At 41.6% G+C, this 144,179-nt stretch overlaps 2 protein-coding genes and 2 long non-coding RNA genes across 5 annotated transcripts in view; 3 read left to right on the forward strand and 1 right to left on the reverse strand.

Annotated features, from left to right (window-relative positions):
• The window catches only part of LOC149470406 (uncharacterized), a 7,618-nt gene extending 3,607 nt beyond the window's left edge, over positions 1-4,011 (forward strand). Inside the window, exon 2 of the long non-coding RNA XR_016308849.1 lies at positions 168-4,011. This is a non-coding gene — a long non-coding RNA (uncharacterized LOC149470406). The remainder of the gene's footprint in view (positions 1-167) is intronic.
• Positions 4,012-37,542: 33,531 nt separating this feature from the next.
• Positions 37,543-50,673, forward strand: ABRA (actin binding Rho activating protein). Its single transcript, XM_089664459.1, has 2 exons — positions 37,543-38,315; positions 46,029-50,673. The coding sequence occupies exons 1-2, from the start codon at positions 37,627-37,629 to the stop codon at positions 46,507-46,509; spliced, it is 1,170 nt and encodes a 389-aa protein (XP_089520585.1). The 5' UTR covers positions 37,543-37,626; the 3' UTR covers positions 46,510-50,673.
• A 14,887-nt stretch (positions 50,674-65,560) lies between these two features.
• OXR1 (oxidation resistance 1) lies at positions 65,561-120,611 on the reverse strand. Of its 2 annotated transcripts, XM_089664460.1 has the most exons (7): positions 120,439-120,611; positions 94,501-94,581; positions 86,800-86,925; positions 83,983-84,135; positions 78,957-79,052; positions 76,259-76,332; positions 65,561-72,189 (listed from the first exon to the last, which is right to left on the reverse strand). In XM_089664460.1, exons 1-7 carry the CDS (start codon positions 120,502-120,504, stop codon positions 72,054-72,056), a joined length of 732 nt encoding a protein of 243 aa, XP_089520586.1. In that variant the 5' UTR covers positions 120,505-120,611; the 3' UTR covers positions 65,561-72,053. The 2 variants fall into 2 exon arrangements, with proteins under 2 accessions (XP_089520586.1, XP_089520587.1); XM_089664461.1 differs by lacking the exon at positions 94,501-94,581 and having other exon boundaries at positions 120,439-120,609.
• A 16,770-nt stretch (positions 120,612-137,381) lies between these two features.
• LOC149470409 (uncharacterized) lies at positions 137,382-138,503 on the forward strand. The gene is made up of 2 exons (XR_016308850.1): positions 137,382-137,662; positions 138,270-138,503. It is a non-coding gene; the product is annotated as an uncharacterized LOC149470409 (long non-coding RNA).
• The last annotated feature ends 5,676 nt before the right edge of the window (positions 138,504-144,179 follow it).

The following is a 144,179-nucleotide window of genomic DNA, read 5'->3' on the forward strand; positions in this document are numbered from 1 at the left end:
CAGATTACTAATAGAACAAAGTGAGGGACTGGTGCTCTACAACAACTACTGAATGAAAGGCCAAAGGCTGTGCTCCTTATACAGTATGTATTTCAAGGCTTAGTTTTCATTCTTGATTGGAGAGACTCCTTCATCCTGTTGTTTATTTTTTGATATTTATTTTTTAGGGCCCATGTATGCATTAGCCATTCTGAAGCCCCTGAAGAGAGACAAACGGGCGCTTCCATGCCTGAGCAGTTGTTCTAGTGGCCGACAAAAACAAATAGGAAGCCAACTTCCGCTGGTGAGCCAAGATACCTGGTATGGGACAATGAAGCAAACCGTACCAAGCATCCCGGCGTATAGGGAGATGAAACAAGGTGAAAAGGAGGCCAAACACACGAGACCAAAAACCAATCAGTCTCGGGCATGACCACCAGATATGCAATACATCACCACGATGGCCACAACCCCTGAAAGCATCGATCACTGCAGCGCCTCCAGCATGGTCATATTAAAAGAACATTTAGCTATAAACGACCAGGCCCTATTTCAGTCCTCCAGATCCATGACTGCCCTCAAGGTCGCACTCCCATTGAGCGACATATGAGAGAGAAATATGAGTTGAGCGTCTGTTCAAAGCTGCATAAAGAAGGGAAATAAGGCCCGGGGCACCCGGACGCTGTTGACAAAGCTGTACAAAAGCAGATTTCCAAAACAGGAAAGCAGAGGTGCCCCACAGTGAGGTCAGCCAATGCCGCAATTGAAGGTAATGAAAAAACTCCGCCAGAGGGACATCCCGTGACTCCCAAAGAGATTTCCAGGTGGGGAAGGGCCGAGAAGTCAAAAAATGGTGCACCTGTGAAAAACCATTGGCCACCCACCAAGAAAACACCCTTGCTTGATCTAAACCTGCTGGGAAAAGAGGGTTGTTAACAATTGGGAGCAAAGGTAGGAAAGGTGACATCAGGCCACTGGAGTAGCATACCAACTCCCACACTTGTAAGCCATGGAGCAAAATCGGACTCAGTGCCATAGGGCGTAGGGCAGGGGGAATCCATAGAAGCATCAATGTCTCAATAGGGGCACAATTAGGCAGTTCCAGCAGGACCCAGAGAGGAACATCAGAGGAAGCGTGCAACATAGACAGCGGGACAATCTGGCTTGCCTGATAATACTTAGTTATATTAGGCACCCCAAGACCACCTTGGAGTCTATGAACAAAAAGCGTATTTCTGGAGACTCTGGGATGCTTATCAGCCCAGATAAAACGCATAATATTTGCCTGGATCAATCGAAGGAAATGGGGAGGAACCTGCATTGGGAGTGTGCGAAAATAGAATAACAATTTCAGCAAGATGGTCATTTTCACTGAATTAACCCGTCCTATCCAAGACAGGTGCGGAAATTGCCAGGAGTGCATAAGAGAGGACACAGAGCGAAGCAATGGATAATAATTTGCAGCAAACAACGAGTCATAGGTGGGGGTCAAGCGAATGCCTAGGTATTCAAGAGAAGAGGAAGCCTATTTGTAAGGGAAGTGGGATTGTAGGCGTAAAACCAAATCTGAGGCCAAAGTAATATTGAAAACAACAGTCTTATCCAAATTAATACGGAGACCCGAAATCAAGGCGAACCGCACAAGAACCTGTTGCAAATTTGGAAGCGTCGTCAGGGGATTAGTGAGAGTCAAGAGGGCATCGTCCGCAAAAAAGTTCAACTTAAACTCCTGCCCCACGTATGGAACACCCGATACATTACAATCGTCCCGGAGCGCTAAAGCCAGCGGCTCAAGTGCCAGGACAAAGAGCGCCAGGGACAGGGGGCAGCCCTGTCTCGTCCCTCGCCAAATAAGAAAGGGATCTGAAAAATACCTAGTGTATTTAATGGAAGCCAAGGAGGAAGAATACAAGGCTTGAATCCAAGAAAGAATAGAATCCCCAAAACCCCAACGAGACAGCACAAACCGCAGATATTCCCAGGATAGAGAATCAAAGGCTTTATACAGTATATGTCTAAAGACAGTAAGAATCCCGGGATTTTCTGCTGTTGTAGAAAGTGTATAAGATGGACCACCTTACGAATGTTATCACCCGCCTGCCTCCCAGGGATGAACCCTACTTGGTCCCTGTGGACCAGACTACGCAAATATTTATTGATACAAAGACTAAGGATCTTGCCCAATATCTTCAGGTCTTCATTAAGAAGAGAAATGGGCCGAAAGGCTTGCAGTTCCTGCACACCATCGGTCGTCTTAGGATTCATGGAGATATGAGCTCTAAGCGTGTCCGGAGAGGGCAAAGAGCCCTGTCATAACTCGTTGAAATAATCAGCCAAGAAGGGCGCCAACAGGGTTGCAAATTTCTTATAATAAAGACCTGAAAAGCCATTGGGACCTGGGGCTGCGGTGGACCGTAGAGATTTGATAGCTTGAAGCACTTCCAATATGGTGACACTGGCGTTGAGGGCCATCTGCGCTGCCTCAGATAATATAGGAAGTCGGAGATCTTGGAAGAATGCTTCTGCCTGAGCCACAGGGAAGGGATCTGGTTTAGCATAAGGCGCGAAAGGAAGTCTGCAAAACGGGAAACAATCTGCTGGGGATTAGAAGTACAGCCACCAGAGGGAAGTCGCAATCGGATCGGTTTGTGTGGTTTCCCCACAGAATTGAGTTTCCTGGCCAGCATCGGGTTGGGTGTCTTTTTAACTACTTGTCCTCCAGAGGATTTACCCCCCTTCCTGACCAGGCCATTTTTTGTGTTACAGCACTGTGTTACTTTGACAATTGCGCAGTCATGCAACGTTGCACCCAAATGAAATTTGCATCCTTTTTTTCCCACTAATTGAGCTTTCTTTCAGTAGTGTTTGATTGCCTGTGCATTTTTTATTTTTTGCTCTATAAAAAGAAAAAACAATTTTGAGAAAAAAAAGCTATATTTTTTACTTTTTGCAATTAAACATGTCCAGTAAAAATTTTTTAAAATAAAATTTCGTTAGAAATTTAGGCCAAAATGTATTCTGCTATATGTCTTTGCTAAAAAGAATCCCAATTCGTGTAAATTAGTTGGTTTACGTGAAAGTTTACGTGATAGCGTTTACAAATGGCAGTATATATACTGGGATTTATTTTTTTTTTTTACTAGTAATCGCGGCGATCAGCGACTTATAGCAGGACTGCGGCGGGCATTCTGACACTAGGGGGGAACTGACTTGGTGTCACTGACATCCCCATTAACACCAATACAGTGATCAGTGCTAAAAAGAGAGCACTGACACTGTACTAATGGCATTGGGCAAGAAGGGGTTAACATCAGGGGCGATGAAAGTGTTAAGTATGTGCTGTGTGCTCTTTTACTATGTGCTGTGTCCGTGTGCTTCACTGTAAGCACAGTGCTTTGCATGGCTGTGCCGAGCACAGCCATCCAAAGCAGTGTGCACGAGCTAACAGGAAGGAGAACTGTTTTGTTTACAAACAGCTCTCCTCCCCATCGGAGATGCTCGGCAATCACCGGGCGTCGGCTAGTAATCACCAGCCGGGACACGAATAGCGGCACAGGTAAGGTGCGCGTCCCTACCCAGAAATGCAAAATCACGCATATATATGTGATTTTGTGCAGCTGTGCCACCCTGTAGCAGTATTTCTGCTATAGGGTGGTCAGGAAGTGGTTAAATATTGGGCAAGTGGTCAGAACACAATTTTCAGGTTTTTTTCCTGCAAATAAATTACATTGCACTGTTTATTTGTAGAATGTTATATAAATGAATACATAGCACAGTGGCTAAGTGGTTAGCACTTCCTCCTAGTAGCACTAGGGTTGTTGGTTCAAATCCCAGCTATGGCACTACCATCATGGAGTTTGCATTTTCTCCCTGTGCCTGTGTGTGTACTGAGCAAGCCAATATTTGGGGACTTTTTTGCACATGAATAACACTCAAATGCTGGCTTCTATATTTAAAATAAATGTTGGATGTCCTATTCTCACTGGGGCCTTGTAGAAACTATTAAACACTAGGCACATAGTTACAACATTATTTTGAGGGCTTTTTTTGCAAATAAATTACATTCTAATGTTGATTTCTCCAGTGTAAAATTGATGGTTGAGGATCCAGCTCAAAATAGGACCTACTACAAAAGAGTAAATACTGGTCATGTAGACACATTTTGTGGGGTTTTTTTGTGCTTTTTTTTTGGTGGGGTGGGGGAATTAAATAATACTTAAATATTGATTTCTGTATTTAAAATTACAATAGGTATATACAGTGTATGATTAAATAATGCACACATAGCCGTAACAATATTCTGGGGGATCGTCTCTGAATAAATGACACTCAAATGTTGATTTATAGATTGTAAAATGGATGTTTGGGGTTCTGTTCAAAATAGGGCCTACAAAATGATATAATAATGGTAAGGTAGGTAGAACAGTATTTTGGACACTTTTTTCTACAAATAAATGACACTCAGATGTTGATTTAAAGATTGTGAAGTAGGTGGTTGGGCTCCCGAAACAAATATTTGAATACTAAACATATAGGCACAATATTTAGGTTTCTATACTTACCTGTTCTGTAGCACTGTCTCCCACAGACTTACTAATCCAGCTATGGTGAGCCACTCTTTTTTCAGCTTCAATGACACCCAGCATGGTGAAGTGTCACTTTACATTGTTAGTCAGCTGAGAAGTGTCACCATACATTGGTGTTCAGTAGTAAAGTGCCCCCTTACATTGATTGTCAGTTGCATAGAGCCCCCTTGATTTTTTATGTAGGTGATGAAATGCCCCCTCACATTGGAGGTCAGTGGTGAAGTGTCCTCTTATATTAGTAGTCACTGGTGAACTGTCCCCTTCAATTTGTGGTGATGTGCCCCCTATATTGGTAGTCAGGGTGAAGTTCCCCCTTACATTGGTGATAGGTGGTGAAGTTCCCCCTTACATTGGTGATAAGTGGTGAAGTTCCCCCTTACATTGGTGATAGGTGGTGAAGTTCCCCCTTACATTGGTGATAGGTGGTGAAGTTCCCCCTTACATTGGTGATAGGTGGTGAAGTTCCCCCTTCCATTGGCAGTCAGTGGTGAAGTGCCCCTTCACATTGATGGTCAGTGGTGAATGCTACTTTACATCAGTAGTCAGTGGTGAAGCGCCCGTTTACATGAATAGCAGGTGGTGACGTACCCACTCACATTGGTGGTCAGTGGTGAAGTTCCTCCTTACACTGGTAGTCAATGGTGAAGTGCCCCTCACATTAGTCATAGGGGGTGAATGCCATTTTACATCGGTAGTCAGTGGTGAAGTGCCCCTTTACATTGATAGTAGGTGGTGAAGTACCCACTCACATTGGTGGTCAGTGGTGAAGTTCCTCCTTACACTGGTAATCAATGGTGTAGGGGGTGAATGCCACTTTACAAGAGTAGTCAGTGGTGAAGTGACCCCTTACATTGGTAATTAGTAGTGAAGCGCCCCCTTATGTTAGTGGCATGTGGTGAGATGCCCCCTTCCATTGGTTGTAGGTGGTATAGTTCCCTTTTACATTGGTGGTCAGTGGGAAGAATACATACAATTGCAATTATAATATTTGTCAGTAGTTGCTTAGTTCCAACATTGCTGATTCTGCTAAATTACATCAGTGCTAAAATTATGCAGATGATGACATTCATCCACGCAACAGTGCATGCATACAATCTCTTCTCTCACTTCATTGGCTACATGCTTGTTCTCTGGAAAAGAAACCGAAAATGTAATAATTTATGACCTGAAATATAAAAACAAAAAACTGTAAAAAAGAGGTACATCACCTACAATGAGCAGAAGGTCATCACAGCATTTTTAACATTAAACTGTGGATTATGAAGAGTTATGCAAAGTTAGTAACAAGGAAGAGATGGTTCATTTAATGAAAGATGTTTGTTCTCCAGGATTACTCCTGGAATGAGGACTTTCCTTCACACTTATAGCACATATCTAAGCTTGATTTATAAATGGAAAGTTTCCATTAGTAAATCTTCTAGTGACAGCTCTGGATAAATAAGAGAGTAGCTTAAATGTCAAATGCACAGCAGTGGAATGTGTCTTCGGCCAAAAGTCAGAAGGCGTTAGGACAGTCAGTGTTTCAATTAAGCTTCATGTTTCAGCATTTAAAAATAGTCTAAACTGCAACCCTTTATGTATAGAAAACGAACATGTTACAAATGAGTCGTTCTGCAACAAAAATGAAAACACAAAAAATATTAGCTGCAATTAATAGGAGATAAAATGTATGTAACCCTAGCAATGATATTTATTTATTTATTTTTTTATTTATTACAGGTACTTATATAGTGCTATCAATTTACGCAGCGCTTTACATATATATTGTACATTCACATCAGTCCCTGCCCTCAGGGAGCTTACAATCTAAGGTTCACAACTCACATTCATACATACGCATACTGTGGCCAATTTAGACAAGGGCCAATAAACCTAGCAGCATGTTTTTGGAATGTGGGAGGAAACTGGAGTACTCGGAGGAAACCCATGTAGGCAAAGGAAGAACATATAAACGTCAGGCAAATAGTGTCATAGTGTCAGAGCTGTTCTATGTCCTGTGCATATCTGTCTGTATTATCTGGATGAGAACACCCTAGTTCTGATCCTGGACTACAGAACAATTAGGTTTGATGTTGTGGAGCTGAGGAGACTGGGAACGATTCAGTAGTTTAGCAAAAGACAACTGGGCATGGCTGAAGGCTTTCAGTCCACAATAAAGCTTTGTGTTCTTGGCTCCAAATAGGAATTTAGAAGATGAGTGAAGTTCCAGCAGATCAACAGGTAGTAATAGTGATAGAAATTGACTTAATGTGACTGTATTGCAGTGAGGTACCACATACACTCTATTGCCAAAAGTATTGGGATGCCTGCCTTTACATGCACAACTTTAATGGCATCCCAGTCTTAGTCTGTAGGGTTCAACATTGAGTTGGCCCACCCTTTGCAGCTATAACAGCTTCCACTCTTCTGGGAAGGCTGTCCACAAGGTTTAGGAGTGTGTCTATGGGAATGTTTGACCATTCTTCCAGAAGTCATTTGTGAGGTCAGGCACTGATGTTGGAGGAGAAGGCCTGGTTCTAGGTATCCGCTCTAATTCATCCCAAAGGTGTTCTATCAGGTTGAGGTCAGAACTCTGTGCAGGCCAGTCAAGTTCCTCCACCTTAAACTCATTCATCCATATCTTTATGGACCTTGCTTTGTGCACTGGTGCGCAGTCATGTTGGAACAGGAAGGGGGCATCCCCAAACTGTTCCCAAAGAGTTGGGAGCATGAAATTATCCAATATGTCTTGGTATGCTGACACCTTAAGATTTCCCTTCACTGGAACTAAGGGACCAAGCCCAACCCCTGAAGAACAACCCCACACCATAATTCCCCCTCCACCAAACTTTACACTCGGCACAATGCAGTCAGGCAATTACCATTCTGGCAACCGCCAAACCAAGACACATCCATCAGATTGTCAGACAGAAGCATGATTCGTCACTCCAGAGAACACGTCTCCACTGCTCTAGAATCCAGTGGCAGTGTGGTTTACACCACTGCATCCAACGCTTGCATTGCACTTGATGATGTAAGGCTTGGATGCAGCTGCTCGCCCATGGAAACCCATTCTATGAAGTTCTCTACACACTATTGTGCTAATCTGAAGGCCACATGCAGTTTGGAGGTCTTTAGCTTTTAATTCTGCAGACACTTGGCGACTTCTGGCACTGTACGCTTCAGCATGCGCTGACCCCTTTCTCTGTCATTTTACGTGGCCTTCCATTTCATTGCTGTTGTTCCCAGTTGCTTCCACTTTGTTATAATTCCACTAACAGTTGACCGTGGAATATTTAGTAGCAAGGAAATTTCACGGATGGATTTATTGTACAGGCGGCAACCTATCACGGTAACAAACTTGAATTCACCAAGCTCCTGAGAGCAACCCATTCTTTCACAAATGTTTGTAGAAGCAGTCTGCATGCTTAGGTGTTTGATTTTTACACCTGTGGCCATGAAGGTGATTGGAACATCTGAACCCAATTATTTGGAGGAGTGTCCCAATATAGTGTATTTTTTTATTTATTTTGCCTTGCCATGAACTTTATAATGGCTTTAAGGCTTTAATACTCTGCCATAATTACACAAAGGTTTCATCTTTGTCCCCGTTGTAGTTAGAAGTTTTTGCTGATGTAGCCCCTAGGCTTAGTGCAGAAATGCAAGGCTTTTATTGACAATCAAAAACCGACCAAAACAAAAGGCGCTATTTTGACTGATCTTCAGCTGACAAATAGTTACATTGCAAATGTTGTAAGCTCAGTTAAATTGCAATAATATTCTAGGCACATTCATCTCAAGGTGGAAGAGAGATGGTCGCCAATCACTTTAAAGTTAGACTCCTATAGGGCTTTTTCATTAGTGCATAGAGAATAATAGGAAGGAGGGTGGAGGGAGTACAGGATACCTGCGGGTTTTCTACATAAAGCACAGTCTTTATTCTTTTGTACATCTTTCTAAATTTTCTTGCCCCTCTCTAACAGAATTATAGTGGCTGAACACATAAACATAGGACATGACTCATTAGCAATTGAGCTTCAAGTGGTATCTCAATCTTTATTTGCCAAGCAGGACACTATTAAAGGTGCCTGTTTCTACGTTCCATTCAACCATCCTCTCACCATCTCTTTTGTTGATACTGTAGGTCAGAACAGGACATAATTGCAAAAAACATCTTCAGGGTTTCCTCACAGGAGGGAAGATTCATGCAGTGCTCCAAACCCTAGGTCCTAAGGCCTGGGAGAGAGTTCTCCTGAATGCATCCTAACCAGGCAGGAGTTCAAGCAGGAAGATCACATGCCAGGAAGTACCTCAAACATTTATTATCTTCTCAAACAGTTCACTGTGTCCTTCTAAATCATTACTCCTCCAAAACCCAAATGCCATCATTGTGAACATAGTAGGGGTGCTACATGCTTGCTTCTCCCTTGCTATGGGGATACTAGCCCACATCAAAAAACAACAAACACAAATTCCTAGCTCACTTACCAGCCAGCCTGCAACAGATCAAAATACCCTGTCTAACAGTACATGTTAAAACAAAGGGTTTAGTTTGCACACATTTTCTAATACACTATTTGTGTAAGCCGCAGAGGCCACTGCATAGCACCCTAGTTTCTGCAGTCTTAAGTCTATAAATGCTGAGAGTCTCCAAAGTTGGACCACATATCTATGTTGCAACCTCCTAGCGGAGCTAGGGGCAGCTAGACCCTAATAGTTAGACAGGAGCTGCTAGCAGCTCAGGTGTAATAGCCAGAAGAGTCAAATTGTGGTCAGGGCTGAGAGACTCTGCAGACCAGCCCCTCTGGAATTTCCCCCTGCTCTGAGGTTTTTGAAGAAGGGCCTTGAAGGCAGTGGATGGATCTGAGGAGTGGCTGGCTGCACTCTTGAGGGACCTCAGCCAAGTAGCAGCAGCCATCCCGCAAGTGGTACAGGAGAGGATCTGAGCAGATAGGGGAAAGAGCACTCTGGTGGGAAACCAGATTATCCCCTTGCTAGTAACTGTGCACCTTATGCAAAGAAACAGGAACCGGATTCCCTGCTCAGGAAGAAAGTCACCAGATTTCTGGCTGAAGAGGAGTTCATCTAGGGTCTGTGGTGGTAAAACTAGGAGCTGCTGGCTAGCACTCCACTAGTGACTGTGTTGCTGAAGGAGAGAAGCTTGTGAATAGTTCAGGAAATTGTCCTCAAATATCAGTTCCCTTGGGCATCCTATACACCCTTACCCTATCCAAGGTCTAATCTCATCAATAAATACCAAAACCAAAGCTCAAGGGCTGGTTTCTGTCTCTGGATGAAAGTATGTTTAGAAAATGCTGAATGACTGTCTGTGCATTACTATAGGGGGACCCAAATTCATCAGCAATCCCTAAGGGGGTAGTGCTACATATAATAATGGATAGATACAGGGCAGGTATGCCTGGAGGAAGTCCACCCAACTTAAAGGTATAGGACACCCAGCAATAGCACAATGGCAGCGAAAGAATCCAGTGCACCCCTTCACAACAGTGCAAACAAAAGGCAACTACCCCAACCTATAAATGGCCTTTGCAGAAAGGAGCACATAGAAGGGCAACGCATGTCAAAAAACATTAAATACAATTTTCAGCTCACTTACCAGTCAGCCTGCAACAAACTGAATTACTCTGTCTAACAGTTTATGTTAAAACAAGGGTTTTGCCTGGTGTTAGGCTGTTTGGTTTTGGGAGGGGTAAATCCATTATTTTTAAAAAAACGTTTTTAATAAAAAAAAATGGCACATTTCTCTTAGTGTTAAAATTGTTTATAAACACATAAGAGGCATGGAGGAGCTCAGCTATGAGGAAAGATTAGGGGAACTGAATTTATTCTCTCTTGGGAAGAGGAGATTAAGGGGGGATATGGTCAACATGTATAAATACATCAGTGGTTCATATAGTGAACTCGGTGTAGAGTTATCCACCTTGAGGTCATCACAGAGGACAAGGGGGCACTCTTTACATCTGGAGGAAAAGAAATGTAGTCTCCAAACACGGAAAGGTTTCTTCACAGTAAGAGCTGTGAAAATGTGGCATAGACTCCCTCAAGAGTTGGTTCTGGCCAGCTCAGTGGATTTCTTTAAAAAAGGCCTGGATTCTTTCTTGGATACACAGAATATAACTGCTTACTATGTATAGGTAAAGTTGATCCAGGGAATGTCATATTGCCTCTCAGGGGATCAGGAAGGAATTTTTTCCCCTGCAGGAGCAAATTGGATCATGCTTTGCTGGGTTTTTTTTGCCTTCCTCTGGATCAACTGTGGGTATAGGATTATAGCTTTTTTTATGGTTGAACTGGATGGACTTTTGTCTTTTTTTCAGCTAGACTAACTATGTAACTATAAACACAGTTCCAGCACCCTGAAGAGCATGTTGGCAAATGAATGAAAGGTTATGCCTGTTATTTACCAAGATTCACCAAAACATTCCCTCCAAGATACAACCAGAAATAAGAAAATAACTTCTACTCTATTTTTAATATTCACATCACATTCCACTTGGTAACATTTGATTAGGCAAGATTCTCCCATCAGCTGCCTGCATAATAAATGGAGTGAATTTTGGCAGAAACTGATGTATCAATCATGTTAATTATCAAAACAAATATTTGGGTCAAATGTTCACTGGGCAAATCTTTGATAAATATACCCCTTAGGGCAGTGATGGTGAACCTTTTAGAGACTGAGTGTCCAAATTGCAACCCAAAACCCACTTATTTATCTCAAAGTGCCAACACTGCAATTAAACCTGGATACTGAGGTTTTAGTTTAGAAAAAACAACCCATACATTAAAATCTTTTGTCTTAAAAGAAAAACACAATAACAGAGCTTCCACTGACCAACAGCACAAGGGGGCAAAGTTCCACTGACCACCAGCACAAGGGAGCAAAGTTCCACTGACCACCAGCACAAGGGGGCAAAGTTCCACTGACCACCAGCAAAGGGGAAAAAGTTCCACTGACCACCAGCACAAGGGACCAAGGTTCCACTGACCACCAGCACAAGGGGGCAAAGTTCCATTGACCACCAGTACAAGGGGGCAAGGTTCTACTGACCACCAGCACAAGGGGGCAAAGTTCCACTGACCACCAGCACAAGGGGGAAAGGTTCTACTGACCACCAGCACAAGGGGGCAAAGTTCCACTGACCACCAGCACAAGAGAGCAAAGTTCCACTGACCACCAGCACAAGGGGGCAAAGTTCCACTGACCACCAGCAAAGGGGAAAAAGTTCCACTGACCACCAGCACAAGGGACCAAGGTTCCACTGACCACCAGCACAAGGGGGCAAAGTTCCACTGACCACCAGTACAAGGGGGCAAGGTTCCACTGACCACCAGCACAAGGGGGCAAAGTTCCACTGACCACCAGTACAAGGGGGCAAGGTTCTACTGACCACCAGCACAAGGGGGCAAAGTTCCACTGACCACCAGTACAAGGGGGCAACGTTCCACTGACCAGCAGCACAAGGATGCAAGGTTCCACTGACCACCAGCACAAGCTAAAATGTAGTGTTAATAAAAACTAATGTATTAAAACTCACAGCCAGTCCTTGGCAGTGTACTGACTGGCCATGCGAAAGCTTGGACGAGTCGCAGCTAATGAGTTGCGGCTCGTGAATTGCTGCTACTCCTTTCCGAGCATGTGCATGGCCCCTATGTGTGCTGGTATCTTATGCTTGGCTGCTGGGGCGTTGCTGGGGCAACTTGGCTCACTTGCCGACAGAGAGGGCTCTGTGTTTCCCCGCTGTGGCACTTGTGCCATAGGTTTGCCGCTACTGCCTTAGGGCTTTTAAAAGCATTGTACATCCACAAATGTATTTTCTTTTTTATGTTTTGTTTGATGCACACCCTACACTAGTTCATGAAGCTAACAAAATGTAGAAGATGTTCTATGACCATATAAAAGCAGAAGGCTGCAGGTCAAGTGTTTTATACAGAGATGTCTAATTTAACTTCATACCATGCATAGTGATAAATACACATGTATTCACCTCCTTAATAAAAAGGATGAGCTATTGTCATGTTGTCATTTATAATACCAGTAGTGGGTAAGAGTCACAGAGAGTTGTGGCTGACGACAGCACAAAGGATATTTTAAGCCGCCAGTGTCAGTTTAGTGGAGGGTTCTGCAAAGCTGACATGTTCCAGAATAGAGTCCTAAGACCTTCTAGACAATTATAGCAATTTCTATTTAACAAAAAAAGTATTATTTTAGGACCAGTATGTCTGAATTTTATTTACATAAAAGAACAAATATTAAAGTATAAATTTTAAAAAATAGTGTAGCGCTGCCATGATTAATAATAATATTTACACATTACCCATGTATACTAGAATCATTAAATTAAATATATATACACATGTGATTATAATTAAAATATATCCTTAAGTGTGTGATGTATCAAAATAAAGCTCAGATACTAATTAAAATATATTAAAAAAATCATCAAAAAGTGAAAAATTGAATCAATAGTGAAAAAATCAATCAATATAATGGGAAATTCATATAAAAACAATATAATAGGAAATTCACATAAAAAATGTGTCCATAAATATATATAAAGAGTCCTTTTGAATATTAGTTCAAAAAGACCTGCTTCAACAAATGGATCAGTAATACTCTTTATATGCGCTCACCTCCTTTTTAGCCTAATTGATATTTAGGATAAAATATCTTTTTGTTCTATATGGACAGATGAAATGCTCCTGCCCTAGAAATCCTTCTCAGATGATATAGCGTTGTAATATTCTTATATTTCCACCTGGTGTCTCTCCAATGCACTGATTCCTGTATTGGTTATGGATGGATGGATTCCTCCTTCTCACCTCCAGGGGTCTAATTCCTCCTTGTGTCCCCTCAACTACTCCACATAAGTGGTATCAGAAAGAAGAAAAAACATTGTGCCTTATCCTTTTAAGTATTTTATTTGTATAAGCTGTATAATACTGTCAGGGCAGGGCTGTGGAACGGACAGGTAGGCCTAGTGGCAGGGTAACACACTGGCTGACGACAACCACCACCAACAGACCAAAGTCCCTCAGGGCGCGGAGTCTAAGTCCCAGGCTGCCCTTCACCAGGGCCCCTGATGGTGGGGATGGACTTGACGCAGCCAGGAACCAGGTCGCGGCCCCCGAGACACCCCGGCTGCGGTAATGGCCGCCACCAATGGCGTGTAGCTGGTGAGAATGACAATAGCGTAGTCAGGCAGACCGGGTCGACAACAACGGGACAAAACGGTACAGAACAGTAGACAGAGAATCACAGGTCACGGGCCGGGTTCAGCAACGGAAGGTCAGATCGAAGGAAAACACAGAGAATGGTCTTAGTCACAAGCCGAGTCAGATACCAGAAGAGTCACGAGCGTATACACAGAGCTGTAGCAAGACAAAGACACAAGACACAAGTGCAAAGAGCATGTGCGGATCACAGGCTTATGTGTACTCAGCCACACCCCTCTGGGGGATGGACCTCAGAGACCTGAAGGCATAAAAGATTCCCACCATGCTCAGCAGAAATCCAAGATGGATGCCAGCACATGGAGTAACATAACCTCTGGGAAAAGGTAGGACCTTGACAAATACCACTCACATTATTAAAAAATAAATTGCGCCTTTTTGGTTAGGTACAAGCCTTTGTGTGTGCTCTGCACACTTTCTATACTCGCTGTGAATAGCCGACAAACGTGGTGATGTCAGAGCCCCTCCCCTACGCGTTACACCCCCGGATCACGTGGCTTCATCACGTTATCCGGTGGCGTAACGTGTGATCAGGTGGAAGTGGAATCTTTTTGCAGTGTGTGAGCCACCATTGATGAAAGAGTCTCTGGAGATCATATAGTGAGAAGATATTACCCGTGAAGGATCCAAGTGTGATCCGAAAGGCGCATTGGCCCATTGGGTCGTGTTAAGGAGGTGAGGGGGCATTTTAGCAATTGAAGGATATATATCGGCTTGTTTGCACATGCACTGTACCACCTGCATGTCCTGAAGTATTGAAGCACTTTTTTTGCAAATCTTTTGGACGTTTCTTTATTTTATATATTGGACGTTTCTTTATTTTATATAATTGATTTTTTTCACCATTTTGTATTTTTTATAGTTTTTCATCACATGTTTATTGCTGTGAATTGTACAGTTTTTCAATGTGCTTATTGGTTTTTGGGGTTCAAGCACTTGTCACTTTGTTATATGATTATCCCGCATTTGGGATTCATTGTGTATGACACTCGGTGTATGTTTACAATCACGTTTTCTGGGATTGGGGTGTTTTACTTTTTTATCCACCATACATTGAGTCCAATTTAGGACCAAATTGACGGATTCACAATATTTACTATTTATGTGGCACATAACTTTATGCTTCAGATCCCTGTAGGATCTTATCACAATTTTAATATATGAGTATATATATGTTTATATGTTTATGTTATTTATTTTAGCGCTGCACCAATTTATTTTAGTATTTTGTGTTTATGCACCTATAGGTATAGGATTGGGGTGTTAGCAGCTTCATATTATTTATAGGCCCATATAAAGCGCAGGGGGATTACCACTTTAATTTGGGATGAGGAGTTAGCATGAGCGAAGAATATAAAACATTCTGTGTACAATCATAAGCTCGGGTTTGGAATGGGGCAGTTGGCCTGCTAATTAGTCGCCACCACTGTGGTGCAGGATGCTTGTGAAAAGAGGCCTCTCAAAGTAAATGTTTTCTGGACAGCACTGAAGCTGTGTAGAAGGGAGTCCTAAGTTCAGTAACTTAGTTTCTGACCCCCCAAAACTGCTTGATAAGGAAGATAGACCTCCAACAGGAACTGGCTTAAAGGCTAAGTTCACCTTTAGAAACATGTTACACACTACTCGTGTATTTAAGATACCCTCCTGTGATAGCGTGTGGGGTTTCTTCTCCCCCACAGTCACTGTCACATTTAAAATCGGCACATCATTCATTCAGAGAGATCTATGAATGAATGAACTATACGTTCCATCTGCCACTGTAGTTCTCAATGGACTACAAATGTAGTCATCAGTGCACTCCAGTCCATTGACACTTCCTCTAGCTTCTTAATGGAAAGCCCATACAGATGTATAGGCAAAAACTGGAGGAAGAGTGTGCAGGAGTCTGACATAGCACCTGTGATCCACTGTTCCTGGATGCAATGTTTGGAGGGTCCCTTGGGAAGAAATAATGAAAGCACATTTTTCCTGCAAAAAATACAAATGTATGTATGTTGGTGTATTTGTGTCTTATCCACTGGGCTCATGCTACATGTTCATCTCAATGAACAACTAAACATTGTCTGTAGACTTTGCAGAGTCATTAAGGAACCCCAGTACTCTCCAACCAAAGTCTTTGGGAAAGTAATAAATACAGGTATTAGTCCTTTAGGGCAGTGGCGTCACTAGAGTTGGTGTCACCTGGTGCGGTAAAACATGGTGTCACCACCACCCACCCAATAAATGCATATAATGGCAATAATAGTGGCGTTAACAACTATCAATCAACTAGCAAATTTGAATAACAATATCATATGAAAATAATAGAACCCCCACAGTAATAATTCCCAGCATTGTTGTCAGTAGCAGTAACAATAACCCCCAGCATTAGTATCAGTAGCAGCAATATTAACCCCCCACATCAGTGCAGATTTCTAGAATAAAAACTCCCATCATCTCTAGCAGTTTATATAATAAGGACCCCCAGCACTGGTGTCAGTTTTAACAATAATAATTCCCAGCATTGGTGTCAGTAGCAGCAATCCTAACCCCCAGCATTGGTGCCAGTTTCTGCAATGATCCCCAGCATTGGTGCCAGTTTCTGCAATGATCCCCAGCATTGGTGCCAGTTTCTGCAATGATCCCCAGCACTGGGGCAGCAGCATAAGTGGTCTGTGGCGTTATGCTATTTTAAAACCCTGCAGCATGAAGGAGCTAATTAACACTGCCACTGGCCACTAATTCAGCACAAAGGGTTATGTAAGGGATCACTAGTGCAGTAGTGGCCAGTGGCAGTGTTAATGAACCCCTTTGTGGCAAATTAATGGGCAGCACAGTGGCTAAATGGTTAGCACTTCTGCCTGGCAGTACTAGGGTCGCTGGTTCGAATCCCAGCCACGGCACCACCTGCCTGGAATTTGCATGTTCTCCCTGTGCCTGCGTGGGTTCCCTCCTACACTCCAAAGACATGCTGGTAGGTTAATTGGATCCTGTCAAAATTGTCCCTAGTATGTGTATGAATGTGAGTTAGGGACCTTAGATTTAGGTCTCTTGAGGGTTAGGGACTGATGTGAATGTATAATATATATGTAAATTGACGGCACTATACAAGTACATGTAATAAATAAATAACAATAACCCCTTTGTATTGCAACAAGAATGGCTTAATTAACACTGACACTGAGCACTAATACAGCACAAAGGAATTAATTAACTGCCACTGGTCGCTAATGCATCAGTGACCAGCTTCAGTACATTAACCCTTTGAGCTGTACATTACTGGTTAACACAAGTGTCAGCTAATTAACCCCTTCACCCCCAATTACAAAACCCACCACACTCCCCAAGGAGTTAACCAGTCCATTGCATTGGAAAAGCCTCATGGCTGAGTCACTGCAACATTACACTGTTAAGCAATATTTATTATTATTATTATAATGCAGTATTTATATAGCGCCAATATTTCGCTCAGCGCTGTACAATACATATTCTCCTCTGTCTGCTTTGGTTAAGTTATTGCTTACTTACCTAATCCAAGCAACATGCACACTCCCCCGTGGTACCTGTCTCTCTTTCTTTCCAGACCTCAGAATGCCATCATGTCAGAGTTCACTCCGCCTGACAGAGAAGTGTAACGGATGCAGGGGCGGACTGACCATTTGGAAACTCGGGCACTGCCCGAGGGCCCGGGCTCAGTAGGGGGCCCCATGAGATGCCCTTGGTACCTTTTTCATAGGTTTTTTTGAGTTTGGGCAAGGACACAGGGGCCCTATGATCCCCTATTGCCCGGGGGCCCCATGAGTTGTCAGTCTGCCCCTGAACGGATGTTTACTTGTGCTGAGTGCAAGAGCACAGGGAGCGTTCCAGCACTTGGCACCCCTCTGCAGCTCTGCAAGGGCACTGTGCAGGGTCTGTCCTGGACTTGGGCGGTTATCTGTGCACCGCTGTGCATGTTCATCCACCATCAGGCAGACTTTAGCTGGCACTGCATGCACTGTATCATCAGTTCACGTCCCTCCCCTTCCTGGACCTGGTGTCACCCCTCTAGCAGGTGTCACCCGGGTGCGGGCCGCACCCCTAGAGTGACGCCATTGCTTTAGGGTTAGATGAGGAATATTTCTGCCTTTTTAAAAAATATAAAAACTGTCAACATTTTGTCACTACTAAAGCGCTGACTGACTTGGTTCTATTTAGTCATCTAGATTGTCATCTGCTCCTTATAATCCATGAGACAGTTTCTGGTTTCATTACAGACAGCACTGAACGTTCTCTTAAAGGAATTGCAGGACATGGTGAGCGATTTGCAGTATATGGAAACCATTCATATAACTGAGTACAGTCGCTTAATCTTAGGTCAATGATTCATTTTCCAAGCAGAAATTTGCACAAACCCTTATCAACTCCTTAGTTGTTCATGTTGCTTAAAGATTAGAACTGATTGGTCATTAGAAATAACTGTCTCTACATGGCCTAAATAATGCCCAATGCTAAGAGCATGCTTGTCCTAGGTCTATGACTCAAAATAGATGTACACTCAATCACTAGAATCCTGAGCATGCTAAAAGGGTGCTAAAAAGCAAAATCTGCCTATTGTATTTGGCCTCCCCCTTCCTATCTAAAATCGCTGCTTTAAAGTGCACTAAAGATCAATTATGAATTAAAGTTTCTGGAGATATATAGCTGCTGCGCCCTGCAATACGTTTTTGGTACCTTTAAAAACGTTTTAAAACTGTTGTGGTGAAATCTTTAAAGCAAAACTAAAGGTGAACCTTTTTTTTAATTCTATATAGAATAGATGTGAATAAGAACACCTGTCAGGTTTTCATAGTTGTCTATGGCCCATAGGAGACATTCATCCATGCTATTTGTCTTTTCTACTGTTATCACCCAGAGAAAATCACACTTTTGGGTCGCCTTCAGAACTAGAATAGAGGGGGAATCTTCCAATGAGGACACTAGTTCTGGTGCCCCCGTGACACCCACATGGAAGAAAAATATATTTGAAATATATTTTAAAAATATTCTTCCCAAATATATTACCATATATTTGAAATGCTACAATTTTGGCTATATTCAATATATTTCAAAATCTATTTCAATAAATATATATATATATATATATATATATATATATATACTGCATGTTGAAATGCGTTTTTATTACAAAATTTATGAAATATATTTTTAAAAATGCATTTCAAATATACTGTATGTCTTTAAAAATACAAATCTACATTTTTGGAATGCATTTACACAAATATGTAAAAACATATGTTAAAATGACTTTTTTATATATAAAAAAAAATCTGAAGAATATATTTAAAAAAATATTTTTAAAAATAGTATGTATATATTTATTGAACTATGTTTTGAAATATACTGAATATAGCCAAAATTGTAGCATTTCAAATATATGCCAATATATTTGGGAAGAATATTTTTAGATTATATTTCAAATATATTTTTCTTCCATATGGGCAGAGATTGCCTCACATTGCAGGGGTTTTCTGTCACTTACTGTTTGGTTATGCGATAGGAAGTGAAGGGAAATCTCCCAAATGGGACACAGATAGCAATAAAAAATTGAGGGGGGGTTATAACCCTCCTTTACCTTATACAAAATGAAAAAAAAAGTTTTGCCTTTTATTTTAAGGTGTGTGTTACCCTTACAAGTAACCATTTCATACATGTGGTTATATGGGGATATCTTTGCATTACAGTAGAAAAAAACAAGTATGTGGTCTGCTCAAACAGCCCTCATCCCCTCCCTTTGTACCAGTCACCTAGTGTTAGTAAGTGTATGTGACGGAGGTGTAGGTGGGACAGAACACACGCGGAGAGCAGTGGGCACACAAGGTTTTTATTGAGGGATTTGGGACACTTGATCGGGGCAACAAGGTTCCACCTCTGAGGAAGTGCGTGCGCACGAAACGCGTCAGCTGGGACCCTAGGACGCCGTTGACATTAAGCCGCCGGTGCCACGAGGAGGCCCGGCGGCCATTTTGACATCTAATAGGGTCAGTGTGTTTGCCCATACTTGGCTATTCTCCTGTATTCTGCACCTGTGCTGCTTTCAAATAAAGTTTTAAATTACTACACTATGAGTGCTCCCCTGTGTCTCCTGTGAGGAGCTTTTCCTTCCTTGTAGCCCTTGGGATTCCTGTGCCAGTTCCTGTGGAGGCTCATCTGGATCGTCATAGCTTTGACCTGCTGGATTATTTCCCACCACATGGGGGCGTAGGATCTCCATTCTTCCAAGCCATATACCTGACCAGCCTTAAGTGGAGAAAAGGATCTTCAGGATTTACACATATATGCGCATTACCCATGCGCGTTCTGGTTAGTGCAAAATTCTACCATTTACACTGGGAAACAAGGAGCACTGTTGTTTTACTGGACTGTGTCTACTATTTCCAATATTAATTTTAGAGCGCTGCATTTCTTCTGTATATGTATTTTGGGACTTTTTATGTGTTTTCCTATATGTTCAGCTGCTTGCACTATTTATGAGCGCTTACTATTTATTACTATCATTCCCACAGGAGCCATGCTGTCTGCGCTCCCTACTGAGATAACTCTCACCTCCCACCCCCTGCGGGGCACAGGACTTCAAATGATAACCAAAGCAGAGGAGCTGACTGTTGGCCACAAACAAAACAACACAAAAACAAAAGAATATTTCTGCTGTCCCTCACAGTGTAAAACATACTAGTAGAAAAATGTAAACTTACCCTCTTACCTTACCATACTTACCTTACCCCCTTCTTATGCATCTCTAGGCATGACACCATCGTCCTTTCAGGAATATTCCTGGGAAATGCAGAGCAGACAACATTTTGCACCCACATCCACTGCAAGAGCATCTTCTTGTGGATGTTGGCTGCCCTATAATCCTCAGGATCTAGTTGGAAGGAGTGTGACATCATTCTCACGTAGACGTAACAGATGGAGAATGGAGGTAAGGTAAGTATACCTTAAAATAAGTTTTTTTACAGCAATCCAAAAAAGCAAAATCCGAGCACAAAATGTCACTGTTCTTTATTTAATCATAAATTCCAAAGGCTAATGTAGTGCTTGCTGCCAGCATTCAGGGCCTCTTCCTATGCTGTGGAATGGTTTCCACAGGACTGCTGTCAGAAATTACAGGGCTCCATGCAGCCAACCCGACAGCCCCGCCCCCAAAAGTTAACTATGCTTTAGTTATGAATGAACACAGTGAGTGATCAGTACAGATCACTTGTTGTGTTCGTTCAAGAAAAGAAGGGACTGGTAAATGTGACTTATTTACCAGACCCGTTCCTCCACTTTCCATCCTGAAGATCTTATTGTGTGCTTGCAGCTGCCAATGGGAAGGAGAGGAGGGAGGCTGGCAGCACCGTGGGCCTGGGCAGAAGGGGGAAATGTATGGTACAGCTGGGGGGGGCAATTACTGTAACTGATCCGTTATATGGCTTTCTTCAGCAGTTGAAAGCCAGTGGAAAGGAAAGAAGCCATCTTTCAGCTGCTTCAGAGAAAGCCATATAGGGGATTGGTTACAGTAACGGCCTCCCCGCTGTAACAATAACCTCCCTGCCTACATCCGATTCACCCAGCTGCCTAGGCCCCCCTGCTGACCTGGGCCCCATACAGGAGGACTGGTGGTACCCTCCCTATCCACAGCTCTGGTGCAGTCTCCTTGTAAAATGCCGCTCTTCCTCTTCTCAGCCTGGGGAAATTACAACACAACCCCTCCTCCTCAGAGCTTCTGGGAGCTGAAGTTCCAAACAAAGCTGTAGTACAGGCAACAGGGGGATTATTTATGAAAACATGATGAAAAATGTGGTGCAGTTCTGCTTAAAAACTAATCAGCTTCCCGGTTTTCTTATCAAAGCTTACTTGGACAAGCTGAAGGTAGAAGCTGATTGGCTACCGTGCACAGCTGCACCATATTCCGAGTGCACCAGTTTTAGTAAATCTCCCCCTAAGTCTCTTTGGGAACTATATTTCCGACAGTCCTCCACATTTATTTTTGAGTTTCTACCAGTTTAAGTCCTCAGCTCACCCCCTAGTGGATGGAGGGCAGTTTACACTGGGTGATCTATATTCCGTGACAAAAGTCGATCCTGCAGTCATGCTCTTGTGATAGTCTCCAAGTCAGCACAAACACAAAGACCATTTCCTGCCAGAGATGCAGACTAGGCTACACTAAAAACAATTAAAATTCATCCAGCCAAGGAACGTTTCTTGTTCAATGTGCACGAGAATCCAATTGCTTTGAAAAAGCATGCGCTGTGAACGAGAAACATTCATTCTCTGGATTTGTTTTGATTGTTTTAGCCTTCTGGACCTATGATTAAAAAATAAGAGTGGCATGCTGTGAGCACCCTGAACTTTGTCTTGGGTTGCTGTATTAGACTCCTACTTGTTCATTAGGAGCACCGAGACCCGCTGCTGTGATTTTTACAGAGGTTTGAAGTGTGGCATCTCTAAAAGGCAATCCTCTCTTTGTGCGCTAGTCTGAGCTCCCTCCAGAGTTACTAATGGTGAGAGCCACACATCAATTTACTTGGATTGTTGGAACTTTCACTTTTTATTTTTAGGTACATTTTACACCTACTAAGACAGCATGATGACCATAGAATGATTTTCGAATTGGCATTCCAGGTGAGCCGGCTATTTTACTTTCTGGAGGATTATTGCATGGGCCAGATTTATAGATATATAGTCTTGCTTCTATTCACTTCCCAAGATTCAGCTGAAACCACTAGTGACACATATAAAGGCATCCTTGTAAATACCTACTATTGACTTCTTTTAAGTGAACCACACCCTACATTGAGTTATGCTTGGCTCTTAGCACCTCTATTTATACTGTAGAGGGGCGGACTGGCAACTCATGGGGCCCCCGAGCAAGAGGAGATCATGGGGCCCCTGTGTCCTTGCCCAAACTCAAAAAAAGCCTATGAAAAAGGTACCAGGGGCATCTCATGGGGCCCCCTACTGTCCCCGGGCCCTCGGGCAGTGCCCGAGTTTCCAAATGGTCAGTCCGCCCCTGATACTGTATACTGGGTATACCATCAATTTGTTATCCTTCATGTGTATACCATGCTATGCCTAGCTAGTGTTCCTGGCTGCCCTTTGTCCCATGTGGTGAGGTTCTTTGTGTCCTGAGAGCCCCTGTGTCCTGCTGATAATTGGGCTACTTGCTGTATGGCCATGTCTGCTGATGCCCTCTCAACCTTTCAGTCCTGAAGAAGCCATAAATTGGTGACACCTTTGGGAACTGGAAGAACACAATCGCTGTATTATATATACTGTATATACAGTACATTGTCCAATTAGATATACAATATCAGTGCTTATATTTCCAGTCCCATTGTGAGTAGGGGCTTTCCTTCCCCCTTATTGTCTTGGGGACCCTTTCTGATTCTTATATTTCACTGCATATTTGTTTTTATATGTTGTAATAACGTTTACAAGCTTTTATAGTATATGTGGTTTCTCTAATGGTGTGACAATAAAAAAATCCTAGCTAGATTAATATATGGCTTAGGTTTTTTTCTGTTTTTTTTTGGATTCGGGCAACTGCAGGTGATTTGTCAAGAGTGACAGGGGGGGCTGGACAGTGTACTTGGACCTTGCATGTCTGATAGGCCCAATTTAACTGCAGCTTCTGCAATGGAGAGAGTGAGATCAGAAATATTTCAGTGAAGTCCCGTATACACTGAGTATCCCAAATCTCACTGGGCAACATGTCAATGCATTGCAAGAGCATCTTCTCATGAGTGTTGGAATCCTCCTCCTTCTTAGCATTTCACTAGTGCTGCTGGTGAAAGCTGGAGGAAAGGTAAGTATATTTTCCAATTTTTTTCCACAGGTGCTTTTTTCATTTTAATCTTGTCTTTTGACATAAGTGAGGGCATCTAAGTGCAAGATACTTCATTGACCAACATTCTATTAAAATAATACCTGGCAATTGTGCTAGGATAGCCCATTTTAGGTATTTCTTGTAATGGTGGAGATCAGCAGCATCCAAAAAAATGCAAAAAAGATGTAAAAGATAAAAACAGGTATTTTCCAAGAGAATACTTTTGCAAATGTAAAGCAAAACAAGAGTCCCGCTTTGAAAATTTGCAAGGAACAAGATTTTTGGGGGCAATAGAACATGCACAGAAGTTATATTGTCAGTGGCCATCCAAGAACCCCTATGAAGCTAAAGGACAGGCGGCATTCTCAGAAGAAGCAACAATCAGAGCCCTGAACTGTCACTATTGAAGGGGAGCACACTGAGACAGCTGGGTCAAACTGCCACCAGCAAAAAAGCCAAAGTGCCACCCTCACATGGCTTGTGAACTTCAGGAGCATAGGTTGCAGGTCTTGAACATTTTACTCCCCCTTCTGCTGAAGTGCCCAAGGTGACCACCTGTTCTTCCTATCCCAGTCTGTCCCTTCAATGAGAGATTGATTTGCACGTACTCTGTGCATACTTTCCTATTATGGTGAAAGCTCACCCACTATGTGAATTTCATTCCGCTTTATCCTAGGATTTCAGTGCATTTTCCAGTTTGCAGAAACACACTACAGTTCATTTCACATGATTTCCTATGGATCTAGTTCACATCTGTGCATTTAGAGCCAGCGCAGATTTTTGAAAGGGGCAGGAACATTTTTCCTGCAGCAGATTGCATTTTGAGTGTAATAGACTTCAATGGAACTTCACCAAAAATGCAAGTGGGGAACCCCGCTGACAGCTGATGACTCATCAGTAGTTAAGGATGCGGTGTCTGCGCCGTTCCTTAACAACCATGTTGTTTGCTGGCTGTTAATGACACCGGTGGCCGTTTGCTGCTTAACAATCAGCTAAAGTCACACAAAGCACAGAATAACAAATACATAAAAATATGGGCAGCACAGTGGCTGAATGGTTAGCACTTCCACCTGGCAGTACTAGGGTCGTTGGTTCAAAGCCCAACCACAGCACAACCTGCCTGGAGTTTTCATGTTCTCCCTGTGCCTGCGTGGGTTTCCTCCGGGCCTCCGGTTTCCTCCCACACTCTAAAGACATGCTGGTAGGTTAATTGGATCCTGCCTAAATTGGCCCTAGTATGTGTATGTATGAATGTGAGCTAGGGACCTTAGATTGTACGCCCTTTGAGGGTTAGGGACTGATGTGAATGTACAATATATATGTAAAGCGCAGCGTAAATTGACGGCGCTATATAAATACCTGAAATAAATTTTAAAAAGGCATAAAAAACAAGTGTGGAAAAAAATGCAAAATGCACCCATAAAATGCATCAAACACAATCTGCAAAGATGTGAACCTAGCCTAATATCATCCAGTTAGAGCTTACAACTACTAAGTATTACAGCCAGGCAATTAGCATTTTCAGAAAGAGATTGGCATTGATTTTCCCCTATTTCTGCAAAAGAAGTTTCTTGTAAACAGGACCTATAGAGTGTTAGCTTACTGTCCAGGGCGATTTATTACCTATTATTCTACTGATTATTCATGGATTCATTAGTTGCTGTTATTGCAATAGTAAGAATTGGAGCATTCAGTCCCCATGGGCATTATCTAGTGTTTAATTATGCCAGTCTCTCCCCAGCATAAAGGCATATAAATCATTTTTATAATTACTATGGGTATTACTTCTGGAGTTTAATCCGGAGCAGAGAATATTCAAGATGAGATTTAGCAGAAGTTTTAAAGTTGGAAGTGGCAAATTATAAATGGTGAGTTTTTATGATACTGTGCCATAATAGGTTATGTAAACTTCTGAGATATCTGTGTAATGAGTATGTCCAGGAAGGTATACTGTTAATGCAGCTAACCTGGAGTCCATTAACCTCATACGAGGGTACAGCATGCAGCCATTCATCAATCTATAATGGCTTTAAAGTGCATTAATAACTGGCACTTAGCTGCACATCCAATGTTTAGACATTGTAAGACATTGCATAACTCCCAATCATCCCAGATTCTGTGGGGCTGTCCCTGGATTGCTACAAAATCCAGGCATCCTGGAGATCTAGACTGTGTCCCAGGGGCGGACTAACCATTTAGGCACTCGGGCACTGCCCGAGGGCCCAGGGTCAGTAGGGGGCCCCATGAGAGGCCCCTGGTACCTTTCATAGGCTTTTTTGGATGTGGTTTGAGTGTGGGCGAGGACACAGGGGCCCCATGATTTCCTATTGCCCAGGGGCCCCATGAGTTGTCAGTCCGCCTCTGCTGTGTCCTGAACTCCTCCTGAATTTCACTGTATGTCATGTAGGCAACCACTTCAGGTCCTATAGAGTGACTGTCAGCAGTGACCACTTTGCTGCTTTATGGAACTATCAGAAGGCATATACCTCTGTGACAGGCGCCTGTCTTGCGTAGCACAAGTACTCCTTGGAAGACACCAATCAGAATTTAGTGCCAGAGCTCCACAGTCAATCAATGGTTTTTGTAGAGCTTGGGCTACAGCGACTCCTAGATTGTGAACAGAAAATGAAAGACTTTGAGGTTCCTCAAAAATGCAGGGGGCTCCAGGGCACAACTGAGCGGAGGCAGCACTACACAACAAGTGAATGTGCCAGCCTGTGCCAATGTATCTTGCCAGGCTAAGATTAGTTAGTGAAATGTCCCAGCCACTAGATGCCTCAGACGGGGACATAGTGTGCATGTTGGGGGACAGTGTGTACAAAGAGGAGCAGTTAGTACAATGTTTGTAGGGAGGTGGACCATGTGTACAAGGGGGATGTGTCTGCAGTCAGTTCATTTAAGTTGGGTTAATTCCCAGGAGGTGATTGTGTGTAGTTTGTAATCACAATCAACGAGGCCGCACCAGTGTTCAGCTTAATTTAAAGGATAAGTTAACTTTTACAAAAAAGATAATTGCGCATTTTTTGCAGGTAAAAAAAATAAGCATTTATTTATTTATTTTTGTTAGGGACCTGTAAAGCATTGCACCCACTTTTAGCAGATCATGGGTGTAATGCCACAGTCCTGCAGACTCTGTGTATCTGTGTTCCCCTTTACCTCCGATACAGGCAGGCAGTTACACGCTGACAGGAAGCTTAACCCCTTCACGCCGGCCGCACGCAAATGTGCGGCCTCCCGGCATCTGTGCCTAGACGCCAAACGGCCGCATATTTGCGTTCATGTAGCAAAAAACATATGTGCTGAGAGCGCGCGCCCTGCGCACTCCCAGCACACATGTGAGGTACTCATGGAAAGGTCCCGGTCCGCTCTTTCGATCAGGACCTTTTCTGATCATGTGACTGGCCGTGAGGTGACGTCACGGCCGGCCACATGACACTAAGCCACGCCCCGCCCCGCCCACCTCCCGCTGTAGGAACTCCTCTTCACGCCGGGACGATCCGGCGTGAAGGGGTTAATGAACTAACTAGAGCGCTCAATGCCCTGGTAGTTTATCGAGAACTACAAGCTGACAGCCGCAAAGGATAAGAGAAAAGAGACGGTGCCATCTTAGTGCAGCAATTTTAAAAAATTTATTCGCATATAGTTTAACAACTCACAGGATGGAAGGGAAAAGGCCTATTGAGTACATCCACAATGGTCCGGAGTATGAATGGTGATTCTCTTGTTCGAGGCCGATGTCCTGGGTTGTGCTGGTGGCTCCCAGCTTTTCCTTTGGTCACAGGTACATCAGGAAGGAGAAGGCCGACATCACTCCCAGTAACTTCCAGTTGTGTGGATTGTGGGGATGGCACGCGTTCGGAGCATGCGTGCTTCCTCTTCAGGCCAGGATAGGGTCCAACAGGGTGTGGGTATATATCGGAAAGGAAATGGAAGACTTTTAGACATAGGTGTTTCATGGATTACGATGCTCTTATATTATATTAGAGATATTATGTGCTTCACAGTGTTTCATGCATCAGTATATTATATATGCATATGGTATGAGAATATCCTTGTCCCGATAATATGCCGTAGTGAGTCTCTCTTGGCGATTATTGTTTGGTTTCCATGGTAGCAGTGAAGACGAAATGATTCCTCTGTCTTCCAGTTCCTTTCCAATATATACCCACACCAAGATGGCCCCTATCCTGGCCTGAAGAGGGAGCAAGTGTATGCGTGACTGCAACAAATGCTGGGAGCCACCAGCGCAACCCAGATCATCAGCCCTCACACCAGAGAATCGCCATTCACACGCCGGACCATTGCAGTTGTTCTCAAGGCAAGTGCCTTTTTTCTTCCATCCTGTGAATTGTTAAACTGTATGCGAATAAATGTTTTACAATTGCTGCACTTAGATGGCGCCACCTCTGTTCTATCTTCTACAGAGTCTCTTCTAGCTCTGAGGAAGAGGCAAGTCCTCGAAACGCGTCAGCCTTTTGGATGTCTAAACTCCCTATTGCGGACTGTTACTCAGCGCGGTGTTGATCCAGCTGTTCTTTTATGACGTGCCTTGACTATATTGTCGTTTGTGAGTACAACACCTACTTTATTTTTATTAAACATTTTTTATGGTAATGCACTAGGCCTGTGCGCCCTCTTTTTGTTCTTTCCCCATTCAGTATATTTGGATTCCCCCGGTCCATTTGAGGGCAGCAAGGTGTGCATGTTCCAGGACATTCTTAATGTGGTTGTAGCATCGAGTCCATCCCCAAGCGCAGGAGCATTTGTGTTTGCTGGTTCTTTGTTCTATCCCAGCTGACAGCTTCTAAGTCAAGCTATCTTTTATATGGACTCATATATGGACCAATTTATTCACTTCTGCCCTTTCGATTTATAATCATATGCCCACCACAGTTTGTGGGTCCCCATTCTGGGTAATATATTATGACAAACATTGCAGAGGCCACACCATTTTCTTTTGAGTGTGCCAGAACATTTCATCCTCTGTCCAGCTGCAAAGGAACACTGTGAATGGATGATGCGGATGGGCAAGCGAAGATCTGCATGGCCAGGTTTTCTTTAGATTGTGACAACCAGTAGGAGGGAGAGCATCCCCCACAAGCTATCAGAACGTGGGATCGGGTGGTATATGGCCAGTGCATTTATAACATGTTGCACCTTGAATATGGGTGTAAAATGTAGCATGTTACAAAAGGTGAACTTATCCTTTAACCATACCCACCTTTTGCCACAGGGTGCTAAAAACACCCCCAGGTACCCATTCCCCAGAAACATCTCTTAAGATGGCCATAGATGAGCAGAATTTTGAATGTAAATTCTTAGGAAAAAAATGTTCTGAGAAAATTTGTTCATTTTTCTAATCATTATTTGGTCAAATCAACATTTATTGTTGACCACAGTGATGAGAAACTTTAAAGGAACAGTATGGAAAACGTTTCTCAAACAATCACGTTTCTAACATTGTATGTGGTGTTCATTTGGTAAAGTCCATTCATTCTAAAATCAAAAGTTAAAAGCAAATGAAATCTTTTGAATGACATTCAAATGTCCTTAGAATTTTTGTTCGAAATGCTTTCTGTCTATGGCCAGTTTTATTCTCATGTTCTAAAGTTTAGAAGTATGTTTAGGACCCTTTATGTTTAAACTGTGTTGAGTGTACAAAGTACATACAAGTATAATACAAATGCATACAAAAATCCGTGATCTGTAATTATTGGTACATTTATTAGATGGGATCTAGCATGTAAGAGCACACTGCATCTATTTGCTTCCATCAGTTCCCCCATTTTCTTCCCATGGAACAAAATCTTTCTTCAATGGTGGAAAATAAGAACAAGACCACCTTGCTATTTCATTTCATTGGATTGGATCAGAGCCATCAATGAGATATAAAAGACAGCTAAAATTGTAAACAATACAGTTTCTTTTCTCTTTATTACAGTAGACTAAACATAGAAGGTCAAAATATACCATTAACTGGTGCATTGATAGGTGTCACCAGAAATATACAGAAAAGTAAAGTGAAAAAAGTTTATCTTTATGTATGTTATACAGTAAATACTAACACGATACTAAACTGTATTTGAAGCCATTTGTTTCCATTTTGGTTACGGTTGAAAATTGCTAGAATCTCTGTCAGGTTTTTTTTGCTGCCTGTGTCCCTGCTAGGGTGATTCGCCTTCACTATTTTTCCTAGTGACCAGTGTCATTGGGTTTTTTTTAGAAAAAGTTGATGGAAAATTTAGAATTATGAGTTATCACTGGAATAGGAATAGGGTTGTAATGTTCCAGTTGGAGCACTTGTTGCGGTAACATAGACATTAAGTTTCGAGACAGGAAGTGAAAGAAAACCTTCCCTATGGAGAACAGATGACAGCAACAAAAAAAACCCAGATATGTTAACCCTTCCCTCTTCTATCAAAAACTATTTTCGATGTACATTAGCAAGTGTATAAAGGGATGTCATTTCTTTAAGGGTTTGTGTTGACTGGCTTTGGGCTTGTGATGATGACATCAGTTTCAAACACTATTGAGATCGTTCAAAAGTCATTCACAGGTGTATTTGACCTGCAGTTGAACCTCCATTTGGTCTTCTTCAAGCAGGCTTTTGCATTACTATTGTTTTGTAATGCAAAATCCATCTGAAGTGAACAGAAGCCCATCGGCACAGGTTCATCCAGGGAACCTGTCAAGTCTACTGAAGGCTAATATTACTGATAAAGTGTTTGAAAGTCCCTGCTCCTTGTTATTCAGCTGTCACTGTACCCTTCACTTAGGGTAGAATCTTAGTGCAGTAGACACTGCTGTGCTGTAGAAGAGTTCCCATTTACGCACATGCTCAGATGTAGGTGCAGACACCTTAACTCCTTTTCTCAAAACTTGGACTTGCCCAGGGAAAGAGAAGTTTCTCTGCTTCCCTATCCACTGGAGCTTAGAGATGCCACACCTAAGGAGTCAGAGATAACTGGGCAAGTGATCTGCAGCCAAGTGGCAGGCTCTCCTCTGTCAGAACCACCAGCTGGCAGCCAGACCAGAGCCGATTAGCACAAAGCTTCTCCATAAGACCCAGCTATTATAGCATCACTTATAGGGGGGGAGGCCTTTTTTCCTTGTGCTTGGGATCCTTCCAGCTGTTCTCTGGAGTTACCAGATCTCTCCAGGACTTAATTGTGAGGGAAGCTGTTTATAAGGCAAGTAGCTGTGTTGTGTGCTGTTTTACTGAATTAGTGATCCTTAGCTTGACCCTTCTTTGTTATAGAGTCTTATAGAGACTATGCTATGTAACCATGTTACCCTGAATGAGCCATAGAGACATTGCTGTGAGGAGTCCATGTTTGCACAACTTCCATAATCTCTTTGTCATTGTGACCCTGTTTTGCATAATTTGTTTTTAACTTTACACCTGTTTAGTAAACCACAAGTTACAGTTGATGACCCATCCAGTTACAGTTCAGTGGACACTCTGATGTTCACATTTGAAAGACAAGGCTTTTGGCATTGCACCACTAAAGTCTCCATGTACATTCAGGGAAACTGGCTGTGAAGCCACAAGGCACATGAGTGGCTTGTGCTGTGGTTTGTAAAGGGTCCCGCAGTCTTTAGAGACCTGTGACCAGAAGGTTTCGGGAAGGGAGGTGGGATGGGAAACTTCTGGTGGATCAGCCCGGGCGATCTGACTAGAAGTGGCAGTGGGTACCTGTCAAAACCAGTAATCACTCTCTGTTCACCCCAAAAGAAGTTTCCAAGAGTGGTAGAGGAGGAGGCAGAAAAGCGGAGCTTCCCTTTTGGGTGAAGTTCCACTTTAAGGATTAGGAATCAAACCGAGAGGTTCCCAGTCATGTGATCACTAAGTCAACTATGTTGTGGACCTTTTGAATTATGTCTCAAAAATATGACTTTATCAAGACATAATATTATATGACAAACAGCTCAGTATAGCCGGATGCTAAGAGTTAATTTTGTCTTGGTTGAACCATCAAGGATTCTAGTTAAAGAAATGGAGAGAATGGGGGAAGTAAGACTTTTCCAAGACAATAAGACTGTTTGGACTGTCAACAAGGACTATTTGTATATTGAGGTTGAGAAGAATGCATATACAGAAAGTCAAACAAATAGCCAGATAGGACTTCGACTTTCAAACATTTTAACAATAATGAGACGGGAACTCAACTGGTTGAAAGCTTAACCAAAACTTGCAGGGTGTGATAAACCAACAGACCTCTGAAACTATTACAATATACTATTGTTCACCAAGGGTGAAAGCATTAACAGTTGTTTACCATGAGTCCAATACAAGGGCCAGGCAAACAGAGAGTTTTTTTTCCTACACATAGAAAATGTTGATTCTAAAACAAAGAGGTGAAATTCAGGACATTTAAGTCTAAAAGTTGACTGTATATAATTACAAAAATATATTACAAAAACATATTATAAATGAGATGTTATGGATTTTACACACCACTAAATATTCAGAAATGGGAACTATATATCACTAACTTGAGTATTGAGATGATGGGAAGTAAGATGTATTATAAACTAGCATTAGTTACATGTCTTATCAGGAAACAAACAGGATGGTATTTCAAGAAGGAATAACTGAATATACACCTATATTCCATGGTCCCTATTTAGAATATTATAGGTATGATCACTTATATCTGGAAAAAGACGTATATTTGATTCCTGAAATTACCTTAAGATTCCACCCAAGGTATGAGTCATCTCAAATACTCAAATTGTTCTATGATACATGACCGCCACCTGGCGGGCAGGTGAGAAATAGCTTATGTACACACATTTCTCAACTAGCCAATCAAGAAGCCTGGTGGGAAGGTATCTTAGAACAATGGATTAGTGGATATAAAAGCCCTTGTACCTTTAACAGAAAAAAACCTCATCAAGAAAAAGCTCAAGAAGAGACCTCATCAAAAGAAGACCCTGACATCTGAAGAAGATCTCTGCTGAATAACTACTCTTTCATACTTTCAAACTTCCTAAAACTTTAACTAAATTTCTAAACCTCTAACCTTATCACTTCCTACATTCTCCCCTACTGAATATCTATGACTTGCCCTATAATATCAGTCTAAAGGCGTTCCACTGCCAGCTAAATCCACGGGAGAGTTGCCTAGTCTGAATTCCGGGTGTGGTGAGATGTTTATTTGATTTTATATTACCTATTTTCTCCGTTGTGTGGAATCATAGAATTACCTTAGTGTATCACAACAATATTGGGTAGTTAGATATATGTAGAGAGATCCTGTTTTACTTTTAAAAATTGTTTGTTGCCATATTATAATTTTTTTCATATTTCATAATTTATTGAATATTAATAACCAGAGTATCATATATCAAGGGCTTGCTTCTTGCAATCCTATGGCCACGGCTTGTGAGAATATAACCTTTGAGATATTCGAAATTATTAATTATTAATAAATTTAATAAATAATCATATCATTTAAAAATTGTGATATTGATGTAATTAGTTAGAAACCTTATTATTGTGTCTTACATTGGTAGGATATATTTTTGATTGTGTGTACCAATATTCATTTATCACCAGTCTTTTGCGTTTTGTGTTAATATATATATAATTTTTGTACATAAATAAATTTTTATATTTATCTATTACAAGGCAAATTTTGTGTGTATGGTACGAAATCATATTGGCTAAAAGAATTCAAGGTATAATAATAAGTGGTGATCAAATTATCAAGGTGTCCAAATTATTGGTTTACTAAATATTTGCCGTATTTTAACGGCTGGAGGCACTGTAATATTTCATCTAAGGGAAAGGGACACGCCCTTTATAAATAATATATATCCTTACATAAACCACCACAACTATGACATAGAGATCACATGCACACTAGAGGCTTTATTGTAAAAAAAAGCATTAGGCCTACAGATGTCACTAGAGATGCCATTACATCCTAAAGGTAGCAGTGCATCTGTTTAACCACTTCCTGTCCACCCATTGCCTATAAACAGTGGACAGGAAGCAGCACTGATGCAGGCTAATGTACCTATACGTCAGCCCGCATTGGAGGCTCCTGTGTTGGCTCACAGAGCACATACCTGGGAGACTGGCGATTTTTGTGTCACCTGGAAAAAGCAGATCACATTATCATTGTGTCTGGGTGATCACATTGTGTTTTACTATGTGATTGCTGTGTCCAATCACAGCAATCACACAGTAAACAATACAAAGTAAAAGTAAAGATCGATTCTCTCTGCTATCACTGTGAGGGCAGAGAGAACCGATGCTGCAGCCTGTGAGTGTTACACTCACAGACTGCAGTGCCAGCCACCCCAGTGTCCCTGATCACTTCCCCAGTGTAATGTAAAGAAAAAAAGCAGCCGGCCCCTGTCGCCTGTCCCAGTGCTCACAAAAACACTACCATACACCATACCAATATCCTGATCTCTGTCATGTCAGCATCCTGACACCACCATACCCCATACCAGCACCATGATCACCGACATATCCCATGCCAGCATCCTGATCACTGCCATACCCCATACCAGCATTCTGATCACCCCATATGCCATACCAGCATCCTGATCACATCATACCCCATACAGTGTCCTGATCATTGCCATACACCATACCCGTGCCTTGATCACCGCCATACACCATATCAGCACCCTGATCACTTTCATACCCCATACCAGCATCCTGATCACTGCAATACCCCAAACCAGTGTTCTGATCACTACATACGCAATACCAGCATCCTGATCAGTTCCATACCCCATACCAGCATTGTGATAACCCCATATGCCATACCAGCATCCTGATCACTTCCATACCCCATACCAGCATTGTGATAACCCCATATGCCATACCAGCATCCTTATCACCGCCATACCCCATACCAGTGTCCTGATCACCACCATACCCCATACCAGTGTCCTGATCACCACCATACCCCATACCAGTGTCCTGATCACCACCATACCCCATACCAGTGTCCTGATCACCACCATACCTCATACCAGCATCCTGATCATCACTATACCTCATAACAGTGTCCTGATCACTGTCATACATTATACGAGAGTCCAGCATTTTAGGGTCTCAACTGATTAATTTTCAGATATACAGTATATCCCATAGTGTATAGGCTCCAGAACTTTCACACATACAAAATAATATACACTGTTTTGGGGTATTTTTACCCAAAGAATGTAGCAGAATATATTTTAGGCCTAAATTTATGAAGAAATATTATTTAGTTGCAGAATTTTATAACAAAAACTAAGGAAAAATTATTTTTTGAAAAAGACTCGGGTACAGCATATCCCCTGATGTGTTGGCACGTGGACTAGAAAATGTACACACATTGGCATTTACAGGGACAAGGTCTTTATCAGATGATAAAATGGGTAAATAATTATAGATGATATTCCCAATCTGATTGAATTCAGGAGAGAAGAAAGTCACAAAGGTCACAGGATTGTTACCGACATTATTAGAAACAGCTTCCTTATCAAAAGATTTCTTCTTATTAAGAAGAGCCGTTCTCTCCATGTTAGAGGCTACATGGATGGCTCTATTAATGTGCCTTTCCCTATAACCTTGTTTTCTTAATCTGGAAGTAATGACACATTCCTGTAATAAAAACTATTTGTGTCGGAACAATAATGCATTCCCCCTCAGGAATGGACCGTATAGTGTGAGTGGGATAACAGCTTGTAGCCAGAAGGAGAGAGTTGCCAGCACACTCCTTACAATAAGTGCAAGAAGAAACCCTACCCATGATTTTATCCCCTTTAAAGGTGACATCGAGGTAGTCAATGCTGTAGGATCACTTAGACAGCTGAATTCCAAATTTAGATTATTACTATTGATATAGGAGATGAAAGAAGACAAATCCAACCCCATATTATCCCAGACCAATATGAGGTCATCAATATACCTGCCGTACCACCTGATGGCATCTGCATATGGGTTGGAATGGGAGAATAAAAAAAAATTGCCTCCCACCAACCCATATACAAGTTGACCAAGGATGGGGAGAACTTGGTTCCCATAGAGGTCCCTCTACACTGTAGATAATACACCTGGTCAAACACAAAATAACTGTGTTGTAATAACAAATTAACCGACAAAACTAGAAACTCTTTGAGCTCAACACTATATGTAATGATGAAGGTGGAATTTCAACACTCCCAGTGCCAGATCATGAGGGATGCATGAATAAAGGGACTTGCCGTCCATAGTGACCCATGAAAATGAGCTCTGCCAATGGATATCCTTGACACCTGTTGATATCAATGTAGTATCCTTGATATAAGCAGGTAACCTGGCAACAAGCAGCTGCAGGTAAATACTTTTTTCCTTTATATAGCAAAAAATAAAAAACCCAGTGGTAATAAAAAAAAACAACAAAAAAAAACAACAAAAGAAAGCTCTATTTGTGTGGAAAAAAAAAAAAAGATAAATCTCATATGGTTTTAGTGTTGCATGACTATGCAATTATCTTTCAAAATGTGACATCGCTGAAAGCTGAAAATTGTCCTGGACTGGAAGGGGGTGAAAGTGTCCAGACTTAAAGTGGTTAGTACTGTAATTGTCAGATAAAATGACGCTTAATAATTAGTACAAAAAAAAAAACTGAAAAAAATATAGTAAACATTTTTGCTCACTTGTCAGCATATGATTAAAAAACAGAACATGGTTTTTAGTATAAGATGTACAAAATAAAATCCTTAAAGTTCCTTAAAAAATGTTTCGGTATTCAAATTAGTAACAGTATTGTTGTCAAGTTACCTGTCGCATGCTGACCCTGCTAAATTTGGTCTGAGCATGGAGGTTTCATTGACTTCTGGTCACAAAAGGATTAAGCTGACTACACTTATATACCAAAAAGATCTTTTTTGTCCATAATACGTAATGTTTGGCCATAAGTCTGTAGATTCCCATTTTATGTAAAATGGGGCTATGCTGCAGAATGTCATTGTGTATCCATATATATTCTGAAAATTTTCAATGGTAGAAAAGGTAACGGAAATAGACTAAAACAATCCTCATAATTAACATACTTAGAGTATATCTACCCCCCCCCCCCCCCCCAGAAATGTATTGCAGATTTCTTTCCTTTTATTTTCACCTGATGATCCTGCCAGTAGGACACTTCCTGTCCTAGGGTGACAACAGTTACTCATTGTACTGTATCTATGGAAGAACAGTGTTCTCATGTTAGGCTGATATTGTGGCAGCAGTACCTTGCTTGTTCCACCAGTGAAGAATAAAATCCTGAACTTGTCCTCCTGAGTCACTCAACTTTCTTCTGTGGGCTACAGAACACCTCCTCTTTCCCTTATCTCTGTTACAGTATATAGGGATGACATGTTCTGCATCCCACAGAAGAAAGTTGATAACATTGTTTGAAATTTCAGTTCAGTCTGCAGAGTCAAGTGGACAATGGAATTCTGATAGGATCAACAAGTATTTTTCTGTACTTAGCTGGGAAAAAAAAACAAATGCACTCACCAAATTTAAGAACTTGTAAGCCGCAATGTATTACATATTTATTTTCGGTTTAGAAATACTTGACTTAATCTAAGAACATATTTGGTTGAGTACTACAAACATTATTTGTTTACACTATTTACTTTTGGAATCATATTTAAATATGAAAAAATTGAAAAAATGTAACTTATTTTCTGTGAAAGTCAATGACTCAACACTAAAGGACAATGCTATAGATTACTGAACAGCCCCTGAGAGCTGTGTATGCTAAGCTTGCTTTGTTTACCATCTGTAATTTCCATCTGCTCTTGTGATGAAACATAAGCCATCACTCTGTAAAAAGTAACAGTGTCACAGCGGACAGATCTTGGTCACAAATGCCTGGCATATTTTCCATGAATGTAAAGCAGCCAGCCTATTTAAAAACTCGGCACCCTTCATTCAGCTGTCAGAAGTGACTCAGGAGGACAAGTTCAGGATTTTATTCTTCACTGGTGGAACAAGTAAGGTACTGCTGCCACAATATGGCTCCAGACGAAGCAAAAACAATGAAACCTGCTCAACGGGCCATCAGGAAGATCAAGACTATAAGTTTAGTGTCCAGCTTAACCAAAGGTTGGCAACAATGGGCAGCTGAACATTCAACAAAACAAGGACAAGAACCCTCAGGTTGGGTGCCTAACACTGAAGATGAGGTTACGGAAAACCACAAGTCGACATTGAACGTAAAATTGAAATCTGCAGTTGTTGTTGTACCAAGTAAAGATATAGAAAGGCCTACAGAAGAAACAGAAGAAACACACATCAAAACAAAATCTGTGACAAAAAGTTTTGCAAGCAAAGCCCAGGAGAAAGGAATGGATATTGGTTCATTGACTGAAAGATATGAAAAAGATCCCAGTACCCAGAAATATGATGAATTTATGGTGGATAAACTACTTCAGGGCAATGTGTCTCCAACCCGGAGGAGGAAGTGCTCAAATCTGGTGTCCCAACTCACCAAAAGTTGGAAAAAGATGGGACAAGATGATGAAGGAACCGAGGCCTCTTCTAAAACGTTGCCAAAGCTTGCTGAGTGTCGAAGTGAAAGCCTAGAAACTGAAGATAGTGGCTATGGAGAGAATGAGGAGGTCAAACCAGAAAAAGAGAAGGTAGAAATCACAGAAGAGAAGACGGAAGACGCTGCAAGAATTAAGCGGTCATATCATTCAATGTAAGTTATTGCATAGTGTAACATGCAGTCTCTATGTTGAAGTGTAAAGTGTAACCCCAGTCAAAAAAATGTCTTGGTGTTTAGATAGAGTGGTGAAGGGTTATATCCACTGCCATGTTTTTATTGCTGCTTGTGTTTGGATAAGGAAGATTTCTGTGTGCTTCCTTTCTCATAGGGGTAAGAGGAAATTTCCCAAATATATGGGGTTCCACTGAAAAAAAGTGACTTTATTGAAATATATCCCCTCTACTACTGCTTCGTTAACAAACATGACATTTTAGATTCCCACTCATATCCACCCCACAGCAATAGTCCACAGGACAAATAATGACATTAGATCTCTCCATTGGGAACACAGACAGAAATAAAAACCTGACAAGTCTAACTCTTCCCCATTCCACCCAAAACTAGATATTAATGTGTTACAAAACCCAGGACCCTGCATTCCCTATATCCACTCTCCCACAGTACATATAACATGGAAGTGTAATTATTTTAGTAAATATAAACTGCTAAATACCTTTTCTCATCAGCAGTATATAACAGTCTTGTGACTTCTATCAGTGTTCAGCAGAGCACTGGTTAAAGCTTGTAGGAAGAGTTTTCTTTCTGCTCTAGGAGGATGTAGAACCCCTGACCTCTGTCTGGACAGTGCCGATTTGCTCTTTGCTGATCACATGCATTCTCTAGCAATACACACTAAACTGAGCATGTGCAGAAGGGTTACGGGTTCAGTCGGTCTTATCAGGAGATAAGATGTGGACATTTGAACAAGAGGAGGGGCAGAGAAGAAAGGAACAAATGGCCTTTTTACACAATGCAGAGGATTAACCCCTTAGGTTCTACAGTGAATATAACAAGAATGGTTTGCTATATATACAGACTGATTTTACTGTTGTGGGTTTAGTAACACCAAGTTTTGGTTGGATATACACGTTAATTTAAGTTCAGCAACATGACTTACTGAGGGAGATTTGCTAAAACTGGAGCACTCAGAATCTGGTGCAGCTCTGCATGGAGGCCAATCAGCTTTTAATGTCAGCTTGTTCAATTAAGCTTTACCAATAAAACCTGGAAACTGAATGGATTCTCTACAGAGCTGCTCCAGATTTTGCACACTCCAGTGTTAGCACTTCCCTCCCATTATATCTCATGGGTGTCAATGGTCATTCATCACCTTCTTAAAGCCGAGTTCCTTCCACCCAAAAGTGGAAGCTGCAATTATCTGCCTCCTCCTTCCCCCCCCCCACCGCTGCCACATTTGGCACCTTTTGGGGGGGGGAGTGGGTACCTGGTTTTGACAGGTACCCGCTCCCACTTCTGGCTCAGTTCACCACGGTGAACAGAGTCAGAAATTTGGGCCCCCTGTAGCCCTCTGGAACATTTCATGCACAGTAGTAAACCAGCTGTGAAGCCACAAGGCCTCACTGCCGGTTTCCCTTAGTCAAGATGGCGGTGTTAGCACCCAACAGCCGACTAAAGAATCGGCTTGGGGTGAGGACACTGGATGACAGGACAGGTACGTGCCCTAATATTAAAAGGCAGCAGCTACAATATTTTTAGCTGCTGACTTTAATTATTTTATTTTTTTGTGGCGGTAGGGCCGGAACTCCACTTTAACGCTTTCACAGACTCCAGTCTGCAATTGACTTTCCAGCTCCACCAACTCACTGCCATCATTTTATTGCTATTCATTCTTTAGGTTTTCCTATATTTCACATTACAGTACATGCAGCAAGAAGTTGAACATCCATGGCTGTAGGGGGGGTGGGGACAACAAGGATTTCAAATGAAGAAATTTTACCACTGGAGTCCATAAAACATTTTGGGCTAGAATAGTCAGGATAATGAAAGCGGAGTTCTGATTGGTTGATATGGTTTACAGCACATCATTGCTCTCAGCAAATTGAGTTTTGGGAAAGAAGCTATAGCGGTACACCAATCGCTTAGGTTGCATGTTGTAAAAAATAATTTTGAGAATTTTAAAAAGTGCTTTATTTTAAAGTATATTTTACATGTTTATTTGTATCCTAATTACAAAAATAATCTATAAAAATAAGGATTACCTGAGCATTCTTAGGAATATTATAACTGACGTGAAGAACTTTGGGCTGATGCTTTGGTCAGGTGCAGGGGCGGACTGACCACCTGGAAACTCGGGCACTGCCCGAGGGCCCGGGGTCAGTAGGGGGCCCCATGAGATGCCCCTGGTACCCTTTTCATAGGCTTTTTTGAGTTTGGGCAAGGGCACAGGGGCCCCATGATCCCCTATTGCCCGGGGGCCCCATGAATTGTCAGTCCGCCCCTGATCAGGTGTCATCACTTCTAAATCTCTGACCTAAACAGCAATCCTAACTTTTCTCTGGCTTTCATTTGCTTCAAGCTTACTCTGGAAAGTATTAAAGTGTATGTATAGACAGCACTTTATTATTAGTTATGGATAGAGTATAAAAAGGTTTTAAATCAAATTCAGTTTACATTTTCCTGCCAGTGTCATATTGAGGAGTTTTCCCTATCCCAAAGGACAAGAAATCTCTAAAAAGTCAGGATATTTGCTCTACAAAACAGCTGTCACCAGAATAGTTGTCCCCATTGGAATTCTATTACTTTCTGTCTCACTGGCAATGGTCACCAGACACAAACAGGAGCAAAACTTGACAGGAGTTTAAAATCAATACTACTTATATCCAAAAATCAATGTTTTGGTCATAGATACAGTACTAGAGATGTGCATGACGGAAATAAAGTTTAGTTTTTGGTTTCATTTATTGAGTAATTAATTTTGTTTCATCATATTTATTATCCTTTTTAGAACAATTAGTTATTTTGGGAGTTTTTCATTGTTCCGAATTGATTCATATTTTCAGAAATTCTGGTATTCTTTTGTTATTTCGGAAGACTGGCTATATTCATTATGTTATAAAGTTGAATTCATATTCCTATTCCCAACTGACTTTGTTGGGTCACACACATACAAATTAAATGAATAGTCTCACAAGTTCAACCCCAATACAAAGAGAATCTTATTAGAATAGTCACGCTATGCTCACTAAAATAAAAACAAATTGATCCGAATCAATATGTCATTACGTTATTTCGGATGCTTCAAACATTACAAAAGGCCCAAGTATTGCATCATGTCATCCTAATGAAATGAATTAATACAAATTAATTTGTTCATTATAATTTAGTTTGGATTGATTGAATTTGCTAATCGAATTCTTGAATAAAGCAAAATTCATCCGGCTTTCGATTCATAACAAAACAAACTGCACATGTCTAATAGATACACTATAAAGCCAGACAGAACCAGGATACCAGCATTTTCAGAAATAGGTGTTTAATGGCAGCCTACATATTGTCCTTATGATTGGTCTGTGTTAAGATATAAATAAATAAAGGCATTATCACTGAAAATTAAAGTAACAGAAAATCCCAAATTGTGGATTGACTGCCAGGAATTCACTGACTTTGGAGGGATTTCCTCTCATGTCCCATTTTGGCTATGGGGCAGGAAGTAAAGAGAAATTTCCTCATTGGGACACAAAAAAAAAAAAAAAAAACCTGGCAGGGGACATAATCCTCCTTTGCTCTATCCAAAATGGGAAAAAACTGTTTTCCTTTAGCCCCACTTTAAGTACAGAGTAATATACACTGCTCAAAAAAATTAAAGGAACACTTTGTGAACACATCAGATCTCAATGGGCGAAAATATCATGCTGGCTATCTATACTGATATGGATGGGGTAATGTGTTAGGAACGTAAGGATTCCCCATCGTTTGATGGAATTGAAAATGATCAACCTACAGAGGACTGAAATCAAAGACACCCCAAAAATCAAAGTGAAAAAGAATGATGCAGCAGGCTAGTCTATTTTGCTGAAATTTCATTGCAGCAACTCAAAATGGTCCTCAGTAGTTTTGTATGGCCCCCACATGCTTGTATGCATGCATGACAACATCAGGGCATGTTCTTAATGAGACGATGGATGGTGTCCTGGGGTATTTCCTCATAGATCTGGACCAAGGCATTACTGGGCTCCTGGACAGTCTGAGGTGCAACCTGGTGGCATCGGATGGACTGAAACATGATATTCCAGAGGTGTTCTATTGGATTTAGGTCAGGCGAGCGTGGGGGCCATTCAATGGCATAAATTCCTTCATCTTCCAGGAACTGCCTGCATACTCTTGCCACATGAGGCCAGGCATTGTCGTACACCAGGAGGAACCCAGGACCTACTGCACCAGCGTAGAGTCTGACAATGAGTCCAGGGATTTCATCCCGAGACCTAATGGCAGTCAGGGTGCCATTGTCTAGCCTGTAGAGGTCTGTGCATCCCTCCATGGATATGCCTCCCCAGACTATCACTGACCCACCACCAGAACGGTCATGCTGAACGATGTTACAGGCAGCATAACGTTCTCCAGACCCTTTCATGTCTGTCATATGTGGTCATGGTGAGTAGGGAAAAAAATGTCAATGCCCTACACCTGTAAAGCCATTCCTGTTTTTGGGGGTTGTCTCATTGTTGCCCATCTAGTGCACCTGTTGTTAATTTCATTAACACCAAAGCAGCTGAAGCTGATTAACAACCCCCTCTGCTACTTAACTGAACAGATCAATATCCTAGGAGTTTAATTCACTTGATGCTATACTCTCATTAAAAAGTGTTTCTTTAATTTTTTTTGAGCAGTGTTTTTCCTTTTATTTTTTGCCAAACTTTAATATATCTCCGTGTTCCAAAGAAATAATTCCTGAAAAGCACATTTATATTTATATTAAAATGCCTACATCACGAAGTTCTAATAGTCATTAAATGCAAAATCTCTAGTTTCTTTTAAAGCAGATAATGGATAAAATATTTAATAGTCCCAAAGTATTAAATAATCAATAATTCATGAAGCTGTAATATTCCACTGTGAGGCCTGTGATGCTTCTACACATAGTGGCATGGATCAGAGGAGGGTTGGGAGATATTGGTAGGCAGGGTACATCAACTCCATCATAAGCTCCGAAGCCAGGCTCATCCCTGGCATTATTCCAATGGGTGATCCATTCTGTCAATACCCAACAAGATTTATGAGAAGCTTAGTGAACATGCACTGCAATATCTGTAATAGAAAGAAGGGCAAAATGAGCTGCGGAAAGACTACAAACCAATATCTAAACTAGAGAATGTGATCTAAAGTAAACCTTTTGATCAATACAAAGTGAGCAAATGTGGGTAACTGAATTTACCTGCAATAACAACCCTCCATGCCCAAATGATCCAGAGACATAGGATGCTGTCATATGCATATCTTTACTTTTGTTGTAAAAGTTGATATTGGCCCAACCATTCCCACCGACCAAACTCCCCACTGATCAGTGAGGATGGCCATTAAGTTTTAATGACCAATAGGAAAGTACTTGTAACAGAAGGGGTGGAGTTTGAACTCTGCAAAAAGTTGACATTTAGATATAACTTCAGTTGCTGATTGTTTTATTATGTCATTTTCACGGACTACTGTATAGCCTTTGCCTAGTTTTCCCCTCACAATATGTAGTCTAAAAGTTCACTTTTTAAAAAAATAATAAATATACATTTTTTTGCAGGTAAAAAATGTGCATTTATTTAATTTTTCTAAAGAGCCTGCACAGCATGACACCCACAATCATCAGATTCTCAGTAAGCTGTCTGTCTGTACCTTTTACAGGCAGACAGTTACTGAATGGCAGAAAGATCAATGAACTACCAGTGCTCACCAGTGCCCTCATAGGTTACTGAGAACTACAATCTGTCAGCTGCAATGGCTGACGGTAGTTGTAGTCTATACATTCACAAGAAACTGTGAATGAAGCAACCGTGTGGTCAGAGCCCCATCTGGCCACTGGTTTCAAATGGTGGCAGCAGGTGCGGGGAGAGGATCATCCACCTGCTGTCATGGGGGGGGGGGTAATCAGGGGTGCAGGGTTCAGGGTACAGATGCTGAAACATGCAAAATGTTCCACCCTAAAAACAGGTGAAACATGTAACACGTTTCAAAGGTGAACTTATCCTTTAACCTCTTCTTCTCATCCCTTTCAGTGGGTCTTTACACCCAGGGGGTGAGAAGGACTGTCCAATCACATAACCACTGTCACATAATTAGGAGCCAGTCCCACCAGCTCCTGATCATTACCAGAGATGGGAAGCTGTCTATGATAGCTTGATCACTGTGCTGGGGGTGTGCAGTGCCTTTACACGCACGTGAACTTTAATGGCATTCCAGTCTTAGTCCGTAGGGTTCAATATTGAGTTGGCTCACCCTTTGCAGCTATAACAGTTTCAACTCTTCTAGGAATGCTGTCCACAATGTTTAGGTGTGTGTCTATGGGAATGTTTGACCATTCTTCCAGAAGTGCATTTGTGAGGTCAGGCACTGATGTCAGACGAGAAGGCCTGGCTAGCAGTCTTCGCTCTAATTCATTCCAAAGGTGTTCTATTGGGTTGAGGTCAGAACTCTGTGCAGGCCAGGCAAGTTCTTCCACTCCAAACTCACTCATCCATGTCTTTATGGACCTTGCTTTGTACACTGATGCGCAGTCAATTTGGAACAGGAAGGGGCCATTCCAAAACTGTTCCAAAAAGTTAGAAACATGAAATTGCCCAAAATGTCTTGGTATGCTGATGCCTTAAGAGTTCCCTTCACTGGAACTAAAGGGTCAAGCCCAACCCCTGAAAAACAACTCCACACCATGTTCCCCCCTCCACCAAACTTTACACTTGGATAAATGCAGTCAGGCAAGTACTGTTCTCCTGGCAACTGCAAAATCCAAACATGTCCATCAGATTTCCAGACAGAGAAGCATGATTTGTCACTCCAGAGAACATGTCTTCACTGCTCTAGAGTCCAGTGGTGGGGTGCTTTACACCACTGCATTGCACTTGGTGATGTAAGGCTTGGATGCAGCTGCTCAGCCATGGAAATCTATTCCATGAAGCTCTCTACGCACTGTTGTTGTGCCAATCTGAAGGCCACATGAAGTTTGGAGTTCTTTAGCTATTAACTCTGTGAAGACAGTTGGTGACTTCTGCGCACTGTGCACTTCACCATGTGCTGACCCCACTCTGTCATTTTACGTGGCCTACCACTTGGTGGCTGAGTTGCTGTTCCCAGTTGCTTCCACTTAGTTATAATACCACTATCAGTTGACCATGGAATATTTAGTAACAAGGAAATTTCACAGTTGAACTTATTGCACAGGCGGCAACCTATCACGGTACCATGCTGGAATTCACTGAGCTCCTGAGAGCGACCCATTCTTTCACAAATGTTTGTAGAAGCAGTCTGCATGCCTAGGTGCTTGATTTTATACACCTGTGGCCATGGAGGTGATTGGAACACCTGAATCCAATGATTTGGAGGGGTGTCCCAATACTTTTGGAAATTTGCAGAAATACGCGGAATGTGGCCATAAAAGCCCATCTTCTTTGCTGCCATGCATATGCATTACGCGGGCAGCAAGAGGTTAATTTGCTTATGTTTGCTACAGGTTTACTTAAAGTTTGGTCCCTTTATTGACTTATAGAGCAGTTAAGTAACTATATGCCAATATTCAGTCTGGAGCCCTGATTTTAATCTTTTTGAACTGTAGGCTATGTATTAAGTACTTTACTACTAAGAGATACAATATTAATGGCCAATGTTGCCCAGTTCATCACTTCTGACCCAATATGTCCTTATTTTCAGGAATAACAAGGCAGTATCAGAACTCAACAAGATTAACAAGGCCTACAAGCGGTATAGCCAAGTGAACAACATCAAGGGGAGGTGGGAGAAGTGGTCAGATGACCACACGGTGAACCAAAAGCTGAACCCTTTCAGTGATGAATTTGACCATGATTTCGCAATGTCCAAGAGGCTGCAGAAGGGTGAAGACGGCTATGGACGTCCAAAGGAAGGAACAAAGACGGCTGAAAGAGCTATGAGGGCAGAAGCACACATACATCGGGAAATGAGAGACCTCTGTTTCATTATCTCCACCATGGCCGAACCAGGGAAAGACGGTAAGGTGCAAGTCACATTTGGAGAACTTTTCGACAGATACGTGCGGATCTCTGACAAAGTGGTGGGAATCCTTCTGAGAGCTAGGAAACATGGAATGGTGGATTTCCCAGGAGAAATGTTGTGGCAGGGAAGAGATGACGATGTGATAATAACATTGATGTGACAAAGAAATAGAAGTGACTGATCATCTTTTTTGGACATTGATTTTACTTTGCTAAATGCTACTCTATTTCTTTTGGCCATACTTCTTTACAAGGCAACTTTTAGCTTATTTTTAATTTAAAAGGTAAATTCACCAATGTATTAGATATAAAACAAAACAATATTTGTCTTCTGTAAAAATTATTAGACTCTTTCATGTCAGCATAATGTTCAGACATATATAAAACACCCATTAATAGAGTGATATATTTGTTCCATCATGTGAGCATACCTATGAAGGGGTATTCAGGGTTGTGTTCCATAGAGATGGACCATGGCCCTGAACCTATATGGCACCTTGCGGCTAGCCATATGCATTGAATAAAGTGCTGAGGTAGGCACCCATGCAGGATCCATTTCCCAAAGCAGTATTATAATCCGGCCTCATGGCGTGGAGTCCCGATACGGCTCCCAAGGTTTTACCAAAGTTGCATCAATCCAGATGTATTAGAAGAAGAGTCAAAAGTTGATTGAAGAATCCAAAAATGAAATAAAACTTGTTAAGCTAAGAGTGATTTCTCCATGAAAGAGCAGAGGTCCCTCACTTTAGGACACTAGCAAAAAAAAAAACACTGAGGACTCACAGAGTGGGGTACAGGTTTAAGGGTGGTGCCCAGGGAGCATGTTTTCAAAACCTTTGTCAGTGTCCAGTCACCTGAAGGTACCAGTCTTTCACTTGACATCAGCCTTCTGTAATCTCCAGTACAGCAGCACACAGGGGAGCAAGAGGGGCAACAAAACAAGCCAATCAAATGTGCTGCATGCACATGTCCTATTGAGGAACATGCTGGCAGAAGCAGAGAACAGAATGACAGAGGGATGGGCTGCTGCTCCTTTACTGTCCAGGGGGTCAGAAATGGTGGGGGTGGGATGACCTCCCTTCCTCCTTGTCTAAATACAAGACACATGTACCCTTGAATCTTGGTGTAATTTGTGTATTTTTTCCAGATCCGTGACGTGACCAGCATGAAGTGTTGCCTATGAGCAGGAGCATCCCATAATAAAGACCAGTCACTGCTGCTATTTCTCCTTGTGCAGGGTGACTGGTCTTGTCCCTCCCCCTCCTGTAGTTTTCTGCAGGCAGCCTTTAGTGGGTGGACCTGGCAGCCCCCTCCCACAACTCTGTTCGATGCGGGGGCTGTGTATAGCACTGAGATGATGTCACTGCTACTTTTAATAACTTGAGTTGCCAAGGTATTTGGTGAACACGAAGCAAATGTATCCTTTGTGGCAATTGAGGAACATATTTAATTGAAACTTTTTGTGCCTGGAGTTAAACTTTAACTGCAGCATTGAAACATCCAATCAGCAGCCTGACTGTACAGTCTGACAGGCTGTGTAAATCTCAGGACTGCATTGACAGTAATACAAATGCTTTTCCAGGTAAAATAGCTCATATATATGTATCTCAATGCTGGATTTAGCTGTATGCCTGCAGTTCAGCTTTAACTCCATCCAAAAGAGATTTAGTCTTTCACCTGGTCATCACTGCTGTCTGGAAACCCAGCGGAAACATCGCACTGTATTCTTAGTATACAGTCAGGTCCATAAATATTGGGACATCGACACAATTCTAACATTTTTAGCTCTATACACCACCACAATGGATTTGAAATGAAACAAACAAGATTTTCTTTAACTGCAGACTGTCCGCTTTAATTTGAGGGTATTTACATCCAAATCAGGTGAACGGTGTAGGAATTACAACAGTTTACATATGTACCTCCCACTTGTTAAGGGACCAAAAGTAATGGGACAGAATAATAATCATAAATCAAACTTTCACTTTTTAATACTTGGTTGCAAATCCTTTGCAGTCAATTACAGCCTGAAGTCTGGAATGCATAGACATCACCAGACGCTGGGTTTCATCCCTGGTGATGCTCTGCCAGGCCTCTACTGCAACGGTCTTCAGTTCCTGCTTGTTCTTGGGGCATTTTCCCTTCAGGTTTCTCTTCAGCAAGTGAAATGCATGCTCAATCGGATTCAGGTCAGGTGATTGACTTGGCCATTGCATAACATTCCACTTCTTTCCCTTAAAAAACTCTTTGGTTGCTTTTGCAGTATGCTTTGGGTCATTGTCCATCTGCACTGTGAAGCGGCGTCCAATGAGTTGTGAAGCATTTGGCTGAATATGAGCAGATAATATTCCCGAAACACTTCAGAATTCATCCTGCTGCTTTTGTCAGCAGTCACATCATCAATAAACACAAGAGAACCAGTTCCATTGGCAGCCATACATGCCCACGCCATGACACTACCACCACCATGCTTCACTGATGAGGTGGTATGCTTAGGATCATGAGCAGTCCCTTTCCTTCTCCATACTCTTCTCTTCCCATCACTCTGGTACAAGTTGATCTTGGTCTCATCTGTCCATAGGATGTTGTTCCAGAACTTTGAAGCCTTTTTTAGATGTCGTTTGGCAAACTCTAATCTGGCCTTCCTGTTTTTGAGGCTCACCAATGGTTTACATCTTGTGGTGAACCCTCTGTATTCAGTCTGGTGAAGTCTTCTCTTGATTGTTGACTTTGACACATATACACCTACCTCCTGGAGAGTGCTCTTGATCTGGCCAACTGTTGTGAAGGGTGTTTTCTTCACCAGGGAAAGAATTCTTTGGTCATCCACCACAGTTGTTTTCCATGGTCTTCCGGGTCTTTTGGTGTTGCTGAGCTCACCGGTGCGTTCCTTCTTTTTAAGAATGTTCCAAACAGTTGTTTTGGCCACGCCTAATGTTTTTGCTATCTCTCTGATGGGTTTGTTTTGTTTTTTCAGCCTAATTATTATATTATTATTATACAGTATTTATAAAGCGCCAATAGTTCGCTCAGCGCTGTACATTATAAATAATTTTTCAGCCTAATGATGGCTTGCTTCACTGATAGTGACAGCTCTTTGGATCACATCTTGAGAGTTGACAGCAACAGATTCCAAATGCAAATAGCACACTTGAAATGAACTCTGGACCTTTTATCTGCTCATTGTAATTGGGATAATGAGGGAATAACACACACCTGGCCATGGAACAGCTGAGAAGCCAATTGTCCCATTACTTTTGGTCCCTTAACAAGTGGGAGGCACATATGCAAACTGTTGTAATTCCTACACAGTTCACCTGATTTGGATGTAAATACCCTCAAATTAAAGCTGACAGTCTACAGTTAAAGCACATCTTGTTCGTTTCATTTCAAATCCATTGTGGTGGTGTATAGAGCCAAAAATGTTAGAATTGTGTCAATGTCCCAATATTAATGGACCTGACTGTAGATATGACAGCCTTGGAGCTTTTCACCCAAGCTATTTATGTCACCAGCTTGAATTTCTCCATAGATGTATTGGAATATGCCTGATGTATCTGATCTGTGTTATATAAAAGTTATTGCATATATTTAACCCTGGGAACAGAATGAACTGTCTGCTTTCTGTGATGTGATTCTATCTTATGGGTTACAACCTCTACTCTAATGAACTATTTATCTTACTGCCATTTTCTGTGAATGCAACAAACATACCCCAGACATATATCTGAACTGTTTATCTTACTACCATTTTCTGTGAATACAACAAACATACCCCAGACATATATCTGAACTATTTATCTTACTGCCATTTTCTGTGAATGCAACAAACATACCGCAGACATGTATCTGAACTGTTTATCTTACTGCCATTTTCTGTGAATGCAACAAACATACCCCAGACATATCTGAACTGTTTATCTTACTGCCATTTTCTGTGAATGCAACAAATATATCTGAACTGTTTATCTTACTGCCATTTTCTGTGAATGCAACAAATATATATATCTGAACTATCTGAAGATAAACATCTTACTGCCATTTTCTGTGAATGCAACATACATACACCTAACATATATCTGAACTGTTTACCTTACTGCCGTTTTCTGTGAATGCAACAAACATACACCAGACATATATCTCTAGAAATTGACTAGAATAGCTGTGTTGGTAAATAGGTCTTAATATTTGTCATTTTACTTTAGATACATTTTCTAAGGCTATATTGGGGGGTTGGGGTACGATGACAATATTTTTGTATTATTTATTGATGTGTTTAAACTTTATTTATTATTTTCTACCTATATAAACTATTTATAACAACAGTACAAGTTGTGTTTTTGTTCCCTGTGCTCGATTTTATTGTGCAGCAGTCTTGAATACATGTAAAAGATCTTAACCACTGAAGCTCCGGAAGGTTTTACCCCCTTCATGACTAGGCCATTTTTCCTATTTAGCACTGTGCTACTTCAACTGGTAATTGTGCAAAATTTATATAATTTTTTTTTCACACAAATAGAACTTTCTTTTGGTATTTCTTTTCAATATATTTTTATTGGGTTTTATAAAGAAACATACAAAGAATGTATAGAACAATATACATTCAACACAAAAGAAAACATTTTAACGTTGAGTTTCAGGTTTCCGGATGTAAATCCTAGTTATGGATTGGATATACAACAACAAGAACGATTATTTTTAGCAATAACATAATAGTCAGAGTAAAATATAGCTTTAACCTGGTAAGGAATCTGATAGGTAGTTTATCTAGTCAGTTATGGAGATATAATTATTGGGGAACCAGTCTGCTGCGAATACCATGTCAGCCAAGGTTGCCATAATTTGAGAGCAGTGTTATACTTCCCCATGCTAGACACAAAGAGTATTTGGTAAGTGCTGTGAGTGTGGATGGTTTGGATAACTTCTCCAAGGTTTGGAATCGTTGGGTCCTTTCAATGTCTAATGATATTAAGGCGTGCTGCTATCAGAATATGTAATAATATAGTTCTAAACATAGGAGGGGTGGATTCTATTTCCAAAGCCAAAAGTGCCATACCCGGAGTGAATGAAATAATAATTCTCAACAGCTGGGTGATAAGATGAAGATTTTAGACCAGAACTTGGAGAGTTTTGAGCAGGACCACATAATGTGAATTAGAGTTCCTGTGCATCCACAATTCCTCCAGCAAGTTGAAGATATTGCAGAGGAAAATTTAGATATCCAATATGGTGTCAAGTACCATCGTACCATTGTTTATTTGTGTCATTTCCCATAGAGTCACACTCCTAGTAGCTTTATATATGGAACTCAGTGCTCACTTCCATTGTTCGATGGAGTACTTCCTCCCGAAATCCCTTTCCCAGGCTACTATGGGGGGGGGGGGGATTTGACAAACTCATTTTTATCTTGGAGAAGAGAGTAAAATAGTGAAATGCCCTTAGAATTTGTAAGGGTTGATTGATAGTATTGGGCTATTTGCAATGGCACAGAGATATTCAGACTACAAGTATTCTGTACAAGGTGAGTAATTTGTACATATTTGTAGTATTCAGTGGCAGGAAGAGAGTTCTCCAGCTGCAATGTCTGAAAGGTTTTAAGAGCGGGGCCAACACACAAATCATCCAAGGTTAATACACCTCTAGACTGCCAGATTGTGAGATTTAAGTCCAGCATGAGGAGTGCTAGGGTTGTTATTGGAGATTTTAGAGAAGTGAGTTTTTGTTTTATAAATGGGGCTTTGCACAAATTAATCCATGCTTCTACTGAAGCTTTAATGGTGGATGAAAGTTTGGTATCTCTATGAGCAATATGGTATGTTGATACAGTATTAAATAGTTATACAGGTTCCCTCCTGGCACTTAAAGTTGTATCGGGTTGAGAAGCAAACCACTTAAGTTGAGCAAGAATGGAAGCCAATTAACCACTTGCCAACCACGCTATAGCCAAATGATGGGTACATCGCTGTTGTCTAGTTCTTGGATGGCGTCATATGACGTACTCCTGGCGATCCCCGTGATCTGGTTAATGGCCAATCACAATGGCCTTTTACCACGTGATCAACTGTGTCCAATGACACAGTAGATCACCGGGTAAATACAGTTGCCGGTAATCAGCTGCACTTTCAGCGTGAGGAAAGTACTGCCAATAACTAACAATTGTCAGAGAACAGATCGGCACTGACGATCAGTGCCCAGCAGCACCTCCTACCAGTGCCCAGCAGTGCCACACACCTGTGCTCAGCAGTGCCACCCATCAGTGCTGTGGATCATTGCTGCATATCAGTGCAAAATCAGTGCCACCTATCAGTGCCCATGATTGCTGCATATCAGTGCACCATCATCAGCACCCATCAGTGCTGTCCATCCATGCCACCTCATCCGTGCTGCCTATCAGTGGCCATGAGTGCTGCCTTTTAGTGAAGCCTCATCAATGCACATCAGCAAAAGAGAAAAATTACCTGTTTGCAAAATAGAAACAAAGAAAAACTTTTTATATCAAATTTTTTTGCTCTTTTTTTGCTTATAGCGCAAAAAATAAAATAGTGGCGATTGAATACCACCAAAAAAAAGCTCTGTTTGTGTGAAAAAAATAACAATTTCATATCGGTACAGTGTTGCATGACCACGCAATTGTCATTCAAAGTGCGACAGCGCTGAAAGCTGAAAATTGGCCTGGGCAGGAAGGGGGTATAAGTGCCCTGTAGGCAAGTAGATAATAATCACACAGGTAGGCACAACCCATGCCTCCTGCTTCTTTTGTTGATATTTGATCACCACTGGGGTTTTTGTTATTATATAAACGAAAAAAAGACAGATAATTATAGGGACAAAATATATATATATTTTTACTTTCTGCTCTAAATTAAATTTCATAAATTTAGGCCAAAATATATTCTGCTAGGTCTTTAGTAAAAAAAATCCTAATAAGTGTATATTGATTGGTTTGCACGAAAGCTTTAGCATCTACAAACTATGGTATATATACCGGAATATTTTATTTTATACTAATTGTGGTGATTAGCAACATTTAGTGGGACTGTGATAGTGCGGTAGGCAAACTGACACTAACGGACACTGGGTGGGAATTGGCTTACAGCCACTAACTTCACCAGTGACACTAATACAGTGATCAGTGATAAAACTATACACTGTCACTGTACTAATGACACTGGCTGGGAAACTACATTCAAATGTAAATGCTAGCGACCTGACTGTCAAACTGATCCCCTTGGAAAATCTCTCTGCAAGCAGTTTTTAAAGTGGTTGCTTTGGCAGAGATAGGTATTCTCCGTATTAAGGTAAAAACCTTTTAATAGTGGCTCCCCTGCAGCCCTGCTAAATACTTACTGAGCCCTATCCCGATCCAGCGCTGTACCCATCTGCAGCAGCTCCTCTCTTCTCCTCGGCTTGGCGGAGAGCAGTGGAAGCCATTGTCTTCTGCTGCTGTCAATCAAAATCTGTGAGCAGAGAACAGGGGAGCAATGCCAAGCCAGCTTGTGTGCTAAACAGACGTAAACAGACGTAAACAGCCTGGCTCAGGATTGAGCACGCACGATTGCCTCTGCTTCCTATGGGGGCTCTTGGCAGGGGGAGAGCCCTGGTGCGGGTCCCCAGAAGGCAAGGTTTAAGGCTGCTCTATGCAAAATCATTGCACAGAGCAGATATGTAAAACAGGTTATTTTAATGGAAAAATGCAAAGTTTGACAGTAACTGTAAAGTGTTACTAAACCCACAACAGTAAAATCAGTCTCTATATGCAGTAAAGCATGCTTGTTATACTCACTGTGGAACCTAAGGGGTTAATCCTCTGCATTGTGTAAAAAGACTGTTTGAACCTGTCTTCTCTTATCCTCCCCGTCCTCTATTGTTTCATGATAAGACATATTGTGTGGAGTCACTCTACACATGCTCAGTTTGGTGTGTATTGCTAGAGAGGCTTTTTTTTTTTCCTGGGAAAAGTGCATGTGATCAGCATAGGACAAGTCAGCATTGTCTAGACCAGGGTTTCTCAACCTTTTTTCAGTCAAGGCACCCTTTAAAATTATGAACAGTCCCGAGGCACGCTTTAGAAAATATGGACAATTTTGAGGCACCCCATTCTAAAATGGGGTGCCTCAAGACTGTCCATAATTTTAAAAGGGCACCCCATTCTAAAATGCAACATCCACACATGTAGGACACCCAACATTAGAGGTGACATTCTCTAATGCAGATACACTTTTGCACACTGGTACTGACTAGTATTCCATTGTTTCTCTTCTCCCTCAGTTTTTATCAGTCCCTGAGCTAATGTGACCCCCAGTGCTGATGGAGAGGGGCAAGATAGGGTGAAACTAGGATGCTGTGCAGGCAGCTGACAAATTCCTTATCGCCTGATGATATCATTGGTTGTCAAGACACCGAAGGCTAGAAGGTGGTAATGGTGCACAATGAAAACCCATGGCTTTATGTAACTAAAAGGCAGGCTTGTTCCACCCGCTGGCTTGTATACAAAATTTTGGGCAATTTTGCCAAGGCACTCCTGAAGAAACTTCAAGGCACCCTGATTGAGAATTGCTGGTCTAGACAGAGGTCAGAGGTTCTGCATCCTGCTAGAGCAAAATGAAAACTCCTCCTACAAGCTTTAACCAGTGTTCGGCTGGACACTGATAGCAGTCACAAGACTGCTGATAAAGAAAAGGTACTAGGTTTAGTTTAGATTTACTAAAAATAATTGCACTTCCATGTTGTGTGTACTGTGGGAGATCAGATATAGTGAATGCAGGATCCGGGGAGACCAGATATAGTGAATGCAGGGTCCTGGGAGACTGGATACAGTAAATGCAGGGTCCGGGGAGACCGGATATATTGAATGCAGGGTCCAGAGAGACCGGATATAGTGAATGCAGGGTCCAGGGAGACCAGATATAGTGAATGCAGGGTCCGGGGAGACCAGATACAGTGAATGCAGGGTCCGGGGAGACCAGATATAGTGAATGCAGGGTCCGGGGAGAGCAGATATAGTGAATGCAGGGTCCAAGGAGAGCAGATATAGTGAATGCAGGGTCCGGGGAGACCAGATATAGTGAATGCAGGGTCCGGGGAGACCAGATATAGTGAATGCAGAGTCCGGGGAGAGCAGATATAGTGAATGCAAGGTCCAAGGAGAGCAGATATAGTGAATGCAGGGTCCTGGGAGACCAGATATAGTGAATGCAGGGTCCGGAGAGACCGGATACAGTGAATGCAGGGTCCAAGGAGAGCAGATATAGTGAATGCAGGGTCCGGGGAGAGCAGATATAGTGAATGCAGGGTCCGGGGAGAGCAGATATAGTGAATGCAGGGTCCGGGGAGACCAGATATAGTGAATGCAGGGTCCGGGGAGACCAGATATAGTGAATGCAGGGTCCGGGGAGACCAGATACAGTGAATGCAGGGTCCGGGGAGACCAGATACAGTGAATGCAGGGTCCGGGGAGAGCAGATCTAGTGAATGCAGGGTCCAAGGAGAGCAGATATAGTGAATGCAGGGTCCTGGGAGACCAGATATAGTGAATGCAGGGTCCTGGGTTTAGTAACACTTTAAGCTGGCCATACACATTTTCTTTTTTGTTTGATTTACCAATTATTAGTGGGGTCAAATTGATGGCTATTTTTGATTTCAGTGAATAAAATATTCAAAGTAGCAGGATGGAAAATTTTTCTCAAACAAATTTTTAACTAAATATGTGGATTTGTTCAGACTCAAATCAGTTGTTAACAACAAACACTTTTGGAAGTACTTTTTAGCGACAACCGTCAAGTCGTCTAATTTACTGATGAGAATCTTTGTACGAAAATTCATTTAAGCTTTAATGAAGCCAGCTGTAATCCTCCATGACACCCGCCTGCTATAGAAAGTATGGAAAAGTTTGTTTTCTAAATGATTTTCCTTGATATAGTAAAAAAATAAATATAATAATAAAAGACAGTGCTTATTAACCAGTTGCCCTACAGAGGATGTACCCCCCTTCCTGACCAGGCCATTTTTTTTTCGTTACAGCGCTGAATTACTTTAACTGACAATTGCGCGGTCATGCAATGCTGCACCCAAATTAAATTTACAGGTTTTTTTTTCCCACTAATTGAGCTTTCGCTCGGTGATATTTAATCGCCTATGCATTTATTTTTTGCGCTATAAAAGAAAAAAGATTGACAATTTTGAGGAAAAAAAAAAAATCTTATTTTTGACTTTCTGCTATTAAACATGACCAGTAAAAAAAAAAAAAAAAAAAAATCTAATTTTGTCATAAATTTAGGCCAAAATGTATTCTGCTACGTCTTTGCTAAAAAAAAAAAAAAAATCCCAATACGTATAAATTAATTGGTTTACGTAAACATTATAGCGGAATAGATACTGGAATTTTTTTTTTTACTAGTAATAGCAGCAATCAGCAATTTATAAGGGGTCTGCAGCAGGCATTCTGACACTGGGGGGGAACTGACTTGGTGTCACTGACATCCCCAGTGACACCAATACAGTGATTAGGGCTATAAAAAAAAAAAAACAGCACCGACACTGTACTGATGGCACTGGGCAGGAAGGGGTTAATATGAGGGGCAATCAAAGGGTTAACTGTGTGCTGGGAGTGTTTTACTGGGGGGCAGTGTGTTTGTGCCTCACTGTAAGCACACTGCTCTGGATGGCTGTGAACAGCTATCCAGAGCAGTGTGCCCGAGCCGACAGGAAGGAAGTCTGTTAGAAAGCAAAGCAGTCCTCCTCCCCGTAGGAGATGCTCGGTAATCACCGGCTGGGACCCGATGATTGACAGCCGCACCCGCGAATGATGGAAAGGGTAGGGAGCTTGCCTGCGCCCCCTACTCAGAAATACAAAATCACATATACATATATATATATATATATATATATATATATACACACATATACATACACACACACACACACATAAATATATATATATATATATATATATATATATATATATTTACACACATGCTGGCCCTTCATACAAGGTGGTATCAAAAGGTTTTGAGACTAGTTTTGTAAAATGCCAACAGATGGTAGCACAAGGCTTCCCGCAGATGAAAATGCAGCTCAAAGGTCACCGCTTTAACCACATTGAAGAGATCCAGCAACCTGCCCAGTTTCACAAAGCATTTCATGTTTGCTCTTTGCTATTTCATCATGGACAGCAAGTTAGAACAGACGTGGTAACACACGTGGTCAGAATACCACCAATTGCACAGGTCTCAATATACAGGTGAAACTCGAAAAATTAGAATATCGTGCAAAAGTTCATTTATTTCAGTAATGCAACTTAAAAGGTGAAACTAATATATGAGAAAACCCCAATTCCACAATCTCGAAAAATTAGAATATTGTGAAAAGGTGCAATATTCCAGGCTCAAAGTGTCCCACTCTAATCAGCTAATTAAGCCATAACACCTGCAAAGGGTTCCTGAGCCTTTAAATGGTCTCTCAGTCTGGTTCAGTAGGAATCACAATCATGGGAAAGACTGCTGACCTGACAGTTGTGCAGAAACCATCATTGACACCCTCCATAAGGAGGGAAAGCCTCAAAAGGTAATTGTGAAAGAAGTTGGATGTTCCCAAAGTGCTGTATCAAAGCACATTAATAGAAAGTTATGTGGAAGGGAAAAGTGTAGAAGAAAAAAGGTGCACAAGCAGCAGGGATGACCGCAGCCTGGAGAGAATTGCCAGGAAAAGGCCATTCAAAAGTGTTGGGGACTTTCACAAGGAGTGGACTGAGGCTGGAGTCAGTGCATCAAGAGCCACCACACACAGACAGATCCTGGACATGGGCTTCAAATGTCGTATTCCTCTTGTCAAGCTGCTCCTGAACAACAAACAACGTCAGAAGCGTTTTACCTGGGCTAAAGAAAAACAGACCTGGTCTGTTGCTCAGTGGTCCAAAGTCCTGATGAGAGCAACTTTTGCATCTCATTTGGAAACAAAGGACCTAGAGTATGGAGGAAGAATGGAGAGGCACACACTGCAAGATGCTTGAAGTCCAGTGTGAAGTTTCCACAGTCAGTGTTGATTTGGGGAGCCATGTCATCTGCTGGTGTTGGTCCAATGTGCTTCATTAAGTCCAGGGTCAATGCAGCCGTCTACCAGGAGATTTTGGAGCACTTCATGCTTCCTTCCGCAGACGAGCTTTATGGGGATGCTGACTTCATTTTCCAGCAGGACTTGGCACCTGCCCATGCTGCCAAAAGCAGCAAACCCTGGTTAAATGACGGTGGGATTACTGTGCTTGATTGGCCAGCAAACTCACCTGACCTGAACCCCATAAAGAATATATGGGGCATTGCCAAGAGAAAGATGAGAGACATGAGACCGAACAATGCAGACGAGCTGAAGGCCGCTATTGAAGCATCCTGGTCTTCCATAACACCTCAGCAGTGCCACAGGCTGATAGCTTCCATGCCACGTCGCATTGAGGCAGTAATTGCTGCAAAAGGGGCCCAAACCAAGTACTGAGTACATATGCATGCTTCTACTTTTCAGAGGTCCGATATTGTTCTATGTACAATCCTTGTTTTATTGATTGCATGTAATATTCTAATTTTCTGAGATTGTGGATTTGGGGTTTTCATGAGCTGTAAGCCATAATCCTCACAATTATGACAAATCACGGCTTGAACTATCTTGCTTTACATGTAATGAGTCTATCTCATATATTAGTTTCACCTTTTAAGTTGCATTACTGAAATAAATGAACTTTTGCACGATATTCTAATTTTTTTAGTTTCACCTGTACATAGGATGTCTTTTGGCACACTGACTTATGAAGTTCTTGTGCTACCATCTGTTGCCGTGTTACAAAAGTAGTCTCAAAACCTCTTGATACCACTTTGTAGGTCATATATGAACCTACATATATTGTATGTAATCCATTCACAAAATTAAAAACCAAAGCAAAGACACTCCAACAGTGCTCACATCCAAAACACTTCCAGATATGTTGGGTGCCGGTGTACTCCTGCCATCACCCCCTGCAGGCAGGTCCGAGACAAGGCAGGGGGATGTGTCCTGGGCGTAGTGTTGATATGGGAAGGGGGGGGGGGGCACGCTGGGAGCTTCAGCTACTCCTTTCTTGCGCACCTCACTGGTAGAAGAGACTGCAGGACTTTTTTTCATCCAAGACAGGGCGGTACTCTGTACCACCTCCTCAGGCTCTGCCCTGTGATCACTGCTGTCACTTGATAACACAGAAGCTGGTAGAGGAAGTTTCCTGTGGCGCTCACTTTCTCTTCCGGCTTCTGTGTTTACATGTAACAGAGCGCCCCACACAGACAACTCCCTGCCCTGCACCATGACGGCAAAGCCCAGCCTCTTGGCAACAACTCCACTTGTACTGAGAAATTGGAATAGGGAGAGTTCAGTACCGAGGGGGGGGGGGTTTAAAGTAGAACCTTGCTTTCTCAACCAACATTGGCTATTTTTAATTCTTATGCTGCTAGCATTCGTAAACAGATAGGAATGTATAGTATATCCTATTTACTTGTTTAAACTATTTTTTCATGTTTCCTAAGTTACTTCCTGGTTTCTTGCCTAGGCAAATATATACATCCTAGGAGTCATCTGGAGCGGAGGAGGGGTTTTCTCAGCTAAGAACATCCTCTTGCTTGTATGCCTGAACTAAGGGCAGATGGATTCCAGGAAGTAAAGGTTAGCTAAACCATCTGTAAATAAAAAGATGGCCACCGCCCAAGTCTATAACTGGCTTATATAGCAAGGACACAAACAGGCATTACAAATGAAGGGGAGAGAACAATGTTCTTGGACAACTTGCCAGCCAGCGTGCCAACAACCAGGGGTGGACTGACCATTTGGAAACTCGGGCACTGCCTGAGGGCCCAGGGTCAGTAGGGGACCCCATGAGATGCCCCTGGTACCTTTTTCATAGGCTTTTTTGAGTTTGGGCAAGGATACAGGGGCGCCATGATCCCCTATGGCCCCATGAGTTGTCCGTCCGCCCCTGCCAACAACCGAATTAACCTAACAGTATGCGTTTATAACAGGGGTTTAGTTAGCAAACATTTGCAAATACATATGTAAGCCACAGAGCCACGTCATGGCACCCTGATAATCTGTGGTCCTAACTACAATTTCTGAGAGCCCCATAGTAGAGGCACATGTATTTAATGGATAGATCAAGGATAACATATAGCACAATGGCAGCCAGGGCCTCCTAGTGCACCCACTCACCTAAACTCCAACATGCAAATAAAAAGATGGCCACCGCCCAAGTCTATAACTGGCTTATATAGCAAGGACACAAACAGGCATCACATAGCGAATGAAGGGGAGAGAACAATGTTCTTGGACAACTTGCCAACAACCGAATTAACCTAACAGTATGCGTTTATAACAGAACATTGTTCTCTCCCCTTCATTCGCTATGTGATGCCTGCTATGTGATGCCTGCTATGTGCCAGGATGCCCTGGCTGCCATTGTGCTAAATGCTAGGGTCCTGTGCACTTCTTTGCCTTTAAGAGGGGTGGGCTCCCTCAAGTCCACCTGCCCTTGATCTATCCATTAAATACATGTGCCTCTACTATGAGGGCTCTCAGAAATTGTCGAGTTAGGACCACAGATTATCAGGGTGCCGTGACGTGGCTCTGTGGCTTACGTATGTATTTGCAAATGTATGCTAACTAAACCCGTTATAAATGCATACTGTTAGACAGGTTAATTCGCTTGTTGGCAAGCTGGCTGGCAAGTTGTCCAAGAACATTGTTCTCTCCCCTTCATTAGCTAAACCATCTGCCCTTAGTCAAGATGGTCACGGCCAGAAATGCTAGTGGGTGTTTTTCAAAGGGATTTCTCAGAGAAATCAAGTAAGGAGATATGATTGGATGGAGGAGTTTGCTTTGAATATTAAACATAAATTAAATAGCGTTTTTGCTTTGTGGTGCCCAGATCCAGTGTAGTTCTGCCTTAAGGATAGCACTCGGTACTAGGAAGGGTGCTTTGCATGTTACTATCTTCTGTGCCCTCATCAGACATCACAGATACAGGGACACGTTTACCCACATTGACACTCATGCAGCATAATTTTTGGTTTCAGCAACACTACTGACGCAAGCACCCTTTCTTCCTTCCAGTGATACCCCCAGTGCAGGGACATTATTGTCTCCTAGTGACACCACCAACATGGGACACTTTTTCTACTTCCAATGACACAGGCATTTTTTCCTCACCTACACTGATGTGGGCTGTTTTTCCTCTTCTCAACACTACCAACATAGGGCAGTCACACAGCAGACACAGGGGCATTTTTTCCCCATTCAGTGGCACCACTAACTCAGGGGCATTTTTTTCCCCATTCAGTGGCACCACTAACTCAGTGGTGTCACTGAAAGGAAAAAATGTCCCCGAGCTAGTGGTGCCACAGAATGGGGAAAAACATGTCCCCGAGTTAGTGGTGTCACTGAAAGGAAAAAATGTTCCTAACTCAGGGACATTTTTTTCCCCTTTCAGTGACACCAACTCAGGGACATTTTTTCCTTTGCTACATTTAGCTCCATATTTATGCCCCAATTTTTCACTGTAGTGTACCACAGTTATCGGTACTATTTCAGCACATGCCACAAACATTACATACCTTTTGGTGTGTGCCGTTTTTGGTCATGTCCCCTTTTTTACCCGGGGATAAAGAGGGTGCAGTTTCCCATATTCACTCTGGGCACCAGTTGACCTTGTAAGTGACATGATATATGAGCTTTAAATGGACCTGCCACAGAAATATAAACCAAAACAAGGCAAAACCACCCAAAGAAAATTTATATTCAGGCCGACTTACCAGTGTGTTGGATGCCTGCTTTCTCTCTGCTTGTCCCGACATCTATACAGGTCACAGTAGTGATGTAAGGGGCAGCAGGAGGAACCACAGCATGGGGAGGAGGCAGACAGGCATCTGACGTATTTGCATGCAAAGATTTGTTTTTGGGGCAGATTTGCTCCACAACAGAGAAATGATTTTATGAACAAGCATTGCCACAGTGTCCTTTTTTACAGGTGCTTTTTCTTTCAGCTAAAATTACATAAAAATTATTTAAACATTTATTGGTGGCATTGCTGAAAATGAAGGTATGTGACATGATCCTGTCAAGTCCCTATGGTGTTGTATCACGTGTAGTACTCAGCAAGGTAGTGCAAAATGATTGTATGAACGCCATCCACAACATAGGCACTAACCATTTTTCACCTCTGCCCATAAACTAAAGAGAACCTGGGAAAATATGCTGGCTAACATGCCCATTCCTTTTTTTTCAATAAGGTAAATCACTGCCCCAGAACAAGTATGCTGATAAGAAATGAACAGTTTGCTATGAATGTTAGTAGGCTGACTGTTTTGGTTTGGCACTCAGTACTTCAAAAATTCAAAATTAGAGAAGCCAGAGGATCAGCATTGCAGCCAACCAACTAGCATCATGCAATGTCTTTGTGTATGACCAGTCTTACCAGTAAAAGCTGCTTCCTATACAGACACAGGCTTCATTAAATCATCATGACTGGGTTATTGAAAGAAAAAAAAAAGCCTTAAAAAAGATAGTTCCATAATTAGTCTGGCTAGAAAAAGACAAAAGTCCATCCAGTTCAACCATAAAAAAAAAAAGTTAGAATCCTATACCCACAGTTGATCCAGAGGAAGGCAAAAAAACCCAGCAAAGCATGATCCAATTTGCTCCTGCATGGAAAACAATTACTTCCTGATCCCCCCGAGAGGCAATCGGATATTCTCTGGATCAACTTTACCTATAAATGTTAGTAACCAGTTATATTCTGTGTATCCAAGAAATAATCCAGGCCTTTTTTAAACCAATCCACTAAGTTGGCCAGAACCAACTCTTGAGGGAATCTATTCCACATTTTCACAGCTCTCACTGTGAAGAAACCTTTCTGTATTTGGAGATTAAATTTATTTTCCTCCGGATGTAAAGAGTGCCCCCTTGTCCTCTGTGATGACCTCAGGGTGAATAACTCTACACCGAGTTCACTATATGAACCACTGATGTATTTATACATGTTGATCATATCCCCCTAAATCTCCTCTTCTCAAGAGAGAATAAATTCAGTTCCTCTAATCTTTCCTCATAGCTGATCTCCTCCATGCCTCTTATCACTTTGGTTGTCCTTCTCTGTACTTTCTCCAGTTCCCCAATGTTCTTTTTGTGAATTGGTGCCCAAAATTTAATTGAATATTTCTGATGAGGTCTCACTAATGATTTGTACCGGGGTAATATGATATCTCTCTCTCTGGAGTCTATACCTATTTTAATACAAGAGAGGATTTTGCTCACTTTAGAAACCTCCTTCTCCACCATTGAAAATGAATGTAGCCAACATCTAAGAACTGATAGGCTGCAATATATTACATTTTAGATTATGGGTTTAATAATGCTTTAACAACCACGTGAACAGAAGTCCTTGTAAATCAGAGAAATAGACGCCTGGTGCTAAAGAGCCCATGAAGCACTAAAGCTGGTCCCGTTTTTTTTTTTTCATACAACCAGCAAGCCTAACAAAAAAACAACTAACAGATTCCTCCATCTGCACAAACGAGGTGGAATGAGGTTTCCCTCCGCCGCCAGGACATTACATTCCGACAGCTTTAGCCGCTGATCAAGAAAAGTTTTCCAATATGCTCCTTTGACAGAAGCTGATCAAAGGGTCAACTTCTGAAAAAAATGGGGACTGCTACACATTGACTGAAAATGTATCAGTCCTTGCTGAACTGGATGGATTTTGTTCAGTGTGTGGCCAGCTTTTCAGATCTAGTAGAATGTGGAGGAATCCTATCCTTCAAACTATAGGCCTTATCGATAACATGTCTGATCCACCTAACAATAGTGGAGCAAGAGGCAGGGATCCCTTTGCAGGAACCTTCAGTAGGCACAAATCATGAATCCGATTACCTAAAAGTGGCAGTTTCTGAAAGGTAAACTCACATTGTATGCACCATGCCCAGACAGTGAAGAGAGATTTCTTTAGGATGGTTCCGAGCAAGACGTAAGGAAGGAAGGACAATCCAGACTACAGTAAAGAAGCTTTCATAAAACAAAGCAAGCTTCTCTCAGAGAAAGGAGGTCCATCACCTTATGGGAAGTGGAAGGGCTTTATTTCTTTATTTTCAGTGTCCAGTAAAATGAAATGTAGGTGCACAGAACCCATTTTTAATGAAGCAAAGAAACAGGTGTCCTGTTCTATACGGTCAGGGAACACAGTTTCTGTATGGTTTCAGTTTAAACCATGTCTGGCTCTGTGTACACTCTAAATGAGCTAAATGGATTGGGTGCAGTTTTTCCTGGTGTTGTGTTTCATACAGCCGATCACCTGTTTTCCTTTCACGTCATTGAAAGGTCCTCTTAGATGTCAGGTCATCAATGCTGCAGCTGCTTTACCATCTCTGTATATAGATCCATCTGCTACAGATATCCACTCTTCATTTATAGGAGCATGTCCTGAATTGACTGATAGCAAGGAGCACAGTAGCTTATATAACGACACAAAGTACTGAATACATGCAGGCTCAAGTCAAAATCAGCTATTTTATACTATGGTGCCATTTATTTTAATTAACCTACAATGTGCTAGGAGTCTATTAGCTACATGGATAACCACTGTTATGCATTTAAGAGAATTCCTCCTTTCTCAATTTTCTATTATTGAATCCAAAAACTACTGATGAAGGGAGAGGCCATTGACTGTACTAAGGTGTCCGTTTATGACACAGAGAATAGCTGCAATTCAGAGGATCACAGCTACTCTCTGGTCATTCACAGTTTATGATACTCAGGAGATCAGCGAGGAGCGATGTCAGCCCTTCACTGGAGATCTGTGTTCTCCCTCCAGATTCTCCAGCCCAGAGCTGGAGAATCGGAGGAACCGCAAACTAAGCAGCGATAATTTACCTGTTTAGTAAACTAATCTCTTACTGTAATCTCACAAGATTATAGTAAAAGCAGCCGTTTTCCAGCGTTTGTAGATCGTTCTCCCTTCGTTCGGAGAACTGATCTTCACTGCTTCATGAAAGGCATTCACAGGAGAACTGTGTTCTCCGAGAATGCCGGAGAACTGAGCAGCGATCATTTACCGCTGGTTCATAAACAGACACCTAAGAGAAAAGTCAGCAAGGAATGGCATCAGTCATTATGTGGTCATGAAGCAAACACAAACACACACACAATAAAAATACCAGATTTCTGTTAATATTGTACATGTATTTATTGTCTATATATATTTATACATATATTTATAATCATATCACTATGACCTTATAGTACTTAAAATCCATTACAGGATTAGTAATAGTCTTAAATCCACAAAGACAATAATAGTGCTGTGGAAGACCAGAGGGGAGAGAGGCCAATATATTTACATTTATTCTACATACCAGATCTAGCAAGAATATAGCGCTATGTACACAGAGAAAGGTTATGCCCTGTATATCTATTCACATTCAGCATTAGCACGGTACAGATAAGGTGTCTTCCCTTTTTTTCCAAAGCGTTAGCTTCTTTTTGGATTTTTTTTATTTTTTAATGTTCTCAGATAACCTAAGGGTTTTCAGGTGCTATACTTGTAACCCAGATCTAAGCTTCCATCAAGTAAAAATGATGAGGGGACCTGCATGTGCATACATTTATAATAACACATATGCATGCAAATTATATGTATAAGGAAGGAAACTTCTTGCTATTAAACATTGTTTGCTCTTTTTAATATATTTATCATTGTATATTCAAATGTATTCCTGTAGTATTAAAACAATATATATATATATATATTTAACCGCAACATATTTGAATATACAATGTGTTGCGGTTAGGTGATACAATTTGAATATTATACATATATAATTATTTTTTTATAAAACCTACATGCAACACATTTTAATATACAATGACAAATATATTAGAAACAGCAAACAATGTTCACTAGCAAGAGACTTTCTTCCATACATATAATGGGACCACTTTTATTTATTGCAAATTGATACGATTACAATAGATATCCCCCAACTATTTGCCAAGATGTGGGTGTGGATGCCTCTATTAAAAGAGAACATTTTCATGAAACCTTTATGATCATGTAAATATAAATGGATCTATCATTTGAGAGCATATTATAAACATGGCAGTGTATATTCAAATAACTGTGGTATTAATACAAATATAAATATATAGTAAATTTAGCCTAAGTCCCTATATCACTGCTACTTAATGGACGTTTACTTTTGCAGTATGGTGGCACTCTAAGACTTGTATGAGTCCTAGAGTCACCTTCACCTCCCTGTTATGTAAAACTGAATAAGCCAACCCAGATCTAGGCAAGCACCATCCAGCTCATCAGACCTCATCTATAGAAGTGTATTATGAAAGAAAGACTGGTCAGATTCCTGCTGTTAAGCATCAGAGTCGTGTTGCGTAGCACAGAATTTCCTGCTCCACTGTACCATAAGCAGCAGCAAACAAGTGCCAGCAACCTACAGCTTAGCCACACCACTCACAAAGCCGGCCACAACAGGTCCACAGGATGCATTGTTAGGAGGCAATGTTTCCAATGTGCCCACTGCAGCAGGAATCATCTAAGAAGCAAGTTTACTTAGGCTGTCCCTACAGGGCATCTTAATTGCCTCATGGCAGCAAAAGCCCCTGGCAACACAGACAGTTGTTCCTTCAAGCTCTGATACATGAAGCATATGGTCTTCCAATGGCGGTCCTCAAGGCTTTCCAATGTGGGTTGCATTCTATACTTTCCAAAACCTGTAACATATTTAAAGCACGCTTTGGAAAATTGAAAAGGTGCAAGTTAAAGAACATGCAGCAATAAACGCAATGGAGAACAGTAGCACTGGTCACATCATGAGAACATTTTGCGCACTCATTGTCATGTTCACAAGTAGAACTGTTCAGCCTATGTTTTCAGACCTTAAGGCTCTTTAACAGTGCTTTAGATCTGGTCATACACTTAAGCAGGTCAGAGATGATTCTATTTTCCTTCCTTTCACCACGGGTTGCAGGAAAGAAAAAAGAAAAACGCTCAATTCCCCAATCGGCACATTCAGTTTTGATGGGGGAATCCCTCCCACAGAGCTAATGTGTTCTGCCAGTGGGAAGCCTTCTTGACTGACAAAACACAATGATTACTGCTAGTGGCTCTGGCTGCTGGCAGTAATTGCATCCAAAAAAATCAAGACAGGATGGTTGCTCGATGGACGGACTTCACTACAACCCACCTGCTCATAGATGGATTGAATCTTGGCTGGTCCCTGCTGAACCAAGTGAGATTCAATCCATCTATGGCCGGCTTTAGAGGTGAAAATGGCTGGCTTTAGAGGTGACTAATGCTTGTCACACTAGCAATTCTATTTCTGGAGATAACATACCAATGACAAAGTCTCTAACACACCACTCATCTCCTAATACAGTGCCACTCCCTTGTTGACCAGACCAGTGAAACATCCCTCCATGGCTGCTCCCTTGCTATCGAATGAGATTCTGTGACTTTTTGGCCAGTTTATAAGTTATGTTTATTAAGGAAGCAGAATCTCCAGTGTGACAAAGTCTTTACACAGGTACTGGCAGTGGAGAAAACAGGCGTTGTCGGGGACAGTGGAGAAAACAGGCATTGTCGGGGACAGCGGAGAAAACCGGCATTGTCGGGGACAGCGGAGAAAACAGGCATTGTCGGGGACAGTGGAGAAAACAGGCATTGTCGGGGACAGTGGAGAAAACAGGCATTGTCGGGGACAGTGTACACAAGTTTATGAGATCGGTTTGAGTCAGTTTAAGATCAGTTTGTGCTTTGCTTTTTTCTTTTTTTTTTTCCCATCCATGCACATAAATGTGAGTGCAAGGAACATGGATAGTAAACACACCCCAAATGCCTGTGTACACTCTAACCCCATCTTGAGGACCACAGCTGAGACCACTGGATTAGACAATGCCTAGAGAGCATGCAGTAACAGGTAAAAGCTCAGTCCATGTGTAACCAGATACATAGGGCATGTGTGTCAGATTTCTATATAGTTAGGCAATGCATTAAAATATTACAAAGTTATACCAATCCAATTATCTCATCTGCAATAATGTAAACAAAACTAGAAAACATGCACTTTAAGGCTAGTCAGACAGGTTGCTTTTAGTATGTAACTGACACAGAGCCTTTGAACTATAACACATGCTTTAACATTTGTCACAGTGAAATCTGCTGACATACCATCAGCTTGGCATACTGACAGATTACACCAAGAAAGACACTACATGCCTCTTAGCTGAAGGTTTCTCACACTAGCCAGTTCCATCTGAATGCTTTAAATTTGGAGAATAAGCTCTGCGGCCTTGTCATACAGGCAGGAAAGGCACCTGTACACCGATGTGTAACAGGACCACACAGCTCACCTGCGATACCTCTTAAAAAGTTCATATTGTGCCAATTGTCAGATATGTTGCTGGCAGTTTCCATCTGACATTAGGGCAAGTTTGCACAAACAACATTAGACATAGACCTTCATAACTGAAGCATCTATTTTCTGTGCCAAAAAAAAAAAAAAGACACGGTCGATCAAAGGTTTCCACATGAATTCATCTTTGCTCCGATGAGTGTAGAGGAGAGTGGTCCACTCATAATCTCTACTGTGTCTCCCCTGGGCTGATGTGACGAAGGCCTAAAAGAAGCCGATTGATAGGAGGGACCTGATCAAACCTTTGTGTTTAAAATGCATGTACTTTAACATGTTTTTCACAAGTGCCTGAGTATTTTTCCAGCATTACAGTAAAGGTTTTTGTCCCTTCAGAGGGTAATACACTTTGTACATTTTTATTTGGAGCCAAATCACAAAGCCTAGGGCAGAACAAACTATAGCAAAACCTGGGGCAATCCCCCATTGTGTTTAAAAACAAGACTTGTTTGGCTGTCAAGAACAATGGCTCCACCCAAAAATCCATTGTTTTGCCCTTGTTCTTGTAATTCAGCTCCTCTCTTGGAGCATCTCTAACAATAAAGACAACAGCTTTTAAGCCTGGGGTCAGTTAAAGTGATTGTCCATCCTGAAATTTCAGTTATTTTATTCCTTTTAATACACACGCACCAAAAACGCAACAATACAAAAAGTCCACTGTGACTAACTTGCAACAATTACAAGGTTTGCCCAACTATGACCTTACTCTTGATAGCAATCTCGGAGGACCAGCAATAGGAAACACAGATCTAACTCAGACCTTCCAACTCCCAGAAAAACCATGAGAAGACTGCAGTAGATGAACAGCTGCTGCCTACATCTGAATCCTTACATAAGCCATTCCATTTGGCTTTTATTCGGTTCCAAAAACCAAAAAAAAAAAAAAAAGTTAAAGTGCTATAAGCAAACCCGTCAAATGAACACGTTTCTATAAGAACAACGCTACTTTTTTCAACATTAAATTTACAAGATAATATACAGGTTTATCAAACAGCTGAATCTTCAGCACAGAAAAATAAACTCACTGTCACACTGAGAACAGCAACTGTACTCGCATAACACCGAATAGAAGCATCGTAACTGAAAGTGTTCTGCTGAGCCGTTATTGCACAAAGGCTTAGATTTCTCTACTAAACAGCTACCGATAGAGCCTAGACTGTTTTATTTTTCTCCTCTGAGGTCACATGACAGATTGCATATTCCACAAAAAATACAAATTACAATACTGTCTACTTATTGTACACGTCAACCATTTTGATTGGGTACTAAAAGTACAACATATACGCACCCGGTACAAAACTACAATAGACTTTCCTGCTTGTGGTGTTCCCCCGCTGTCTAGGAACATTATGTATGGTATGAATAATCCATTGTGTTCAGATCTCTGAACCAAAATACAAAAATAGTTATTGAACCAACTGGACTGAATGTTCATAAAAGTCTTTAGGCTTCAAGGCCATTATGAAGTTATATTTTGGTGTGGGCAGACACTGATGGACTGCTTCACCTGGTGTAGCTTGTTTCTCCTCCATCTCCACTGGTGTCACCTTCTCATGATTAATATTTTACATTATGGGGGCTTTACTGGGGACCAGCTATACTATCATGTGGTTTACAGGCAGATATGGGAAATTATTTGGTGTCCTCATCACTGGATTACTGTGGAGTTAAAAGTCATCATGTGATTCAATTTGTCAGCAACCGGCCAAAACCGATTACCCCGTTGAAGGCAAAGTAACATTTTCTCTCGATATCCAACCATCCCACTGCCAAGAGTCTTAAGTAAAAAGACCTGAACCCACATGGGTCCAAAAACTAAGCACATGGGTCTGAGGAACCCACCCTATAAAAATCTCGGGCCTAGAAACTTGCTGTCTGGGTAATGAGCACTGCATTGTAGAAGGAAAAGTACTGCGTACCTCATATATCATAGGGCTTTCACGTAGAAATTGGCTAGCAAGGGAACACAGAATTTGTTTCAACAACAGAGGATGGTCTTCCAGTGTAACGGTTTACTTTGCCTTAAATGAACAAAGTTAACCTATATTGGGGCAATACAGAGGCTGCCACTGCTCCACTCCCTTTTCAAAAATGCTAGTTTCATGGCCATCATGCTAAATCAATGAATTTGATACTTTCTGAGAGACACACTAACAACAAATAGGCAGGTTAGGAGTTTCTCTAAGTGAGCACCTGGTTTAGAATTGAAGCCATCTTAGCCCAGCCATTCTGACCCAGGTGCTGGCATTTCCAGGAGGACAGCAATTACAGCGTCCATGTTTACCTCCGTATAGAACTCCTTTGAAAAGGTATTTCTACATAAAACAATCCCTGGCAGTATATTCTCAATGTTACCTACAGTAAAGCAAGCTTCCTCAGATACAACCCTGCCACCAGATTATTCAGAACCTCCTGAGTCCCATTTGTAAACATCAGGATGCGGTTACAATGCAGAATACCATTATTACTGAACACACAAGTTGTGTTCTCAAATTCACCAGCAAGTTACACAACATTTGACATTGCAGGAACTCAAGTAAAGGGATGGTAAAAACATTCTTGGGATAGGGAGTTTGAGTTAGATACCTGGGGTTGTTTTGCTGAAAATACCCTTGCACAACCAGTCTAGGGTTTCATGTTCCCCACAATGTATAATGAAATAAAAAGGAGAATAAAGAAGTGAGAGGATGACAACTTCAATGGGTTAAGTAGAAAGGTGCAGGCATATTGAATATAATTGGCAGGTCTTGCTACTGGAGTCCTTGAGAGACCCAGAAAGGAATCCAATTTCACACATTAGTGCCCACCTACAACCAAAATATAACTTTTGGGTGAATGTATCAATTAACTTGGCTTCTAAAATACCTTACTGGGGGAAGGTTTAAAACAATGCAACAGCTGTTATAACTTCACAGCTGACCACATGGAAATAACTGCAGTCTGCTTGTGATATGTGTACTTCTACAACCTTCTAGACTTGAGCCAGTGACAGAGAAAGTGACAGAGTTACGACAGTCATCAAAAACGTACAGTTACAGCTTCACCCAATATTCATGTCCGAAAATAGATATAACTACCGAAAAAAATAAAAAATTACTATGGTTAAATATTAACAAAAATACAAATATATTAAAAGGGTATATATTAGTAAGCTGCAGTACGTGGAGTCTCTCCTCCTCTCTTCTGTACAAGGTTGAGAAGATAATCCTGTGCTCTATTTATTTACATATTTACTCGAATGCCCAAATTTCAATGTCTTGGACAATGAAATCTTCTTTCTTAGAAAGTGTAGTATTTTCAAAGGTTTTACACGAGTGACTTCTCCCGTGGTAAAGGTCTCCGTCCAGCCATAGCGCAAACTCTCCTCTGAAAGAACAAGGAGACAAAAATAAGTGAACCTTAAAATTAAGGTGGTCAGAAGTACAAGAATATAGGATGATAAAGGTATTTCTCTAATCAACAGTCTCATATTTATTGCAGTTTTACCTTTAAACTACTATGTCACCAAAAAAAAAAAAAAGTCCAGCTACTGATTTTAGCTCTCTTGCAGGGCATCACTAGATGAACAACCTTCAGCATCCAAAACTTCTGGTTGTGTTGGATGCCTGCGTCGGCCACTGTGGTTTCAACCGCTGGCTACTATATCTGTGCTGTGTCCCTGCAGGCTGGCAGGTGGAACCACAACACACAATAGGGGGGATCAGGGGCATTCAGTTGTTTGAGTGCAAGAGAATGAAGATCCGAGACATGGGGTGTGGACCAGGTAAGTATTTTTAACTCTTTTACAAGGTTTTTTTTTTTTCACAACAGTCTTGTTAAAACCGCTAATTTTAAGACTATATCTTCCCACACAAACAGCTGGAATGATGTTCAGATGAGCATTTTATTACAGACTACTTTTGTTCCTTATCCATCCTAACATTATTCAGCAAAAGCACTTTTTTCTGCTACAAACCTTAAAAAGGTATAATTTCAGTCAAAACTGAAGACAATTTTGCTAACCGTATTGCAATCCAGGAGGTCTTTAAACACATCGACCTCAGGCTCATTGCTGTCCCACACAACGCAAACCTCATGTATTTAAAGCAGAACTAAATCCACAGCTTTGACAGTTTCTCAGAATAGTTACATTCAAGGAATCCCATGAATGTTCCTTTCTGCATCATGGGTAGAACCATCAAAGAAACCCTCTTATGACACCATCCCTTTTGTAACTTTAAACCCACCAGCTGGAGGAGGAGAAAGTGAACTGGGACTTTATTTGTGCCCTAAAGAGGACATATAGCAAGATAAAAATCAATCCAACTATACTACAAAAATAAAATCCAATGAAGAAAAGAACAGAGAAAATAAAAATCAAAATTGACATAATGGACGCATATTTGAGGTTTCAAGGTAGCAAATGTTGAGTTTATATTTTGGTTATATTGTTATTAGTGTTTTGTACAGCCGTATCAGCTATCCTCAAAAGGGCATGGATCCTGAAGAAGCAAGAATATCATGAAATGCATCAATTATGCTACCTAGAACTGCAAATATGTGTCTATTATGCCAATTTTGATATGGTGATTGATTCTTTTCCTTGTACTTTTTAAATTAGAATTTAATTTTTTGGTATATGATTAAAGTCCCAATTCACTTGCTCCTCCTCCAGGTGGTGGGAGAATGGAGGATTATTATAGGGCATCCTGTGAATGAAAACTGTCACAGCTGCTTGTGCTCTCAACTGAACGGTCAAGCCATTAGATGGCTGGTGTCATAACTGATCACACGTGCAGAGCCACAATGATCGCAAATCAAACCAAGGCCAAGATGGCAGCTTCCTTGCAGTAAAGAATAGGAGGATTTAGTTCCCCTTTAAGTGTCAGTACGAAGTTTAAATCTGACAGGTGACAGGCTGAGCAGAGAAATGTCTCAGAAACACTCAATGCATATGTGAGAAGCTCTGTGCAATCTGACTGCAGTGGGTTATACAGACGCAAGAATAAAGTGACAAGTTCTGGTTAAAAAAAATAAAAATAAAAATCTAATTTAAGTATGTATTAAAAAGTCAAAAAGCACACATTCTATGACTCTCAACCTCCTCTAAATCTCAAAATTCCTTTTTTTATTGCTACGGTGACCAGACTTATTAGAGGATGGCTACGCTTATACTTCATGTATGTAGGAATGTAGCCATCCGCTTTCCTGCTCCCTCCCAGGATGGACTATGGGATTTGTAGTGTGCATAGAGCACTGGAAAAAAGAGGTTTGGGAGCGGATAGTGGGCGTTACAAGGAGGCAGAAGACACCATAAGAAACAATTTAATGAATAATAGATTACAGGTCTGTAAAATAGTGGATGTGAATGGATTATTTTAAAGAATGAGGATATTATTTAATGTAACATTAGGATAAAGGGAATAGGCCTACTGACTTGGACAACATTAGCAGTTCAACAATTGATTTCACCTGCTGTCTGAAAGGCATCTAAGATGTTAGGGTCAATATTAGACATTCAAAGCAAATCAAGCAGTGCCGGGGAGTGCTGCATGTCACCGTAAACAAGCAACTAGCTCTATAGTAAGAGATTACTTGGCTCATTTGCTTCCAGTTACAAAGTGTACATCGCCATCTAGAGGCTTCAAGACAATGCTACAGTTTACTTCTCAGAATGGACCAGATCATTTTTTTCCTGACGTTCTTCTACAATAATGCATGTACATTCACAGAGAAGGTGGTCATGCATACTCTTATAGTTTACAAATAAAAATATCAAAGACTAAAGTATCTCCATGTATGAGACAAGTAGACTCTATAGACACTCACCAGCAACTTTATTAGGTACACCTTGCTAGTGCCAAGAAAATCTCCCCCACACCATTACACCACCACCACCAGCCTGAACAGTTAATACACGGCAGGACAGATCCATGCTTTCATGTTGTTTACATCAAATTCTGACCCTACCATCTGAATGTTGCAGCAAACAGTCTGCCCATTTTCCTCTGACATCAACAAGGCATGTTCATTCACACAACTGCCACTCACTGGATTTTTTCTCTTTTTTATTATTCTCTGTAAATCCTAGAGAATAGGGATGCACAAATACCGTTTTTTAAATCGACGAGTAACGATACTTTCGGTCAAGTACTTGCGGATACCAAGTACCGATACTTTGTGGTGTGATTTGCATTAATGGACGCAAATTGCACCGCAAAGAATAGCATGCAATTTGAACAGGAATTTGAACAGGTGTTACCAAGCAATTGAACAGGTGTACATAATAAAGTGACCAGTGAGTGTATACTCCTAACACTTGTCAGATAGGTACTAGGGCATCACCCAAACTACACACTTTGTTTTTAGTGAATTCTACAGAAATTGTATGCAAACCTAACATTTTTTTTAGTATCCATCATTTTTTAGAAGGCTATAGAGTGGTTAGCACTTTTGCCTTGGACTGCTGGGGTCATGGTTTTAAGCCCAACCAGAGACACATGGGTTACCACTGGGTACTCATTTCCACATTCCAAAACACGGGGGTAGGTTAACCGGCACCTTATCAGAGAGGTTCCAGTGCATGTACGCATGTGCCAGTTTGCATGTGGCTGGCACAGAGTTTAGTCTGTGCCAAAAGAGTGGTTTGTTGTCCAGACAGACTCACTGACTGGCTTTACCAGAATGCTGGTTGCTAAATACTTTTAACAGACCCCAAGAGAATAATGTCTTGGCACTGATCATACGACTTGTTCCAGAACAATGCAAATTTTAGCATTTTACAAAATATATAGCCATTTCAAGTGCATTTACATATGGAGGGTAACTAAACCTCCCAGGGTTACTTCTTGGGTTTGGGTCATTAGTCTATTTAAACACTGTACAGATTTGACTGTACTCCCCATTCTGTAACTTTAATGTAAAATGTGGTTATATAGCGCTAGATTATATTTTTAAGGGTTAGTTTACCTTTTCAGAAAAAAATTAAAAGATAAAACAGGGTACACCCTCCCAACTCACTCGCTGCATTTGCCTTTATGGGTGATGAGCAGTCAATGCCCACACAGCTGGTATGATCCAGGGATTTGACATTCCTGCTGTTCTTCCTCTTCTTTCTGTAGGGCTTCTGGGATGGATCAGAGCAATTCTGATGCATGTGACCGCTTTCACCAATCTGAGTCCCTCTGATCTGTCCTGGAAGCCCTACAGAAAGATGGGGAAAAAAAAGGAGTAGGGATTTCAAATCCCCGGACTGCTACACTGGCTGCGCATGCAATGACAGCTCATCACCCAGGAAGGCAAGTGCAGCGAACCAGGGAAGTGAGGAGGGTGTAGAGTGTTGGTTCACCTTTTCATTTTTTTTTTAAATAAAGGTAAGCTTACACTTTAAACATAAAATTGTCAGTCCCCTAAAAAGGATTGCAGCACATTATTGTTACAGTACAAAGACACTTACCCTCCTCCACCGAATGCTAGTGAGTCCATATCACCTTTGATAAAGAACATATTATCTCCTGTCCATTTAAACACCTAGGAAAGAACAGAAGAAAACAATAACAAGTTGCATTCCTCCCCTCCCTTTTTACAGTCATATGTCCTAACAACTACCAATCATGTCATGTGATATAAGTTCTCTATAATTCCTACGGTCACAAGAAGCTTACAAAATAATAATGCAAAGAGTTCAAAGAGATAAATAGACTATCCAGCACTGCTATTAAAAGGAGACCAGAAAGAGGAAGCTGTCTGGCTTTTATTTTCCATCTACAAGAATGTGAGTAAAGATTACAAGTGTAAGTATTCATAATTACTACTGACATACTACTGTATAAAAGTTAAAGTGACCCTGTCACTAGGATAACTATGTGCCCTGTCTGGCAATCTTCGCTGTCTTACAGAGCTACATGCACTACTGATATCCAACACGTCTTGGTCCCCCAATGGGCACCACTGTTCCTCCTGATGTCTGCTATGGCACTACTGCATCCTACAATGAGGTAACAGCCCGTCCCACTGGCTCCTGATGAGAAGCCTTGACCAAAAGCATTCATGGACAGCTTGGTCAGCGTACTGGAAGCTTGCAGTGAGCATGCTCTCAAAACACAAACATCATACTGCCATGGAGGCATTTGTGCCACAGCTGGGCAATAAATCCAACCTTCCTTGCTGCCACAGTCAGCAAGAGGTTAATGCATTAATTTGCAGAAAATAAACACAAAGCAAAAAATTGCTAGACTTCTTAAAACTAGACAGTATAAACATGTCAAGAAGAGATGGGTTTTCCTGTTTTGATTAGTCACTGTAAACTTAAATGTGTTCTAATTAAGACCTCATTTATACAAGTTGTAATCACCAGGGCTAATCATGGCTGATTAAATGTGTTGATGAAGCCATAATATTCCCCCAACAGCCCATCTGAGATCCAACGTCTGTGTATTCAGAAGAAATAAATAACCCCGGATGAGTAGCAGAGTTTCTACAATGTGAAAATGCAGTATAGAATAAGGGGGCTGAACTGTAAAATGTGGAGGTGTTGAAAACCATCTGTGATACCACTAGCTGCCCATAATATTCCAGATGCCTTTCTTGAAATGAGGGTTATGAATTTACAGCTGGAATCAAACCTTTTCCTGCCAACTACTTCAATTAAAATTCTGATGCACAATTGTAAAGCCACGGGGCGTTACAATCCAAATTTCTCAATTCTTTCCCAATATGCGGAACAGGATCAAAAGACAATGAAGTAGCAAACAAATCAACTGAACTGAGGCTGTTTGGTTGTGTTACAGAAACCGATCACAACTAACCCAGTGAGTGCAGAAAGCAGGTACCAACTGATTGCTGCACATACTAATAAAATTTTGAGTTACTGCATCCAAGGGTATGCAAAGGCTGAGGATATGGAAAACAATTTGTGGAATGGTGGCACCAACAAGAAGCATCTGCATTCCATTATCTAGTTCATGTTTATATGCTCTGCCTTTTTTCAAAACAGGAATTTTTAAAGGGGCTCTTGGGAATTTCAAGGTTCTTGAAGTAGGTTAAGATGCATGATAATCTATCTTCTGTCTATTAAAATGTTAATCTTGTTATAGACGGTTTTCTTCAACGTTGTCTTATGCCTTCATTTTAGAATATTTCTTCATCTTATTGATAGTGGTTCTTTTTGTCTACAAGGTTTAATATTAACATGGGTAAATATTTTCTCTTCTGCCTAATCTACTATTGCACAGTGTGCTTCTTAAAGGGTAAGCCCACTCAATATGAAATTTCAGCTATGGGTGAAGCCTGGCATGCTAAAGCACCTCTGGCCTTCTTATAATCTCATGGAAGTCGCAGCAATGAAATCTACTTTGCACAGTTACTAGGTCTTTTCCAACTAAAAGTGAAGCTTTCAATGTTTTGCCCAACTTCGCGTGGAGGAACTCAAACAACCAGCAGTGAGCCGTGATCGTAACAAAACTGAACACCTTTGGGTTGATTTGCAACAACTGTTTTCTTGTCCAAAGTCCAAATCTAAACTCACAAAAAAATTTTTTGCAAAATGGACACAAAATCCCACATGCACTGTGGAAAATCTTCCCAGAACAATGAAGACTGGTAAAGCAGCACATGGTGCCCATAGTTTTGGAATGAAATGTCAAAAAGTATATGGTGTGATGGTAAGGTGTCTAAAAACATATATAGTGTACTGTACTTTTAAGTGGTTTCTGTAACTTGTTAGAATGGCACTGTTGAAATAAAATATTGGAACTTTGAATTCACATCATCCATATATTGTATTAGAAACACAATATCACTGCCGCTTCACCCTCCCTGACAGATGACAAGCAAAAATCTATGACGCAGAGATGCACTTCTTTGCTGACTCTACAATCCCAGGGACAGGCCTGATATTGCCTAGAAGCCCATAGTCTCTGCATTAGTTTCCAGAGTGTTCTTGGGAGAAGAGGTACAGCCACTTGTGATCAGAGGGGAAACATAAATTGGGATTTTATTAGTAGTAGATAAATTAACCTTCACTGCTTGGCTCTCCTCTATCCTGAAAAAGAGTAATTCGTCTATATCCCGAGCAGGGTATCCACCTGGGATACTATAAATAAGGGAACAGGAAAGTAAGCAATATACAGACCTATTATGGAGAATCCACTCACCTGAAAGTCAGGACAAAATGTAAACAGGAAAGTCTCCCCAGTGCCATAGAAGCAATCACTCACTTTAAATGGCTCTGATGCTAATGCTCCAAAAATCTGTAAAAACAGAAATATCACATTGACTTCTATGTTATATAAATGATATTGTTTTAAAATACAAATTATACAGTGGATATTGGCATAAGATGAAGATGAGCCCAGATGACTAACAACAAAATTCTATTTTCAAAAAAAAGGAAAACATTATACAATATTCATATCTAACAAAAATTTTCAAAAAGGAGCTGACAGAAAACTCCCTTTGCATCTAGTATGAATGACAGGCTTCGGAGCTGGTTCCATGTTACAGTGATCCCTCATGTACAAAAGTTCCATTTCTACCAGTCCAGGCTGTCTGCTGACACCAGTGTTTCTCATCTGCTGAGTGCAGTTATCCTACTGCTGGACTGCAGCCTGACAGCTGTCAGAATGCTCGAGTGTGTACAGTGCTGTGGGTCTTTCTGCTCTCCACCTGCACTAAATACTTCCACCTCCACCCCGCAACATGACAGCTCTCAATAGTGGCTGCTGCTCTTCCTCCTAGACAAGCTGCGGTGTTGTTTGGTCACATATGTTGACCCAACTAAAGTGAGCCAGAAGCAGCAGGCTAAGCAGTAGGTCCTTTTGTATGTGGGTTATCGATACACATGGGTGATTTGGCTCGTACAACCAAAAAACTGGGCATTCAGGGATGTATGCCCCGAACTTCCGTGTAACAGTTACGGTAACGCATATTTTTAAACGGATTAATTTCTTTTTATTACAAGTACATAAATGCATCTCCCTACTTTTATGGAAAAAAATTGATTTTTTATATTCTATACCTGTCAGGGTATAAAAACTTTTTCTGTGAATTTACTGGGCCCTTGTCTCACAAAGGCTGAGAACCACTGGCCTGCACTGATGTTCAATTTTTATCTGACACGGCTCTATTTTTGGCATCTACGGAAGCTACACTGCTCAGTACACAGAGTGATCCCAGCAATATGCAGAGCTCCATCCATGGGTGCTAGGGTGTCATGACAGATGCAGAATACACTTCTGCTACAACAAGCATTAGTCTGGCAATGCTACCAACAGGTCATAGCCAAGATTAGTAATAACTAGTGCAGCACAGAAGTGCATGCACCAGGGACAAGACAAGGGCGTCTATAATTCTCTATGGTCATTCCCTGCCCTGAGCTTATACTGTCAACTTAGAGCTACTGAGGGAATTGAGCGTATTGTGATTGGAGGCCTTTCCTTTCACAGATATATGACTGATAATACATGTACACACACACACAGATGATTAAAAAGCTGCTTGAGACAAGCAGCAAGACGTCAGTCTTTGTCTCAATCTACAAATACATTACTAAGGTGAGCAACGATTCACCTCTAACAGAAATGACAATTCTCAAAGTTATTGTCCCTCAATACAATAATGAATACATAGGTAGAATTAAAGAGACATTAAACAATATCAATATTCTCCAAATATAATGCATACACATCCACTACTTAACTGCCCTGTAATCTATTTTTTGTTAGGTGTTTTTCTGCCTCCTTGTAACATCTTTTGTGAGCTCCTGAAGCTCTTCTTCCACTGTTTTGGACTGGGCCACCTACAGACCATTTACTGTGATCTACCAGTGAGCTAAATTGATATAGAATTACGTGCACGTGGAAGTAAGACACTGACACTTCGCAGTTTGCCAACTTCCTAAAATTCTGTTTTATTGAGGAAATAACAGTAACATTTATAGGTCTCATGATGCAGGCGAAGCATATACATTGATTGGGTGAAAAGTCCACTAGGTTTCTGTGTGTTCTTCCATCCGTGTTGATATCTTCCAATCATTGTCCCCAAAACAACTCATTCCATTTTATGGGGGGTTGTTTATGTTAAAAGATACTTTTCTTCTAATGAGTCACCTAGGGTGAGACTCCGGATGAAGGCGCCATCTTAATTATCATTGTTCTGTCAACTTATATCTGATTGTTTTCTTAAGAGAGTAAGGAATTTAAAGAGCAAGAAGCAGAAAGTAGCAAGACTATAAGATTGTCATTTTACTAATCATCTAATAGAATGTGGACTGTCTATCACAATCCACTACACCACCACCCCACTTTTTTTTTTGGAGCAAACAGTGCATGTTCGGTGTCATGTGCATGGATCTATGAACACTACAAATCTCATAGTCCATCTCAGGAATGAACAAAAGAGGGCAACTACCTTCCTACATACAGTGGGCTGAATCCAAAAAACAGAGGTATACTGCTCAGGCAAACAATCCATGACAGGTGCAGGCTCTGGCTCGCCACCACACACGATGCAATAGGAAGAAGGGTCAGCCGCACACCGGAAGATTGATGAATATAGTGTGTATTTATTGATCCATAGGACACACAAAACACCAGGACATGAATACGGGACTTGTTGACGCGTTTCACACAATCTCGTCCTTAATCATAACCATGATTAAGTTATGATTAAGCACGCGATCATGTGAAATGCGTTAACAGGTCCTGTATTCATGTCCTGGTGTTTTGTGTGTCCTATGGATCAATAAATATACACTATATTCTTCAACCCTCCGTTGTGCGGCTGACCCTTCTTCCTGTTACATACAGTGGGACCAGGGATAATAACAGGAACTTGGATCAAGGCAACAAAATAAGGAATTTGGAGGATGCTGATAGCAACAGAATGGACATTATTAATTAAGAATACAAACTAGAATAGATTTTGTTTCTTAAACGAGAGTTCAGTGTCACTTTAATTACTTAAAGTGGATGAGAACCCCTACATATACCCAGTGAAGTGACAGACCTTGGGGGATACGCAGAGATGGAACAAATCCTCCTACATAAACTGTACCTGGCTACCTGCAGTATTCTCTTCTCTACAGCTGTTCAAAGTGCTGAATTTATAAAGCTTGTCTGACAGTTCATAAAAAAGGGGATGGAGAGCTGAAATTACACAGAGCAGAGCTCACAGCAGTGAGGAGACTGACAGCTGATTGGAGGGAGGAGACACCTATCTCCACACAGCTCATAGGAACAGAGCTGAGGTCGTCAATCTGCTGGAGGTTCCTGTCCCTGTCACCATATTTCTGTCAGGAAAAAGTGTCAGACTTAATTCATGCTGATAGTAGAGGAACAAAGCAGCAGACAGAAATGGCAATTAGTGACTTAATTAAGTAAGCGTAAGAGATACGTACACATTTTAGAGGTACATACTTTCATATCTGAGGTTTACAATCACTTTAATTGTACATTCACCATAACAAATTGTTATTTTGCTGTATGAAATTATATTTTACTAAGTCATAAACCGTAGTGCAGCGCTAAACAAATAATCACCAATCTGATCTAAAATGATTAATCACTCATGAATATGATTCCAGATCGGAATAAAATTCAATAGAAATTCAGTATATAATATAGTGTCCAGAACTAGCCACAATGGTAGTAGTTATTCCCACTGATGAATGATTATATAAATCTCTCTGTGTATATAGATCTGGAAATCTGGTGGCTGGCGATCAAATTGGATATAGAAAGATTGCCCACTCACCGGAAGCGCAATCTTAATGCGCAAGGATCAGATAAACCAGCAGCAGGGGTTCCCTTGATGGTGCAGCCTGAAGCAGGATCCCTTCCTCTGCTAATACGGATAATGGGTGTCTCCCTCCTAAATGCCTTGGCTCAGGTGAACATTAGTGGGGTCTGGTCACTGGCTCCCTCCTTTAATCCTGGTGTAGCTATTGAAATCCTGCTGAAATTAAAGATTGCCCCCAGACTTCCACGATCCGGCGGCTTGACGTCACGGCGTGTATGGGCTCCTACTGACGCGTTTCGGAAGCAAATACGTCCTCAGAAGGGGGGCAGCACCACTAAAGTTCACCTGATCCAAGGCATTTAGGAGGGAGACACCCATTATCCGGATTAGCAGAGGAAGGGATCCTGCTTCAGGCTGCACCATCAAGGGAACCCCTGCTGCTGGTTTATCTGATCCTTGCGCATTAAGATTGCGCTTTCGGTGAGTGGGCAATCTTTCTATATCCAATTTGATCGCCAGCCACCGGATTTCCAGATCTATATACATGGAGAGATTTATATAATCATTCACCAGTGGGAATAACTACTACCATTGTGGCTAGTTCTGGACACTATATTATATACTGAATTTCTATTGAATTTTATACCGATCTGGAATCATATTCATGAGTGATTAATCATTTTAGATCAGATTGGTGATTATTTGTTTAGCGCTGCACTACGGTTTATGACTTATTCATTTGAGAAAGTTTGTGGTTACTTTTTTTTTTGGTGCATTAGCTGCTACAGTAAGCGCTCGTTTTATACCCTTGATTTTAATTATATTTTACTGTTGACATTCTCTCAAAATTTCCTTTTATATCATGAAAAATAGCTCCTTTTCCACAAAAACTTTACACTGCCATCACCATTCACAATTTGCAACTCCCATGATGCTGTTCACAGCATGTATGATGGACAACGGCTGCATTTGGCTATATGGATACATACACTTTATTATTATGATTATACAGGATTTATTTAACGCCAACAGTTTGCTCAGTGCTTTACACTATAACGCGAGACAATACAACAACAATACAGTTCAATACAAGAGGGAAAGGAGGTCCCTGCTCCTTGGAGCTTACAATTAGGAGGGAGGGGCTAGTGGTACAAAAGGTAGTAACTGTGGGGGATGGACTGGTTGGAAGAGTAGAAGATTCCATTATTAGCGGAGGGCAGGATTGGCTTCCCTGAAAAGATAGGTTTTCAGAGATCGCCTAAAAGTGAGCAGAGTAGGCGATAGCCTGATAAATTGGGGTAGAGAGTTCCAGAGGATGGGAGAAGCTTTGGAGAAGTCCTGGAGACGAGCATGGGAGGAGGAGACGTGAATTAAAAGTGAAAGGATCCTGCCACTGTAATGCATATAGCCACACTATTGTCAAAAGATAAATTATAAGGTTACCTGGGCATCACTGTCTTTAATCACCAGGAGGACAGGAGTGTCTAATCCCAGCATTGTCCTGTACAGAGTCTTCAGACTCATTCCATGTTTTGCTGTACTGTACACAAGTGTCCATGGGTAGCCAATTGTGCGAGGTGGGAGGTGCTTTGTGAGCTGTTGGAACAGTCAAAGACACTAGCATTAGATAAATGAAACAGTTTCAATCTAAAAATAATATAGTCTCGATAATATATCCTAAAATAGACAGCCAAAATAGGATTGTGTACTCACAGTAAATTAATAAAAATAAATAAATCTGTGGGCCAGCCCAAGATAACACCTTCTAATCAGTTTGTAGCAAGCAGGACTGAAGCAAGTTGGGACCTGTGTTCATCAATGGACTCCAAGGAATGGATTCTACAAATAAAATCTTAATACGGCTTTCTGGTTCACAACTCCAAGTTGTGAGACAGTGGCCCCTGCTGCCCTTTGGAGAACCAAGGTTTGATCCCTTGGAGTCAACAAGACAAAATAGGGAAGGTACATGGAAGCTTCCTTTGCAAGGAGTACTCAGGGAATAGCAGGTAGATATCCATGCAAAACAAGCAAGGAGGAATACACATCCAATAAAACTGAGGATCAACCTCAACTCCCACCTAACTGTAGGGGATTCTTCCAGCAGCCAGTTCCCTCTGCTGCCGAGCAGCACACAACAGATCCTGACTGGACAAGCTCAAACAAGAAATGAAGAAATGTGGGTCAGTGCATGCTTAATGCATCATCACTTCTGGTTTTTGGAACGCACTTGGTTTTCCAGACTGTCACTTCTGGTCCTGGTAAGGTAGTCCGAAAATAGACTTAAAAACAAAAAGGGGGTGGGTGGAGTACCTCGGTGAGGATGGCACTCAACACTCCACTCTCATTTAGCAGTTGAGAGACAGACAATTCCTTGACCAATGACAAAAGACCTGAGGGAGAAGAGTTAAGGGAATAGTTTCCAGCACAGATTCCTCAAAAAGCAAGATTCAGCTAGGCATTTAGCTCATCAAGAAGGTGTAATTCACTAGGGTCTGTAACGAATAGTCTTTCAACAGTAGGTCATCTGTCTCACAAGGGGGATACCATGAGAAGGCAATAGAACATACACTGGAGCCAACACCCTGAAGAACATTAGGTTTGCAGGGGTAACACTTATGAGTCACAGCACTGGCAGGATGGTGATCAGTCAAACGCTAGTAACAGCTGTCCATGCAGGTAAGAGCATCTGGGGAAGGACAGGGATGGTGGATCTGAGAAATACCAAGCACAACTGTTGGCCTTATGTCTGATGGCCTTAAGTATCCCAAAGGGATCAATTGATTGCTCTCGGGGAGAGGACAGTGGCCAGAATGGGACAGGCCAAAAAAGAGCTATAATAAAAATCTCTGGGTTAAGGAAGTCACATAGTGGCAGAGGTAGGTCTGGTAATCTGTGTAGTGGCGCAGGAAGATAGAAGGTTAGCGGCCTGACAGAGTGCAAGATATTTTATTGTATACCTGAAGAGGTGCTCTCTGTACCTGAATGCCACAATACTCAAGAGCCGGCAAAGATTAACAAACATGCCCCCACTTCCCACCTTTGGAAATGTGGGGGCCCAATTTCATACTAAAGACTTCTTTGAGGGTTTAGCAGGTTTCTTGTTTCCAACCTTGAGGGTGGCCAAAGAACCAGGCTTGGGAGGTCTAGTCGGGTCTACTCCAGGACTAGGTGAAATAGAGGGATAAAACTCAGCTGATCTTTCCTTGGACTTCTCATGCTGAGGCAGATGAACGGTCTTATGAAACAGAAGTCTGAGGTAATGGCAGAAGATTTTGGTTCCCCCAAACAAGTTCAGCAGGAAAATCCTAAGGGGACACCAAATCAGAGTCAGAGATGGTATTCTAAGCCTGTCATAGGATCGGAAACAGTCTCTGCAGGAAGGCACAGGAGCAAACTTAAGGCCTCTATAGTCAGCACCAGCAAAAACTGTGCAAATTTGGCCACACATTGTCGTGTCACTGTAGTGCAGACCTTAGGTAATGAAGGAGGGAACTTGGCCACACCCAGCTCAGCTGAGGCCTCAGCTACACCCCATAACCTTCAGAAGAGCAAACGTCACCTAAAAACAGGGACGTGTGAGCTTGGGGTACCTATTGCAGTGGGATTGTCCCCTCTGTCTAGATACAGACATGTATGCAAAAGTTATAGGACAAGACCTCAGGTAATCACAAAAACACAGAAAGCTGGAGGTTGAATGGCTGGAGGAGACCAAAGTCACTGTATGTGAGTAATAGAAATAGACCGAAGTGCAGAGCTCCACTCCGCTCTTTGCAAAGCAGAAACAGCAGTGTGGCTATGCTTCCTTGACAGTTAATGGTGGGTAAGAATACTGAGCATGCAACACCCATCCAGTGAATGATGTCAGTGCTCAGTCCCTCAGTGTTAATCTTTTCCACTGTACAGAACCGACAGAAAGTGGAAAGTCTATAGGCGCTCAGAATAGGGTCTTGAAATCTACTATGGAACATAGTGCCTGAAGTTAACTTCCAAGCTATTCCTGCAATGTCTGGCCCAACAGAGTATGGGTATTGCCCTCTAAAGATAGAGTTAGGAAAGGCTCCTCCAGATAACCAATGTTGTAGAGACTAGCTTAAACAGTGATATTTAGGCATTTTAATTTTCCTTAAAGGTTTAAACTCAAAAGCAAATTTCACCTACAGGTAGCACTGCAGAAGAACTCTGCAACTATTACTCTCCGCCTTGAAAAGCTGCAAGAAGCAGAAAATAGACATGTGTCACTAAAATAGGAAAACAGCCCACCTTTTCTATTTGGTCAGTTTGTAGAAGCTGGCTAGGGTCACTGAGGTTTGGTCTGAAAGCTTCGGGCTCAAGGTCAGTCTTGATGCTTGTTGCTTGCTTGGAGTTCACGTCCTCCCTTGTGGTAATCTTTACAAGACAGATGAAAAAACAAGTTAACAGAAACAGCAGGACACACAAAGGTGACTGGCTGGCTGAAATCAATGTATTTCAGAGTAATTGCCATGATTGTGTGACTATCTTTCTTTACAGTGACTTCTGAAGGTCAAGAAAAGAGATTATATATATATATATCCCTTCTACTAAGAACATAGCGATTACTGGGCATATTTCTGAAAAGCTTTATTTTTCTTTTTAAAGTGTTACTAAATCCACATCAGTAAATTAGCCCATATATGCAGTAAAGCATGCTTGCTATACTGGCTGGGGAACCTAAGGGGTTAATCCTCTGCATTGTGTAAAAAGGCTGTTTGATCCATAGTGCTTTGCTCCTCCCCCTTGTTTAAGAGTTCACCTCTTATCTCCTGAGAAGACAGACTGAGCCATAGGCCTTTTGCAAATGCTCAGTTTGGTGTGTATTGCTAGAGAGGTTTTTTTTTTCCTTGGGAGAGTGCATGTGATCAGCACTGGTCAGACAGAGGTCAGGGGATTTCCATCCTCCTAGAGCAGAAAGAAAACTCCTCCTACAAGCTGTAGCTAGTGCTTGTCTGAACACTGATAGAAGTCACAAGACTGCTCTAACTGCTGATGAGAAAAGGTATTTAGCAGTTTATATTTACTAATATAATTACATTTCCATGTTCTATGTGCTGTGGGAGACCAGATATAGTGAATGCAGGGTCCGGGGTTTAGGAACACTTTAATGCCACAAGATTATGGGGTCTTATTGATGAGATATTTCTTACAACTCATATTAATCAAACCTATTCAAACCTGCTTTAGAAAATAACAACGTTAAACTCCAAGTAGATATAAAAGGCATGGATTAACACAAAAGGAGCCAATTAGTTGTGCTGCATGGCAAGGATCATGCCATCAGGAGGAGAGAGCGGAGTGACAGACAGGAAAGCTCATCAGTCTGCTGCATCTCATTGCACTGTGTTACTGAACTGCAGCAGAGATAACTCAGGTGTTCTCACCTGTCAGACAGAGCTGTGTAAATGTCAGAACTAGATTGACACCAACTGTGTATTTAAGAACTCAGCTTTAAAGAATGAAACCTGAAACATATAGGTTGCTTTTATAGAGCAATAATATTCCTGCAAACTGTGCCACTATGGGTCTGGGTTTTATAAGTAAACCTCTGCTGACACAGCCATTCACTGGGAAGCTCAGCGTGCTGCTGTTTCTTCTCCCCCAGCACTCTGCGCAGCCAAGAACAGACGGTACAGTGGGGCCAAAAAGTATTTAGTCAGCCACCAATTGTGCAAGTTCTCCCACTTAAAAAGATGAGAGAGGCCTGTAATTGGCATCATAGGTAGACCTCAACTATGAGAGGCAAAATGAGAAAAAAAATCCAGACCGACAATCATATTGGCTGATTTGGATAGAATTTATTTGCAAATTATGGTGGAAAATAAGTATTTGGTCAATATCAAAAGTTCATCTCAATACTTTGTTATATATCCTTTGTTGGCAATGACAGAGGTCAAACGTTTCCTGTAAGTCTTCACAAGGTTGGCACACACTGTTGCTGGTATGTTGGCCCATTCCTCCATGCAGATCTCCTCTAGAGCAGTGATGTTTTGGGGCTGTCACTGGGCAACACGGACTTTCAACTCCCTCCAAAGGTTTTCTATGGGGTTGAGATCTGGAGACTGGCTAGGCCACTCCAGGACCTTGAAATGCTTCTTACGAAGCCACTCCATTGCCTGGGCGGTATGTTTGGGATCATTGTCATGTTGGAAGACCCAGCCACGTTTCATCTTCAATGCCCTTGCTGATGGAAGGAGGTTTGCACTCAAAATCTCACAATACATGGCCCCATTCATTCTGTCCTGTACATGGATCAGTCGTCCTGGTTCCCTTGCGGAGAAACATCCCCAAAGCATGATGTTGCCACCCCCATGCTTCACAGTAGGTATGCTGTTCTTTGGATGCAACTCGGCATTCTCTCTACTCCAAAACATGATGAGTTGTGTTTCTACCAAACAGTTCTATTTTGGTGTCATCTGACCATAGGACATTCTCCCAATCCTCTTCTGGATCATCCAAAGGCTCTCTAGCAAACTTCAGACGGGCCCAGACATGTACTGGCTTAAGCAGGGGGACACGTCTGGCACTGCAGGATCTGAGTCCCTGGCGGCGTAGTGTGTTACTGATGGTAGCCTTTGTTACGTTGGTCCCAGCTCTCTGCAGGTCATTCACTAGGTCCCACCATGTGGTCCTGGGATTTTTGCTCACCGTTCTTGTGATCATTTTGACCCCACGGGGAGAGATCTTGCGTGGAGCCCCAGATCGAGGGAGATTATCAGTGGTCATGTATGTCTTCCATTTTCTAATTATTGCTCCCACAGTTGATTTGTTCACACCAAGCTGCTTGCCTATTGCAGATTCAGTCTTCCCAGCCTGGTGCAGGTCTACAATTTTATTTCTGGTGTCCTTCGACAGCTCTTTCGTCTTCACCATAGTGGAGTTTGGAGTGTGACTGTTTGAACTTATCAGTATAAAAGACACCTGTCCACAATCTCAAACAGGTGCCATTGATACAGGTAATGAGTGCAGGACAGAGGAGCCTCTTAAAGAAGAAGGTACAGGTCTATGAGAGCCAGAAATCTTGCTTGTTTGTAGGTGACCAAATACTTATTTTCCACCATAATTTGCAAATAAATTATTTCCAAATCAGCCAATGTGATTGTCTGGATTTTTTTTCTCATTTTGTCTCTCATAGTTGAGGTCTACCTATGATGCCAATTACAGGCCTCTCTCATCTTTTTAAGTGGGAGAACTTGCACAATTGGTGGCTGACTAAATACTTTTTTGCCCCACTATAAGTGATCACTTATAAAAAAAAAGACATTATGAATACCCTTTTCCCCTTTTTTATATCTATACACAAATATTTTGCCTTTCATTTCTATTTTAAACTGAATGGGTTGTTTTACAAGGTGAGGGATTACATATACTTTACGTTTGACGATAAAGATGTAATTATTCTGCATTAGTAACATCAGTGGATATTCTGTATACATGTACAGTATATGCAGTAGTGGCAAGTCATGTGCAATGCACTCTGAAATACATAACATTTAGAAAGTTGGAGATTTTCACACTGCATGCAATGACCGTACCGGACTCCATGCCTAAAGAATGCCCACTCCTTGCTGCAAATTCCCAACAAACGGACGTGACAATATTACAACTCTCCCACAAATTAGACTTTTATTTTAAATAAGCTCAGCACTGTAAAAGGTATGAAAGTGAAAACTCCATGAACACAAAGAAATAGAACATCAATTCAACACAAACCGTTGACAACCTGAAATGTACGCAGATCTTCGCTGGAAATAAATTCAACAAAAGGAGAACAAATACAATAAAACAAAATACATCAAGATTTAAAAAATGATACTTGAATGCTTTATACACCAATTCTGATGCAGTTTTCACGAACAAAGCTGGAAAGCTATATTTTATTTCTGAACTTTCGTTCTCAGGCTAAAGAAACTTATAAAAGATGTTTGGGGCTCAAACAGGTTTAGGGATTAAATGTATGGGTTCTTCAAGTCCTAGTTACCATGCTGTGGCTCTGCTCTCCTCACCCCGTATGACAGCTGGGAGACAATCTGTGTATATGGCTGGGCAGTCTTATCGTGAGATAGTATGTCACAGGGTCTACCTACCCCAATCCCAACATGTACCATGCTTCAGGTTGCCATATGCTAACCTGTTGTAATCCAGCTTTTCTACGGACCCTTAAGCACTATAGACTGGTATACCCCCCAAAAAAGTTTTACGTGCACTGGGAGAACAATTATGCTAAGGCAGATAGGTTACTGCATTCACTTCATTATTAATGGCTAGCATTCAACAAGCTTGAGAAACTAATGAGTTTGAGGGCTATTCATAGATCAAGTATTTTGAGAATTCAATCATTTTGATATTTTAGAAACATTTATAGGTATGTTTATAATATTTCATTTTCTTTAAAGACAAAGTTCGCCCATTTAAAAAACTCTGTGAGGTCAAGGCATCCCAGCAATGTAAAAAAATAACATTTATGTCATATCTGTAAGCCAAGCTCTGCTTCACCAAAGCCTGGCCAAAAAATTATCATCCTGACAAATCTGCCTCATCCTGGCATAGAAGCGGAGATGCCTTGAGTGTGCCTTAGCATCATCATATGAACTAGCGCTCTCCATTGTCAGTATGGACAATGTCTTTTTGACTGAATGGGGCCCCTTGACTGCACAGTATTTTTTAAAGGTGAACTTAACCTTTAAAGAAAATTCAAATATGTGTAAGAATGCAGCTGGAATAACAGTGCTCAGTAGATGAAGACCCCACTTTGGAGTGGATCCTGATTCTTGCAGCTTTATGGTTTTCAGAGAACTAGAAGTTACAAAAAGCACCAACTGCTAGTAGCTCTGAGGTTGTAGCTCGTTGATAGGAATAGTTTGGTTCTTTACTTTTTACATAGCCTTTATTCCGCCAACAAAACCAGGTAGAAAGATATTTTTTTCCTATATAAAACCAGGTGTGGTCACACTGTAAATTAGTAACCTAGCAACAGACCAACATGTTCTACTTCATATATGTTTAAATGTAGTCTAAACCACTGGTCAAAAGGTTTTCCAGCATAGTATATTCAACATGAGACTGCACAATCTGTAAAGTAGTAACCTAGCAACAGACCAATAGGTTCCATTTCCTATATGTTAAATGTGGTCTGAACCATTGCTCAAAAGCATTCCAGTGGAGTATATTCAACATGAGACTGTACAATCTGAAAAACGCCAGTTTGACAGTTCATGACCCCATGGTCTCACCATATAACAGCCTCTCTCAACCTTGTAACACCACAATAACTCTTGAAATAATTTTGAGGTTTGGGAAACCAAGTTAAAACTAATTCATTGGGGGAATGTGCAAATGCCTCTTATACTATTGGCCAGTGAAAAGAATGCCCCCTTAGAGCGGTGGTCAGAATGCCACCATTGCAGAAAGCTAAAAAGATCATTGGTATGCAGCTGGCCTGGCCAACTGGTGCTAGCCCCAAACTATGAAGGTACCATCAATATGGAGGTCAATTGGCCCCTTCTCAAAGAACTCCAAGCAACCCCTGGAGAAACTCTATGGTTCTGCATAACCCTGGCTGAGAATGGCTGTTATAGAACCTTAAGGCAGACTAGAGATGTGTTTGAAACTACACTTATAAACAAGATGAGGTCTACTTGGTTAGTCATGTAATCTGCTGTCAAGACTATTAGATGTAACCACTGGAAAGAGAATAGTTAAACAATTATTGAAAAGTAACTCTACAGTGTGAACTGGAGCCATGACACGATTGTTTCACTGCATCAATGTTTCATTTGGCACCAAGTCTGGGACACACAAGTATTCACCTGTATCTTGCTCCAGAGGGCGGCAGCACACAGAACATTTGCAAACTGTATACCACCCAAACAGATGAAGGCCTCCCTTAAATGTGTATAATGGCCAATCTGAGAAAGGTGGGTAGAGGTGGAGGCAATTTACAAGCCAATTCATAAAAATATGATGGGTAACACTGTGCCAATATACATTAATTGACACATTTTGAATGTGGGAAACATCTATGGGAAGGCAAGACGGCAGTAAGCTGGAAAAGTGTGCAACCTCCTGACCAGCATAGACCTTTTTGTTATGAGACTGAGTTGTACTCATTGATTGCTCTGTAAATATAAAGTAAAAAAGTGTCAGAGGAAACAAAAGCTGACATGCAAGTATGACCCAGAAACCAAAATTCAGCATGGAAATATGCCCCCTAGGATTTGTTGAGTACTACCTATATACACATACAATAGTGTTCTCGTTAATGCAATAGGTTCTGTAATTTTACCAACATCTACTTCTAAAACTGTAAAAAGGTGATTTACATTGTCCTTGCACTTCTCATACAGTGCAGCAGGATTGTCCGTACACATGGCTGGTCATTTCAATTAACACAAATGCAATGACAGTCAGCACACCAGAAAAACACACACTTCGGGAACAGAGTCAGCAGAATCAGCTCAACTGTGAAAGCATTTGTGCTGTAAGCACAGAGTACCATGATCCAGCAAAAGACACAAAATGATGACTTGCTGCTTAAATATAGAACAAAATAATGTTGTTCAGGGTTTGCTTTCATCAGTTGGCAACTGAAATAAGGAAAATAAACGAAAATGATCAAATGACCCAAGAGTCAAAAGTGAAAATGAGACGCAAGACAGATTCTGGGACATAAAAAAAAAACAAAAACAAAAAAAATAAACAAAATAGACACAAACCAGCACACATTGAGAAAAGTTATCACTGCAAAAAGCAAAAATAAGAGACAGAGAAAGAGAGATACAACAATTTAGCTTTTCTAAAGGAGCCCCAGCCAGCTAAGCTGTGCTGAATATTTCAAGGTGTGCGAGATAGTGTGCGTTAGTGGGCCAGTAAACCCAGAGCAACCCATAACAGGTATAGATGGAAAAGTTTCAGAGCTGGACTTAGAACACAAGTAAAATGTACCATTTACTGTCAAGCTATGTTTGCTCATCTGTCGTCCTCTAACCCCAAAAGCACAGGGCAGCTGATATGCAGGATCTGTTTACAGATACCTGCACAAAAGCTTCAGAAAATGATGGAAACTGAAATAAAATAATTTGATGAGGCACCACAGCTGCTGTCTGATATTCTCGCTGGTAGCTTGCTCTCTTTCTAAAGCTGGGTTGAGGCAGCATTTGGGCAAATATGGACTTGGAGGCAGTCTCCAACAAGACATAAAAGGGGGAATCTGATACAGAGCAAGGTTCGTGCGTTTCAGACCATTTCTTAGGAGTTACGACTAAGGCCCAGGAAGTGGCTAAAACTCGTCAACCTTGCTCTGTATTGGATACCCCCTTTTATGCTTTGATGGATTTCAAAAAAATCTATGGTTTAACTATACTTTGCCTCATTACCTTTATCTATTTAAGGTAAGAACCGATACCTTATGGTGCCAATATCAACTGCTTTAACCGTGACAGAAACTGTCATTCTGTATGGCTAGTCTTTGAATCATACACCATTCCTGGATAAAGCTTTACAGCTTCTTGTACCATCTCTCCATACAATGAATAGGTAATGTGAAGATACAAATTAATTTATTCAATGAGCAGGCTAGTGATGATGTGAAGCTGAACCAGGGAACAAAAGGTGCCCCCTATCTGGCAGTGCAATGAGATGTATGAATTACAAATCTAGCTGAACAGGATTAGAAACTCTTTGGACAGTAAAACAGTTCCCATACACAGGTTTTACCTGTGTTTTAAGCCATTTGCCTGAAATTATGCTTTAATTACTTTAGATCCCATCCAAAAAACTTTTACATCTATAGCCAGATATTTATTAGTTTTATCCAAGCCAACTCGTGTTAGGTTTTGTGACCCATTAAAGCCTACACCATCCTTCAGCAGCTGTTCTAGGTCTCACTAAAGGACACTATGATGCAAGAGGCGGATTTCCTGAAAATGGGGTAACTACTGAAGAGGGCACCTTGAGACGTCTGCAGAGAGTGCGCAGTTCTTCAGTATTTAGGGCATCGATCCTGCGGTGGTACTCAGCCACTGACACTACCTGAATATGGAGACAGGAAGACAATAATTCTACTAATAGCAGAGGAAGGAAACAACAAAAGAAAGTTAGAAAAGCAACAGAAGCAAGACACGGAGAAAAAGAAACCGCAACATAATGTTTGAGGAATGGTTAACATTTATAATACTGTATTAACGATGAATGCCAGATCATTCATGCAAAGTATCCATTTTCTGGCGTTTGGATATTTCACAAAATCTGCTGAACTGCTGTTTCTGAGAATGAAAAATTGTGTCACAAGGATCAGACATATAACACTGCCTCCAAAAAGTAGACATATGTTAGAAGAAATCAATTAACCAAAGACAAAAAACATCATGTAATGATATTACAAACACAAAAGTATATATAAAAAGGCTATAAAAATACACTAAATGGCAAAGAGTTTGGGAAAACCTGACCGACATATCATCAATGCTCCAAATTACGGAGTTCAGATGTTTCCACTGAAGGATATTGTTAATACTACAAAGACATTTTAGACAATTTTGAACTTCTCACATTGTGCTAACAGTTTGGGGAAGACCCTTCTCTTTCTCAGCATGAGTGTGCCCCTGAGCACAAAGCTCATAAAGGCATGTTTTCATTTGTTTGGTGTGGAAGCATTCAAATGGCCTGCACAAAGCTCCGACCTCAACCCTACTGAATGTGGGGTTAAGTGGAACATCAATTGTAAATCAAGTCTTCTTGTCCAACACCAGTACCTGACATCACATACGCTCATTTTGGCCCAATGGGCAAAAAGTCCAGCCAACACTCCAAAACACTTAAGGACTGGACCCCAAACTTCACATTAATGCCCACAGTTTTGGAAAGGGATGTCCAAAAGCTTAAAATAGGTGTGATGGGCAGGTGTTCACAAATGTTTGTCAAAATAGTGCATACATTTTAAAATTATCCTTCCAGCAATATTGGCATTTTAAATTAAATTCTGAAAAGTTCAAGGGGTTCGGTACTTCACCTACAGTTTTATTCATTCATTCCTGATAAATAACTGACAGCTTTTTACACCTGTACCCCCATCCCGTCTTCTTGATTTTATTATTATTCCTGCATGCTGGTGGGTGGATCTCCCAAACTAACACCAGCACCTTTGTCCTCATCCTCAAAAGATTAGGAAGAACAGAATTTCCCTTGTGATTAATTTTTTCACGTAAAAAAAATGAAAAACAAATATTGCTGGTCCATGGGTGACTTTTATTGCATTTGAAAGGTTTAAATCAAACGATGAAAGTGGCAAACCTTCAAAAAAAGAGGTTTCCTGTTTTTTTTAATTCTTATTTTCTTTAGAACTTAATTTGCTTAACAATTAATGAGCACATGGTATATTTAGTACTTTTTTTGACAGAATTTTCCTGCACACTACAAATTCTGTAAGAGCTTATGAAGCTCCATGGGAAATGATCCATCAGAGGCCACAGCATCCGTCATAAACCATCCATTTTGATAAATTTTAGTTCACTCATCAACCAGATCACGGCTGAGAAGCTTTAAGTCTTTTTCACATGACATTCTGATCAGGTTCGCAAGTTTTTTTTTTTGTTCTTTTTTAGGTGGACCTGATCGGAAGCTCCATGCAGCCCTATGGACAGTCCAATATAAAACAAACTTGTGTCTGTTCACATCTGACATGGATTTCACAACACTGACTCCTTCCTGTTCAGCATTGATTCAGCATGGGATCTGCTCACAGATTTCCTGCTGAGCAGAACAGGCTCCACATGAAAGGAGCCTTAAAAGCTGATATGCAGCCACTCTAATAAAGGTTGTAAATTTCTCGTGGCCAGATATGTTCCATGGTTCTGTATTTGAACTGCAGGGCTGTAGAGGAATGTTTGTGACCAAAGTGAGTAGACGTCCCAGTGAGTTAGAAATGTTTAGTAACATAAACCCCATTTATGCACAGCAACATAACATTTGCAGACCATAGAATGGGTGTTGGTAAGTGGACCAATGCTTGGATAGTGGACCAATGCTTGGATAACCACTCTGCAGCCAGACAGAAGCCAATTCTTGTATATGAATGAAAGCCAATAAGAGTTTAAACATTCATATGGGGATGACATTTGAAAAACAAAAAATGCTAGTACTATATTACATGGCATTTTCTAGATGGATACAGTTCAACTTTAATGCAAGCCTCCACTGTCCAACTCTTAAGTTACCAACTAGTGGTGAAGCAGTGAGCCGCCAGCCACTGTACTAGTATCCAGCGTCATAGCGAAACAATTGGAGATTCTATCTAAGGCTTCTTAAACATAAATATGTACTTGCTGCTTCTTAGGTTCCTGACGATGCCAGGTTGAAGAACTCTACCAAACTCTCAAAGATGAACCCCATCCCTGCCATCTCCTACTGCACTGGCAATTCTGTAAGAGCTTATGAAGCTCTATGGGAAATCATACATCAGAGGCCACAGCATCCGTCATAAACCATCTAATAGTACAGGTTCAATCATTAAATTTTCAAGCATGATCAGTAATAACATGCTTAGGCATGACAAGTGAATTCCTCCTTTGGTAAAAGGAAAGTTATCGCAGATAAAGAGGAACAAAGCCCTACAGTCACATGAGCCAGAAAACCTCAGTGACAAATTGCACAGAAGAAGCCACATGGGAGAACATAGAGGATCCTCCTAAGACTATGGCATGTTCCTTCATTCTTCACCGTCAGGAAACTGAGCAAAAAGACAGTAAACAAAACGATTACTATGGAGGTTTTAGAATTCATTGTATAAAGTTTTTTTTTTTTTAGGAGGATCTGTTTTGTTTGCAGTGATAGGTGTGCACTGTAGCATATGTACTTGGACCAAGTGGCAAGGATTTCTTTATCCTGTGAGTAAGAGAAAGGTTTGAAAACTGCAGGAGAAACAAGCTAATACAAGTTTTTTATATCTTGCCAAAGACGAAAAAGTTCTTTGCATTAACCACCCTAAAACTGATTTCATAATAGGTTACATGTGAGCTATATATCATTAATTTATAGGATCCTACAAACAGAAACACGAATGCTAGATAGGCTGTTGGTACCAGCACGATTAAACTATTAAAAAAAAAAAAAAGGAAATGTAAATGGCACAATGGAGAATAACTAACACACATATACATATAAGAAGGACATACAGAACATAACAAAAGAAGGTTGGCTGATTTAATACAAGAGTACAAAAAACTACTTAAGTTTCTCAATGACAAGTTCCAAGGATAATAACATAGTCCTGTCTTCTCTACCTTGTGAGCCAATGGTGTGGAACATGTATGTTGCCAGTGATATCAGAACTCCCATTATGCATACTTGTTCCAGGCCAGTGCTTCACTGGGCAGTGGGATAACGAAAACAGCTAATCTTTAAAGACAAGTCCCTCAATGAAAGCTCTATATTTCTGCCAAAACACGTTTCTTCTTTATGGATAGAAGGGCAAGGGTACAACCTCTGGTAGGTATTCGCAACTTCGTGTCCCTCCTGGGAGGATTTCCCTTCACTTTATGTCCTGGAGACCACTAACACTTGGACATCAAGTGAGGACAGAACTCTCCAGCAGAGACACTAATAGCCATGCACCATCTTCTGCTCCACTTCTCCAGACTCACTGACCACTGGGTCAAGAAGTGAGGAGACAACTCTCCACTGCAGACACTTAGGGGTTGATTTACTAAAACTGGAAAGTGCAAAACCTGGTGTAGCTGTGCATGGTAGCCAATTAGCTTCTAACCGTAACTTGTTCAATTAAGCTTTGACAATAAAACCTGGAAGCTGACTGGTTTCTATTCAGGTCTGCACCAGGTTTTGTACTTTCCAGTTTTAGTAAATAAACCCCTTAGCCTTGAACCCTCTTTCCAAGTTATCTAGTCTCACTGATCACTGGGACAAGAAGTGAGGAGAGAACTCTCCGGTGGAGATACTTCACCTTGAACCCTCTTCCCAACTTCTCCAGGTTCATTGACCACTGGGACAAAAACTGAAGAGAGAACTCTCCAGAGGAGACATTTAGCCTTTCTGTACAAAAAGAAAGAAAAAGTCCGGAGAGCACACCAAAAGTTAAATGTAAAGTGAGGTGCCACCAGATGTACCTGGTAGGATGTTGCCTAGAGCAATGCAAGAAAAAAAAAGAAAAATAGGTTACACACCTAAAAGGCTACCCTCAAAAACATAATTTATTATAATCAATAAACCATACATAGTAAAAACACATTGCATCGGAGATCCAGGAACCATTCCCAACCATACACTTCCTACTCCCCACAGGGTAGGGGACCTCCCAAAATGGTACCCCGGGAAAGTGCCCAATAAGCCTTGCTGAGTGACAACCGCACTCGCACCACCCCTAAGGACTGACCCCCTCCCCCAACACCATACACCACCACCCAACCACCCCCCCAAAAGGAGGAAGCTGAGGTAGGACACTCGCCCACTAAATCCTCCCTACCCCCCAGAGCCCGTCTGTTCTAATTACCCATCCACCAGCTCACTGCATGGACAAGACAATGAATAAAAAACAATCCCATGAATGTAAATTTTCTTCAGGCAGTGAGGGCCAACCTAGGTACCAGATAACTATTGTAAGGTTGAAATCAGCGACCAAAGACCTGAAAGGAGATACCGTGTAGAAGGGGCTATTGCCTCTAAAGTCCAAGCTAGGTAATCAGGTCAATAGTGCACAAACTGGAATAGATATAGATGTGACCAATCCAAAAGGGAAAGAAAGTGTCCTTGCGTAGAATGTCTAGCAAATTAAGTCAACTGAAATAAAGTCTATGCATAAGCACCATATAAAGTGATCCACATACAGCCTGCAGGTATAAATACAGGCTGAATACCATACACTGACTGACAACAACAATCTTCAATAGAAAGCCTCTAGGGTGGAATCCAACCAATCGGAGTCCATTATCATGCATGGACACAGTGTCTTCCTTCATGGCCCACGGCCAGCAGTCACTACAGCTGGATGATCAGCGGAGGCTCTACTGGACATGATCTCACAAACGGGATCACAAGCCGTGGTTTGACTCACAGGATCTAGCTGGCCCCATTACACAGCAAGTACTGGTGAGCCAGTGCTGATATCTAGATCGTATCAGCTGTGCAGCCTTGCACAGGCTGGACTGGATACACACATTGAGGTTGCTGTGGCAGGTACTCATATTATAACTTTGTGTCTAGTTCCGGTGGCAGTGTTACAATCCATGTCTACACCTCCAACACATTGGTTGGATTCCACCCTGGAGGCTTTCTATTGAAGATTGTTGTTGTCAGTCAGTGCATGGTAATTAGCCTGTGTTAATACCTGCAGGCTGTATGTGGATCACTTTATATGATGCATATACATAGACTTTATTTCATTGGATTTAATGTGCTGGACATTATCTGCAAGGACACTTTCTTTCTCTTTTGGATTGGCCACATCTATATCTATACCAGTTTATTGTGCACTATTGATCAGATTGCCTAGTTTGGACTTCAGAGGCAATAGCCCCTTCTACATGGTATTTCCTTTCAGGTCTTCGGTCACTGAGTTCAACCATACAATAGTTACTTGGTGCTTAAGTTGGCCCTCACTGACTGTAGTCAATTTACATTCATGGGATTGTTTTTTATTCATTGACTTGTCCATGCAGTGTGTTGGTGGATGGGTTATTAGATCAGGCGGGGTCTGGGGGGGTAAAGATGACTTAGTGGGCAAGTGTCATATCTCGGCTCCCTCTTGTTGTGGAAGGGGAGTGGGTGGTTGGTTGGGTGGGTTGTGGAGGGTTTTTTTGTGTGTGTGTGCTGGGGGGGGGGGGGGTGTTCTTGGGAGGCTGTTTGGGTGGTTCTTTTGGGGGGGTTGTTGGGAGGTGGTGTGTGGTGTTGGGGGAGGGGGGGTTCGGTCCTTAGGGGTGGTGCGAGTGAGGTGGTCACGCACCAAGGCATATTGGGCACTTTCCCTGGGTACCATCTTGGGAGTGTTCATTTTGGGAGGTCCCCTCCTATGTGGGGGGTAGGGGGTGTATGGTCAGGAGTGGTTCCTGGATCTCCAATGCAATGTGTTTTTACTAGTATGGTTTATTGATTATAATAAATTATGTTTTTGTGGGTAGCCTTTTAGGTGTGTAGCCTATTTTATTTTCTTTTGTTTTTTTATTCCCCCAATTCTTCAGTCTTCTCAAGTCCTTCAGTCTTACTGACAACTGGAACAGGAAGGAAGGGTAAAAATATGTAAGTGGTTCTATCTATTCACAGAGAAAACGGTTTTGGCTGGAGTTACTTTTTAAGGATCCTCATGTGTTTGAGACAGGTATACCTTGACGAAGGCAAAAACCAACTTTGTCTAATTAAAAAATCTGCCACAGGCTACAATACTGCACCTCATTCTGAGCATATCTGAAATAAAGGATAAAAATTGTTTTTCTTTTTTAAATGAAGGGCTACAGCCAGCTGTCTAGCTTTTTTAATATATATCGGGGAGGGGTTAATGTCATGCTGACCAGCAACTAAAGACCAACATGACACATATCCCATGGTAGTCCTATTCAGAGTAGGGGATCACCTATTAGAACATCATTGATCATACTGAAGGATTTACACCAGACACCAACATTGTACAGGCCATTCAGCTGGAAGAATGTCTCAGAAGAATCACAGGTAGACAATTACTTTTAGAATCTGACTGCATATTGACCACTTAAAGCAAATGATGACCACATGCTGCTTTGTAGGGCAGCATCTAGTACAGCCTACACAGAATTTTTTTTGAGGCGTACCCCACTTACCTTAAACACTAGGTGCTGTATTAACACAAAAGTTGACCAGGTGTCCTCTATGTTGCTGTGGAGTGCTACTGCTCCCCTCACCACCACATTGGCCATAGCGTGTTGAGCATCTTCAAGAGCTAATACAGTGGTGAGGTGGGCAGAGTACTCTTACCTAGCAATTAGAAAGGACCTGGTTGTTAAGGACAAGTGTGGTGCTTTTTAGGTCATCATCCATTTAGTCATGTTTTTCATCCGCTTTTGTTTTTTAACTGGAACAAAAATAGAGACTTTTTCTGTTTATTAAAACATACCTGAACAGTAGCTGACAAAAAACGGATGTAAACTAACAACATCCATTTTTCATCTATCAACAGATAGATGGAACGCCTGTGTGAAAAGGGCCTTAGACCCTTTTCAGACAGGCATTCTGTTTGTCCGTTTTTCATCCATCCGTTGATGAAAAAATAAAAATGGAAATCAATGCATCTCTATGGAAAAACAGATGTAAATGAATGATCATCCATTTACATCTGTAGCCTTCCACATCTATTTTTTTGGGAATGAATCAAAACCCGATTTTTGTTTTGTTTTACAGATGTAAATGGACAAATCGTCTGCTTTTGCATTGGGGGTAGATGTAAAAAACGATGTAAAAACAGATTAGTTTTTAGTTTAAAAAAAAAAGTGACTGAACTGATGAAACAAACAGAAAGCCTGTGTGAAAAGACCGTCCTGCCCAGACCTGTGGCACACCAAATGACTGATACCATCTGCTAAAAGGTAGCAAAATCTGGTTAAATAAAATGCTTTGCCAAATGTGTCCCATGTCAAATACACCTAAAATTTCAACAGAAAAAAATCTAGCGAGAATTGCAGAATAAAAACAGGTTTAATTCATTTTTTTTTTTTCAAACAAGCTTTGAAAGCTATATACCAATCAAACTTGAAAATGGTAAAACACACTCTTGGGATACTGCCTTGCAGCTGTATTGCCTCAGCGTTTGTCTTGGCATTCATCTGACAGCCCTTGTTATTACAAATCCTTCTAGGTATTGGCACTATTTTTCTGTGTTCCTTGGTATCAGCTCTGCCCTACAATCCAAAGCCACTGCATCCCCACCTACAAGACCATAGGGGATTTTTTTTTTTTTGGCACAGTAATTTGACAAGAATGAAGTCGTACCGAGCAACCCTGTTAGTAACCTTATAAATCTGGTCATAGGTTAAGCACTCAAGCAGCAGTAAACTGAGTGGACGTTCTGACTTTCGTATAATTGCAATTCTTTTTGTATAGTATTAGCAGTTTACTTATAAAATGTGCTACCTAGAGAAGTTCTTAAAGTAGAAGAAAAGGCAGTCTGTGAAGCACTTAACAAAATGGAAGACAGAACAGTTACAATACAGTTCAAGGCAAAAGGGTTAAGCAGGGCCCTGCCAGAGCTAAAAATCTAAAAGAGAGGTGCAAATGATAAGTTGATAGAGAAAGTAAAAGTTCAGTTGTTAGGTGAAGGTGGGATAGGCTCCCCTGAACAGAAGAGTGGAAAGAATGGGAGAGCCAGGTAAATTGGGGTAGGGAATTCCACAGGATGGGAGAGGCTCAGGAGAAATCCTGGATCTGAGCATGGGAGGAGGTGACAAGGAAGCTAGAGAGCAGGAGGTCATGGTAGGAGCAAAGAGGACAGATTTGTTGATATTTTGAAATGAGGTTTCTGATGTAGCTCAGGGCAGAGTTGTGGATAGCTTTGTATGTTTGAATTTTACATTTATTTATTAAAAGGAGAAGTATAGCCAAAGCTCTTTTAGCTGTACTTTTCCCATGGATCACAGGACTTCACTTTGTTCTACATTCCTGTGCCCTGTTCCCAGTCGATAGTGGGCTAAACTCGCAGTTGATGTCGCAGATCCGGTCCTGACCATATGGTTGGGATCGACCCAGATGCCTGGACTGGCTGCTGAGAACCTGAGCCAGTCGCTCCCGCCGCCTCTACAGCCCAAGGCTCCAGTGAGTGCTGAAGGAGCAGAGCAGAGAGTCAGTGATTGAAAGTCACCGGCTCTCTGCTCACTGAAGGCAGAGAACTGTGCAATCAGTGGTCTTTGATCGCTTAGTTCTCAGTCTTAGAAGTGGCCAGATGCAGAATCAGGCCTAGGGCAGTATAATTTAAAAAAAAAAACAAACAAACCACATCTCTCTTTTAAATTAGTATTTCGAATTGTATTGGTTCGGGTGATCAGAAGCCAGTGGACAGATTGGCAAAGAGCGGAGGTGAACACTGAATGGTTGGATAAGGTAGAGGAGTATTCTGATAACATATAATTTTACACATAAACCTGTTTAATTTTAATCATTAAAGATATTTTATAACATATTACGATTTTGGCATAGGCCAAATTATGACTGGTCCTCTTTAAAAACCAACAAAAACTAGATAAGTATAGAAACAAAGATCTATTGTGAAATATACACACAGTGCTCAGTATTCTCACAGACCACATTGCATGGAAAGTGGGTAGGACAGAGAAACTTGTCAGGACACAACAGGAAGGAGGTCTCTGCCCATACAGCTTCCTACGCCACTGCAGATAAATAGCCAAACTGCGGTGCACAATCCACAGCAGACACTAAACATTCCTTTGCTTGCTTTGTCACAAAATACAACTGAACTATGCAAAGATTACAGTGGAAATAACTCCGACTGGTCCTCCAACATAACACTGGACATGTTAAAATGAATTTGTCATAAAGTACAATAAATACCTGTGCAAAAAGCCACAGACTGAAACTGACATTCTGTGTCATGCTCTCAAAACTGACACAGACATAGTAAAGCCTAACAGGTTCAACTTCACTACTCCAGAATGAACTGCCCCTCGACTCTGTCTCAGTGACCACTGATGCATTGCTGAGGGACGGATTTTGTTTTCACTCTCTGGGATGCATTCCTCATATAATGTTGGAGCCCATGGTACTGCCACCAGCAGATATGGGATCCTCCAAAAAATATATAAGCAATAGATGCTAAAGAATGGAAACAAGGTTCTACTCATAACAATGAATAAGTAAGAGGACATTTCTCTCATCAATGGAGATACAGAGAATAATACAAATCTCAAACAAGATCTAACCCTTACCAAACTCCTCCGGAAAGAAACAAAATATTAGGCTGAAGTTACCCTTGTAGAGTATATCCAACCACTCAGGGAAAGCAACCCACCTGTCAAGTGGCCCCAGTGATCATTCTGCCATTAAAGGGTTAGCCCATCTTTACATGCAATTCCCAAAGAGCTTCCCTTGTACCAGTGCCACATATATTACAATTCTGTGCTCCATTCCCCATACGAATGTCCACCTCTTCAGCTACCGACCCCACTCCAGTCTGCAGATGGCAGGACACACTCAACACCAGATGCGTGGTTGTGGAAATCCACGAACAAGCACAACTGGTCTTCCTCCCCACCTGTGCATGCACAATCTGCTCAAACCGGCAGCTCAACGTTTTTGCAAGAGTAAAGAAGAGTGGATTGCGCATGTGCGGATAAAGAGGGAGGCTGGTCGTTTGTGAATTTCCAGGACCACACATCCGATGCTGGGCACATCCTTCCATCTGCAGGACAGATTGGGAAGGACAATGGTGTCAGCAGCTGAAGAGGTGTGCGTTTGTGTGTAGAATATACTGGGGACACTTTGAAGGATTTTTATAGTTAGTTGTGTTGTATTAAATGGAAAGTTCACTTTTTCACATTTCTTAAAAAAGGTACCCATGCACCAAACCAACACCTGAATTTCTTTGTACCATAGAACTGCAGAATGACCAGTCCCATGCTAGATATTATAACATCGATTCCCTCATCCATCTCCTGTGGAGATTCCCCAAACTACAAAGGCATTGAGATAAGGTGATTGGTACACTTACTGGGCTACTGGAGGTCAATCTCCCAGTTGAAACCTTTATGCGCCTTCTGGGCTATACTGACTCCTCCTCCCTGGATCCTCTACGGTTTCTTGTGCCTTATTTGTGGCCCATAGGCAAATTGCCCTTAAGTGGACCTCACCACACCCTCCTACCCTATCTGACTGGAAATCAGATCTTAAAGTGGTTCTAAAGGTTTAAGGTTTTTTTACCTTCATGCAATCTACGAATGAAGGTAAAAAAACAAACATTCTGTGCGCAGCAGCCCCCAAATACTTGCCTGAGCCCCCTCTGGATCCAGAGATGTGCATGAGAGCATTGGCTCCCCAGGACTCTCTCTCCTCATTGGCTGAGACAGCAGCGGGAGCCACTGGCTACTGCTTCTATCAATCACAGCTAGTGAACCAATAAGGATAAAGCAGGGGAGGGGGTCGAGCAGTGCTGTGTGTGTGAATGGACATGCAGAGCAGCGGCTTGGGAGCGAGCCCGCTTGAGTGCCCCCATAGCAAGCGGTTTGCTCTGAGGGTACTCAGCAGGAGGGAGAGTGCAAGCAGAGGACTGGAAAAAAGCAGGATCGGGGCTAAAAAAAGCAGGACAGGAAAAAAGCAGGATCGGGGCTGATCTGTGCAAAACCATTGCAGAGAGCAGGTAAATAGAACATGTTCGTTATTTTAAAAAAAAAATGCCTTTAATATCACTTTAACAAAAGTATCTTGTTTGAAAAATACACCTATTTTCTTAGAAACTATGAGAAAGTTTGATACGATATGGTCACCCTGGCTTGAGTTTATGCGCCCCACTTTGGGTCAGGCTTCTGGTTGTTGAAATATATACAGTATCTCCCAGAAGCGAGTCCACCCCTCACATTTTTGTAAATATTTTATTCTATCATTTCATGTGACAACACTGAAGAAATGACACTTAACTACAATGTGACGTAGTGAGTGTACAGCTTGTATAACACTGTAAATTTGTGTCCCCTCAAAATAAATCAACACACAGCCATTAAGGTCTAAACCGATGGCAACAAAAGTGAGTCCATACATTACAAAAAGGGATGCTTTAAGCATTTGAAAATGATGAAAGAATACACTACTAACTGCACACTGCAATACATCCGTGGTTACACCTTTCCAGGAAGTCTTCGGTCACACTCTGGACAATGTGCTAAACTACAGCATCCTGTGCTAAATGTGCTTCCCTGTGCGTAAAGAACATGCAAACCCAGACAATCAACTTCTCAGACTTGTTCTCTTTTGGTCTGTTTAAAATACCATGGAAATCAGTTGTTGGATCAGTTCATGAATTGCAAAAATATAATCTGATCCTCCCAGAAAAGAAGAAGTGCTGTACCATGCACTATGAAAAGATACATGGAATAATTGTATCAGGAAGTGTGTTGGACTAGAGAACACCTCTGTAGAGACGAGGAAGGGGAGGTGTTCTGTATTCCTGTCTTAGAGTGACAATGCTCATCCTCCGTATAGTAGAGGGTAAGTGTTGTCAAACTAGAACAGGAAGTGCGAAGGGGCAGGATCACCAGGGGTGAAATAAAGGAAAAAAAAAAAAACAAATGCAACCACCACATTTACTGGTAAGTTGCAAGACAAAAGTCCGTCCAGTTCAACCATTTAAAAAAAAAAAAAAAAAAACCAGTTATAATCCTATACCCACAGTAGATACACTTTAAATAGAACAAAAAAAAATAAAAGGTAAAAAAAAAAAAAAAAGCTGTGTAATAGTTACTGTGTTCTACATACAGTTGCAAGAAAAAGTATGTGAACCCCTTGGGATTACGTGGAGTTTTGTATGAATTGGGCATAAAATGTGCTCTGAAGGTCATCTAAGTCACAACAATAGAAGAACACAGTCTGCTGAACATAATACTACACAAACATTAGATGTTGCCATGGTTTAATTGCACATAACATGTAAACATTCACAGTGCAGGGAGGAAAAAGTATGTGAGGCCCTAGATTAATGATTCTAGCCAGAGCTAATTGGAGCCAGGAGTGAGCCAACCTTGACTACAATCAGTGTGATGATATTGGATGTGTTGCTGACAGCTGTCCTGCCCTTAAAAAACACACACCTGTTTTGAGTTTACTGGTTTCAAGAAGCAATATCTGATGTGAACCATGCCTCGCAGAAAAGAGCTCTCAGAAGACCTACGATCAAGAATTGTTGACTTGCATGAAGCTGGAAAGGGTTACAAAAGTATCTCCAAAAGCCTTGATGTTCATGTGTCCACGGTAAGACAGACTGTCTACAAATGGAGAAAGTTTAGCACTGTTGCTACTCTCCCTAGGCGTGGTCTTCATGTAAAAATTACTGCAAGAGCACAGCGCAGAATGCTGCATGAGGTAAAGAAGAATCCCAGAGTGTCAGCTAAAGACCTACAAAAATCTCTGACACATGCTAACATTTTTGTTGACACATCTACAAAAAGGAAAACATTAAACAAGAATAGAGTACATGGAAGGACACCACGGAGGAAGCCATTGCTGTCCAAAAAGAATATTGCAGCACGTTTGAAGTTTGCAAAAGAGCATCTGGATGTTCCACAGCACTACTGGCAAAATATACTGTGGACAGATGAAACCAAGACTGAGTTGTTTGGGAAGAACACACAACACTATGTGTGGAGAAAAAAAAAGGCACAGCACACCAACATCAAAACCTCATCCCCACTGTAAAACATGGCGGAGGGAGCATCATGGTTTGGGGCTGCTTTGCTGCCTCAGGGCCTGGACGGATTGTTGTCATTGATGGGAAAATTAATTCCAGAGTTTATCAAGACATTTTGAAGGAAAACGTACGAACATCTGTCCGCCAACTGAAGCTCCGCAGAGGATGGGTGATGCAACAGGACAATGACCCAAAGCATACAAGTAATTCAACAAAACAATGGCTGCAACAGCACAGAATATGCCTTCTGGAGTGGCCCAGACAGAGTCCTGACCTCAACCCGATTGAAATGCTGTGGTATGACCTTGAGAGCGATTCACACCAGACATCCCAAGAATATTGCTACACTGAAACAGTTTTGTGAAGAGGAGTGGTCCAAAATTACTCCAGATCGTTGTGCAGGTCTGATCTGCAACTACAGGAAACGTTTGGTTGAAGTTATTGCTGCCAAAGGAGGGTCAACCAGTTATTAAGTCCAAAGGTTCACATACTTTTTCCTCCCTGCACTGTGAATGTTTACATGTTATGTGCAATTAAACCATGGCAACATCTAATGTTTGTGTAGTATTATGTTCAGCAGACTGTGTTCTTCTATTGTTGTGACTTAGATGACGTTCAGAGCACATTTTATGCCCAATTCATGCAAAACTCCACGTAATCCCAAGGGGTTCACATACTTTTTCTTGCAACTGTACATATCCAAACTACGTTTCCATGTTACTATCTCTTCTAAAAGCAAATATTTGCCTTACATAGAAAACTCTTATTTCTTATTCATATCTCCCTCCTCCTCGTCTATGAAGCAGCCTAGTACAGGCTCCATGCACAATGGGCTTAAAAAAAGCCAGTTCCCTTGGCAGAAAAAAAAAAAAGAACTGCTATGGAGCGGTTTTGCACACAGTTTAGGCGTGTTTAGCGTTTTTTTTTCTGCCAAAAAGCTCCAATGAAAACCACAAACCAAAAGTTTTTTTTTTTTCCTGCCTTTAAACGTTGAGCTTAAAATAAGCCTCCAATCATCCTAATGTGCATGGACACATAGGAGGACACATAGGAGGACACATAGGAGGACACTGAGCTGCTTCTACATGCAAAAACACAAAACTCCCATAGAAGCAGCGATTTTTAAGCCAGTGTAGAAAATGTGATATATATCTTAATCTTTTCAAAGTTCCTCAGCAAAGAATGCAGTAAAAATACAGCATACATTCATGGTTCATTCCACCCAAAATTCCTTATCTAAGGTTTGGTGGATTTGAAAGAGTTTGTTTCAGAGTTTTGTAAAAAAAAACAAAAACAAAAAAAAACCCGCAACACCAGTAGCAGTCAGGGAGTGCCCTGTAACTCAGGTTAAAAAACATCTACTGAGGCTACATTCACACTAGCTGTGTCAGCAGGCGTCAGACAGGCATTTGGGAAGCGTTTTAACGCTTCTCAAACGCCTATGAAAATTCTGCACATGGCAGCACACAGTGCTGTTCACACGGAAGCGTTAGCGTCGCGGCAAAACTGACGCCTCGGGTCGAGTCAGTAGGAGTTGTAGCCTCCCATTCAAGTCTATGGTGCTGCTGCGCAAATGCCTGGCAGGCGGTTGTGAGGTGTTTGCGGAGCGTTAATACCATTTAACTTCATTATAGGAGTTTGTGGTGCAGTTTTAACGCTTGGCAAACGCCTATCAACTCAAAACCGCGCATAAGGAGCGTTTTGGGAGCGTTTGAGGAGTGTTGAAAAAGGCTTCACAAACGCCTGTCTAACGCTATAGGGGCATTTGGCAAGAGTTAGAAATAAAGTCAAGTGTGAACGAGCCCTATGATGAATGACACATGAATGGATGGAGTTTTGAAGGGGGTGTTAAAGAGACCCTGTCACTGACAACAACAAGCTTCCTTTATAATTAAAGGTGTATTTATACATTTAACCATTCCCTACTCTATCAACAAATGGAAAAAAAAAAACAAAAACCGTTTAACATTCAGAGTATGGCTATCTTGTTTTTTATAGATTTATTGGGCTGGCATTCTCGCCAAGAAAATGAGAGGGTTGCAGCTGCAGACAAACTCTGGCCAAAATACACACTGTGCTGAATGATCTTCTGAATCCACTGCACTGTAATCGAAACCAAAATCTTACAAGGATTTGAGAACACTGCAGTATAAACGAAACCCACATCTCTGAGATTTGATGAGACCATTGCAGTATAAACAAAACCAACGTCTCATATAAACCAGATGAGACCACTGCAGTATAAACAAAACCCACATCTCATATAGACCGGATGAGACCACTGTAGTATAAAGGTAACCCACATCTCATATAGACCGGATGAGGCCACTGTAGTATAAAGGTAACCCACATCTCATATAGACCGGATGAGGCCACTGCAGTATAAACAAAACCCACATCTCATATAGACCTAATGAGACCACTGCAGTATAAACAAAACCCACATCTCTGAGATTTGATGAGACCATTGCAGTATAAACAAAACCCACGTCTCATATAAACCAGATGAGACCACTGCAGTATAAACGAAACCCACATCTCATATAGACCTGATGAGACCACTGCAGTATAAACAAAACTCACATCTCATATAGACCTGATGAGACCACTGCAGTATAAACTAAATCCACATCTCATATAGACCTGATGAGACCACTGCAGTATAAACAAAACCCACATCTCATATAGACCTGATGAGACCACTGTAGTATAAACAAAACCCACATCTCATATAGACCTGATGAGACCACTGCAGTATAAACTAAATCCACATCTCATATAGACCTGATGAGACCACTGTAGTATAAACATAACCCACATCTCATATAGACCTGATGAGACCACTTCAGTATAACAAACCCATTTTATAGACACTTGATAAGACCACTGCAGTATAAACAAAACCCATATCTCATAGGAATGTGATAAAGCACACTGCAGTATAAAACGAAACCCATATATCATAGGGACCTGAGACCACTGCAGGATACACTAAACCCCAAATCTCAGAGACTTGATTAGACTACTGCTGTATGAGCAAAACCTCTCAAAGGGATCTGATGAGACTACTGAAGTACAAATCAAACCCATATCTCATAAGGACTTCTGGAGATTACAGCAGTGTTAACAAAACTAATCCCTCACGGGGACTTTATGAGACCTCTGCAGCATAAACAAAACCCATATCTCACAAGCACTTCTGTTTTGGTCATTGATGGATTTATGTATCCTATACTCGGGAAAATGTCAAGAAATAAATGTGAACACCTGAATGGTGAAGGGGAGCAGCCAGCAATCCTGAGAACAGAGCTGGGAACTATGGAGGGAAGATTTCACTGTCAGAGTCCCCAACAGATCTAAGAAAGTAGGCAGCGCATTCCACTGCACACCATCCATGCGTGCTCCAGCCTTTCAATCAAGAGATTCTGAGACACAGAACGTGGCACTCCACTACCGATGCTGGAATTGCATTTGGCAGCTTTTATGTTTGATATTTACATCCCTCCGACTAAAACATAAACTCTCCACAATTACTATGCAGAAATGACATCTTTCATACACAAATGGGTTACAACAAATCACAGCTTTAAAGTCTGACTTCAATGAAAAGCATATTCCTATTTATAGGAAGTTCTATAGTCCACACAATCTGTGCATTACTTTCCATACTGTATATTCACATCACTGTCCTCAAGGAGCTTACAATCGAACCGTCGCACTTTATTATAGGATCAAAGTGCAATTCAATCAAAGCGATTGAATCGGGAAACAGTCAAATAGCTATAACTTCCCTTCTGATTTGACTTGTTTTAGATCCATATGATCAGACTGGGTGAATTGACCAGGGTGTAAGATTATTGAATTTGCATGGAGAGAGAGAGAGAAATAGAGATAGTCAAAATACAATTGTATGTTCCAGCTATTGATTGAAATCCACTTCCTCGTGTATCATATCGAATGATTGGGTTGTCGACTAAAGATCAATCGGAAAAGAAAAAAAATCATTTATCAAAGCATATATGGCAACCATAAGGTCCCCATCTCACATGCATATATACACACTTACTAGGGCCAATTTAGACAATGTGATCAGCGTCAGTTAGCGCATTACCTTCAAACTCCATTATTCAGGCTACTTTCTATTTAACCACTTAAAGTGTTACTAAACTCACAGCAGTAAAATCAGTCTGTATATGCAGTAAAGCATGTTATACTAACTGAGAAACCTAAAGGGTTAATCCTCCACATTGTGTTTGATCCTGTCTTCTCTGATCTTCCCCTTCTACTGACCCCAATCCATCTGCTGATAGAACAGAGCCATGGAGGCAAGCTGCTCATGCTCAGTTTGGTATGTATTGCTAGTTTTTTTTTTACTTGGGAGAGTGCATGTGATCAGCACAGGACCAATCAGAGATCAATCAAGCTGTCCATACAGAGGGTCAGGGGTCCTGCAGTCTCGTAGGTTTTTATTGTATAATTTATGGTTTCTACTGTATAATATTTATATGTCTTTCACTTAGCGTTGCACCTTATATTTGTATGTTATTTGGAAGGTTTGATTTGGTTGCCTTTTTGGTGTCCTAGCAGCTATCCCTCATTTCTCAGATAGCGCACGTATTAACTTTTTATCTCTAAGCTTTAACTAGTGCCCTGCTGGACACTGATAGAAGTCACAAGACTGCTATATACTACTGATAAGTCACAAGACTGCTATATACTACTGATAAGTCACAAGACTGCTATATACTACTGATGATAAAAGGTATTTAGCAGTTTATATTTACCAAAATAATTGCATTTCTATGTTCTGTGTACTGTCAGAGACAGTGAATGCAGGGTCCTGGGTTTAGTAACACTTTAACACTAGGACATCATAGGACATCCACCCAGGGTTAAAGTGGTGATACTGGCTTGATGACTGCATCTACAGGCATAATAATGTAATCAAATGTTTCAGCTGGTGATGCTCTTTTGTGTAGAAGGGATTTGAGTGGCTATACAGCTACTTGATCACTTCTACAGGCAGCGGAAAGGGGTAGAGCCGCCCCCCCCTCCTGCCACTGCCCTTCCATCCCATTGGGGACCCCAGGACCAGTGGCAGGGCCCAGCACGCTCGTGCGGTTTTAAAAAACTGAGAGCTAGCATGGGGAACTTCTCCCCATATTGCGGTCACAGAGAAGGGTGGTACAATCAGGCAGCAGTGCGAATATGTTATAGGTTCCACCTTAAAAAACAGGTGGAATGTGTAACATGTTCCCAAAAGGTGAACTTATCCTAGAACTAGTAAGTTGCAATATTATTCAATGTTCATTTTTTGCTTTAGATACACCTTAAGGCACAATTTGCTTGGCTTCTCTGACGTACTCTTCTTGTCCTACTCACACTGTGTTTTCAGACCTCCACCCACCCTTCTTTATGGCTCCTGGGCTTGGTGGACAACCTCGCCATGCTTGAGGCAAGATGAACAAAGGAGAAACACTCAGAAAAAGAAAAAAAGATTATGCTAGAAAAAAAAAAAAAAAAAAAGAAACACTGTTTGGCAGTAGTTTACATAGCAAACCTGAGAAAGCCAAGAATTGCTTTAGGAGGTACCTATGTAAGCTAGGCCGTATGTTATGCAACCCGTGGTGGAAGGAAAGAAAATTGCTCAGTTCCCCCATCAACACAGTCCGTGTTCATGAGTGAATTCCTCCCGCTGAGCTATAGTACTCCAGAGGTTTCCCAGCCATCAGAATACAATGACCACTGCTTTTTCGTTTGAAGTTGATCAAGAGATTGACTTCAGTACAACCAGCCTTTCCTTCCATGGATCGAAATTGGTCCAGTTCCTGCTGAACAGGTCAAATTTAGATCTGTCTATGGTCGAGAGATAACAGCCACTTGAATGAGTGGTTCACCCCTGCAAAGGCTAAACACCGTTTAATCAAATGTGAATGCTTCTGTCTGGAGATGAGCCAGCAGAGACAGAACACATCAATAGGAAGTGAAAGTTCGCACCAAATTTAGAAGGCCATGGATGGAGCCTTGGTTTGGTTACACAACTTGCAAACTGCTGATAACACACACTCCTTTTCAACAAGCCTATTCCCTCCTGCCTATCCATACAATTAATCCTTTACATAAAGGCTTTCCTTTCAGCTCTGCTTCAGATACATTTGCAAATGTGTCTATGGGCTTCTTAAGTAATGACTGCTTGGGAATTCCAAGCTATTTATTAAACGGCCAAAGTTCTGAGCGTGGGAATTCTCTCTGGAAAACTCCCATGGTGTGAGATTTTCAGACGCAGTATTGTAACTCTTAACTGCAGTCTCTTTGAGTCAGTGGATTTATCTAGAAGCTACTAGTCAGGCTGATATTTTGTAGTTTTGCACAGTAGAAGATAGGCTGTCTGATTCTAGTTTATTAAAATAAATAAAATCACACTAGCAATACCAATGTTGATTAACCCACTTGCCGCCCGCCAACAGAAAATTTACTGCTGGTGGGCAGCATAGCCAGGCACCACAAAGTACCCGTACTTCGCAGTGTGTACTTCCTAGTTTTTTATCTATGCTGTGATTGGACACAGCACAAGTTCGTCTATTTTGTCAGTATACCTACTGATCGGCTGTGCCCAACCACAGCATACAGTTCTGCGTTTATAAATACACAGAACACTGGTCTGGCACAGGGTCATAGCTGCGTAAATTCCAGTATATAAACACCATAGTTTGTAGATGCTACAGCTTTCACACAAACCAGCATACATTTGTTTGGGGTTTCTTTTTACAAAGGACATGTAGCAGAAAAAAACCTAATGGCCTAAATATATGAAGAAATTAGATTTTATCGGGTATGTGTTTGAAAAATAAAAATATATTTTTTATTTTATGTTCTGTCTTTCTTTGTTTATATAATAGAAATTATATCATTTCATTTTGTAGTGTCGCATGACTGAGCAATTGCCAGTTAAAAGTTGCACAGTGCAGAATAGCAAAAAATGTCCTGGTCGTGAAGGGGTTAAAACCTTCTGGAGGTCAACTGGTTAAAGAAACCAGCTAACTACGAATAACATTTACAACGGCAGTAAAATTAACTTTGTCTCCTGGATTAGACAATCAAACACTAGACATTGGCAACTGATTTGGGGAGAATCTGAGCATGCGCACACCTCATTTTGCAATATTTCTCTTAACCCTTTCAAGAAGCCACTGAACCCTAAATGTGCAGGACAAATTTAGTAGAATATATAGTGTGACCCAAAAGTCTGGATTCATGGGCAAAAGTGTATTTAAAAGTTATATTACAGTTAATGCTCAGATTGACAGCCGGGACCTACATGACAGTTCTGTATACGCTGAATACAAGACTAAGCATTTCTTTATAAAGCAGGACTAATGTTGTTCCATGCAGAAATCATTTCCTACTTTAGTGTAATTATTGTGCTGGGACGACTCCTATAAACCAGCCATGCTCAAACAGGGTTCTCCTGGTGCCAGAGTCGCTTGGCAAAGCCAACCACTTGGCTTTAATGATCATTTAGGTATCTGTAAGGGTGGCTTTCTAACTATCACTGTACGAGTTGCATTCTTCCGTCTGACCACCAATGTAAGGGGCCTTTTTCCCACTGACCTCCAATGAATTGGTTTTTGGCATGGGTTCCTGGAGACCTGAACATTTTAGAAGTTCCCCTGGGATGAAAAATTTGAGTAAGGCTGCAAAAGACTTCTGAGTTCAGATGACCCCAAAGAAAAAAAGATGAGTTAGGTCAGGAGACCCAGGAGGCAATTAAACTGGACCTCACCTTTCAATCCACCAGTCTGGAAAAAAATTCTCACAGCAACAGTATGGTGGGACACTCTCTTACTGAAAGCACATCCAGTTTGGGTTCTTTCAGTACCAGTGATGTTCACTGATGGAGGACAACAACATTGAGATGAAAGAAGCTCTCTAAAATTTCATAAGCCTTTCTGTGTCATCACTATGCAGTAACTGGACTAGCTGCACTTTATAAGGATGGAAATTATGATTTCTAATAATTCAGTGCTTATAGATTCAGACATTGGATATATATAATTTCCGAGCAACAAAGAAAACCAAAAAAAAAAACCATTCGCCTCTACCATTTCTGAACATGCAGCACCACACAATGTCCAGTAAATTCACATCAGCGCACTATGGTGCTTTATATGGCAGCTTTGTTTTATTAAAGAGAAAATCTGTAGAAGCTGCACCAAAAAACGTCAGGCAAAAAACAAAAGCATTCCTGACCAGTATTCCTGCAGCTGATCTTTCCCCATTACTGAAGTACCGTGCCTTGTTCTGCACTACTACTTTAGCAGTGGCAGGGCTTTGCTTCCTCATGTCAGAGTCTCCAGCAAAGTAAACAGTTAACAGTACACTAGTGAAATCACCAAATCTGACTCCAGATTTCCTTAGTCCAACAGTCTGTGGCAGCAGTGCCTTTGATGATCTCATACTTCTGTGCCTACAACCTCATAGCTGTATATCTGTAATGATAGGCGCCCTCACATACCAGAAGTGCCATTTTTCAGGAGAAAATCCAGAAAAAAGGTACATCTTTCAGTGGACTGCTTTGGAGCAGTTAATAACTCTAGATGTTTCTTATCACATAGCAATCTTCACTTTTAGAGATAAATATCACTTTAGCATATGTGCTGGGGGAGCCAGGCACCATATAATCCCAACCATGACACCACCTGCCTGGAGTTTGCATGTTCTCCCTGTGCCTGCGTGGGTTTCCTCCAGGTACTCCGATTTCCTCCAACACTCCAAAGACATGCTGGTAGGTTAACTGGACCCTGTCTAAATTGGCCCTAGTATGTGTATGTATGAACGTGAATTAGATTGTATGCCCCTTGAGGGTTAGGGACTGATGTGTATGTAAATATATATATATATATATATATATATATATATATATATATATAGCGCTGTGTAAATTGGACTGCGCTATACTAGTACCTGAAACAAACAAATATACCTTTGCTTTATGGCGTGAAAAACTGAATTCAGCTTCAGTGTTTCTCTAGTGACCATTTCTACAGCTCCCTAATAAGGGCTGTTGAAATCCTTTGCCTTCTCATGTCAGTCAGATGTGACCATTAAAGCAGAACCTGACTACATCTGAGCACCAAAAACAAACACTCTTTAATTATTTTTTAATATTCAAAGCAAACTCACTCAACCCATGTCTCCATGCTTGATTTTGCTAAGAAATCACGTTAAAAAACACCCTCCACCGTACTTCTGGATGCAACCATCTCGAGTAAGGACAGATGATTCATGTAGCATTTACTTTCTGAAATCCATCTGTCCTTAGCTCAGGCATGAAGGCAGGAGGGTGTGCTTAGCCAAGAATATCCCTCCTCAACCCTCCTGAAGACCCCTGAGATAAATTACATAATTTGCATAGCCATGGAAACAAGGAAGTAGTAACTGAAGAAATGTAAAAAAAAAAAAAAAAAAGTTTAACACAAGTAAATGTAATATACTTTCCTATCCATTTACTAAAGCTAACAGCATAAGGATTAAAAATGGTCATTGTTGACTAAGAGACTGAAGTTCCGCTTTAACATCTGCTAAAGAATGGGTCACCAATCTGCAAGAAGTAGTACCCCAGGGAAGCTGATCTGAATGTGTTTAGGAACTATAATAAAAGTTACGATGATAAAACCAGACATGAAATACAAGGAAAAGTCACGGCCATGTCACCATAAATGGAACTGTCAGTACAACTCAATAAGCAAACAAACTGCACTGACTGGCTGAGGACGTCCTATGAGCTCTGCTCTGCCCAATGCAGATTTTGCTCCATTCACTTCTACACACAATGTTCTGGTCTTCAGTAACGCGAACAGCAACCAACCAGTTTTCCTGCCTTTTATATGTTTGCTGCAACTTGGATTCTGTTAGATACTTCATGTCAACGTTACAGCTTTTCATTTCACACTTTTAAATCTCAAAGAGACATTTTACAGTGCAAGGAGAGCAAACACAGCACTAATCTTTAGAAAGAAGCCCCTAATACCGCAGTAACCTATAGCAACCAATTAGGATCCATTCCAAAAAATACTCGGCAGCATTGCAAGGGAGAATCAAATACTCCGACAATGGTTACCTTTCCATCAATGCCTTGCTGACAGAAATGTGTCCCCTAGGAAGTGACCCCTCTTGTCCAGCCAGTGATGGAGCAATGCACCTCCTCAATGTCCTCATCGCTGGCGAGATGTCACCACCAACAGGACTGCAAGTGTGACACGCCCACAAATCTGCCAATTTTATACAGTGATATGACTTTGATTGCTTTGTGGTTTGATAAAATATGCAACCAAATCAAATAAAATGGTGGTTTTGTTCGACCGCAAGGAGATGGAATGCATGCGCAACTCACTGTACAAATACGACCGAACTTCCACGCATGCATGGGAGTGATGTCATCCCCATCCAGCCAATGACAGCAGCCAGTGATCGAGACCCGGAAACCGTCAGAGGTCAGCTGCCGGGCGTGGAGATCCAGGATGGCGCATCGCTGGATCCAAGGCGAGTATAGTTCCGCTTTAAGCGTGTCTGGCTATCATACGGCACTACAGCATTCACAAATACTCTGACATCATCAGGACACCCATAACCCAGAGCATCGGGGGGGGGGGGGGGGGGGGGAAGTTAAGCTGTGTGCCTAGGAAGCAAGTTCTCATTAACAGCACCCTACAAATAGACTTCGGATTTTCAGTTTTCCAAAAATGTTACTAAAATCACAACGCATTAAGGCCTTGTTCACATGAGCGTACCATACACCCTCCCTCTCGAAGGCTGGGATTGCCTGCATGGGCATGCACAGATGTTCCATGCATCCCTGTATAGGCAGTCCCATACATGTCAATTGGGACGCAGTATCTGCATGGACATAGCTGCTGCTCCCATTTCAACATCTGTGCGGTTGCATGTCCCCAAGCTCATACTGTCTGCGTCCGGGGCCACACATGGATGTCACATTGGGAGCAGTGGTGGTGTCCATGTAGCTGTTGTGTCCCAATTGACATTTATTTCAGGTACTTATATATAGCGCCATCAATTTACGCAGCGCTTTACACACACACACACACATTTATTTGTAGATTCACATCGGTCCATATTCCTCAAGGGGTGTACAATCTAAGGTCCCTGACTTACAATCATACATACACATACCAGGGCCAATTTAGACAGGATCCAAATAACCTACCAGCATGTCTTTGGAGTGTGGGAGGAAACCGGACTACCTGGAGGAAACCCACACAGGCACAGGGAGAACATGCAAACTCCAGGCAGGTGGTGCCGTGGTTGGAATTTAAACCAACGACCCCGATACTGCCAGGCGGAAGTGCTAACCATTTAGCCACTGAGCATGAATGGAACTGTTAGCATGTGGCTGCAGAGAACACCCTATTAATACCTGAGCAGGCAAACAGGACCCTTGCATGGGTGTATGCTAGAGTATGCCCATGTGAAACAGGCCATAAAGTGAAACGACCAATATGGAAGAAACAAATGAAGGCTGACCATACACTACACAACTAGATTGTACAATCTCCTTTGGATCTGCCATCAACTATGTACTACAAGGATCTGCCTGATGAAATACTAATAGAATGGATGGCTGAGGTTTGTCCCCGTGTTATAAAGTTTTGCTAAAGCTAAATGAGATTGTACAGCTGGATTGTATAGTGTATGGCCAGTTTAAATGAGCATTCAGCTAAGAGAACTGTTACGGGACAGCGTAATACTGAATAATAAATATATATACACACACACACACATACATACATATATATATACACATACATACATACACTCAATCGTAACAGATATATAAAAATAGAATTATAAAAATAATATAAAAATAAAAAAAAACCCTTTTGGGTAAAGGACGGATGTGAATGTATAATATATATGTAAATCTCTGCGTAAATTGACAGCACTATATAAATACCTGAAATAAATAATGATAGTAATAATAATAATAATAATATTATTATATACACAAATGATAAAACAAATCTATAAAAGCAAAATAATAATAATAATAAATAATAAAAATAACTCATATAATAACAAGAATAATAATAGTTATATAATAATCACAATAATAATAATGAGTAAAAAATAAAACAAAAAAAAAAAAAAGTACAGCACCCTGTTCTTTTTTAATACAAGTATATATCGTCCTAACTTCCCATCCCCCTATACATGTGAGCCCCGAATCAGCGATAGCTAAAATCTGATTGGTTGCTAAGGTTGCCACTAAGAATGGGCTCATTCATTGAAGCAATGACCTGCAGTGTGCCGTATCCCATGGCAACGAAAGCCAATGCCGTGTGGGACCGGTTGCCATGGGTGGCGGTGCTCTGCTCTCCCCCTGGTTGGGGTGCAGCACACAGAAGGGAGCAGAACTTTTAATGACCCCCACAGAGCCAGCAATGTAAACAAAGCCAGCAGAGGCAGGCAGGAGGGGGGGGAGCGTGCACACTCACCAGAGAGTACTTGTGGTTGGACGCCTGGTGTTTCCTGGCTTTCTTGCCATACCAGAAGCGAGACATCTCCCTGCCCCCTCTCCTCAGTGCCTGGCACCACAGCTGCCCCTACACATCATCTCTGCCTGCCATCAGCCCCCCTCTGAACACACTGCTCCTCTGACACACACTACCCTCACACCTCATCCCCCCCCTCCTAACTGACAGGGCGGGCAGCCAATGAGGAACAAGCCTGGCTGGGGGAGGGCGGGGCGGAGGCCAAAGTTTGGTTGCAGTGCAGATGACTCAGTAAAACCAGATTTCTATTTAAAGGCGCAGTACACAGAGAAAGGCTCAGCATGCTGGATGGTGGCTACAGATCTGGCAAGTGAAGCAAACCAGAAAGGAATGGATATGGGGGTTAGGCTAGTGGTGGTGCAATGTTGTGCAATGGCCATTATTAGTGCAATATTGCTGAAACACAGACATCAGATGTGAAGGGTTAAACAAGTCACCTTGGAGGGTCCCCCCCCGATTTATTTCATGTAAAGGGTACCTGTCACTTAACACCTCCAAAGAAAACTATTTCATTCTATGCAACCTCCATGATTCAGCATGAATCTGTACAATCTGAGGTTTACGGCACCTCGTGCCTCTCTATTGTACATGGCCAGAGACGGTGAGCATCAGACCCACAGACCCATGACATTCAATGCATGTATACGGTTCATTCATGGGGGGGGGGGGGGGGCAAGTATAAATGTCACAAAGAGTAAAGTAATAAAAGTGCTCTCATTGCTTCACTTATCCTTCAGATGAAACAAGGCATGTGATTGGTTCTCTCAGCTGCAATGCTATGTGCCTGGCTGTCTGGGCCGTATCCAATTAACACCAGCCTCACACATACACTGATCAGCAATAACATTATGACTAGGCCTCTAATATTGAGTAGGTTCCCCTTTTGTTGCCAAAACAGCCGTGACTCATTAAGGCATTGACTGCAAAAGCAACATTCACATGGATGGCAGGACCAAGGCTTCTCAATAGAACATGGTCCAAATCATCACACTGCCTCGGCCAGCTTGCCTTCTTCCCATACTGCATCCTGGTGCCATCTCTTCTTCAGGCAAGTAGTGCACACGCACCCAGCCATCCACATGATGGAAAAGAAAATATGATACATCAGACCGGGCCACCTTCTTCCATGTGGTCCAGTTCTGATGCTCATTGTAGGAGATTTTGGCAGTGGACACAGCTCAGTATGGGCACCCTAACTGGTCTGCAGCTACCCAGCACCATACACAACAAACGGTGTTCTGACACCTTTCTATAGGAACCAGCAGTAGCTTTTCAGCAATCTGAGCCACATTAGCTCTTCTATTGGATTGGACTTCACAGGTCAGCCTACAATCCCCACGTTCATCAATGAGCCTTAGTCACCAAGACCCTGGCCCCGGTTCTCCTTCCTTGGACCACTTTTGGCTGGTCCTGAACACTGCAAACCATGAACATCCCACAAGAGCTGCAGTTTTGGAGTTGCTCTGACCCAGTTGTCTAGCCATTACAATGTGGCCCTTAAAGTCACTCAAATCCTTACACTTGCCCATTTTTTCTGCTTTCAATGCATCAACTTCAGGGACAACATGTTCATTTGCTGCCTAATATGTCCCACTGATTTTCAGATGCCTTTGTAGTGAGACAATCAAAGTTTTTCACTTTACCTGTCAGTGGTCTTAATGTTATGGCTTATATGAAGCACCACACAGCTGGACTGGGCTGTGGCATATATATGCATCCACTGATTGATGCTAGGAGAGCACTCACTTGGCACTTCCGGAAAAATTCACCAATCAATCACTGACAGCTCCCGGGTAGTGTTTGTGATCAGGTGCCAGGGATGAGCATCCGATCATGTGATTGCTCTAATATCAAATCACAGGAGGCTTGTCCCTGGTTACGTACCAGTTACCCCTGGTTCACATCTGTGCGGGTGGTGCCACTCTGGGACCCGCACAAATACCTGCAGCACCTCCCACACAGAGGAAGGCGGGTGCCATTAATTCTAATGGCACGTCACCCACACTGGGAACTTCAATTCCCATGCAGACTGCAATTTCCAAAGTAGTGCAGGAAATCCTTTTCTGCGTGTCCCGGGTCACGGGAATCCATTCAAAGGAATGGATTCTCGTGCCTGCGCAAATCGCGGCCTGCAAGACCGCACAGATGTGAGCCAGGGCTTCAGGGCAATCCACAGCACATGTTCAGCGCCATTATCGGGCCGGCTACAAGAACCCGGATGAGACAGCTGGCTCCTGATGACCTAAGTAGAGAAGATGATGGCACGGGATTGGGTATGCAGCAGCGGATTACAGCAGAAAAAAGCTGGAATTGTTGGGAATGTATGTTATTTTGAGAATAACCCTTGACCTAACCCAACCAGCTAACAAGTTAAGAGATAAAAAAAAAAAAAAAAAGTTTGCATCATCACCCTTTAACAAAGTACGCATTTGGTAAAGTTAGACTTCCTCATCTACACACTAGAAATGTACTGAAGCCACTGGGTCACAATGACAGCCAGGCGACTAGCATTTCCTATAGGAGAGGTTATCAGGTAGCCTCTATTTCCTCTCTTCTTGGGTTTCCTCCAAGGACGTCTGTGCATTATATATAACTACTCCTCCCTGAGAGACCATTCATGTTTCTGGGCAACACACGTCACTACTGACTTCCGAAACTCAAAACTGAATTGCTGGAATAGAAGTGGCAGACACAAAGGGTTAAATAAGTCACTTTTAGGGTTTTTATTTATATACTTCAATGTAAAAAGGTACCTGTCACTTTGCACACTTTATGGACAGAAGTTTAAAGTTTGCACCCCCCTTCATGTTTCAATATAATTTGTATACTCAGTGAGGTATATGGCACCTCGTACCTCTCTCCTTTTTGAAGTTACAGATGCTCAGCGTTGAAGCCTCAGATTCAGACATCGGGCTCATGCACATGAGCATATGCCATTTACACAGGATCTTGTTGGGAACAAGATCCTATGTAAAAAGTTGTCCGTACACCATACCCATGTAATGCTCATTTTAATGTTTACATACGTACATGACTCTACTGGCTGCTGTCGCTGTGTGCACCATGTAAATAACAATTTCTAGCCAGCATTATTGCTGCTGATGACGCACTATTCATGTCCATCTCCCAATGAATGTCATTCATGCAGCAACAGCACATGTGCAGGATGTCTTCAGATGATTTCTGAATGACTGAAAGGCGAGATCACTTTGCGCATGTGAACATCAATAGTGTGTGATCAGCAGCAGCAGTCAGGCCTCATGCACACTATCGCTAAAGTCGTGCGTATTTGGATGCACTTCTTATCGCTGTGATTTTTCCCCAGAAGATGATCAGTTTAGACACATAAGTCATTTAAATGCATCTGAATGCGTGCTCTGCATAAGTAAACACCAAACAAACTGCGAACACACATTTTTCTTGATTTAGTAATTGAAACTAAACATTTGTCAATGATATGGTGAGGGGGGTCTGTAGCTGCCATCATCCCTTATAGCCAACAAAGAAAATAAATATCCCTTATGGGTGGAACATTTAATGGCAGCACTGATCAACGAGCCAAAAAAGTGAAACATGAAATAAAAAAAAACATGAGAGTTTGTCAAAATCCATTAAAACAACAAATGTACTGAACATTTTGTGGTCATAATTGCATGAGATTGCATAGCAGATTATACATACAGTCATGGCCGAAATTGTTGGCACCCTTGATATTTTTCCTGAAAATCAAGTATTTCACACAAAAAAGGTATTGCATTAACACATGTTTTGCTATACACATGTTTATTCCCTTTGTATGTATTGGAACAAATATAAAACAGAGGCAGAAAAGCAAATATGACATAATGTCACACAAAACCCCAAAAATGGGCTGGACAAAAGTATTGGCACCCTTAACTTAATATTTGGTTGCACACCCTTTGGAAAACATAACTGAAATCAGTCGCTTCCTATAACCATCAATAAGCTTCTGACACCTCTCACCCGGAATTTTGGACCACTCTTCCTTTGCAAACAGCTCCAGGTCTCTCTTATTGGAAGGACACCTTTTCCCAACAGCAATTTTAAGATCTCTCCACAGGTGTTCAATGGGATTTAGATCTGGGCTCATTGCTGGCCACTTCAGAACTCTCCAGCGCTTCTTTGCCATCCATTTCTGAGTGCTTTTTGACGTATGTTTGGGGTCATTGTCCTGCTGGAAGACCCAGGATCTTGGACGCAAACCCAGCTTTCTGACACTGGGCCCTACAGTGCGACCCAAAATCCTTTGGTAATCCTCAGATTTCATGATGCCTTGCACACAGTCAAGGCACCCAGTGCCAGAGGCAGCAAAACAACCCCAAAACATCATTGAACCTCCACCATATTTTACCGTAGGTACTGTGTTTTGTTCTTTGTAGGCCTCATTCCGTTTTCGGTAAACAGTAGAATGATGTGCTTTACCGAAAAGCTCTATCTTGGTCTCATCTGTCCACAAGACGTTTTCCCAGAAGGCTTTTGGCTTACTCAAGTACATTTTGGCAAACTGTAGTCTTGCTTTTTTATGTCTCTGTGTCAGCAGTGGGGTCCTCCTGGGTCTCCTGCCATAGCGTTTCATTTCATTTAAATGTCGACGGATAGTTCGCGCTGACACTGATGCTCCCTGAGCCTGCAGGACAGCTTGAATGTCTTTGGAACATGTTTGGGGCTGCTTATCCACCATCCGGACTATTCTGCGTTGCAATCTTTCATCAATTTTCCTCATCCGTCCACGACCAGGGAGATTAGCTACAGTGCCATGGGTTGCAAACTTCTTGATAATGTTGCGCACTGTGGACAAAGGCAAATCTAGTTCTCTGGAGATGGACTTGTAACCTTGAGATTGTTGATATTTTGCCACAATTTTGGTTCTCAGGTCCTCAGACAGTTCTCGTCTCCTCTTTCTGTTGTCCATGCTTAGTGTGGCACAGACAGACACACAATGCAAAGGTTAAGTGAACGTCTCTCCTTTTTATCTGCTTTCAGGTGTGATTTCTATATTGCCCACACCTGTTACTTGCCCCAGGTGAGTTTACAGGAGCATCACATGCTTGTAACATTCTTATTTATCCGCAGTTGTGAAAGGGTGCCAATACTTTTGTCCAGCCCATTTTTGGAGGTTTGTGTGACATTATGTCGAATTTGCTTTCTTTCCTCCCTTTTTTTGTTTTGTCCCAATACACACAAAGGGAATAAACATGTGTATAGCAAAACATGTGTTAATGCAATACGTTTCGTGAGAAATACATGATTTCCTGGAGAAATATCAAGGGTGCCAACAATTTCGGCCATGACTGTATAATAATTTGTATTCAAGCCACCAATCTCTTTTCCTCCAGACGTAAAGCGTTCCCCCTTGTTCTCTGTGATGACCTCAGGGTGACTTGCTCTACACCGAGTTCACTATATGGACCACTGATGTATTTATACATGTTGATCATATCCCCCCTTAATCTCCTCTTCTCAAGAGAGAATAAATTAATTTCCTCTAATCTTTCCTCATAGCTGAGCTCCTCCATGCCTCTTATCAGTTTGGTTGCCCTTCTCTGTACTTTCTCCAGTTCCCCAATTTTCTTTTTGTGAATTGGTGCCCAAAACTGAACTGCATATTCCAGATGAGGTCTTACTAATGATTTGTACCGGGGTAATATGATATCTCTCTCTGGAGTCTATACCTCTTTCAATACAAGAGAGGATTTTGCTCGCTTTAGAAACTGCAGCTTGGCATTGCATGCCATTATTAAGCTTGTGATCTACCAGAACCCCCAGAACCTTCTCCACCATTGATTCCCCCAGTTGTACCCCCCTAGTATGTATGATGCATGCATATTCTTAGCTCCCAAGTGCAGAACTTTACATTTATCAACATTAAACCTCATTTGCCACATAGTTGCCCAATTAAACAGTGCATTGAGGTCGGCTTGTAAATTGGAGACATCCTGTAAGGACGTTATTCCACTGCACAGCTTGGTGTCATCTGCAAAAACTACAATGGTATTTTTAATCCCAGACCCTATATCGTTTATAAATATAATAAAAAGTAAGGGTCCCAACACTGAACCTTGGGGTACACCACTGACAACCCCAGACCATTCAGAGTATGAATCATTAACCACTACTCTCTGAATACGATGTTTTAGCCAGTTTTCTATTCATTTACATACAGATTTTTTCAAGCCTGTAGACTTTACCTTCCACATTAGCCGTGGGTGGGGAACTGTGTCAGATGCTTTTGCAAAATCCAAGTATATCACGTCCACCGCCACCCCCCTGTCCAAGGTTTTGCTCACCTCCTCATAAAAAGAAATCAGATTTGTTTGACAACTTCTGTCTTTCATGAATCCATGCTGTCTGTTGCTTAAAATATTTTTTTCCAGCAAGAATCATCTATGTGGTCTTTTATTAAACTCTCCAGTATCTTCCCAACTATAGAAGTTAAACTAACAGGTCTATAATTACTTGGTAAAGGTTCGATCCCTTTTTAAATAGAGGCACCACATTGGCCTTACGCCAATCCAGTGGTACTATGCCAGTCATTAAAGAGTCCCTAAAAATGGCTTTGAAATGACAGAGCTCAATTCTTTAAGGACCCGTGGGTGTATGCCATCCGGTCCAGGTGCTTTATTCACCTTTATTCTGTCTAAATATTTCTGGATCATGTCAGTTGTAAGCCAATGTGGATCATCTGGGGCTGTGTCAATACCATGTCCATTATGGACAAGAGCTCCCCCCCATGCTCCTTACGCCAGGACTTTAGTCATGCATTTAGTTCTCTAATCTCGGTGTTTCCTGAGTTCCTGAGTAAACTTTTCTTCAAGGATGCAATAAATGACCATAGTACATTCCATAATGTAAAAACACAATACATATAAACTTCTTTATAATGAATATTTTTTCAGCACAATGTTCATTCATTACAAAATGGCATACTGACCCGTATGTTATACTTGTTTGGTACAACCACATGAATGCTTTTAAAAAGGATACGATAAATGAGTTCTGTAAGCTGCTGTTGTCACTGCCACCAGGATAAGCCCAAGCCCGACAATGCCACGCTCTCATTTCATGCAGATGACGCCACCTCCCATACCTGTCCAAGGGATGTGCCGGAGGACTCAGCTTCAGTGCTGTTGTGCATTTGATAGGCCACATTTCAATCCTTTTTAGGCTTTATATAACCACTTGGTTGTGCCCATTTTGCCTTGCTGTGCATGGACACCACGCTGTTTGTTCACAAACGCTGTTTGAAAAGGTATGCTGTTATGGACCACTACCCACTGCTCTATCCTGGAATCTATTTGGGCACTGTGTAATTATAACTGTTTATGTTACACCCTTTTTTTTTAGATCTTTATGGCTTCCTTTGTTTTGGAGATCAATGTTGCAACTGCCCTTTTCCGGTTTGTCCTGTACTGTATGCAGTGAGCATATCTATTTATCCATCATATCTATTCCATCTATTCTAAAAGATACATTCATAAATTGGGTCCATATGTTTTCATATACCTCTCTAAGGTTCTAAACACAGCTTTTACATCTAGTTGCCCTCACATAATGTAAGTTATCCACCGCTTAACTTCATCTCTTGAGTTAAAGACCATATTTGGTGGAATTATACACACTAAGATATTGATCAATGATAAAATTTCAACAGCATTGGTGACTCTTCCATCCTTGTGCCTCGCAGAGACCTCCATGGCATTGGCGGGCTTGGGCTTAACCTGGTGGCAATGTCAACAGCGGCTTGCAGCGCTCTTATAGTATCCTTGTTTTTAAAGCATTCATGTTGTCATACCAAACAAGTCTAAACATACGGGTCAGTATGTCATTTTGTAAAGAATTAACGTCATGCTTGTAAACATCTTTCTAATAAATATTTTTTTAAGTATTGTATTTTTACATTATATAATGTACTATTTATTGCATCCCTGAAGAAGAGAAGATTACTGATCTCGAAATGCGTCGGATGCTTGACTACAAATTACTATACATGATCTTCTATGCAATCTCATGCAATTACAACCGCAAAATTGTCAGTACACTTGTTCTTTGACTGGATTTTGAGGAAATTATGTTTTTTATTTTGTGTTTCACTTTTTTGGCTATTGATCAGTGCTGCCTTTACAAGTCCCACCAATAGGGAATATTTCTTTGTCATGTAAACAGTTCTGAACATTGAGTGGATCAATGTACACAGAAAACCACTGTTTATATGCAGACCTGTTCAACAAATGTTTGCTTTATGGACCTGAATGCTATGATGCATGAGGCCCCATTATGGGGCCATGTAGATTCCAAGGCGTGTCTAATGCTAAGAAATGCATTGGCAGGAACCAACGCTGTACACTGGTCTAGATTTATGAAAGAGGTCTGTTCCTGGCTGCTAGGAAGGCTTTCAGATGGCCCCTGCCGATTATTGGGACCCCTAACCATCTAGGAATCTCCCAGCCAGGGTATAATAATGTCATCAAATTTGGCAGCAGAGTGCTTTAAAGCCCAACTCAAAGTTTTCCCAAGCAGTCAGGCAGGTCAACTGCTCGTTTTGTCTAGGGGTGAGGCAAAAGCTTATACTCACCCGATCCTCTGTTCCACCGGAAACCGGCAATCCCCTGCAGTCCAGCGGTGGACTGTTGGAGCATGGGGGTACTGGATTGGTCTTGTGCAGGAAGGATCGGAGGTTTAGGTAAGTATATCTCCTTTCTCCTCTCCCCTTGACAGAAACAAGCAGTTAACCCATGCAGGACAGGCACAGCCCAACTGCATGGGAAAACCTATTTTGCCTGGAGATGGGCTTTAACCCTACCATACTCAGCTTGAATTCTATCAGATTTCTTCTGAAATGGCTAAAACAAATTCAAGCTGTGGGTGGCCCCATCAGTACCAATCAGCTGGGTGCAATATCATTGGCTGGACAGGAACTGCGGCCAATGAGATGCAATCTCGGTCCACGTATTCTGACAACAGCAGGAGCAGCAGCTCTCAGAATTCAGCAGCCAGCAGGGCACATTTCTAATGGCTTCAAGATTTGAACAGAGGACCCCAGTGCTGAAAAGCAGACATGCTAATCAAGAAGTCTAGCCATACATATTTCGATTTCTAAGGGAATCCTCCATCCAAGTTATACATTGTGGATGGAGGAATTAATTCATTGGAAATCTAAACATGTATGGTTAGCACTTCTGCTTTGCAGCATTGAGGTCCTCTGTTCAAATTTCGAATGTACTGGAAATCTAAACATGTATGGCTAGCCTTGGTTGCTGGCACTTCTGCTTTGCGGCACTGAGGTCCTCTGTTCAAATCCTGGCTAGGACACATGGAGTTTGCAAGTTCTCCCTGTGCCTATATGGGTTTCCTTCCACCCGCCAAAAACATATAGACAATGTAATTAGCTCCTGTCTAAATAAATTTGCCCTAGTATGTGTGTCTGTGTATGTATGTGAAATAGGGAGCATAAATTAGAAGCTCAATGAGGGCAGAGTCTGATGTAAATGTACAATATGTAAAGTGTTGTGTAAATTGTTGGTGCTATATGAAACCCTTTAAAAAAAATATTGTGAATTGATGGTGTGCTTTTTTTTTTTATAAAATATAGAAAAGTCTGCCTCCACTGTACACACGTGACAGGTACACGTTAAGAATGTTAGCTGCAGCTCTGGAAGCACTGGGGACTTGTGTCTATGAACGTGACCGGTCTTTCCATGAGCATACAGTGCCATTCCCAACCACTTACCATAATCACATTACACGGCTATTCCACACTAATCCGAGGAGGACAAGGGACCTTTACAAAACAAAAACATCCCTTCTGTCCAAGAGGAACATTTCCAAATGACTTCAATAAACTCTGAGGGGGTCAGTAATCGTATTTACAACAACATTCTGAGGAACACGAGCTAAATGTTATTGAAATTTCTATACGCTTATGAATCCCATAACGAGCAACTCACTGTAATTGTCTTCAGAGGCAAGAAAGAGCTGTAAATTTGTCCAATATGAATGCTAGGAGATAGAGGCGAGGAGAGGGTCACATACTACTGACCACTGAATCTTGCAGTAGGACACTCACAAGCCCAAAAGGCATAAGGCTTGACAAAAGGAGTCTTCCTAGAAGCGTAAAAATGTAAAACAGACTAAAGACTGGTACACACAATCAGATAACCGTATGATAACCTGGTTGTTAGTATTAAGCTGTTGTATGAAGTTATTCGAAAGGACAAGTTTGAAAATGTTTCTCGTACGATACCAGATCATACGATTTTCATTTCATCAGTACAGTTTTCATCCGAAAATAAAATACAATACATCACTTGCAAATTTATTCTGGCATAGGAGAATTTTCGTAACCTCTTCACTTTCGATAGGAGACTAGAATGCAAAAAAAAAAAAAGATGCTCATTTGTCCGATATTTTTATCGTGTGTACAGGGCTTCCCTTTCTAGCAATTTTACCTATGTTATAAAGTAGGGGTAGGCAGCCTGTGAAGTGGGGAGCTGATCATGGAAGAGTTCAAAGATCACCAGGCTGTGGCGCATTGTTTTTTCTCTTAAGAGATTAACTAGCAAGACTATGATAAAAAGTAAGAATGGCATATAGAAAGAAAAAAAAACAAAGCAAAACAAAACAAAACAAAAAAAAAATAAGAACAAAATGTCACTAAAAACAAACAAAGGGTAAAGCCGGCCATAGACTGTACAAATCTCAGCCGGTTCAGCAGGGACCTGCGGAGATTTGACCATACATACCCAAGTAGATCAATCAGCTTGGGTACTGCTAGCAGCAACCACAGCGGGGTAGATTTATGAAAACTGGTGTACTCAGAATCTGAAGCAGCTGTGCATGGAGGCCAATCATCTTCTAACTTCAGCTTGTTCGATTAATCACTTGCCTACCGGACACTTATACCCCCCTTCCTTACCAGGCCAATTTTCAGCTTTCAGCGCTGTCGCACTTTGAATGACAATTACGCACTCATGAAACATTGTACCAATGTGAAATTTTTATAATTTTTTTTCACACAAATAGAACTTTCTTTTGGTGGTATTTACTCACCACTGGGTGTTTTATTTTTTGCACTATAAACAAAAAAAGAGCAAAAAAATTTGAAAAAAAAAAAAAAGTGTTTCTTACTTTCGATTATAAAATTTTGCAAACAGGTAATTTTTCTCCTTCACTGATGTGCGTTGATGAGGCTGCACTGATAGGCGGCACTGACTGGCGCAACTGCTGGGCACTGATGGGTGACACTGCTGGATGGCACTGCTAGGCAGCACTGATGGGCACTGCGGGGCACAGGTGGGTGGCACTGCTGGGCACCGATCTTCAGTGCCCTGATGATCGGTGCTGATCCCTCCTCTGACAACTGGTTCGCGGCAGTACTTTCCTCACGCTATGACAGCATGAGGAAGGTGCAGTTCCCAGTGATCAGTGTGCCATTGGACATGGCTGATCAAGTGGTAAAAGGCTGCTGTGATTGGCCTTTTACCATATCACGTGATCAGCTGTGTCCGTTGGACAAAGTGATCACGGAGATCGTTGGGTGCGCGCCCCCAGGGGCGCACAGCAGAGCGCATTCTGGGAGGACGTGATATGATGTCCACCCAGAACTGGCCAGCCACAGTGAAGCCGTCTTTCAACTATCTGTGGTCGGCAAGTGGTTAAGCTTTGACAATAAACCTGGAAAAGGATTGGCTTCTTTGCAGAAGTGAGCCTGATTCTTCAATCTCTAACCCGTGGATGCGGGAAAGAAAAATTGTTCACTTTATGGCCAGCTTAAGTTCATCTTTAGTAACATGTTATGGTGCCCCCTTATTCAGGGTGTAACATATAACATGTTACTAAAGCACCAGCCCCATCCCCCACTGTGACAGCAGGTGGGGGATCCTCTGTCAAAATTCAAAAACAGCGCGGCTTTGCACAGCTCCAGCCACATCATTCATTCACAGATTTCTGGAAATAATGAACTACAAGTACTGTGTCACTGCAGCAGATGGAATGTAATCTCAATGCACTGCAAGGGTGCTGGTCAGCACTCTCATAGTTAACTGATCTTCCTGGACAGGAGGTATGGGCAGACAGCTGAACTGAGAGTCTGCAGGAGCTTGACACTGAACCCGAAATCTGCTGATCACTGGTGCAATCCTTTACTGGCTCCAAAGAAAAAAACAAAAACAAAACAAATGCACTTTTATTTTTATGTGCAAAAAAACTGCATTTTTTTTCAAAAAAGTGAACTCGTATTCTTTAACCCACATTCTCATTTTTTTTTTCATTTCTTGAGAGTAACTGGTCAACCCAAGTCTGATTCAGGAGACTATCATGAAGGCAGAACAGCTGGTACTGCAGATTGGCTGGCTGAGTCAAGTTCGTTCCTGGCCTGGCCGACTGGCTTGAGTCCTCTGCCTGGCTGATTGGTTTGAGTCCTGGCCTGGGTTCTGGTGAAGCGGTCTGGCTAGGCAAGATTCAGCCAGTTAAGAGCAATATTCATTTTGAACAGGACAGTGCAGGAGTCAACAGCAGGCAGGGTAGGGTACAGGGGTCAGTAGTATGTAAGGCAGTATAGAGGGGTCAGTAAAATGTAGGGCAGTGTACAGTAGTCAGTAAGATGTACAGCAGAGTACAGGGGCTAGTAAGATATAGGGAACAGTACAGGGGCTAGTAAGATATAGGGAACAGTACAGGGGCCAGTAAGATATAGGGAACAGTACAGGGGCCAGTAAGATGTAGGGCAGTGTGCAGGGGTCAGTAGTGTTTAGGACAGTGTGCAGGGGTCAGTAAGATAAAGGACAGCGTACAGGGGTCAGTAGTATGTAGGACAGAGTACAGGGGTCAGTAGTATGTAGGACAGAGTACAGGGGTCAGTAGTATGTGGGACAGAGTACAGGGGTCAGTAGTATGTGGGACAGAGTACAGGGGTCAGTAGTATGTAGGACAGAGTACAGGGGCCAGTAGTATGTAGGACAGAGTACAGGGGTCAGTAGTATGTAGGACAGAGTACAGGGGTCAGTAGTATGTAGGAACGAGTACAGGGGTCAGTAGTATGCACAGTGGAGTGCAGGGGTCAGTAGTATGTACCACGCGTTCATTAAAATCATAATGATTTTATGTCCCTTGGATTGCCTGTGGTACACAATCTTAAAAAAAAAAAAAAAAACCCTGGGTATTTTCACCTTCTGAAAATGCTAATTGTTAGAATTGAGTCAAAGGCCTGAAACAAGCATGATTTCAGAATGAAGTCAGAAATTCTACCAGGGAGCCCCTCCTTCCAGGTGACCCTGAAAATGATTTGCATGGAGGTCAGACAGCCTCTCTCAGCACTTTTTAAGAGAAAAACAAATTTCATGGTAAACACTCAGATAAAGGGGCCAGAAGGAGACAGCCATGAGGTGTGTCTGAAAACTATGCTAACTAGCTGACCCCAGGGTGTGATAACTCAGGGAGTGTGCAGGCAGTCAGAAGCTATGGTGGGAATTATCTGAATCATACTTTGTGAATATACAAGACAGCAGACTGCTGGGTGTCAAAGACCTTCTGACCTAACAGGAACTTGGAGAGAACCATAATCTAATCCACATCTGATTTTACCTTTCACTGATCTGACCTGCAAAGCCTTGTACACATGCTCAGAAAATCGTACGAAAAAGTCCGCTTTCGAAGCGATCATACAATACTCTGATTAGTACACAGCTTTCGTCTAAAGTTATTCGAAGGGACATGCATGAAAATTCTTGCACAATACCAGATCATACGATTTTCGTTTAATCCAAAAATACAATACAAGTACATTGCAAATTTTCAATACATGACATCACTTCCAAATTTGTATTCGGTCATAAAAGATTTTTTGTAACTTTAGTAACCTCTTCATTTTCAATATGAGACAAGCATGCAAAAAAAAACCCCACAGACGATCATTCGTCCGATATTCTCATTGTGTGTATGAGGCTTAAGCAGAAATCTGCTTGCAGAAACTGGTTTCCATTTAAAGAAAATGACAATCACTTATATTTGAAATCTTAACCTTACTGATACCCCTCCCAGGTCTCCCAAAGATTCACAGAGACTGATCCATGAAGTTGTTCAGACATCCTGCTGGGATGGGATAGCATTCATTTATGGTCTAATAATGGCCTTAAAATATAACGAAAGCAAAACCTTTTATTTTGTATAAAGTAGTGAAGGGTTACAACCACTGTCCATCTCTTTATGCTAGATGTGTCTCCTTAGGGAGACTTCTTTTCACTTCCTGTACTCTAGGTTGAACAGGAAGTGAGAGAATATCTTTTCAAATACAAGGATGATTAACATGGGAACAAGTGTCCCCATTGGAAGATCTCCCCTCTATTCCAGGTCTGATAGCAACTCAAACTTTCAGATTACTCTCACTTTCATTCCCAGTGACACTGGTGATCTGGACAATCAGAGAGTCATTCTCCTTAACGGGACACAGACATCAATAATAACTGAAGGCTACAAACACACTAACGTTACTTAAGCTCCTAGAAGCTATTATCACCATATTTTTTTCTGCTCCTAGAAGCTAAATAGTGTTATCCTATGTGTCCATGCACACTGCTTTAGGCTATTAGCATTTTTTGATCTTCAGCATCTAGGAGCAGAAAAAAAAATGTTTTTTGTAGGATTTTTCCAGAAAAAAAAAAAAACACGCTACTAGAATGCTCCTAAACAGCAAACCTCTTAACAGCTTTTTTTAAAGTTTTTTTTTGTACTGTAAAAAAAGGGTTTTTTGATGTACTGTAAAAAAACACTAAAAAAAACGCTAATGCTCCTAAGCGCTTCTGAATGCTACTAAAAAAAAAAAAAATGCTTGTGTGCCTAAAAAAGGTTCTAGCTCTTCACCACTATCAGTTTACACCATCATGCACAACACAACAAAATGTGCACAACACATGCATTTTTGGGCATGTTGCATTAAGAAGCCCATTTCAAATGAATGGGTTGCAAAGGACCGCAATGCATGAAAATTCAGTGCATGCTTAATTTTTGCATAGCACTGAAACACTCATTAATGCATTTTATCACCATTCAATCCTATGGGGAGGCCATTTATCCTTGGGGCACCTAATAGGGGGTCACTAATGGGAAGTATGGTGACTCTTGTACACATGTCTGGAGATTTCTGTAGTGGTAGCTGTGTGGCCTGCTGTGAGATCTTAGAGGGGCATGGATAAGTACAAGACTGGAGATTCCATAGAACAGGGCGCTGGAATGCTGTGCGGAAGTTGCTCTCAGCTTTCCTGCTCAACTGCAAATCCTGCACAGCAGCCACCCCCCTACACTTGGCCCACAGAGCGGTGTTTTCCTTCTAGTGTAATCACAGCAGAAATATGCCACTCCAGCAGGGCCATCTTAAAGGAGGGGCAAAAGGGGCAACTGCCCTGGGCCCAGTCATTGTTGTGGGGCCCAAAGCAGCTGCCCCACACTTGCCAACTGTACTGGTTTACATTCCCTTGTCCCTGGAAGTCTTTGTCCCAGGCTGTGCCTGATATCTCAGTGTGAAGTGCTGTCATTTATGCTGCCCAGCTCTGTCCTATTGCCATGTACAGATGACTCACATGTGCAGACCTAGTGTAGGCATTCACATGTAAATAACGACAGCATTCATATCTAAATAGTGGTGCCAGTGTGGCATTCATATGAAAATAGTGGGGGAAATGTGGTATTCATATCTATAAATACCCCCCCACCTTGAGGTTCCAGCCACCAGCACCCCTGCTGGTGGTCAGTGTAAATCCCCCCTTACATTGGTGGCCAGTGTAGAAATTTATTGGTTTTTGGTGTAAAATCCCCCATTACTTTGGATGTTAGTGTAAATTCCCCATTACATTGTTGGTTAGTGTAAATTTCCCTTACATTGGTCATCAATTTTAAACCCCCCTAACAGTGGTGGTCGGAGTAGAAATGTCACCTCCCATTCCCATCCAGCACTGCTACTGATCCCATCCACACCAAGCACTGACATTGATCTCATTTCCCCCCCCCCCCCCCCCCCAAGTACTGCCACTGATCCCATCAACATTCCCCCCACAACTGCCACTGATCACACCCTCCCGCCCAGCACTGCCATTGATCTCAGGAGTTTTAAGGGTTTTCGGTCTATTGGTTGGTCCCCTAACCTTCTCAGCTCATGGTGTACAGGCAGTGAGGAGATGATGTGTTGTAACCTTCAGCAACCAATCAGTGAGATGCAATTAAATGCTGTAACCTCTAGCAACCAGTCAGTCAGTGCTAAGGATGCGCAGTAACCTCTAGTAACCAATGGGTAAGCCATAATGATGTGGAATAACCTCTAACAACCAATCAGTGAGGGGTAATAATGAACAGTAACCTCTAGCAACTAGTGACCTGTAATGATGTGCAGTAACCTCTAGCAACCAATCAGTGAGCAGTAAGGATGTTCAGAAACCTCTAGCAACTAATCAGTGAACCTCAATATGTGCTGTAACCTCTAGCAACCAGTCAGTGAGCGGTAATGATATGCTGTAACCTCCAATCAATTGCTGTCTGATCTGCTGCAGTAAACTGACTGAGTTTGGCTGCTATTTATTGTGTCTCAGAGCAGATGGAGAGCGAAATTTCATGGGGGGGGGGGGGGTTGCAAGAAAATGTTTGCCCATGGCCTGTACTCCAGTACTTTTTCAGTCTGTTCTCTTCACCCAACCTGCAGCTTGCTCTCTTCCGGTTTAGATCTCTGAAGCGTGGAGGAAGGGAAACCACAAATCTGCATTTAAAGTATGAACACCTTACCTACAGAATGCAGTGCTTGGTAACTCTCTACAGCCAGATCCAAGTAGTGTTACATGGAAAAGCAATTACCCCGCCCTATGCTGACTCTGAAAGTGGTTGTAAAGCCTAAACATTTCTTACCTTAATGCATCCCCTACATGAAGGTAAACAATGTTTCAGTATGTGATCACGATCCAGTGCTGTGCCTATCTGCAGGGGACGGGCCTGATCCTATCTGTGTCTACAGATGCAGGCAGCGTGGCTAGCGAGGGTCTGCAGGTGTACTACAATAGAAAGTGGCTTCCTATGGTGGCACACTAAGAGGAGGAAGAGCCAGTAGTGCATGCAAGGGACCCCAGAAGAGGAGGTTCGGGGCCTCTCTGTGCAATACCATTGAACAGAGCAAGTAAGTATAACATATTTGGAATTTTAAAAGAAAAAAAAAAAAAAAATTTAAGCTGGGTACACACAGTTCTAAAGAAAATACACACACACACACACACACACACACACACACACACACACACGATGCAGGAATCTCCCCCAATGTGCTACTGTATTGTGATCGTAGGGATTCCTCCACTGTCAGAAAACACTAATCAGCACGGCAGCCATTGGCTGCAGACCACTGATAAAGGGAGTTTTTTTCCAGCAGAACAATCAGCTTCTGTCGAACCATGAGAGCTACACACAGATTGGAATTTGGCCAGTTCATCAGGGATAGAATTTCGATTTGTGTGTACCCAGCTTTAAAAAAGTGAAATCCACACAACCATCTGCAGTGTTATTTCAATTTGTAGCACCTAAAATGGGTGGAACATGTGTGATGGATTTGGTAAAATGCCTATTTCGTTTCCTATTGAATATTTTTATACATATTTACTTTAATACTATTTCTTTCTTCAGATTTATAAATGTTTAGCATGAATATATATGTTGTGTGAATATTTTCTGTCTGCTGGGCTTTGTGGTACTTTAAGAAATCTTTGCTTAAGAAATGTGTTTGCTCACAGGCACCGACCCCCTCCCATCGTGTGATTTCAAAGACAAAAGGAATGTTTTTCTTTCTATAAGATAAGACTTGGAAGAAGATCACACCTATACCATGACGGAGATTGTTTTCGTGTGGAAATGACCAATCAAAGACTAATATAATGCTTATGCTGTTGTCACATGACTCTTGCATCATTTTGCATACATAAGCTCATTTTCTTATTATAATAAACTAGAAGCGTTCATAGACTGAACTTGTGTGTCAGCGTGAGTCTCTTCCAGTGTGCGCACATTCCAAAGCTAGCTAGCAAAGATTAATTAGGACAGGAGCAGATGATCAACGGACACTTTTGGTCCTTATCTAATTCACATGTAACATGTTCTCCCCTGACCCCCCTGTGACAGCAGGTTGGGGATCTCATCCCCACACCCGTTGTCAGAATTTGAAAACAGCGTGGCCGTGCAGGGCTTTACCCACACGGCCTTGTCAATCATTCACAGAGCTCTTGTGAATGAAGCCTACAAGTTCCGTCACCCTTTGCGTCTGACAGCTTGTAGTTCTCACTGAGCTGCAAAGGTTCTGGTGATTGCTCTTGTAGTCCATTGAGCTTCCTGTCATTCAGTCACTGCCTACCCGTATCGGAGGTGCGGGCAGACAGCTACACTAACAGACTGCAGGAGCCAGACCACGCACCTACGATCTGCTAATCACAGGTGAAATGCTTTACAGGCTCCTAAGAAAAAAAAAAAATAGTAAATGCACCTTTTTTTTTTTTTACCTGCAAAAAAATTAGCATTTATTTATTTATTTTTTTAAAAGGTGAACTTAGCCTTTAAAGAGAAAATCAAGGCAGGAAAAAAAAAAACCTGAATCTAGTCTTGAAAACATTGCAACTTGCTAACATAGAAGTCCACTCAGTTTACCATTACTCTACGTTTAATACGTTCCTTTATTGTGTATATTTGCATCCAGATCCAGCAAGTTTCTAACACTGCTTCCTGTGGGCTCTGCAGCCTCGGGTCACACTGCTCTGAAAAGTACACAGGGCAATGCTCAGACACACTTGACTATATAGATATAAAATCAGATTAGGACAGCAAATAAGTACTAGCAGATGGAAGATTCTACAAGATGACCATCAAAATGAAAATCAGGGCCGACCGGCAAGTGGAGAGCTTCACCTGACAAAAACAAGACCTTCATCTGTTCAACTGTACCTGTGAGAACCGTATGTGAATGCAGACATTGGTAACATTTTTATGTGCAGGTTCTGAGTCCGTCACCCTTACTACCGAGTGAGTAATTGATCCAGAACAAGTTTGCAGGATGGGAGTTCTGCCTTCACTGGCTGCATTCTTGTTTCATGTCACACACTCACTAAGTAGTAAAGGCAAGACCAGGATGAAAGCCCCAGAGTCAACTTCTACTTCATTAATTTACTGGAGTACACTACTTTATATTGCTAGAAATTTAGCACCTCAGGGCAAAGCATTAAGTTCACCTAATAAACCTCCTCATCCTCCTGATGCCTTTTACTTTCCCGTGTTCATCTGTCTGGTTGGATCCTGCACTAGCTAAGGATCCCTACCATCACCAAGCCCTCTGGCAGGTGATTGGCCGCTAAGGTACCCAGCCCTGTATCCAGGTAGAGGAGAGAGAGTCACATGATCCCCATACCCAGAAGTACCGGGTCTCTTAGGTTGGATGTACAGGGGTGTAGGGGGAACAAGGGGAAAGTATCAGCAGAGAAGGGGGCAGGCTATCAAGAGAACCTGTTACTTTGCCCTAAAAGGGGAAAATACATGTCCACTTTAATGCACAGATATAATAAAGCATACCACATTAACTTGCTGATTTTACTAAATCATAATATTAGAAAACATTTAAAACTCATGAGACACATATGGCTTATGATTATGATTGGCGGCCATGGCTAGACATCTACAAACATTGAGACATTAACAACAGGATTCCAACAGACATAAATGTAAAGCACCAATATAATCCAGAGTACTTTAACATGACAAACGAAAGCCTAAAGCAATGAGAGGTAATTAAGTATATATTGAGTATATATGATCTCTACCACCTACCTCCCACAATCGTGTGGCCGAGTCATTTGTGGAGCCTTCAGAGCTCTCAGGCTCTTCATTCCTTTTAACCACAACAAAGCCCGGCTCTCGAGAGGATTCCCCGATCTCTTCAGCGTAGATCTCCGGACTCCACTGAATAAAGAACGAGTAAAGGTGATCTGTCCTATACAAAGCAAATGCCAGCAAGAAGTTAATGTCAAAGGAAGGAGAAGTGGCGTGATGGTATTGAAGTGAATGTGTAAAACGTGTTTTATCTGTCACAGCTCAGCAAACCAATAGTACCAGAGGCTGCCAATGCCACACAATCAGTGGTGGTGTTAAGCTCCAATGTTATTTAACATTCTGCTTTATTTAGAAAGGGCACAAAAACTTTAATTTAAATATCAATAGCCAAAAAATGTATAAATCCACTTTGAGGGCACCAGATGCTTTTCAAACCCAGATATTACTTTGTAAAAACAGCAGTGACATCACTGTGCTTTAAATAGCCTGTGCAGAAAGCAGAACAGTGGAAGGAACCCATTAGGTTCTCCCTCTACAGTCTGCCTATAGAAAACTGGAGGAGGTGGCCAATACAAGACCAATCACCCTGCACAAGGAGAGAGCGCAGCTGTGACCGGTCTTTGTTACAGGAGGCTCCTTACAGAGGTAAAGTTTCACTCTGGATTACTGCACAGATCTATAAGAAATACACAAAGAACACCAAGATTCAAGTTATAATGCCTATGATCCTGGTATTTAAACAATAGTTTCTTATCCTGTAGTTTAGCCTAAAGAGGACCTAAAGAGTTCTCTAAACCAATAATTGAATATACTACTGTATATCGGTCCTTAGATGTGGTGGGTGCAATAGTTTTCTTTTTAAAGCTTCTTTCCCCTTTATTCTCACCTAGTATTAGTACGAATGACACACTTCCTTTCCGTAGGTGACTATGCTCACCACTCCCCTGGATCTATGGAAAGGGCCACAGCTACTACCAAGGAGGAACTTGTCTTCTATTCACTTCCATCACATAGTGGATGGTGGAATTAGGCTCCATGTACACGGGACATTTGGAAAACACTTCTGAACGATGGAAAACGTAGGTTAAAATACATCTGTTTAGTCACATTTGCCTACCGCGTTTATGCGCGTTTGCGTTTAGAAGCGTTTTTTTAAAGACATCAGGAGACCTTCCAAAATGCCCAGAATGAACTGAAAAACAGTAAAAATTAACTATTTCAGACATTTTGAGAGAAATAGAGAGAGCAGAAGCAGAGAGATCAGTATGTGTTGAGATGACCTGTCTTTTCAGGTTGTATTCACTATGGATCCCATCATGAGCATAATGCAGCACGTTTTACCATTTTTTTTCTTCACACAAAACCTGGAGCTGCACTGGTGTACCGGGTCCATTTGAATACACAGAAAATGCTTTGCATGCATTTCTGATGATGAAAAAAGACTCTGGACAGCATTTGGATATGGAACAATTAAAAAACGCTTCTAAACGCAAACGCTTATAAACACGGTTAGCCGCGTTTACAAGCGTTTGGTGTTTGAAACGCTAATAAAATCTACTCCTGAATGCAAGTTTGGTGCGTTAAAAAAAAACTGTAAACTTAACTGCCTGTAAACGACTATGTGTACATGGACACATAGGAAGGCATTAGGGAGAGTTCAGGGGCTGCTGAAAAAAAAAAATGCAGAAAAGCTCCTAAACATGAGTTTATTAGCTGCAGTGTACATGAGCCCTTAGTGGTTTACTGAAGTTTCAGTTCAGCTCACAGGAAATGACAAAAACTGTTTTTTTTTCCAAAACCAGCAGGTATTCTCTCTAAGACAAGGGACAGGAGAGCTGCTGGAGCGCTTTACTGTTCCAGCAGCTGCCAGTTCCTCACTGTGGTAGGGAGCAGCGTGGTGCACAATTTGGTGCATCATTTTTTTTTTTTTTGTACAAACATTTGAAGTGTACAAATGGCACACAACATTCTTGGTACTGTACAGTAGCGTGCAATTCGGTATGGTGTGGTGAAATAAGAGGTCTGCATTCCAGCACAGCTCCAGGCTGTGTTGCAGTGTGAATGGGACACACAGGAAACAACTGCTTTCTGCATGTCCTTGTGGTGACAAGTGTTTTATATTGCAGTATATCGCACTTTGTGTGAAATCAACAGGAGAATGTTGTTGGTATGAAAAATGAATGTAATCACCACATCTAAGGACTGGTAAGCTTCAAAATATTACATTTCTGTTCTAGACTTTAAATAACCTTTAATATTAGCCTCTTGTTGCTCACTGCACAGCAAGATTCAGATTGGGATAGGAAAGGGCAGCAATACGCTGCTCAGGCTTTACTACAGTGCATGCTGCAAAGGGAGCTGGATGATCGGAAGAAGAGCACAGAGCTGACATCAGCAGTTTCTCGTTGTTTACTATTCAAAGGCTGGGTCTGTCCTTGACCAAGCTGTATTGCTGTAAAGGCAATAGAGAAAAGCAAGGTCAGATCATGGCCGTCCTGCCTTACATTGATGTCTGGATTTGAAAACTAGCAGATCAAAATCACAAAATTGAAATTTGGTACATAGGATATTTACATATCCAAACTGTGAATCTAGCCATCTGTCTTCACTTCCAAGCCCCCACTGACCTTTGTTACTGCAGGCACTGTGGAAAAACTCACACTCAACCTTCACAGTACAAGCATTTAAGTGTCCAATTCCTGCTCTCATCAGCTCAGCTCTCCTAGCAGTGACTCAGCAGCTCTGCACACCCTGTTCTCCCTTGCCAGCAACAAATCAGCAACCTTTCCAGCTCTTTAAACACAGAGGAGTTCGAAGAAGTGGAAGCCGTGTAAACCAAGTGATTGCTGGAAGGAAGGAGCAGGTTACCCGAGTTGCTGAGAAAAGAACCTGGTGTTCTTCCGCTGTAAACTTTGTAGATCGAAATTGTATTGCTCCACATTGCCTGCAGCTACATAGATCAGTAAAGGTTTGTTTAAAGAGGCAAAATAAGTGTATTTCTAAGGTACCCTCCCCAGTTATTACCAGTGATCCTGCAGACAGCTCTGGAATCCAATGTTTTGGAAGTTGTGCGATGCTGTGATGCCATCTCCTCTGTCATGTGCCGATTAGCTGCTAGACCACTGCATTGTGAATAATAAGAGGTCACATCCTCTCCTATACCTTGAAGCACCAGGCTTTCTATCTGACAGCAGCAGTGGAAGGAGCAATGCAGGATCAATGGTAATGTGAAAATAACTGGGGGTGAGCGTAGTTGTTTAGAAATGAACGGTGCCCTTGAAAAACCCATTCTGTGCACAGTGACAGTATCACTTTAAGCCCTGGTTTACACAGGATCGGACTTTGAAATCGTACAACTTCACTTTAAGTAGCACGATTTCAAAGTCGGATGGCAGTGCAACTTGGGGTGCAACTTGATAGACATCTGTGTGACTTTATGCACAGATGTCTATCCAAGGCGCACCCCAAATTGGCAAAAGTAGTGCAGGAACTACTTTCCTAATCAGTGCGATTTTGTCAGAGTCGCACCAATTAGAAAAGTAGTTCATGCACTAGAGCAGTTCCACTGACGATCGTTGCATGCGATTTGTCATGCAATTTGAATGGTCAAATCATAACAATTCGCATCATTGTGAACGGGGTTAAAGCTCATTTACTGTTCTCTAAGAATGTTAATGCCCACACCCTGGCCACAGATTCTCTTTAAAGCATCACTCTAGGCTAGATACAAAGTCAAACGTGTTATGCTGTCATGGAGATCTGTTGATCAATTAAATAAAGGCAAACCACCATCAATGGGACTTTATATAAGAAGCACGTCCAAACAAAATCAC

The sequence above is a fragment of the Staurois parvus genome, unplaced genomic scaffold, assembly GCF_062004578.1.
Source record: "Staurois parvus isolate SC_StPar_1 unplaced genomic scaffold, SC_StPar_1.0 ptg000047l, whole genome shotgun sequence".
Classification (NCBI taxonomy): domain Eukaryota; kingdom Metazoa; phylum Chordata; class Amphibia; order Anura; family Ranidae; genus Staurois; species Staurois parvus.

Coding starts and splice junctions, on each gene's coding strand:
- ABRA (XM_089664459.1), top strand. CDS start 37,627: ATGGCTCCAGACGAAGCAAAAACAATGAAACCTGCTCAACGGGCCATC. Junction 38,316..46,028: donor AAGCGGTCATATCATTCAAT/GTAAGTTATTGC, acceptor CCTTATTTTCAG/GAATAACAAGGCAGTATCAG.
- OXR1 (XM_089664460.1), bottom strand. CDS start 120,504: ATGTCTCGCTTCTGGTATGGCAAGAAAGCCAGGAAACACCAGGCGTCC. Junction 94,582..120,438: donor CCAACCACAAGTACTCTCTG/GTGAGTGTGCAC, acceptor CTCCATATTCAG/GTAGTGTCAGTGGCTGAGTA. Junction 76,333..78,956: donor CATTTTGTCCTGACTTTCAG/GTGAGTGGATTC, acceptor GTTCTTTCCTAG/GTGTTTAAATGGACAGGAGA.